Source organism: Bactrocera dorsalis, chromosome 3 (assembly GCF_023373825.1).
Source record: "Bactrocera dorsalis isolate Fly_Bdor chromosome 3, ASM2337382v1, whole genome shotgun sequence".
Classification (NCBI taxonomy): domain Eukaryota; kingdom Metazoa; phylum Arthropoda; class Insecta; order Diptera; family Tephritidae; genus Bactrocera; species Bactrocera dorsalis.
Genome location: NC_064305.1, coordinates 6,092,845 through 6,211,341, shown reverse-complemented (window position 1 = coordinate 6,211,341; position 118,497 = coordinate 6,092,845). Strand labels below are relative to the sequence as shown.

Genomic DNA, 118,497 nt, shown 5'->3' with positions numbered 1-118,497 from the left:
TCGAGCTGAGTCCTATGGGAAAATCGAGGATGAAACTTTGGTGGACAAAAAAATTCTTAATCAGATATAGATCAGTCTTCTAAAACAATAGCTTGAGCCGAAACTTATGGTCAACATAATCGGACTCCTTAGCGCACTCTTCACATTGAGACCCAGCATCCATTATTGGATAATATTCGAACGTATAGACCACGTCCAGCGCGCAGTGAAGAAAATATAATAGCCGCAGCTGAGAGTGAACACGACGACCATGAAGAGCCGATTCAGCGGCGTTCGCAGCAACTCGAACTGACGTATGGAACATCTTGGCGCATTTTACATCGACACCTTAAATTGATAGCGTAGCCATTTCTGGCTCAATGAGTATGTAAACATGCGAAATTGCCACATTTGGGACGAAAAGCAACCTGAAGAGATTCAAGTGCTGCGTATCCCTGAGAAATTCTTACGGTTATGCATAATGACGTTGAGAATAACTATAAGCTCCGTCCGAATTGGCAAAGACCTCTTTGAGCCGTTCCTAACTGGACGAGGTTTTAGCTTTTCGGATTTAGGCAGGATGATTTCGTTTCGTGCGTCTTCTTCAATATAATGCTAGAAAAAGTGTTACATGCCGCAAGTCTGAACCACAGTGGAATTGTATACTCTAAAAGTACATTGCTAAGAGAGTACGCGGATGATATTGATATCGTAAGCTCTAACAACAGACCCGTCAACGCAGCCTTTTCAGCCTGAAAAAGAAGCGAAAGTGGTTGGTCTGAGATCATGGCGACCCTTCAACTTTGCGATATCATTTTTGTTATACGATTTGTGCTTTGCTTCAAAATGGGCCTACGTTTCGGCGATTTATACATACGACGAAAATTTATTTCCAGCGAGCATTCTTTTGAGATCTGCTGCTGAAAAGATCTGGAAAATATGGTGGATGCGGAAACAATTCGGAGCCCGATTTATAGATTTTTGCCATTGTTTTCACTGACTTTTGACAAAAAGCGATATGAGTGTGTGTGTTGTGGTGGAGCAGCACTTTCTTTTTATTTAAATGCCTCCGTTTCTGGGCGATTTCGTCCTTGAAATGGTCCAATAATATGTACTATGTTTTTCAAACTTTTAGTGCCGTAGACACCGCTTAAGCGGTTATAGCCGAGGTCCAAGAACGCTTTGTCACTATTGATGTTTCTTCCTTTTTCAAGTTTTTCAATAAAAATTAGTCCATGCGCATCCGCCATATACTTGCCAGCCGATGATTGCGTTTTTCTACACTTTGGACAGGCTTCTTCGTATACAGTCCACTCGGATGAATGTCGATTGGATTTTGGAGTGAAATTTTAAATTCATGTTTTATCAATAGTCACATACCGACGCAAAAACTCGGGTTTATTATGCTTGAACATCTCTAAACACTGCTTCGAATCAACAACTTATCGCTGTTTTTGGTTAAAAGTGAACTTGCGTTGCATCCACTTTGTACAGAGCTCTCTCATACCCAAATATTCGTTAATGATATGATTTACAGGTTCAGTTTATATCTTTAGAGTCTCTACTTTCTCGGACAACTCTACTTTATGGTTCTCCAAAACTCTTTTGTGGACTTTTTTGGTGTTTCGTAGGATGCAGGACAGGATAGCAGGTCAGAGATGATGAATGACTTGTAGACTTGGTCTTTGTTCTTCTCGAGAGGACTTTACTTCTCAATTGCCTACTCAGTCCGAAGTAGCACCTATTGGCAAGAGTTATGCTGCGTTGGATTTTGAGGCTGACGACGTTGTTGGTGTCAATGCTGATTTCGAGATAGACGAAATAAACTACGACTTCGAAGTTATGACTGTCAACAGTGAGGTTGAAGATTAGGGCTAACTAAAATCATGTGAATTTAATGCTAGTAGTGCCTTCTCTGTGTCTGGCCGGCGACTTTTCAATTTATATTCTTCTTCTTCTTAGTTACGATTGCCACTGACATGTTGAAATTCGCACGAATACTTCAAATGTCAAAAGGAACCTTTGCTGTCAGCAAATTTATTGCGCTTCATTAGCAATTTAAATATGCAAGAAAAAGCGAGCGTCGAGCATGGTCAATTTTAAAGCATACACACACACATGCGTATGCACGTTGGAAGTTCAACAAAGATTAAATGGGGCAAAGCATACATGTTAGTATGCCAAATGAGCTGAAAAGTATGCAATAAAAGCAGGAAGAACTTAATGACAATGAAAACAACAAAGCGTCTGAAGGCCACGACAGCCCTTGCAAGCACAATTACATGCACATAAACATATGGGTAAGTGTGTGATACTGTAAATGCACCTACTGCCAATATTGTTTATTGCTTATGTGTATATGTGTGTGCAAGTGCTCTGGTGTGTATTGCTGCGCTTCAAAATGTTTATTTATTTCGCTACAACTGCAAATAATGACATCATGAAATGTTTTTTGTATTGTTTTTGTTGCACATATTGAAATATTCACGTAGGAATCGAAACAGCCGTCGCCGCTTGGCGCGCTGACACCCCGAAAAAAGGGCGGAATTTGCATTAGCAAACGGCAAGGGGGCGGTGACCGTTGGTGGCACGCCGGGCATGGTGGCTGGCGTGGGCACTGAGTGGCAAGTTGCGTATAATTCATAACTTTTTGCAATTTATTCGCAGTGAAAGTTTAATTTGTTAGCAAGTAAGTAAGTAATAGTGTGTATAATTGCCGCTCATTGTGTGGGTGTAGGCGAAAGTGAGTTGTGTGTGTGCGTGTGTGTGTGTAGTGAAAGTGTGTGAGCGAAAGTATATTGCGTTTGTACAGGGTGTGCGCGGAAGTGCGCGACAGGCAATGGCAAATTGGCGTGAACTGATTGTGAAAATTGCAAGGATTTGTGGCATGAGTAGCAAAGTCGACGAAAAATTGTTTGGGAAAAGTTGCTCAATTTGCCATTTGGCGCTGCGAATACCGTTAGTTGGCAAGTAAGTTTTGCGTTAGGTGTAATTTCGTAGCAAACGCTTTTTATGCTGCACGCAAATGTTAAGAATTTTAATTTTTTGCATTAATGGCAGGCACTTATGTAACAGATTGTATCGACAAATTGTTGCAGTTTTTTAATTTGGAAAAGTTTTTGAAAGTTTTGGCCAATATATGACGCACGCTTTGGCGTATTTAAGGTTATGTGTGTGAAATTAAACATACTAAGTTACGAACATAACCTCACAAATTAAATTATTTTTCGAAAATCAGTACTTATGCAGCCTTTAAATAGTAAAAACAGCGTTAATATTGCGACTGAGCTGGAAATTCGACGTGATGAAACACAATTTTTAAATTATTTTAAAATTTCTGAAATTTTTTTTTAATTTTTATATAATTTTTTTTAATAAAAAATTTCCAAAATTTGCTTTCATACAAATATTTAACGGCTGAATATTTGTATACCTCGCGTATACCTATTATTACTTCAGATTTAGCAACATTAAGTTAAGTATTAATAGTAAACTGGTTGAGAATTGGCTGTAAAATGAATGAAATCGTTTTACATCACTCCCTGGTGGCTATAAAATGAGTCAACTGACTTTCGTTTATTAATAAATATAAAATTATTGATAATGAACTGGTTGAGAATTGGTACCAAAATTAATGAAATCGATGCTGACTGCTTTACAATGTGTTTTCATTTCATAAAAATAAAATATTTTATTGATAATGAATTGGTTGAAGATTAGTTTCAAAATTAATAAAAATAAACCATTTTGTTTCCCGGTGGCTATACAAGTATTAATAAAGCGGTTAAGAACTTGTTCAAAAACTTATGAAATTGATCCATATCGCCCACTGACTCCTATACAAGGAGTTTTCTGATTTTCAATTAATAAAAAAATTATTTTGTTGATAATAAAGTGGTTGAGAGCCTGTCGGTTATACAAGGAATTTAGTGGTTTTTATATGATAATAAATATGGTGCGAATGATAATAAAGTGGTTGAGAATTGGTTTCAAAATGAATGAAATCGATCCACATGATTCCCTAGCGGTTGTATAATGAGTTAACTTGATTCATACCGCTCTCTGACAGTCATCTAATGAGTTTACTCATTTTCAACTTTTCGGTTGTAGAGTCTATTATCACAGAAAAGGGTTTATACGCAAAGAAAGACGGAAATCGAACGTTTATTTTATTATCAAAGAAGCTTTAAACCTTCATAAACTTTGAAAGTTATAAGAGATCGGCTTTCGGATCGTGTTTTCAACTATAAAATCCTACTCTTTTGCTGACTAAGATTTTTTGTTCAGATTTCATGATCTATGAAAAACTCTGAAATTTTCCAATTTTCAGCTTACATTAAAAATTCTGAATATAACCTTAAATACTCTATAGATCTCTATATAAGCTTCGAGTGTTATAAAAGATCGAGAATCGAACGGTTTTCGAATAATATTCCATACAATATAATTCTACACTTTTGTTGGAAAGTTTTTTTATTCAGATTTTATGATCTATGAACTATTTTAACCTCTTTTCCTTTATTCTCGACTATTTATTAACTTTGTAAAATTTTTAGACATCCCTTTATAAGCTTTTTTGGTTTTAAGAGATCTATAATTGCTTGCTTTTTGAATCATTTTTCTATTTCAAAACCCTACTCTTTAATTGAGTAAGATTTTTTTTCATCTTAAAACTAACCTAACTTACCCCTAACCTAAAATATTCCACTCAGCTCACATTAAAAATTCTCGAGAATAATAACCTTTTTAAAATTCCTAGACATCCCTCGAATATTCTTCACTCGAACATACATACATTCTTCAAATATTAATACATTCTTTTCCAATTCTTGCACGCGTCATTCCGATAGCTTCCATCAGCCATTTGTACCTTTCAGTGACAGTTGTCAATCAATGCTTCTAGCATTTTTCGATTTTGTTTCTTGTACTACCTACAAGTGTGCCCCGCAAAAAGCTTTCTTACTATATAATTATATGTCCATACGTATCTACATGCCTTTCTACATACATATGTACTTGTAAGTGCTAACTCCCGTTTTTGCATCTACGAGGGTATACTCATTACCATATATTCAAAATCGTCACCAAAATAGTAAATATAGGCATAAATAATGTAACAATAAATAAAGAGCCGCCCAGAAAAATAGCTCAACGCCACTATTAGACCTGTATGGCAGTATGTCAGTTCTTGGAAACATTGACAGCGCGTCGTGTCGCGTCGCGTCGCGCGCCATTTGGTAACTGTCATTTCAGACATCGTAAATTTACGCGGTCATTACGGCGCGCAGCCACGCAGTCAATATGTTTTCGCTCATCATTGCCACCAAATTGCCCACTTGCATGCCGAAGTATGTGTGTGGGTGTTTTTTTTATATATTTTTTTATTGTTTGTGTATGTGTGTTAAGGTAAATGAAAAAGTATTTTGTTCGGAAGGCTTCTAATGAATGCTCACAGTACTTGCATGATAAAATATTTATGATCCACTAAGCACATGGGGACATGTGACGCACGAAATCATTTAATTTACATACTCATATCTGGAATAACTGTAAATACTTGCATGTTAGTACATAACGAAATCCCAAAGCGAACTCATTGACAAAAAAGGCTTTTAAATTAATTTCATGTTCACTTGTATTTCCGTAAAGGATATATGTATGTATGTATGTAGAGGATATTTATATAGTAACGTCATTTGTCATGGCGTTTCAAGTTCCAAGTAAAAATAAAATAAAAATTACTTTTTTAAGTTTCTAGGCGAATTGGCTATTAATAATAATATTTCGCTTATAAAAACAGTCCCAAAAGAGTAGTAAAAATAACACTTAATTATAGCTACAAAATCCATTACTTTATTCTAAGTTGTATAGAAGTACTCAAGAAAATTAATAATACTAAACATTTCAACTGTTATAAGCTCTCTTCATTATTATGTGTATGTCTCCAGGATCCTAAATATGATACTTACATATACTTGTATATACTCTATATCTCACCAAAGCACTCCAGACTCTGCCACGGAACCACCTGATTAAGTATTACTTCATGAGAGTGATAAGACTTCTAAGTCTCCTCTATGGCACGGACTGACGGACGCCCAGTCTGCTCTATATATCTTAGTTTTGTCATATACGAGGCTGCCGCTTCCACTGTTAAACTGTCACCGAGTGAAGTTTTAAGTTTTCGCTTAAATTTGAAAAGCGAGAGCTATAAAAGAATACATGTTCAAAGTCTTCGAAATACCCTGAACACGTCGAAAAGTTCGTAGTAAAACTTAAAAATTGAGATTTGCAGAAAATGGGTCGAGACGGATAGAACTCTCGCATTTTGGCTGAATTTCTCTAGAAACTATAGTCAATGATCACATCACCCTAGATACTCGACACGTAGGTGACGCTACTAGAATTAAATCCACATGATTTTCAGTTATTTTACAGCTGTCGGATCTTTAGTTTGTGAATTACCAACGTAAACATCAACAAAACAATTTTGGAAGACCGTAAAGTGAAGTTGTTCGAGTAAGAGGTACTCTAAAGATGTCAACCGAGCGTGAAATGCTATCATTTGGATCACGAATATTTGGGTATGAAAAAGCTTTATGCAAAGTGGCTGCCACGCGAGTTAACTTTTGACAAAAGCAACGAAAAGTTGCTGATTCCGAGCAGTGTTTGGAGAAGCGCAATAAGTCCAAGGTTTTGCATCGATATGTGACAATGGATGAAACATAGCGCCATCATTTCACACCGAAACCTAATCAACAATCATTCCTGATTGGACTGCACACAATGAACCCGCTCCAAGGCATGGAAAAACGCAACCTTATCCTGGCATGGTTATGTCGTCTGCATTTTGGGATGCGCAGAGAATAATCTCTATTGACTATCGCCTGAGGGCAATTTTATAGCATGTTTTAGCTATTAAGTATACATATTGTGTCTTCGAGCCTAACTCATTGGCTTTCGAACGTTATTCGTAGCATGCATTCTTCATTAGTATATGAGGACCAGCTATGAATAAAATTCGTTTGAAGTGTTTTTTAAGTCCATGGTCCTTGGCCCTGTTTTCCTTCAAGTTGAGTTTAGTGAATCTCTCGACAAAAGTTTGGAGAACATTGCGATGATTGCTGCGTATATCTTTCTGTGGGATATATGGATAAGAACAGGACAAAGCTCCTTTAATACCATCTGGAAACCCATAAATGGCTGATGGGTAGATGAGTTCCTAAACAGTTAGTTAGTGCATAAATTTGTTGGTTATGCCGTTGTTGTCATATAAAAAAACGATTTGCTAAACAGTTTTGTAGAAATCTACTCTGGTGACACGCCTTAAACGGATATAATCCCATCGTTCCGCTTAGAACGAAATGAGGTTCGAAAAACTATGAGTCATCTGTAGAGATCTTCATAGGTGAAAAAATATGCTATGAATGTGCCAAAGAAAGAATAATGAAGATTTTTACTATAAGTCATTGTGTTAACTGTTTAGCAAATCGTTTTTTATCTCATTTTTTGAAATAATATTCTTTTTCATAAATCCTTTGCTAATAAATCGCTGGCTTGTCACCACAGGAGTGATTCTCATTTAGCGAATGACCCATAATAAACCTCTTTCTTGTCAAAAAAATTCTTTTGTGATATTTATGCCATAATGAATGTTTTTTATATGACAATTATTAGCGCTTCGCCACCCATTAATTAACGGTAATTTATTAAACGTGCAGTACACTTCGTGGCTGACAATAAATTTAAAGACTAACAAGCAATTAATGGTGACAAAAACGCAACTAACGAAGATTAACTAACAAATTATGTATATTTTCAGACACAAATACATGCACATATACAAACACACAGAAACATATATGCAAATACACATACATACACATAGCGAAAAGCGAAGTTGTACGCGCACATATTTTGCATAAGCTTGGAGGGGGTAATGGAGTGATGGCGCCTGTTGTTTGACGACAATTTAGGTGTCATTAAGCCGAAATTATATGTTTGATGGCCAACGCCTTTTACAGCGGTTTCACATGAAATTTATTGTATATGTTTATATTAGGGTGGGTCAAAAGCCTATTTTTTTTTGTTAATTTTGTGAAAATTTGTTTGGTAGACAGCTCAGAAAGATTTACTCAAGCATGAGCTCTTAATATCACAAATTTTGAACGTTAAGGTTTGGAGAAAATCATAAGACACCAATTTTGTCAAACATTTAGTTTGACGAGATATTTTTTTTAAGTGGCGTGGGCTAAGATATCAATTTTACATGCCAATAATAAGGAATATAGAGGAAACTGAAAAAAAGACCTTTCTATTAATATTAAGAGCTCATACTTGGAGAAAATATTCTTGAGATAACTATCAAATAATTTCTTAGCTTATATAGTGAAAAATAAAATTTTTTTGAACTCACCCTAATATATATTTTTGTACATAGTATTTATTTGTATGTAAATATGCAACCACAGAATTTACATAATTTATATTGGGAACTCTGGGAGTCGCAATAAATAGAGCAACGAGCATATGCCGCTGAGGCTAGTAATCTGTTATACGAAGTTGTTTATACTATAAGACCTTACACAATGTAGTTGTAATTAACGACGAAAACACGCAATTTGTCTGTCATTGTTCCAGGCTAGAAGAGAAAAAGAAAATTGACGATATCTTCGAAATAAAGTAATCGTTAGTCTGCTTACGAACTTGTTGAGCGCAGGCGAGTCTTACTCTGAGATAGGAACAGCAATAACTAACAGAAACGAATTACAGAAGAGGAACCTCTGTTCTGAAGAAGAAGAGATAGATCGTGAGTCGACACTTCGAAGTGTGTACGTTGTTACAGCTCCTATTCGTGCTATCGATGGCGGCTTAAAAATCGAGGAGGCGGTGGTGTGTGCCGATCTTCTTTTAATGGATTGTTTCGAAGATTTGGCGAATGCTGGAAACTTTTTCGATACCGGACAGTAATTGGTATTACCATAAAAATCAGATCAGGTCCAAGAATCAAACTTGACGTATAGTCGCTATCTGACTTTCGAGATGTGGAATTCCTTTATATAATTTTTTTCGCATTCCTTTTCATTGCGAAATCGTTTTGTGGCGAAGCCCACTTTTACTTTTTTGTTCTTGCTTCGAATGCGGTATCGCAGTGGCGCCAACAATTTCCACACGTTTTGAATAAATTCCAAAACACAGCGTTTAGTCTAAATACATAACCAGCAAATTGTGAAATACAAAAGCGATTATGAAATTGGCACTTGTGCGCTAAATGACTAATGAGCACACATACACACACACAAACGCATACACGTACATATATTTTAATTCCTTTAATAACATACACTTGGGTTGATGCTGAAATTCGTATAAAAGCCAATAGAACATCGTACTACACATATTTTGGTGTGTGTTAAGTTTAAGTCCGTGCAGGAAAATCGTAAGAGTATTTCAGTGGTAGGAAAGTGGGTATTTTTTGGTAGCCTTATGTTAAAAAAAAATAAAAAAAAAAAAATATTTTTGACACACTTTTTTATTAAAAATAAATTTAATTTGATACTTTTTTAATATTTTTCTGACCTTCTAAAAATTTAATACAATATAAAAAAAAAAATTTTTTCTTTACTTATAAAAATATTTTTGTTTTAATATGTGATTTTTTTTTTATAAAAAAATTCATTTTGTTAATTTTTTTTTTTTAATTTAAAAAATTTTTAAAATATGTCAAAGTTTCAAAATAATTAATAAAAATTAAAAAATATTTTTCCACATTTGTTGGAAATTCTAAAATGGGAATATAATACAGGTAAAATAACTCAAAAAAAAAATATTATTTTTGTTTCAAATCACATACAGTTTTATTTTTTATTAAAAAAAAAAATTTAATTTAATTTTTTTTAATTTAAATTTTTTTTTTAATTTTTTAATTAAATTTTTTTTTTTGATCTTTCGTAATTTTTATAAATAATTTCAAAGTTCTAAGATAATTTAAAAAACATTAAGAAATATTTTTGCTTTAACTCACACATTTTTTTATTTTCCATATTAGAATTTCTACATTTTTTAAACTTTCATCCTTTTTTATTTGTTATGTAAAAAAATTTGATTTTTTAAAATAGTATAAATACTCTAGAATGAAATAAAAGTTCTCATGCAAGTATGATTGTTGAAAAATAATTTATAAAATCAGCAAAAAAATATTTTTTAAAATCCTTTATATTATTTATTATATTTTTTAAAATAATTTTTTTTTTATTTTTTTTTAGTTTTAAAATGTTTTGAATTTTAAAATTTTTTTGATTTTTAATATTTTTTATTTGCTGAATATTTTGTAAAAAAATTGTTCTTAATTTATATATAGTGTATCCATATTTTATTTTAATTTTACTTTTATTAAAAGTCTGAAAAAAAATTAAAAAAAAAAACGCAAAAACTCCCCACGCGCTCAATTCATTCCAGTGGGTATTTGCTTTTTGTACTTGTATATAAGCAAATCCCACTATTATTTATACTTATACACGTCCTTTATATAAACCAACATACAAACACATTCACATATGTAGGTGTATATAAAAGACTAAATAAATGCATATCTTTTGGAATGTTGCCATCGTTTGTGGCTTTGAACATTTATACTTCACTGCAATTCTATCTATAACCATACATTCATAAATATGTATTTGTATTATCCTTTTGTTGTTCAAGGAAGTTAACAATTGCTTGTTGCCAACAAGAGTTAGGCTTTCACAATATTTCTTTGTCACGTGTTGGTATTGTAACGTGTTAAAGTGGTTATTTATCTGCATACAACCTCGATTAGTTTTACACATACAATTATATACTTGTACTTTCCATATATGGAAGTATATATACATACATATATGACATAGTACGTGTATATGTATATCTACAGTAGGAAAAGTTTATAAGTAAAATATAACAATAATTTATCTATTATACTATACTGGTGGAAGCCTAATATCGAAGGTAGGGCAAATAAGGTATAGATTGCCTTGTACTGCTGCAGAATAGCCGTTGGGTAAAGGTAGGGTTTCTCACCAAAAGTAGTTCTCTGGCTGTACGACACCATAGTCAAACCCACTAAGTTCTGGGGAGTCTTTTTGTGGTGAAGGGCCACCGAGAGTTGAACGTTAATCAGCGTGAGCGGAGCGCTAAGGACTATCCAACCAAATCACTTAATGTCATTTTGCATATAGTGCCTGTAGATATTGACGAGAGGTGTATGGTCATGACAGTAGCTGTCAGACTCAGAAAATTTGGGTTTCTAAATGAACACTCTGAACATTCGGAAATTCACACACACTTTGACTTTATACCGGATCTTTTGGATCATGAAGTCGCCAAACAAAACTCTGGCGGCTACTTCTCCAATACATATGCCTCATATCATCATATACCTGCGAGGGAGCTGTGCTTGGGAAGAAGCCATTGAATGAGAGGGGCAATAAGCTTCTTTTGGATGGGTCAAAACTTGGTCTTGGTCTTGGAAGGTCTCTATCAACTTCAGTTTCAGATTTCTCGACTAGCAGTGATTTTCAGGCAGAGGTCGCTGTCATTAAGGTGGCGGTAGATGTACTGCTTCGGTATGTAGTCTCTTTTAGAGTCCTTGAGTTCACCTACCGTGCATTCATGGCTGGTTAAGGAATGCTTAATTTGTGATCTATTACTGTATCACTTTGTGATAAGGCTAGTATGGATGCCAGGCCACAGCGGAATCGCAGGCAACTGTAAAGCTGATGAGCTGGCAAGGTAGGATACCCTAGCCCCACTATCTGTAGGATTAGAACGCGATAGTGTTCCTCTCTCCTCCTGTGATCTATTACTGTATGGCTGGACGTCCCGTGCACCTGTGCTGGGCTACCATCGATTCATGCGCTGTCGAAAAATCCTTTTGGCCCAAGATCGATCGTAAGCGATCTAATGAGTTTTTGATTTCAGTAAGGCTAGCCTCTCCCTGGATGTGGGGGTCTAGCCTATAGGGGTCCAGGGTGTATACTTGAGAATCTTACTCTACGCCAGCGACTGAAACTGTATGGAAGAAGACGAAATGAAATTGTCTCAGCACTTCCTTCTAGGTTGTCCCTTAATTTCGATATCAAGACTTAAATACTTGGGAGCCCACACTTTCAGATATTCCACCGATCTGTTGGGAATAGAAATTAAACGTCTGAGTAGATTTATATTGGTCACAAGCCGCTATGCTATTATATAAGTTCGAATTACAGGAGTCATATTTTTTATAGCATCACAAAGAACTACTTACATTGTGACAAAATAGTAAGAAATCTGTAAATAAAACGCAAAATATTTAATTATTCATCAATATTTTTTTTTGTCGTCTTCAAAGTAATCCCCACAAGATGTAATATACCTATGCGATTTTTCCAGTCCTCGAAGCAATGTTCTTCAGTACTTTTTGGGATAGTCTTCAGCTCCTTTAGCGAATATTTTTTTATTTTTTTGATCGACTGAAAACCGGTTCCATTCCGTTGATTGTTAACTTGTTTGCATGTCAAACTCATAAACCCATGTCTCTTCGGCAGTTATAATGCTCTCCATGAATATGGGATCAGAATTCCCACGATCAAGCATGCTCAAAGAGATCTGTTTACGGTTCTTTTTTTGAAAAAAATTCAGCTTCATCAGCACGAGTCGATCAAGAATGCGTTTCATACGCAAAATATTCACTAAAATCATTCGAACGGCCTCGCGAGAGAAGTCTAGCTCTCTTGCTATTTGTCCAACACTTGCCTGATGATTTACCAGTACCAAAGTACCATATCCTTCACTTTTTTCAAATTTTTATCAGTTGAAGAGGTCGAAGTTCGCTCAGAACGAATGTAACTCAAAAACTTTTGGAGATATGGAAATTTAAAAAAAATTGGCAATCTCTTAAGTTTACAATAGGTGTTGAATATTCAAATTCTGCATTTCCGGTTATAGGCAAAACATGCCTGGCAATATCTTATTATCTTCATTGCTTGTTAAACACAGGTACAGAGTGTATAGAAAGGCATGAATTCAATTTCTGAGCACCGGGTGTTAACAATGAAGTTGTTTTTATGAATGCTGTGGATAGTTTATAAAAATGTATGAAATATTACATAAATTATAGCACAAGAACTATTATATAACGCAATATTAGCTTTTCGCCTACTTATATTAAAATAAAAAGTAACTAGTTTCAGCTCAAACAGGGTGTTCAGAAGTTAAAAAAGTGAATATTAATTTAACGCCACACTATGGCGTTTCACTGCCACTTCATTGCACTGACACAAGTAAGCGCATGCGTTTGTTGTGTAGTTGTTGTTGTTGCTGTACAGTGGTTGATTTTGCCACACACAAGCACACATTGACAAACCACTGTGCAAGCCAGTTAAAAACCCAACCGCCCTCCGTCCCTACTGCCGCCAGAGAGCAAGAGTTCGCCAGTTGGATTTTCGTATGTGACGTCTTCAATGTTTGCTGTGAATTCAATTCAACACCGACTTCGATACGGAACGGACGCGCGCGCGCTCACGCTGAATTAACTGTGAAAACGTAGTGAAAAATCGTACAATACTTGAAGTATAGTAACTACCATAAATTAAGTATATACATGTATGTATGTATGGGTGTGTGTGTGTTAATAGTGAAAAGTTTTGGCTTCATTGAGTACGAAAAAAGTTTGGGAAAAAATGCAAATGCGAAATGTTGAATTAAAAAACGCAAAGTGCGCATTGTAATTTTGAAAATTCGTGAGTTATTCAAGCGGTGCTTCAGATAATTGGCTTTTCAGCGGCAGCGTGTGGCACAAAGTGGCCAAAAAGAAACCGTGAAAGACGTGAAAAAAGTGTATTTTTCGTGTGTGCGTAAATACAAAGCCAAGCAGCGCACTAACAACAACAACAAATGACTGCGAGTGAAGAGAAGACGCCGTCGCTGCCCATACTTCGCGATGAAGGTCACAGCGCCAGGCGCCGCGGAGCTACCAACTGCCGAAAGTCAAGCGGCAGTATGGAGCCCAAAGACTTTTGTTACCTTGTTTCCACACACTTGCTTTGTGCCAGGATTTGCTTACACATTTGTTTACATCCCCGATTTCGAAACTTTTTTTTGACAAATGTGCTGTTGTTGTACTTTTCTACAAACGCGAAAATGCCTGTGAACCACAAACACATACTGACATATGTGCGGCGGAGTTCTTTGTAGGAGTATATGCAGTTTACGCTTATATGCGTTTGTGTGCCTATAGGAAGCGGAAAACGTCAGACGGAAGCGTCGTCAGTCGCTGTATGCGTCACAGGCACTTAAATGCGCATTTTTGTGTGAAATTCTTGCAACAAAATGCTTAAACGAGCGCAAACGATTCACCTTTGTTTTCTTTGCTTTTATTTTTTTTGTTTCGTTATTATTGTTGTTGCTGTGTGCTGACTGTGGTGGTTGCAAAAGGGGGCATATTTCACATTTTCGTTGTTGGGTCAGTAGCATGGCGGCGCGTTTGGCAAATTATTGTATGCGCTGATGTGGAAAACGATTTGCAATCAAAATATGTTTGCCAAATATTTGTGTTGAATTGATTGAAAATAAATAAGTAAAAGCGTAAACACTGCAGCGGCAGCTTGTCAGAAGGCAGAAGTGCAAGATTGAGCCCTAGATTAAGGGCTAAGAGAATAATTTGTTGAAGTTATAGATGATAGTGGAAAAATAAAGATTTTCGATTTTTATTAATTTTTTTTTTATTTTCTTAAAAAATAAAACGAAATAAAATAAAATAAAATAAAATGAAATAAAATAAAATAAAATGAAATAAAATAAAATAAAATAAAATAAAATAAAATAAAATAAAATAAAATATAATGAAATAAAATAAAATAAAATAAAATAAAATAAAATAAAATAAAATAAAATAAAATAAAATAAAATAAAATAAAATAAAATAAAATAAAATAAAATAAAATAAAATAAAATAAAATAAAATAAAATAAAATAAAATAAAATAAAATAAAATAAAATAAAATAAAATAAAATAAAATAAAATAAAATAAAATAAAATAAAATAAAAAAATAAAATAAAATTAAATTAAATCAAAAGTAAATTAAATTCAATTAAGGGAATAGAAAACTTAATTAAAAAAGAAATAATAAATAAATAAAATTAAAAAAATGCAAAAAAATAAAACATTAAGTAAAACAAAAATTTTCTTCATACACACTAAATTTAACTGAATAATAAACTTATTATTTGAGCTAGAGGGATATATTAAATAAAATAATATAAAATAAAATAAAAAATGTAATTAAGTTAAATTAAAAACATTAAATTAAATAAAAACATTAATTTAAATGAACAAAAAATAAATAAAAATAATAAAAATAGAATTAAAAAAATAATAATAAAAAAATAAAATAAAATTATTATAATAATTGTCTTCATACATTATTAATTTTATTATTTAAGCTAGAGGTATAAATTCAAAAAAAAGTATGCAAAATAAAAAATAAAACAAAATTAAAATATATTTAGTAAATTTAAACGAAATAACTAAATGAAATTAAAAAAAAAAAAAACAATTTAAAAAAAAATTAAAAAAAATTCATTAAATTATATAAAATATAACAGAGAATAAAAAACACAAAAAAGAATAAATTTATTGTTTGAACCAGAGACACAAAATTAAATTAAATAAAAATTAAGAAAAATTAAAATTAAAATCAAATATTTTTAAAAAATTTGTTAAATTCTGAAAATCTCTAGCATAAGAACTCCCATACAACAGTTGCACCGAAGCCTTCACAAATACCTTAAAGGATTTGCTTTTGGCTGGTCACTTTGTACGGCAGCTATAAGCTAGAGTAGTCCATTCTAAACTATTTATTCTGAGATTTTAACTCTTTTCCGGATAACATTATGTGCCTAATTTCGGGAAGATATTTCGTCAAATAAAAAAGTTTTCCATACAAGCACTTAGCAATTGATCGGTCAGTTTCTACGACAGCTATAGCCCATAGTTGTCCGATATCACGCATTTGTACGGAAAATGAAACGTTATTGCTGGGCTATAATCATTGCCAAATTTCGTGAAAAAATCTTGTCAAATAAAAAATTTACCGCAGGAGAGCTTTATTTAGACCGGCCAGTTTGTATGGCAGGTATATGCTATAGTGGTCCTTTCAAAACAATTTATTATGATAATATAGCTTTTTCTTGGATAATAATCTTTGATAAATTTCGTGAAGATATCTCGGTAAATAAAAAAGTTTTCTATATAAGGACTTGATTTCTATCGTTTACTTTATATGACAGGTACATGCTATAGTGGACCGATTTGAAAAATTTCTTCATAGCTTAAAGTCCAGTCTTGAAAAATAATTTATGTAAAATTTTGTGAATATATTTTTACAAATAAAAAAGTTTTCCATACAAGGACTTGACTTTGATCGGTCAGTTTATATGGCAGCTATATGCTATAGTGATCCAATATTAACACTGCCGACAAATGAACACCTCCTCTGCAAAAAAAGAACTTGTGTAAAATTTCAGCTCGATAGCTCATAAGCTGAGTGACAAGTTCAAGTATAATCCTTCAAAATTTATAGAAAATATATCCACGCAGTGGCTAAAAGTCCACAAACTATTCAATTGACCATATGACATCACATTATTTTAACTTTATAAGCTCAAACACAAATTTCTGTCAGCACATTCAACTAAATATTGATTTTCCATACATAATTGCCAGCACACTAGTTTACTCTCCGCATGTATGTAATTGCAGGCCGGCACCGAAAAGCGAAAAAAATGTAACAAATTACAGAATGTTCGTTTACTTTGTACTTAGCATAAAATTCGATAATGTAAACAGAGCGCGAGTCCGGCACCGGTCGCACCAACAACACGCATGCGGCTGTGTGCACATATTTGTACAGCGCGCCCTTGCCACCCTGTATAAATGCCGCCCCATTCAATTACTGCTTGCGCGTCGTCCGTCCAGCCTGGTCAGCCCAACAGTTGGCCGCGCTGTCGCGTCCTACTTTATTGTGCGCTTATTGGGCTGCATTCTGTCGCGCGCCTTTGTAGTTGATCCTTTTCGAAAAATTTTCCTAGCAGCGGTTACTTCGGGGCATTGGCCGCACAACGCGTCGCCACTCATTTATTTACTTTATTTGCTTTTCTGGCCCTTTGTTGGTTTTGTTTTTGTTTTTGGCGCTGCTGCAACAAACGCTTTCAGCAAGGTTTTGTTGTTTTTGTGTTTTCCTTTTAATTTCAATTTTGCTTTTACGAACTTTTGGTTTTTCAGCATTTTAAGTGAGCTTTTCATTTTGCTTTGGCTTTGTCGCCGCTTTAAGTGCTCTGAATTATTTATTATTGAGTAACAAAATATGAGGAAAGGAAATGCAACAAAAAGTACATAAAATAAGTTTGTAGGAAATACAACAACAAGTCCATAAAACATTTATGTGAAAAATACAACAACAAGTGCATAAAACATTTATGTAAGATGTCTTCTCTTCAACTCGCTTCGTAAAAGTGTTTGTGCTTAATATTCTTAAAGAGAACCGTCACCGTCCACAGTGCTTTTGTGTTTTTTGTAAAAACCAAAACTTCATACACAATTTTTTGTTTTTGTTATCTTAATATTATCCTTTTTTATGTCTTTGTGCCAGTTGTAACATTCAATTAGTGTAATAAAAGTGCTTTTATTGCGCATTTATAATGAAACTGTCGTAAACTCGAAACTTTTTTTGCAAAGCGAAACCAAACTGAGGAATTTTTCAATAGTTGGACGTGTATTGAAACCCGTATTTTCTAGTTATTAGAGGTAAGTGAATAATATTTGTAATTATTATGTTTATATTTTTATAATTAAAATATAATTATAGTGAACTTATAGTCCTTATTAAATGGGAAAGACAGCGACAGCCAAAGTCCTATAAGACTCATTCTTCTTTTGCTCCTAAAAAGTATTTAAAGAGTGACTTAGATACCCTCTCAATACTATTACTCATTATCATAATTAAACTCTGTATTTTTTGATTTTGATTAAAGTTTAAGACTCCTTCCAAAATATTCGGCACAACTTAAAACACTCAAATATAAAGGGAGATCCATTTCGGGGTTGCTTACTTTTTCAAAGAAAAAACACAGAAACTTCAAATATATTGGGGAATGTTTATTATCATTCGAAAGCACATTCTTTGGCATTTATTTTTTGAAGTTTATCTCTTTCAAATGTTCACCCCGGCTATATCCCCGATGACCCATCCGTTGAGAACAATTTTCGATGAATCGTTTCAGCATTTCATCTGGTCACTGGCGAAGGACACACGCCATGTCTTGCTCCAAGAGCTGAAGCGAAGCGGGATTGTTTGCATAGACTTCAGACTTTACATACCCTTACAAGAAAAAGTCATACGGTGTGATAATACACGATATTGGTGCCCAATTGACCGGCCCGAAACGTGGAACTATCTGCTCACCGAAGTGTTCTCTCAATAAATCCTTTGATTGATGCGATGTGTGGGAAGTGGCGCCGTCTTGTTGAAACCGAGATCACGAGTTTAGATTTCAGACATTAAATAGTCGGTTATCATGGAGCGATAATGGTCGCTATTGTCGGTAGCGTTCTCACCGGCATCATTTTTGAAGAAATATAGACCCATGATTCCACCGACCCACAAACCTCACTAAACTGTTGTTTTTTCTAGATGAAATGACAGCTCTTGATTCACTTCAGGTTGTTATTTGTTCCAAATGCGGCAATTTTATTTGTTTACATCCCCATCCTCATCGTTGGACAAATTTTTGGCTGGAAAACGCCGGATCTTCTTGGAACTTTTCAATAGCCCATAGAGTGAAGCGATATCAATGGAATGGCCAAGCGGCTTCAGTTCTTGCGCGAGCTTATTTTGTACGCTTTCAATTTAAGATCTCGGCGTAAAATGCGCCAAGTCGTTCAATACGTTAGTTCAAGTCGCTGCGAGCGGCGCTGAATCGACTTTCCACTGTCTTCGTGTACATTCTCAGCTACGGCTGCTATATTTTCTTCAATGCGTGCCGAACGTGGTCTATTTGGTCTATTTGGTCTAATATTATACAATAATGAATGCTGGGTCTCAAGATTGGAGAGAGTGTGTCGAACAGTATGCTCGGTTGGCCGATTATGTTGACCATAAGTTGAGTGAAGGGCGCGAAACACATCTTTACAGAACGAGAGTGAGGAGCCTATTTCGCCGATAAGTTTTTGCAGTCTTTCAGCTTGTGCTAGGATTTGTTGCGGATTTGTTAGCGAGACTTTGGTACTCATAGTGATCTCTCATCCGCTCTCTCTATTATAAATCTAACATAGTTCGTGTTTTCTAATTAAGGAGTCGAGCTCTCGGATCTCTATTGTGGCTTCCTGCTTTGGTTGACTGTTTACCTGCTTAAACTACTACAGAGCTCCTATATCCTTCAATCTTTAAACGCTAGAGATACCTAAGTATGTGTTTTTCATTGTTGTCACTAAACACCGGGTCGGCAACTACTATAATTAACTGCTTGCTAGGCTCGTCTTTTATACGATCGAATATTCTAGCTCGGCTTGGCGAACCCGTTGAAAATACTCCCTTTAGGAACTTAAATTACATTGCAAAAAGGATAAGAAAGAACACATAATACCCTTTTACAATTTTATTTAAGCTTACAAAGCCATAACTGTAATGCAAGTGCCTCCCACGAGCCAACGAAGCAACGAAGGTGACAATAATCGATTGAATTAAAGCAACATTGTGCAAGAGTTAACGGAAAAAATAATTGCAAAAGCGGATGTAAAGGCAGAAAACCGTGTAAAGAGACCATATTAGAGCGCTTATGCTGCGCCAAGGGCATACAGGTGTTCGCAGACTCGGTAAATTAACGGTAACAGCATGTAAGTGCAGCAAGTGTTGTTAACCTCGCCAAGTACATACATACATACCTACACACATATGTGGTTATATATATGGTATATGTATATATGATTATGACCATCGACTGTATGTGGTATATACCTATAGATGTATACTCGTAAATATGATGCGCTTGCGGAGGCAAGTAAAGTTCTAAAACCTCGTCTCTCTCTCCTGTTGTATGTAGCGTGTCGTCACACAATTGCGGGGGCGTAAAAACACAGGTATTCCCAAAGGACGTGCGGCAAAATGTCACAGACGCAACCCAGCGCCATAGCAGACACGCTTTTGGGGTGACGGGTTGGAGCGCGGGCCGCGGTTCGGGTGAAACACCGTTTGCCAGACGTGCCGGCAAGTTGACAGCCAGCCGACAGTCGCTCCACCAGTGAGTTGGAGTACATGTAAACAAGACAACATAATCAAAAAGTTCGGCAACCAAAACCAGCGTAAATAAAGCCTCGGCCGCCTGACGAGCAACAAGGACTGCTTTGTAAATAAAATGTAATAAAAGACCTCGGAAAAAAATGAGGGATATAATTTTTACATGCATATATGCGAGTCTATATGTTTGTTCCTACAAATAGCGGACCAGCGGAAAGCCGGAAATATTGCGTAGTTGTTTTTTTCTGTGCGGACTAACGAGGGATATACTCCGTTTTTCGGCAAGTGAGGCAAAACTCGTTACGCAGCGCAATTGTTGAAGGGCGCTGTATGCACGTGACAAGCGCTCTCTCTAATGCCCCCAAGGAAAAGGGCGAAATATATGTACATATGTATGCGAACAAAGCCATAGAAAAGTTTGTGTTTCCTTCGAGTTTCTTAAGAAGTTCCCTCGGCTTTTGTGTAAGACGCAAAGTAAGTAACTCACCCTTTGATGTGCCTCAGACGCAATGAAAATATCGTGGAGATTACATAGCGCGGAAAATTGAAATTATCCTGTAATTACGGTACCATCCGTACTGTGCGAAATTCATATTGGCGGCGTGCTATTGATTTTGTATTTGGGGCGCTTTTGGATTTATGATTCCATGGAATAAATTTAATTCGTTTGAGTTGTCAAATGAGGCTAATAAGGTTGAGGGACTTATATATGTTACATATGTATATATGTAGATGTATTTATAGTGAAATCTCCTTTAAGCGGACAGTGGCGGGACCAAATTTTCTGTTTGATTAATAGAACTGTCCGCTTAATAGATTGTCCTTAATAAATATCAAAAATGTTGGTACCGGGCAATGTGCAAGGTTAATGGTAATGTCCGCTTAAGAGATTTCACTGTATAGTTATACACGTATCTCTGCTTTCTTGGCTACTGGTTGTTTAAGAAGCGAATTTTGTTGCATAATTTTTCCAATATTCTATGTTTCACTAATCTATTAAGTTGATGAACAGCTTTATTTGTTGCACTGTTGTTGTGTTTATTATATATTTTGATGACTTAAGTAAGATACAAGTATATGAAGGGATTTATATTTAAAACCGCATATCGCTGCATTATCATGATTTGTTTGGCTTCTTCAAATCTGATCCATTGTTCCATTGATTGCATAGATCATGTTATGTGAATTTTTCATATTATTTTTGAGGTTATGTGAAAAGTCTATAAACAAAAGTTATAGATATTTTTATTACCTAAAACATTTCCATACAACTTTTTTCCATAGGACTCATAGTTTTGCTGGAAATCGAGACGCACGAATCAACCACGCCCATACCATCCCTTTTCCTGACCTCGTAAATTACTGATTATTTTATCTTTCGTTTCCGATCAATTTCCTATGAATCTCTTCCTTTCTTAAATATTGTCGGAAGCTTCTCCTTGAACTAGTCTAAAGTTTATGGATTCTATATCAGATCGTAATAAGCACTTAATTTCAGCTGGGAAACCCATCAAAGGTTTAACAGGACGTTTTAATTAGTAAACACTTTGATCCGGTAATTCCAGATGGTTTTAGTTTAGAATTTTTAGTAAACAAAACTCATAGCCATGGGCTGAAATCCACTCGCTGCATAAGCCACAAAATACCCAAAAATCACTTTATAAAACCGGAAAATATTCTGGATTTTAGACGTCTACTTGAACATTTAGTAAGTTTAGTTTACGGCCCAATGATGGCCCATAAACCGCATCAAACCGTAATTTTTTCGGCATGCAATGGTGACTCATGGAGTACGTGTGGATTGCTACCAGACCAATAACACATATTTTGTTTATTGACGAAGCCATTCAGCCAGAAATAAGCCTCATCGCTGAAGATGACTTTTCGATGAAAATCCGGATAATTTTCAAGTTGTTGTTCAGCCCAATTCACCAACGTACGATGATTCTGGTGGTTAAGCGGTTTCAGTTCTTGCCAAGATCTTTTCGCAAAACTCGCTACAACGACGTGACAGAGATGCCCAGTGCTTGAGAACGATGTGTAAGAGACTGATTTGGGTTTTTCTCAATTGATGCGCTTACGGCAGCAATATTCTCGACACTATGGGTAGTTTTTTGTAGAACACACTACATGTTTGTCTTCATCTCCATCATTTCGCTTCTATGTTCTGAGACCCGTACCATATATGACTGATATCGTAGGTCTTTGAAATTTCTGAGCATACTCTATTTGTTCCAATACGGTTTTGGAGTTTCTATTGTGGATTGATTATTGATATTTTTAGAGGAATTTTGAGAAAATATGGCCTACTTCGAGGTCTCAGCTCGATAACAACTATTCCCTAAGAAGGTTTTATTGTGTCGAAAACAAGAAATGGTTTTCTTAACAAAATAATTTTTTGAAGATCTTGAACAATTGTCTAAGGTTCCAATAATCTGGCTCTATATTACATTTTTATAACCTGAACAATATATATTAAGTTTGCGCGGAATTTTGTAATATCCTTATAAAGAATATGTGTAACTGTTCAGCTTGACGAGCTGGGTCGACTTGATCACATTCCTCTGTCGGTCCTTCTGTCTGCTTTTAAAGAGGCAAACTAGTTTTGAGATATCGATTAAAAATTTCGCATACGTCCTTTTCGACTCAAGGATCCACTTAAATGTTAGAACTGCAGATATCGGAACACTTCAGAATATAGCCACCATGAAAACTGGCCGCTTAAACTTAGATCCTTGCATCGAATACTTTTTAATTTAACAAGACATTCTCATGAAATTTGACACAGATCATTTCTTTATCCGTTATAATGAATACCGCTATTCACTTTTAGTACAAAACTCTGCTATCAAGTTGCGAATAATCAACAATTCGAACTCGTTTAAATTCAACACTTGCAGAAACCGAATTCGCATGCTAAAATCGTCTGCGATAACAATGTTAAAATAAAAAAGCCTCAAAAAAAACAAAAAAGAACGGCAGTAGCAACTAAAATTTCGCAAAAGTTGTGCGACTTGCCTAAAATAACAACAACGCACACATACATACATGCTGTTTAGTGCCGGCATATTGACATTCAGGCAGGCAGACGTACGAAATTTTGGTAATGAAAACAAGAGCGTAACTGAAGACTTTACACAAACACACAGCTATACAAACTCAAATACGATCACATACACACACACAGGCATAGCGAACATGTGGAATTTTGCACGGTTAACTGAATGAGCTTCAGCGCTGCCAGCACGTTTCTTAACTTTGTGCTTTTCAAAACGCCAGCGCTGTTCCTGTTATTGTTGTTGTTGTTGCCTTTGTAAGCTGTTAAATTTGTTCCACCTCCATTCGGTTGGCTTGGGGTTTCAGCAATTTGCCATTTTTTGTATACTCTTATTTAAGTTTATTTCGTTTTGCCGCTGACTGATCTCTTTAGCGAAATGGGCGCTGCAGCAGTCGCTGCCGCGTCTACCACCGGTTTTTATGTACTCTTCTGAAATTATATACATACATGTGTGTGTTTGCTTTTATGACTGCCTTTTTGTAACATTTGTTCACTATTGTTTTCTTCATATTTGTGAACACTGGCGTCACTCTGCCGCCGCCACCGCCTGCCTTGTGGCATGCATCAGCATTGACTTTGGTGGCGACTTAAGTTCGGTGGCTCACAACAACGTGTGGGTAGAACGAAATGTATGACACAAAAAGCATGCTAAATGGAATTACCAGAAAAGACAACAAAAAAGTAATAACAACATAGGTCTGTGGCCCAAGCTGATGTCACAAATAATAAATAAATAAGTGAAAGGTAGAAATAGAAAAGCAATACTTATGGCCATAAGAAGTCGTCTCAGCACAAGCTTAGACTAATATTTGTACATAAATATTTGATTCATAACAAATGCGACAAATTATGTTTTGGTTGTGTTTACCGAAATTGAGACCAAGCAGGTACGTTAAAATGAAAATGAAAACGCGCTTAGTAGAAATAAGTTTTTTCAAGATGAAATCAAAGAGATGGATATAAATAGGCTAGACGTTAAAAACTTGTTATTATTAAAAGCTTTCTAGAGCTGTGAAAGCTCTGATGAATCATTAATTAATTAAAGAGAACACAAAAGCAATGGACATCATAACAAGTCTTAATTATTAAAAGCTTTTTAAAACTATATGAGCTTTCATCACATTTGAATGAGTTTTGACTGAAAAAAACAGTTCAAATACTTCATAACGAGATTTTTATAGCAAAAGCTTTCCAAAATGTTAGAAATCGTGCTAATGAATGGAAGCTAATAGAAAATCGTTACAGATTATAACAAAACTTTCATTACTAAAAGCTTTTCAAAGTGATAAAAGCTTTGTAGATTTGGTATATAAAGTATATAGATAAATAGTGTGAGTTATACGAGTCATTACTTTTTATACACCACTTTTTTATATCAAAAGCTTTGCAAAACGATGAAAGCTCTGATGAACTTTTAATAAAGTAAAGTAAATTAAAGGCAATGGTTATCATAAAAAGCCTTAATTATGAAAAATTTTTTAAAACTTTGAGCAAATTTTAAAGCATTTCCACTAAACAAACTGTAATTTGTAAACTGTGCAGTAATTTCATGATAACACTTTAGTGTCAAAAGCTTTCAAGAATAATGAAAATTCTCATAAAGTTTTAATGAATATAATATAAAGAAAGAAAGATCATAAAAAGTTTTTGATTACCAAAAGTTTGTCAAAATGATGAAAGCTTTCGAGATTGAGCTTTTACGAGTACTTTTATGTATTAATTTCAGGCACTTTTTCTTTTAACTTTCTTTTATTACTGATTTCTGTTTATTACAACTTAAAAGCTTTTTAAAAATGGAGTAAGCTTTGGTGGTGGAGCTTTTACGAATATAATTACGATTTTTTTGTATTAATTTCAGGGGCTTATTCTATGAATTAATTTTTAATACAAATGATGCTAATAAAAATATCTTACTAATTTCTTTTGATTACAACTTAAAAGTTTACAAAAAGTGTTGTTAGCTTTACGAACCTATTTTATTTTAGGTACTTAGTCTTTTAATTATTATTATTTTTTTTTAAACTGATACAAGTATAACAGATTCTACCGATATTTACTGATTACCCAAAATGATGAAAGCTCTTATGAAAACTTTATATTTTTTACAACTATCTGCTTAAAAGTTTTGAGTCACACTTCTTTAAATTCATTAGATTGTAGGAAAATTTTGTGAAATGAAAGCTTTCTGGATTGTTTTTCTGAAATTGCTTAATTTCCTTAAATGAAAGAATATGCAGTGTGATTAGGAGTTACCACCACTTTTTTCCCAATAAAAAATTCTTCTGATGGTTATGAAAGATATCTTGTTTATACAATCACCGTTCTTTACTACAGTGAGTTCTTACTTCCCATGGTTCTCTCGAAGGTATGTGAGCAGAGAAAAAACAACCAGCGCTAGCTTTCGCAACCTGGTAATCCAAGTTTTTTAGAATGAAATCAAAGTAGGCGAGTGTTCCAGTGTACCCAGCCTTGCAGCTATCTCCATGCCCAGATTTTCTGAGTCTGTTAGAAGGTCGATAAAAGTGAATTTTCAGAGAAAACTTTTAAATTTATTGATCCAAAAATGTATACACATATTATAGTATCTTTTAACTGCATTTTAGGACTTAGTATTGGTAAAATTATTTATATTTAAGAAATTACAGCAAATCTCCGGGAGCTTCTGTCAAAAAAGACGTTTTGCGGTGACCATTATGGACATCTCTGAACTGGATCCTACGTTTGGAATGCACTTCCAAGCACTCTGAAACGCCTTTTCAAATTTTCGTGTAATTTCAAACATATTCACCGGAACGCTATGAAATTTTCTGTGTGTATTCTTAAATATGTATATGTACATTAAGAAAATATAATACAAAATATCGATATTTTGAAAATTCTAACTTACATAAGCTCTTCAGTAAGTCAAGTCGCTGGAAAATTTATGTCTCCTTTATGTAGGTGGCTATATAAGCCTGTTGAGAATTGAATTTACATGCCACTAATGAACGAAATAACTGCGTGACTTTTTTGTGAAGCAGCATGCAATGTTTTTTCGATATTCACATTTTTTACGTCTATGTAGTTTGCAATAGAACCAGCATTCAATCGAAAAATTGACTATTCATTGGTTTCATAAATATTTTAATTATTTTTCCTGCAAATAACTCCGAAAAAGTCCACTCCATAAACGCTTGGTTAACAACCATGCATATTCATGAGCGCAATAATATTTATTTGATTTGAAATTATACTTCCGTGCTGCATTTGCGTCCCTACTCTCCGACGAAATGCCAAGGAATTTCACAAGCCAGCGCATTTGTCCTTGCGCCTCTACGACTGACATACATATAGCTGCCAGTGTATGTGTGTAACTGCCTCGGTATGTGTATGCGTGCCTGTGTCTGTTTATGCGCTTTTATTATCCTTCTCCATTACGCCATTTCACGCGAATATCGGCGCTGCTCATCGTTTTATAACACGCGACATTGAGTGTCATTAAATTGGCGCCAAGTTGCGGAGTTGCTGTCAAGCAGCACGACGACCGCAAGCAAATAACTGTATGTTGGCATGTGTATGTAAGAAAGTGTGGCAGCAAGGACACACTGCGTATATGTATATGTAACAATAGTAAAACGCAACAATAACAACAAAGCAGCAGTAACAACCACGTCAGCAGCTCTGCCCTTCAAAGCTTTATGAATATGCAAAAATGTATGAGTAAGGATATGCGCGGAGAATCCTTATTGAAAATACCTTAACTGACAGCAGCTACTCGTATTTGTGTAGTGCAAGCGTGTCTGGCGTTGCCAACTATGACTCGAATTGGAATCTGGCTAGAGGTTGCTGGTAAAGTGGCTTCGTTAGTTGCTTTATATGAACTACAAGTATTATTGTGATATTTTTACTGCTTGTGATGTTGTTGTGCTCTCTAATGTTGTAACTTTTCTTTAGCGTTGTTGTTTTGTTGTTGCTGTTCTTATATTTGCATATTTTTTACGCAGAGAGGTTGGCGAATATGTCAGGAAATATCATTATGCGCGGAAATCAAATAAAAGCGAAAGAGCGACTGACAAGACCCAGGCTCTAGAAGGCTCAAACGATGTGGAGTGGGCATAGAAAAGCATATTGTAAACCTTATTATTTTTTTTTTTAAATAAAGTTCTTGCAAAAACAAGAAATGTCAAAAGTCTAGTAGAGTACAAAAAAAGAAAACAGCGTAAGGGAAGGAAGGCAAGGCAGCAGCTCTCCCTAACAGCATTAAGGACGCGCATTTTGCTTTGAAATCAGCTAAGCAACGGCGGACTAGCGCCAATAAAGTGCGATAAACACACGCATATTCTTGGCACTTGCCAGCAGCGCGTTTGGTGGTTGTTACTGTTACACTAACGGCGGTGCGTGTAATTTTTTGGCAGCGTCGAGCTACAATGAGTCATCGCCGAGCGAATGGCAGAGAAGCAAACAAAACGAAACAAAATAAGCGCAGACTAGCTTAGAAGTAAGAAGAAATTGAATAATATAAATTTATGGAGAAGAAAGATAGGAAGAGATAAAGAAATGTGGGCGTAGTACACACCCACTGATGAAGCTAAAAATAAATGCGTCATCACACGCATAGGCATACATATGTACTTACATATATGCATACATACTTACATATCTACATAACTATGTATACATATACATATAAAACTACGACTAATAAAATATAACCTTCTAAACACACACACTCTCGCACTAACGCTTTATTTCCCTCAGCGCGTCCTTTGTCTTCACAAAAAGCTTAGCTTTTATCGTTTTTTAATCGCAATTTTATACCCTTAACGGGGTGAATTAAGTTTGCCACAAAGTTCGTAAAGGACAGCAGGAAACATCAGAGCTCCTGTTAAGTAAATAAGTACATATAGCCGATTTAGCCATACCCTTCTCTCCATCTCTCTGGGAGTGTATAAGTGAACTGTTCCCTCAATTTTTGAGATATCGACCGATTTTGTACATTACCTTTGCTCCAAAATAAGTTCATTATATATCAGAATCCTGGAAATCTGACCATTATAGGATATAGCTGCCATACAAATTGATCTATAAAAATCAAATGCTTGTATGGAAAGTTGATTTATTTGACGAGATATCTTCTCGAAATTTAGTGTGAGTGATTATCCAAGTGAAAACCATACTCTCCCAAAAAATTGTTCAGATCGGATCACTATAGCATATAGCTGCCATATAAACTGGTCAATCAAAATCTAGTCCTTGTATGGAAAACTTTTTTATTTGATAAGATTTTTTCACGAAATTTTTCACAAGTAATTTCCGACTTTTATCTTCGAAAGAATTGTTCAAATCGAACCACTATAGCATATAGCTGCCGTACAAACTAATCGATAAAACCCAAGCCCTTGTATGGAAAACTTTTTTATTTGACGAGATATTTTCATGAAATTCCGCATGTGATATTGCTTAAAGCAACGCCACGATCCACGAAAAAATTGCTCCGATCGGACTACTATAGCATGTAGCTGTCATACAAACTGAACGAAGAAAATCAAGTTAAAAGGCTTTTTATACCCTTTTATGCTATAAGAAAAGCCACCGTGTAGGGAGTTATAGCTTCGGTGCAAATGAAGTTAACTTGGTGGTTGTTGTTTTTTTGTTCATAACTCGCGCATTTAACTCTCCATTGTGGAGCCAGAAAAGCAATAAATTTTATTTTCCGCAGCGCCATTGAAATCGCTGAATGCCATCAGGTCAATAAGGAAGTTGAAATAGGAAATGTATGAAAAGTTAGTAACGATAACGGGAACAAAAATAATAATAACAACAACAAAAACAATTCTAGCAATAATAACAGTATGCCAGCGACATTTGTCATTAAGCTACTGTCACGTGGTCGCCTCAACGTTTCGCAGGCAAGACCGCCAGCAATCGGGTGCTGACACATTTACAGGAAAAAAGCATTTATTACAGGACTGCGTGTGTGCGGGTGCGTCATTTAGACGACGCCATAGCATATAGACGACGTCCAGGCTGACCGTCAGCGCCTGCAAGCCTTCATTGTGCCTGTGCAAGCATTGTTTTTTGACAGTTCTGTTAACTGTATGCCATAGATATTTGACTTTATTGTCGTATAGACACACACCTACACATGTTTGCGTGCATCCTTTGTTTATCTTTCGTGTTGTCGTAGGTTTTGCCAAAAATTTTATGTCTCTCTCTGAATAGTTTTGTTACTGCGTAGTTATTTGTTTTCCATTTCTTATGTTTGCGTTGTTGTTCTTAGTTTATTTTTCTGTGCGTGACACATTTTGGCGCCCACCGCCTTACTTCCTTGCTCCCATTTCGTGCCTTAAATAACGCGTTGGCGGCTTAATTATATCGAAATCATAAAAAGTTGAAACACCTAAGTGGCAGGGCATTTATTTCTAGAAGAAGTGTGTTATTGGAGCAATCGATACTCCGTTAGGCAATTAGCGACAAAGTATATAAGGTGCGGGCGCCTAAAAGCAGACTTCGCTTACTCATCTTTAATATTTGCATATTTTATGAGCGTAATAAACGAGCTGGTGATAAAGGTATAAATCGATCGAAGGCATTAAAAAGCAATTAAAATTTGATATGCATAAATGCGGGTGTACTAATAGAACATACATATGTCCATAATATATATAGAAGAAATAGTAGGATATTTACGGTATTTCCCTAATATACCCTACTTTCTTAAGCACGTGTGCAATTTCATAATCGGTTCTGTCTGAGAAGTTTTTTATTAAGAAATTTTTACAGATTCGGATAGATATTTATACAAAGACCAAAGCCACGTCATAGCTGCACTTCTCTAAGCTAGAATAAGCTACATATGTAGTTAGAAGCGTACTTACTTTTGTGGAGGTTCACTATGAGTACCCGCATTTCTTGGTTTTGGCCCGTCGGAATGCTGAGTGTGTTCTTTCTTCACCTTTCTTCAAGAGAACACGCTATTAACGCTCTACGTCCTTTTTTCGACATCGTGTACAGAATATCCTCTGCCGTCTTATTAATCTGAAAGGCGAAGCGTGTACCTTCATCATTGTTCATCGTCATTTACTGATTTCGTCATACTTAACACCTTCCAGTCACTAGTTGGCACGTCCGGATTCTGTCGGTGTAGTAGCCGCAGTGCATCTTCCGGGTCCGGGTCCATTCCGGTTACGTAGACCCGATTGTTGTGGGAACGGCTTCACCTCCACTATTTCCCACTGCTGCTATGACATCTATCTCAGCGAGTTAGAGCAGTTTGTTAGCGCGTCGATCAAATGTCGTCTCACAATCTCATTTCCTGCCGGTGCCGGTTTTCGTCCGCGTACTTGACTTCTAGTTTTTCAGCTACGCCGCTGCCCTTCTTCTTTTTCAAAGACGCCTCCGAGTCGATCTTCTTCGACCGCTGCCTCTTTCCAGCAGTATGTTCTGCAATGCTATTCGCAAACGAAGGATCCAAGGTATTGCACCCGTTACGAATTGTAAAGTGTGAACGACCGTTTTTCACCTCATCTCTGGACCGTTTTATCTTTGCTTCCTTCATATTGAACTTGACTTCGAGTCTGTAACATATCCCAACCGCCGCCTTGTACCGCGTTTTTGCCTTCAATCCTTCCTTACTTCACTTCTTACGTCTTTCTTGCGCCAGAGCTGGAACCTTTGTTCACCTGCTCAGTAGAGCGAAGAAGTTCTGTAGGGCTGGTTTGGCAGTAATAATGCAACCTGTTTCCGTTGCATTGGAGATGTGGTCGCTAGTGACACAAATTGAAGGTTCGCTGTGACTGCTGGTGGTCGCAGCCATAACATAACTTTGTGCCTATTATACTAGAAATCAATCTCAAAACCTTATCAGTTCTAACCTACCGTCTCCTGACACCCTGTAATAAGTTCAATTAAAATAGTTGACAGCTTCAAATGACAGCACAAAAGCGCATATTCTGTCGAGAGGTCACTTCCGACTTGGGGGCATACAAAAATTACACTTCAATTGAATTTGCATGAGTGTGCAAAGGTATGTATGAGTATGAGAAGAGATATTTGCGGATGAAAATTTTCACAAGGCAACTGAGAAGGCATTCGCGCTACGCAAAAATTATGACTCATAATCAATTGGTGAATTGGTGGCACCGGCATGTAGCTGGCCATACTTGCACATGGACAACAGATGACATCATGAATGATACATTTCGTGAGTGTGGCCACAGCAGGAAGGGGCGGTGTAAGCGCAGAATGGAATGTAGGAGAAGCGGAAGGTACACACTTAAGTGGAGCTGTATGGCAACACTATAACACTGGCACGCATTTCGCACACTTTCATACACTTTATTATTTAATCAATAGTAATAAAAAATTGTAGAATTCTATGCTTGTGGCAGCTACAAGCAAACAAGCCATAAAAACGCAAGCGTTCACGGACAATGCGGAGAACTCTTTGCCTCTTTGTAGAGAATAGCAGCGGCATGGTGAAAGGAGAAAAGCGATGAATTGCAGAATTCGATGCCATCCGTTGCGGTTATTGGCTCATGAATGCCACAATCATTTTACGAGCTGGAAATGCTTGAACTATACACTCTGGCAATCGCTCAAGCGCACACACAACAAATAATAGAAGCAAGAAGATGAGGAAGAAGTTGAACAAGGCAACGCTAGTTTGGCTGTGGAGAGACGCTTGCGGCATGGCATGTGTGGTGATAAATAAACAGTTGCAATTTGTGGCTTTGCAACACACTTCAATTGATGACCAGTTTTGTGGTCACGCTTGAATATTGCAAATATTAATCAAAGAGATGGCATAAATGATGCAGCGCGCAGTGACAATAAACTAAGTGGCACAATAAAAGTAGAATACAATGTGGCACAGCAGCGCCTACACACAAGTAGAGGCAAATGCAGATAAATATAAAATACACACACTCATACAAAAACACATACATTGTCATAGAAGAAAACACACTCATAGTAAAACACACACATTCTCATATATCCAAGCCTGCTTTGTCTGCCTTCGCTGATCGGCTTAGTGATTTCATTTGAAAATTAATTTGTTGCTGCACATTGCAATCCGCAACAATTGAAACGCGTTGGCAATGGAACATTGTGAAATGCCTGTACCTGTGGTCCATCATATTTACAATGTCTTCACACGGCACGCAGCCTGATTACTCATAAATGTATACACGTCGTCATCCCCAAAAATCTGCGTTTATCCTTGCGGCAACATAAAAATGCATTGTGGCATTGCACCCTCTGCTCTAACGGGCCGCTTGTAGGTGAATGAAAAAATGCCAAATCCTCGCATTAATTGTATGAATGCGTAGCGGCGAGCAGGAGGCAGCACATATAGGTATATAGAGGAACATTGAAGCGCATATTTTATGCTGCACAGTGGGTCTTGCCCGGTGTTGAAAAAGTTGTTAAAAGTAATTTAAAAGATTTTATACCATACAGACAGATCGAGAATACTGCAGGGAATGCATAGAGTAGGGCATCAAGGAAGCAATGGAGCATCTCTTGTGCCCTTATCTCACATTGGCAAGACTACGCTGTAAGCATCTGCGGTCCCCACGGTATGATACACTGGAGGAGGTACCGATAGTGAGGCCACATTATCTGTTTAAATTCACGTCCAGCGCAAGCTTTCTAAAGGATGGCTACTCCTCATGAGTCTAGTACCTGAACTCCATCTGGTATCGTAAAGGACCAAACTGGTCTATGTGTGGCTTACTGGCCTACCAGGTTAACCTTACCTAACCTATAAAATCCACTAAAAGTACGATAATGTCCAAAAGAAGATGGAAAAAAGTAAAATTTTATGGAAGACTGACCTCTTATCGACTTCACTTTCAGACTGCCTGACTATTGCAGTGTTTTCCAATACGAGGCTATGGTCATTAAGATAGCAGGAGATTTACTGCTCCAGAATGCACCCTCCTTCACAGAAGTGACTATCCACTCTGGTATCAGGGCGGCGATAGTATTTCTAAGCTCAATAATCGCGCTTTTAGGGCTGGTTATCAAATGTTTAACCTTGCTACCGATAGCATCTAGTCATTTTGTGATAAGACTAGTATGACTACCAGGGCACATTGGAATCGCAGGCCACTCTAAAGCTGATGAACTGGCAATAAAGGGTACTCTAGCTCCGCTATTAGTAGAATGGGAACGGGTCGGTTATCCCTTCTACTAGAGTGTTCTACTACTGGATAGCTAGGCTTCGCGGGAACTTGCCCAACCCTGGGCTACAAGCGACTAATCCGCTGCCGTAAGATCTTTTTTTAATACTGATCGAAAGAGATCAAGTGAGCGCTTTGCACTCAATAAGGCTAGCCTTTCCCTAGTTGTGGGGATTCTAACAGGCCATTGCCCAATCGACCTTCATGACGTAAGGTTGAAAATCTTACTGGACGTCATCTGCAGAAGCTGTATGGAACAAGACGAGAAGACTCAGCTTGATCGTGTACCGCTTTGGTGAAATTAAGACCCAAACTTTTAGGAGCTTTCACTTTCTGATATTCCGCCGTACTGACGGGAATAGAAATTAAACTCCTGGGCAGATTTGTATCGATCACAAGGCATTTTGCTAACTTTTAAGTTCGGATTACAGGAGCTCTATTTCTATGGCTTCCCAAGGGTCTGAATTTAGTAGTCTACTTAATGTTGGCCTCCATAAGGGTTGCGAGCTTCCAGGGCTGGTTCTCACGCCAAAGGTTCTGATAGGGCTGTTGTGTGCTTTTCTGACATCAAGAACTCTTAGATCAAATACCGGTATGGATCAATTGCTAAACGAAAAAAATTAAGAGAAATTTCATTCTGATTTCACAAAATTCAATACTTAAGATTCCTGTGATGATTAACCATCAGCTTCTTTGACTTTATAATGGGTGTCTTAAGCCACAAGAAAAGCGAAAATATAATAACCAGATCGGAGGACACACAACGGGTTCATTAATTTACTTAAAAATAAACATTGCCATTTTTATTCTAAAATTCCAGTGTTCGGTTTCGTCCGAAATTATTCTGACCGAACTTAGTCCCTCCCTACTTGTTATATATAATGATGATTCTCTTATTTTGATGCACCCATTTCTAACTGTATTTCATATTTTCTCCACCTTGAGCCCACAGTGCCTCTAATATCCGCATGTCCTTGCTACACGTCACCAGCAGAACTGCTTGGGTGCTCGCTGGCTCTTGACAGCTCGCCTACTTCGCCACGTTTAGCTCTTGTTTTCATATTTATTTTATTTCATTTCATTGCGATCCAATTTTTTTCCTGTTGCCACATTTGCTTTTGTTGTTGTTCTCTCAGTTGCAGTGCCGGAATGAATTTTGCGACGCGTCACGATTTCTGGTTTAGCAGCAGCTGTTGTTTCGACGCCTGTTTCTGCATTGCTCAAGGGTGGCTCGCTGACTGGGGTGCTGCACACATACGAATACAAATACGAGTTCGTAACAGCCAAGAGCTGGGAGCTTCGCCGACTGAATGTCTGACTGCCTCTGGCATTTGACAACTCTTGTAGTCTTGGCTACACTTTGGAAGTGTTTTTGTTGTTTTTGCGATTTCCCTGTTGTCCCTAATGCCGCTGGGCTTACAACATTTGACACATACTCGACTCGTCGTTAACTCCTCGTCGCCTTGTCGCTCACATGCAGTACATCTAGTGCGCTCCTAGACGACACAACTAGGGGTGGCTCAAGCCTCTTTTGTGTGTTTCTCTTTGGCTGCTGTTTTGTGTTGATGTTTTGCTGGCTCTGGCAGGACCATGAAGAGGATTTTGCTTTTTACGCATCTTTTTGTTTTGATTCAATTTCGGTTATATGCACAGTGGTGGCTAAATATGACGGCAAATTAAATATTTTTTAGACTTGACGAAATCAAGAACGGGTGAACAGAATAATTCTTGCAAACAGGTGCTCGCCGTTGCCAATGCGCAAAGTATCATAAATCCTCCGCAGAATCATCTGATGTTGTCTTCGTCCATGCCTTTGGACCATATAGCAGAACACGACTTATAGAGTTCGTTGATGGCGGATTTTACTTCTCAATTGCCCACTCAATCCGAAGTAAAACTTTTGTCAAGACTTATATATATGTATTACATACAGGAGACCAGAGACAATCTACGAAAGATCAGATCTAATGTTCGTAAAGCTCTGGTCAGGTGATTTTAAGGCCATTTTTTGGTAGATTTCACTTGGATATAATATCTTTTTAGAACTCGACATTGTCATCGCTTAATGGCTGGGCCAGCTTCAATCAGCGCGCCGTTCAAACTCAGAGAGAGAGGGAGCTTCGCGCGTGTCGCCTACGAAGTTTGTCAAACATATTGCGTAACTAATTGATAAAGAATGAAAACAATTGAAACGACACGACAAAATGAATGAATAAATTATGACAGCAAAACAATGAATGACCGACGAGAGAACTGAAAGCGAGCAAGCGCCTACTGAATATATAGTACTCGTATATGCATAGCAAGAACGGGTAATTGAGGCAATTCAACGGCCTCCTGGTATACTTTCTAAATACTGAACAGAATTAGCAGCATGCGAAGGGCGGAGTGTGCGAGCGTTGTAAAATAATATGCCGCACATTCATTAAAAACCAAAAACAAGAAGAAGAAGCACAACCGGGCTGAAGAAGACACAGTTCCACGCCGTAAAGCCAATTTCGCCGCTAATAACAATCAATTTTCGAACAATGAAAATATGTTTGAGCGTGTGAATGAATGAAACGCGCCGCTGCCTACAATGCTTGGGATTAAATCGGCCGGAAAATAAAATGAAACGAAGAACAAATGTTTACCGCATTTATTGGAAGAATTTAGTATTCCGGGGTCATGCGTGTGCGTGTGTATATGTTTGAAGGCATTAATTTCACGGGGTTGCAATGCCAAGCTGAGCGCCACATTGACGCGCCCACATTAGTGCATGCAGAAAAGGACACGCAAGGAATTTATTACGTGTGCAGAGGCTGGTCCATATGCCGGTTTCTTCGAAGACTATAAAATTATATTAACATAAATATACATATATTTGTGAACTTGACTTATTGAAGGTTTTACTAAACAGCCGGTTTAAAAACTATTGTTGAAGTAGGCAGCCCTTAAACAGAAAATAATTCGGAATTCTATTTCTATATGGTCAAGTCGGAATCGTTCCGGACATCTAGACGCTATTGACATGAGAGTCTCATTTTCAGTTCAGCTTAGTAAAATTTTCTTGATCTTTTTCCATTCGACCGAGTTCACAGTCTTTGATTGGAACGTAATTCGGGATCTTTCCGGTTATATGGGCGCGACTAACATGGAAGTCTCTTTTTCAGTTCTATTTTGTGATAATTTTTTCCTTAGGTTCAGTTCGATAGAGTTATCAGTCCTTGTTCGAAAAATAGTTCTGAATAGTTCCGATTATATGAACACGGCTGACTCTCTTTTTCAGTGCTGCTTCGTGACAATTCTGTCTCCTTTTCAGTTCCATTCTAAAAACTTCGTGCCATCTGTTGCTATTTCTTCCAGAACAGCTCTCTGGCTGATTCATCCTGACGAAATGTTTGTTCAAAACTCATTTCTTTAAAGAGTTTAACGTCCCCGCATGACTCTCACTCAGAAACGAGTTACTTAATGCTGGACTTTATGGTCTGATTCATTGAGAAGTTGGTTTCAATCACAGCTCTTAGATATTGAGTTGAAACCAGACCATTACGCCGCAATTGAAGTCTGTCAGATTCCATACCTTCGACTTTTGATTATAAAAGAGCAATTGTTGAACCTTGTAATGCTAACGATTGATCTATACGATAGATTTGTTGGCAATTTGTAAGAAAATGAAAGTATGGACTCGGTTAGACTTCAACTTCGGTGCAATGGTCTGTTGTCAACACCAAAATGAGCTTCATTCCAAAAACTATACTAAATTTTCATTATCTGGTCCATCTTTGGTTCACATTATGAAAGGAATGCCTTACAGATATGCAAGATCGCTAAGATCTTATGGAAGGGAACGAAAACGCAAGCTTTCTGCTCACAAGATCTTGAAAAAGCTGAAAGACTGTTGTAGGGCTAGTCATAGGTCGCAATTTACTGGAATCACATGCGAGTCGCATAGATAGTATAGAAAGTGCAGAGAAGTAAGCATGAGAGAGGCATTGAAAGACCTTCTCTGCTTACATCCGGACTTATCTAGATATATGGAAGCTTCGCAGTTTATGTGAGTGGAGCTAGTATCAGATATTAGATACCAAGTCTTTATGAAACTTCGCAAAAAGTCTTGACGTCCTGCACCAATTAAACTTCAGCTCCTCTTAATAATAAATCTTCATCTGCCGTTACAAAGGACCTGCAGGTCTATGTACCACGTGAAAGCCAGGCAGTGAAACCTAAGCTAACCTATTCATTGGTTACTTGAAGATCTCATGTGGGCTCTTGGACTACCTCGGCGGTATAACTTGTCAATAAAGTCACCATGTCTTTCTGTGAAACGTTCTAGCTCTCAAAAGGCATTCGAAACACAAAGAATATAGTTATGCACCACCCTGCATACTACAAAAGTATAAAGTATCACACAATACGACAACAAATATTGGCGCGGTGCTGTCGCATTGTTTTTGTGGTATTGAATTTTAAATTGTTTTCGTTACGCTAGTGCATTGTTGACGCAATTTTCGAAATTAATCTGATGCTTTGTTTACTTGCCAGTTAATAATTGCGGTCGTTTGTGCGGGACTCGGTGGTTGTAGCGCGTGCAAAGTTTGTTTCCACTTGCGCGCATACTTCCAAGGATCTCTAGCAACACACCCACACCATCCTGTCGCGTGATTTCGTGCGCGTTTTCGTCGCCGCATTGCGTGTCGCTTACTTAGCCAATTGCTGGCGGTGTTCTCGTTGCCGCCGCTGTGCCGCACACCATGTGGTTCAAGCAAAGTCAATGAGCGTGCTTGACACGAGACAGCGCCCGCAGGATAAATGCACCGCTGGCGGTATAACTGTTTATTATGCTTCCTCTTCGCTTTTGTTTTCTCCGTTTTTATTTATGTTTCTATACTCTTTTCTCATTCATTTATTATTTTTGTTTATTTTTCCTTGAGTTCTATGCGGAAGTTCAATCGCATAGACGGCAAGCGTTTTGCTGAAGTGAAGGCCTGAAGTGTCAACAGTGTCGCCACGCCAATGGCATCAAGTTGCACTTGCTAGTTGTCCTTTGCATAGTTGAAGTGTGTGTGTGGACGAAGGGGGTGGGTTGAGTGGAGGTTTGCGCGAGAGACAGTCTGTCAACTGCCACTTCAACTTAAAGTTTTTTGCGTTTTTAATGAACTCACTGGTAGCAACTCACAAACATATAAACATACATGTATGCTCACATACACATAAACATATCTACAATTGCAAATGTGGCTTCCATTTGGTTTCTAACTACCCGCAAGCACCTTCACATATGCAGCGCGACCGCCTCCAGCTGTGTGGCGCCGCACTTAACCAAGTCCAAGGATATTAAGCATCAAATATATTCATGATTTTTATGTTTCAGTCGTTTCCCAGCGTCAGTTTTGTCTACTTTTTGTTGTAAATATGCAAACATGTCTATTTAGCAATGCTGATTTGTCTTCGCAAACCGGTAATTCTAGTCGGCAAGGTCAGTGACATTCACTTGACAAGCTTTTGTGGCATCAATCTAACTTTATTATTGCACAGTTTTTATGGTCATGCAAGGGTTAAATGATAATAAATTACATTTTTAAGTGCAAATATGCATGGATTTAAGAAAACTGTGTTCTTGAAGAGGGTTGCGCTGAGAAAACTCTCAGAACTATTTATGCTGTGGGGTTATGGTGATATAATGCTGTCTTGCTTTGAGTTGATCTACACCAGTTAAGAAATTTGTGACTATGATGGATCATAACGACTGTTTTCAAACGAAGGCGCATTGCCATTCGATAGTCGAGCTGATTTCAGATCTCCCGAGCTCGGAATATACCAAAACACGATAGCCGAAGAAGTAGTTTCTGTATGGAAATGAAGTAATCAGTTTGATAAACAGAAAATTGTTCTCACAAATTTCAAGAACTCATTTCAGATCTCTCGAGTTCAGCATATTAAAAAACTCGATAGCCGAAATAATCGTACTCAGACGAAGACCCATTGCCGTCGAGCTGATTTCAGATCTCCCGATCTTGGGATATTCCAAAAATCGATAACCGAAGTAATTTCTGTAAAAAAATCATGTAATCAGTTAGATGAACAGAAATTTGTTCTGACATGAAAGTCCAGGTGCTCATTTCAGATCTCTCGACCTCAGCATACTCCAAAATTCCATAGCCGAAGAAGTAGTTTCTGTATTAAAATGAAGTAATCGTTTTGATGGACAGAAAATTGTTCTCACACGCAGGTCCACGTGTTCATTTCAGATCCGCCGATTATGTTTTGTATCAATCTATAACCGAAGTTCTGATTTCTTGATTGAAAAGAGCTTTTTGTAAGTTCTGTAGATGTAGAATACTTGACTTAATGAGCGACACTAGAAGATCTCTGTTGCATTCGAGCTCTGATCCAACCTCTCCAGTGGAAAAACTGCGGACTCTGCTGATTGTTCCAGCTAAACTAAAAGATCCCCGAGTCCGACTTCCGGAATATTATATTAATTATCATTCTTTCTAGTCTGATCCACTTAGTTTATAACATAATCCCTGGAAAATTTTTAAAAATTCTTCGACAAATAGGTGACTCCTATCAAATCTAAAGACAGCATTCAGTTTCCCGTCTTTGAAGGAAATTAATTTATTTTTTCTACCAAATTTGCAAGCAGCATTCAGTTTTCTATCTTTGGGTGCTTTAAAAGGCTGGTTAATCTTAGCTTTCAAGTTTCTGTTGCATAATAAACTGCATTGACTTGTCCAACTCGGTCAGGAGTCTTCATCTCAGTACAGCAGCCTACATTCTTTGGTTGTTGGCTTTGTTGGGCGAGTAACCCAAATAATTTTTAGTTCCTAGTTGACACTATTTTGCCACATAGAGATCCAGGTTCGTTCCGATTACGTAGATCCGAGTACCATAAAGATCTAAGTTCATTCCGGTTACACAGACCCCATGTACCATAGAGATCTAAGTTCGTTTTGGTTATGTAGATCCGACTACGATGACAGTCGTTGGTTGATAGAGTTCCTAGATCATTGTGGTATGGTTTATTATAACATCATGTCACAGAGCATAAGTTTTGCACCGGTAAAATTGGACTTTCTGATCTTTGGACGATAAGATGTGGAGGAAATAATCTTAGAGAATACAGAATCTTACAGTATCCAGAGTTAATATCTTTCTGGAAGTCAATCATTTAAGAGTTACTGCTCCCGCTCAAAATTCGAAAATACAATCAAAATAACGATACTGCAGGCACTTCGTAAAAAGTAGACGTCCGCTTCTCGGAATCTAAAACTATGATCTCTTTAAAAATCTTTTCTCTTTTTTATTAAACATTGTTATTGTCAACAGCTATGCTGCTAGCCCAAACCACTCCATGACGACTCCCTGAGGCACTATAAAAGCCTCAAAGGTGCCTCCAATTGAGTGACTAACACTTACAATTCGCATTGTGTACACAATAATGACACAAACAGTGGCAACAACACAAATTGAAAATAAAAAAAACGCTGATAAATTCAAATGTCAAGTGCAACAATAATAGCTAGCTACAACAACAAACAAACGCTTTGAACGAGCAGCAGAATAGAGTGGAGTAGCGCACAATGGGCAATAGCTGGCTGTAGGGGCATTCACTACACATAAGTATCCATGTAAATATGTAGGTATGTATGTTTGTGTGTAAAAAATGTCAGCGAATGTCAATAAAAACTATGTAAATACAACTAGTAGCAACAATAGCAACAAAAAATGTGTGCTTTTGTTGTATGAAGTGGGGGCAGCGCAAGTCAACTGCGTTAAACGGCTTTCAACGGAGCGCAACTGAAGTGTACGGACAGTGGATGCGAAAGCGAATGCTGTCGGCAAATGGCTTTATTTGAGTTTTAGAGCTTTTTATACCTTTAACTTAATATACGCTAAGTTTTTAAAGAAGTTTGAGGCACTTAGAGCGAAATAACGAGAGGCTCGAAGGTATATAAAGTAGTCAAGTATACACGACTATTTCCGTCAGTTTCTAAGATATCGGTCTGAAAATTTGTGCACAGTTTTTTCTCTCTAAGCAGGTTTTCATTGCTCAGAATCGCAGTCTTCGGATTACTATAGCATATAGCTGCCATACAAACTAAACGATTGGATTCAAGTGATTATATGGAAAACTTTTTCATTTGACGAGATATCTTCAGGAAATTTGGTCTAAGTTATTGCCTAAAGCAATAAAATAATATCTGCAAAAATGATTAAAATCGGATCACTATAGCATATAGTTGTCATACAAACTGATGATTCTAAACCAAGTCCTTGATAGAAAAACTTTTTTGTTCGAGAAGATATCTCCACGAAATTTGGCCTATATTATCTTCAGAGACCAAGTTAAAATTTTCTCGAATAATTTTCAGATCGAGCAACTATAGCATATAGCTGCCATATAAACTGATCGTTTGAAACCAAGTTCTTGTATGGAAAACTTTTTTGTTCGAGAAGATATCTCCACGAAATTTGGTAAAGATCATTTACCAAAGCCAAGCTATCGTCCTCCCGTATTATGTTCAAATCGGGCCACTATAGCAAGCTGTCATAGAAACTGTCATAGAAACTTTTCAATCAAACCAGAGTTCTTGTATGAAAAACTATTGTAGTTATTTGTCAGGTTATCTAGATAAGAAATGCAACTGTGAACGGTATTAAAGCTTCAGTGCAGCCGAAATCAACGTGCTTTGCTTTTTTCCTTTCTTTCTTTCTTTTCGTCTTTTTTATTCAAAGAACATTTTAGCCATCAAGTACAATCCTCGAAAAAAATCGTAATGTCATTGAAGCAAACTAAAATTGGAATATTGGCAACATTTGTAGCCCGCGCTCTATTCTGCACTCTTCACTTTTCCTGCTCTCTCTTCCTCCTCTCTCTGCCACCACTCTTCTCCCACTCCTTTGTCTTTCATTTTTCGTGTTTGTTCTGCTTTATTGCTGTTATTCGATTTCCCTGGAGTGCATACAGTAGCAATAACGGTATTTTTCACGTTGATTTGTGTTGGCTAAAATGTCAGCAACAGTGAAAATTTCACCGTTTGAGGTTAGAGTGAAGTGGCGTTCAATGAATGGTTGCTCGTGATGCTAAGTGACTTGTTGTGTTATCAAATTTAGGGACGCCTGAACAGGATTTTTATGAAAGAGGGTACGTGTGTGACTCACTGATTGGAATTTGTACATAAATGTGTGTGTGTATGTTTCTGATGTCCTTCCAATGACCCTGCTGTAGGTCCTTGTAGTTTTTGTCGTTAAAAATCTATGTTTTTTATGATTTTTTATGCTTTTTCTGCACTTAATGTCTGTTACTGTTAATAATCGAAAACTGTTTCGACTCTCTCTCCCTCTCTCCCTCTCTTTGCTCGATTTTGACACTTTTGAGAGGCGCTCAGCAATGTTGTTGTTGACAGCGATTCCCCAGCTGTCGATAAAAAGGCAGCGGTGGTAGTATACCTCAGCTTCACTCACCTACCGCTGACTTGATAAGAAATGACTTTGACTCGTTACGATTTTTGGATTTTGTGTTTGTGTTTTTTTTTTTTTTTGAGAAAGTTGTGTACCCCTGTTCTTTATAAGTGCTCCTTCTTACCTTCCTTCACTATCAGCAAAAACCGTAAGCAATTTTTTCGTCGTTATTTGATATGAAAATAAATGTCCGTAGCTTGCGCACTTGACACGACAACAACAGCGGCGGTATTCTGCCTTTGAACCAGGTTAAGTGGCACTTGTGGTAGCTTGTGATTCTAGGTACACCATGCAACACATAACTGCTACACAACACTCCATTTGTTTGGCTTAATTTTTTAACAAAAGAAAACAAAATTGTTTTGAGTGCATTTCGTGTGAAGTTACGACTTGAATTGACGATTAGAAAGTTGCCGCGTTGCCGACAAAAGTCATCAATTTTCGTGCCTCATTACGGCTGTGTCGTAAAGTAAAAGCGCGGTAAGGTGGAGAAGAACTCGTATGTAATGCTGTTGGATATATGAGAAGCTCTGATAAAGACGCATAGTAATGAATATAAATAATCAGACAAGTATATACCGTTGATATGCCTGTCAAATTTTTTCTGCTTCTCATTGCACATTAGGCAGAGTAGGTGATGGAGCTCTCTCTCAGCATTAGTTTCATTCTACCAAACAAGTGTAGCGGCTTTCAAGCGAAGGCCGCAATAGATGCAGTGCTTCGAAGCGTGGCTTCCTTCAAGGAGCCTAACGGTGTATGTGAGCTCAAAAATAGCTTTAAGCTTCTATATTAGACTTGTTTGGATACCCGGTCACAGTGGAATCGACAGAAAAGGCAAAGTGTGGTGGGCACCCTTTTTTCGAATTCATCCGAAAGCTAGTCGATTTTCTGATGTCTTTTTTTTGTTTTGCGTTGAATCTTTGGACCTCCAGCTCCGCAAACGTTGGTCAATTATCAAAATTTGTACAACTGCGACTTCTGACTTCAGAGTGAACCGTTAGTAGTTATTCTACGAACTACTGGTCCTAAGCAAAGTCAATCTCGCCACAGTTATAGGTGTTCTGACTGGACACTGTCCAATAGGTTCAGACGTGGTGCGGCTAAATATTTTGTCGGACGCTCTTTGTCAAAGCTGTATGGAGGAAGGCGAGGTGGAACTTCCTTTGGATATCTGTGCAAGTGAGATTCAGCGGTTTTGGATCAACCGTACGAGGGGATTTTTGGCTCGCTAGTTTCATAATGGGTCTCCAAGAGACCTAGGTGCATTGACAGACATTCACTTTTTTGGAAATTTCGGAGCAGTCTATAACCAGTAGACTCTTTTCGTCAGTCTCTCATCAAAAGTGATTTTGTTGGTCGATATTACTTAATTTTCTTTTGTGTTCTTGCAAAACTATCACATCCTACGCCACATATTCTGCTTCCAAGTCGCTTCTGCTGCTACTTTTCATAATTTCCTTAATTATTTCGACCACTACACGCGCGCACAGCTGCAACACGAATCGTTCGGGTTCCGCCTAATTTAAATTCAGCCATTGTCATGCTCGCTTAATTGGCCAACACCGCATGCCACATTGCAAGTTGCAATCGGGTATGGCATGTGGCATGTAGCAAGCAGCGTTGGCAGAGTGGAACACCCACACAAAGGCATGAATAGTAAAGAGAAATATGAAGTGGACAAATACATATATATATATATAGGTATGTATGTATGTATAGTGTATATGTATGCATATGTATATATGTATGTATGTATATAAATATTTACTAAGCAGTAGCCCACAAGCCACGCAGTGGAGCAGAACACTGACTCGCTTGTCCATAGCTGGCGGCAGCCAAGCAAGCAAGCGGAGCGTTGCCACTTAATGAAAACATTTGCGCTTATAATTTTGCAACACTGGCTGTTTAGTTAACGCTTACGGCTCTACGCTTTCAACTGCTGCTGCTGCTTCTTCCTCTGTGTGCTAAACTAATTTTAGTTACATTCGTTGCAGCTGTTGCCCTTTGAAAACGCTTTAACCTCTCCCTGTTGTTGTTGTTATTTGAAGCGATGAAGTTGCAGATAACACACTCTTTCTCAGCTGCTTTCTATGCAGTTTTCAGTTTTTGTACAATAGCAACAATTGCCTGGCATATCTGTTATAATCTGAAATCTGTTGCCTGCTTTTAGGCGCTTGAGGCCGTATTCGTGCAGTTGCACGCCTTCTATTGCGCTAAAATGCACTCACGCGTGCAGCGCTCGCCCACATGCCACAAATTTTGCGTCCATTCATTGTGTTGACATTGGCCGTTGGCAACAACAAAAGCAACAAATGCTGTGGAAACGCACAGCGCAAAAGGAGAATAGCAGAGAATAGCAGCGATTCTAAAGCTTTTGTAAGCACATTGCGCTTGAACTCAAGTGTAATGAATGTCACGAACGTGTGGGTGTGTATGTATATATATATCTTATGTATGTATATGTATGTATGTATACAATATGTGCTTCGGTGCTTAGTTGCCTCTTCCACAGTCAGCGCTGTGTTTGTTGTTGTTGTTGCATTTATGCGCTCTGCTTAGCTGTATGCTGCAGGCTGTTTGGTGTTATAACAACAACAACAACAGCAATAATAAAGCACCATTGCCGTTGGCGCATCTGCTTAAACGCGTGCGCTTGACTTGATGTTGCAGTTGTGTGGCCGTCCGTCCGTTTGCCAGTCCACTCGTGCTCGTGGTTGGACGGACAGCAGCTTGACAACAGACACCGTGCGCATTTTAAGCACTCTTCATAAGCGTGCGTGTATATGTGTGTGTATGTGTGGTTAAAGCAACTGCTGCAAACTGAATTTAAGTGCTGCTTCTTCTTCTTATTTTTTTTTCTCTCTCCAATGGGTTGGCTGGTGCAATGAGTGTTCTATTTTAGCTATTGCTGTTGCTGTTGTTGTTGTTGGTATTATGTGCTGCGAGTAGACTGTTCTTGACACTTTGGCCACAAAAACGTTTTTGTCTTACGAATACCTCAGGCGAACTTTACCTAATAGAGAAAGAGTGCGCAGAAAGGCTTGTTGAAAAGGTGAAATGCCGTTATGACATTGAACTCTGGCTGCTTAAAGCTTGAAAATATGTTACGAGTGTGGAAATTTCTGTAAATAAAATTAAATTTATGTTAGTTGTCCGATAGCTGGGCCGGCAATCCATCGGCCCTACCCGCTTTGTTGTTCTTCTGACGGGTAATTGCTTTTCGAACTTCTTTATGGTCGGGCAGTGGAACGTCCGTTCTAACGGGAATCGGTTTCGCAATCTCCAGTTATTATGTCGTCACTGTCGGCTAGAGAAGTGTACCCTCCACAATTTTGGAAACCGGTTACTAGATCACCTCCGAGGGTTCTAAAAGAGTAGGCTCCTTGGTGGTCTTGAAACCTTCTGTTAGTCGCCACGCCTTTTCGTAGAATTTTCGAGCAATACCCCTGTCGGGCAGCTTGTCAAGTTATTCGCAGTCACCTCTCCCTTTTTTGTCTGCAAATACGTCTCGATTCCTTCTTCAACTATCGGTATCCATCCCATCCCGTACATGTTGGGGTCAATTGTTACGTTCCGAGGTAGGCAGTTTGTTTTCTCTCTACTACGACACGGCATTCTTCATCGTACCAGCTGCCTTTTCCGAAAAGCAATGGTTTCATTTGCCGCTGTATGTAAAGAGCTTGAAATGCCGTCAAACAGTTCCCTTATACCGAATAGCTGATAAGTGCTCTCAGAGAGCAGAAGCGTGAGTCGAGTAGAAAATCGTTCGACTGACTGTTGTGATCTTTCGAACCTTCCTTATGTTTCTCGACGTGCGTTTTTTGCTGCACAGAGGCGAGTCCGTGTCTTTGCTGTATGAAGATAGTGGTTCGAGTCAATGCTAGGACCTCGGAACGTACGCACGTATAGAAACACTGAAGACGTGTCTTCCATCTAACACAACATGATCGATCGGTTGGTGAATATTTGATCCGGAGACAGTCAGGTAGCTTGATGAATTTTCCTTTGCTGGAATCTAGTAGTACATATAACCATATTTCGGGACTGGCGAAGTCGATCAGCCTTAACTCATTTGCGGATGTCTCCTCATGGAGACTGATTTTCTCGAATTTGTGCCAAAGATACCTTCTCGGCGACGGAATCTCTCACCTGCCATGAGTCCCACACCGATTTTCGCGCCTTTATATGGCCACTGTGGTAAGGACCATTGTCGCGTCCATCGCATTTCTAGGACGGCGGTGATGTCAGCCCTCACTCTAAGAGACCGGACATTCCAGGTGCATTCCCTTAAATCGTAATCCTTAACACTTTTGCGAGATTCGTCATCAAGGCTGTTTTGTTCTTTTCATTGAGGATGTTTTTTTACGTAGGGTTCCAAACCTATCTCATAACCCTGGAGGGGTTCAAAGGGATGTTCTTTGGCTGCCCAGAGGATACTTGGTCTAAGACTAAGTCGCGAGCTGCTTGAGTTTCTTGCTATCAGAGAACTTTCCTTACTTTCGTAAACTTCTACACAAGGCTCCGTCCTCAATTTAATCACTACTTCCCAAAAAATATGGAAAGTTTGTTTTTTTAATTATTTGGCTTGTTTTATATCAATATTATTAAGAATAATTATTTTTAACAATTTTATTGTTTTTTTTCTTCAAAAGACTTCCCATTCCTCATGCAAAGTTCACAAATCAAGTTTCCCGCTAATCCATAACTTCTATAATTGCAACGGTATTGATGTTTTGGTTGCACGCACAGTCAATTTAAGACAAATTATGTGGCGCTGCACAGCCAACGGCGCTGCCAAGCATGCCACCCATGTCAGACCCTTTCTCTTCAACCAATCGCTTACTCTTATACTTACAGACATAAGCACATAGTAAATCCATAAATCGAGTTTTTCCATGAAAGCACTCGCACTTGAGCGCCAGTCACAGTTGCGTGCATTCTGCTGCTGCTGCCGCGGCGGCTGTTGCAAAAGCATCGCTGCGCACCGTTATGGGTTCGTGGCACAGCGTTGCATTGGCGCACGTGGAAAAGGGTGCACGCCTGCAGAAATAGAAATAAAAATTCCGAAAGAAAATAAATAGAGGTTGGCGTAAGGCACGTGAAGCACCGCATGTTGCGGCACCTTAAGTCCAAAAAAGCGTGAATAATGCAACATGAAAAGTGCGCAGCGTTGTTGGCGGTGAGTGTGGCTTAGTCAGTCAGTGCGGCTCAGGTTCAATGAAACGACCCGGCGACCAGGCAGCGCGCTCCAAGCAAAGCTAACGCCAACGAGTGTACCGCAAACGACCGACCATTAGTCAGTCAAGCTGGCGAACAGTAGAAGAACAAAAAAAAAAAAAAAATGTTGCGAGAGGAAAAAAAAACTAACGAACCATTTTTAATGGTCGATGAAATTTCTTGGCTACGATGAAGGCAAAAAAAAATAATACTGTTCAAAATAAAAATGCTTAGCAAATGTTCTTTGTTGTGTGTGTGTGTGTCGATAAGACCCGTAACTCTTCGCGTTGCTGCATAATTCTGCTTACAAATGTTGCCTTTTGTTTTACGATTTTTATTACATTTTCTTTTTTCTTTCCACGCTCAGGCTTTATTCGTGCGATTACAAGCATTTTTCTTTTTTAGTTTTCTTTCTTCTGTTTTTTTTTGGCTCTTCGCTGGCTTTGCTCAGCCGCAGCGAATTCGTTCAGGTATCCACCGCCTTGTAATTTACAGCGAGTAAAATACCGTTGCGCCGATTTGAATGCACTGTAATCAGTGAAGCTTTTAATACATAACGGTATTGAACGCGATAGACTTGAACTTTTGGCTGTGGAACCCATAGCGTAAATGATGTGTCTTTAATCACTCAAGATAGCGTACTGTATTCGAAATAATAACCGTTATTCTTGCGCTTAGCTGTTGGCTGTAGCTTCAACTTACTTCATACTGATAAGTTCGGATACTCCAAATCAGTTTTTGTTTGGAAGTTCCCAAGAAGTAAAATTTTTGAAGTAAATCTCTTGGTAAACCAAGAGGTCAATTGAAAAGTTCCAAATCTGACTCATAGGTGGCGCTACTAGAATTAAGTCCATACAAGTTTTAGCTAGTACTAACCTTCAAAAGCCGCGTGTATAAATTTGACAGCTGTCGAACCGTTAGTTTGTGAATTATGTCATTTTGAGTGAAGCAACTTTCGTTATCGTGAAAAAATGGTTAAGGGAGTTAAAAAAATACATTTGGAGCAAAAATTGGCCCGACAAGGAGTTTCCGACCACTATACCAAGAAAATTCACCATCAAGGATTGGTATGTGAAGTTTAGACGTGGTGAAATGAGCAACGAAGACAGGGACCGCTGTGGACGTTCCCACGGCAGTCGGATCTAAGTAACCGAAATGGACTTGGATTTTTAACTGGTCAAGGACAGTCAACTCGGTATCATTCCTCGAAATTGTTTTAGGAATGTTTTCTGCCAATGCAACAACAACCGCACTGGACGTCCAAAAGAGGTTGTTACCGACGACAACCTCACTAAAGTCCATAAAATTATTTACGAAGATACTCTAAGGATGTCTACAGCATATCATTTCCAAAGATTGGGATATAAGAAAGCTCTGTGCAAAGTGGGTGCCGCGTGAGCTCACTTTTGACATAAAATAACGACGAGTTAATGATTCGAAGGCGTGTTTGGAGATGTTCAAGCATAATAATAACGAGTTTTTGGATCGATGTGTGACAATGGATGAAACATGGCTTCATCATTTCACTCCGAAGGTCATCCGAGTGGACTGAATGCGACAAACCCCCTCTAAACCTTGGAAAATCGCAAAAGATGGCTGGCAAGGTAATGGAATCAGTATTTTGGCATGTTCATGGGATAATTTTTATTGACTAATTAGAAAAAAGAGGGACCATGAATAGTGAAAAAGCGTCCTTGAACCGTTTGAGGGACGAATTCGTGGAAAAAACGGCCGTATTTGAAGAATAAGAAGAAAGGGTTGATTCGCAAGACAATGCAGCGAATCAGAAGCCAGTGAAAACGTTGGCTGTATATCCATGAATTGGACTTCGGATTGCATCCGCATCCACCGTCTTCTTCAGATCTGGCCCCATGCAAACATTTCCTGCTCTCAGATCTCGAAAAAATGCTCACTGATACGAAAATGTTGACTTATGAAGATGTGATTACCGAAATTGAGATCTATTTTGAAGCATAAATCAAATCGTACTACAAAAATGTTATCAAAAAGCTATAGGGTCGCTATAATTATTGTACCACCTTCGAAGGAAACTAGATTGAATAAAAAAATCGAATTTTGCCAAAAAATTTATTTTACTATGGTAAACTGGGTACTTTTGAGATGACCTGTTATCCGCTTGAATTCCACAAAAGAAACTATTTGGATAGCACCACAAAGCTGGTATCCTTTCTCTATTTGCTTAAGCCAGTTGTTTGTTCGATTCGTCACGCTCCAAATTTTGACCAAACGAAGACAGCTGTTAGTTGCAGGCAGAAAACAGCGCTACTAATATCAGTTGCTCTAAGCGCTTATTTTGTACACTCTCTGTGCCATTTAAGCTAAGCTTACAGATTATGCACGCTTCATTTTACGCTTAAAAAGTGAAAGATCATGCCAGACTACCAACTGCGCTGTGATCGCTGTAATGTCTTCGGCCATATTTTTGATTGTTTCAACTTGAAAGCACTATCATTATTGTAACTTTAATTATAACCTCATTTTTTGCCGTTTTCGAGCACAGCTTCAGCATAAAAAGTGCTTACAACAACACACAACTCGCTGATTCAGCACTTCTGGTCGCTTTTCCATGTTCTTATAATTGTTTTTGTTCTTTTTTTTCTTACACTCTTGCAATGAAAACTAGTTTCAGTACGCTAGCAAAGCTTGAAGTCAACTACCGTTTTGCTTTTGCTATGTCCAAAGTCTCCAAACTCTTACAACGGTTGCGCTTTTATTTTGCCAGCTCATTTGCTCCAAGTCTTTGTAGTTGTCTTATTGTAGTTACTGTTGTTGTAGCATAAATACCGCGCTTTGCTTTTTGCCAGCCTCTTAATTTTTATTGCTCTTTTTATGGTTGTTTATTTTTACGCTTTAACGAGTGGCTCACTTTGTCACATCTGCGCCTCGAACGCGGCGGACTCTTCAGTGGTTCCATTATATGCAACGGTTGGCAACTTCAGCTTGTTTGCCTCAAAATATTTTTTTACATTTTTTTCGCCTTAGAAAACTCATTAGCCAACGCGCCTGTGATGAACACCGATTGTGTTACCATGTCATTAACCCGGTGGAAAACTTTCGGTGCTTCGATGAGATTTTTCTAATGCGAGTACTTTATTGTGGATTGTTGGGAGGAGTTTCGGTGGATTATAAAAAACTACAATATATCTTGCGGAACCGGTTCAAAAGTGGTTGAAAATAGTTCTACGTGGAGCAGTTTGGAACCAAGTGTAGCCAGATTCTCCTCCACTTGGTATTTCCTTAGGAGTGAGGGTCTTCCTCTGCTTCTTTCCGCGGGTACTGCGTCGAGTACTCTCAGAGCTGGAGTGTTTCCTATTTCTTTCTCTCTAAAACTCGAAATGTAGACTTATCAGATGTTGTCATCGTTCATGCCTCTGTACCATATAACAGGACGGAAATAAGGAGTGACTTAAAGAGTTTGGTCTTTGTTCGTCGAAACGTTGTCCTAAAGTTCCTTTATACCAAGTTCCAATTTGCAACCAGTCATCATTAATTTGTAGCACTCGTCCGAAACATCTACCATAAGTTATGTGTGCCATAAATCCGGTGGTGTCTCTCCACAGCTCAATATTACTTCAAATCTGATTTCCATAGCTCTAGTAATATCACTTTTGGACCATTCTACGACCCATAGTCACAAAGATACTTCATGCTGGGCTTGTCGTTTCAATCGCTTCATTTATTGACATTTCAATTTTCTGCATTCGACGCTTCATCGATCGTCCATTTGCTTCTTTGCATCTGTGAAAGCCTGGCTTTGTGCTCATATTGATTTGTTTATTTATATCTCGCTGCATTTGCATGCATTTTTGCTGTTGTTGTTGCAAATTAATAACTCTAATAAAATGCTAATAATATTGTGTGCCAGTTTGGTTTAATGATACTCATTAAGATTGGTGTTCTATTCTGGGATTGGAATGTTGAAATGGTCGCGTGAATGAGTTTCGTTTGTTTTGCGCTCGGGATTTTACTCTAAATAATTTAATATTAGCTGGGAATTGTGTTTATATGTAGTATACCATAATATTATGATGAGGTTTGTTTTGTCTGGCGATTGCAATAAATATGGTTTTGGTCCCTTAGGCAGCAGCTTGGATGGTTAAGAGTTTGGTAGCATTTAATTATTTCAGTTTAGGTGACAGAAAAAACGCTCAGAACAACAACAAATCTGGCGTATAAGTTGGTAGCGCATGAGTTTTTGCCAATGCTCAAAGCTACTCAAGGAGTACATGCTTTCCTGGTAGTAGCTTCAAACTGCTTTCATATCCAACTTGTCTGGGTATCTTGCCACAGCGGAAACGTTGTAAATTGCAAACCGATGAGCTTGCAAGAAAAGCCATCCATACACAAATATCACCATTTTGATAAACAGGGGTTTCTATGTCTTCATACACTCGGACGGTGTATCTATAGGCTTCGCACGAGCTCAGGAAGCGTTAGTCCCTAATCGGCACTTGTGGGGTTGTGAAAGCTTTCTGGTCCAGATCTTTTTCCAGGGTTGTATTTTCAAGGTTTCTTAAAATAATTGTTGGTATGTGGTTTTGTGAGACTAACTTTGGTGGGGATATCAGGTGTCAGTAAGATTTACTAGCTTGTTTTATTATTTTCTTCTGGAAATTTTTACTGCCCACAAGGTTTTTCGAAGAAAATGGTTCTTAATATTTTTCAATTTCTCGAAAAATTAGCACAAGCCACAGTGCTGTATAAAATTTGTATCGAAAATAAGCAAAAAAAATATTTCATATATTTTCATATATTTTTTTAGGAAATCAAAATTAAAAAAAAAATTAATAAAATTAAAAAAAAAAATTAATAACATTGAAAAAAAAATTATTAAAATTATAAAAAAAATATTTTTTATTATTTTCAGGAAATCAAAAATCTACTTAGCGGTCTAAATCTAAATTTTTTCGGTAAGTTGAACCTATATATTTATATGATCAAATTTGATCCAGACTGCTAAAAAACTATATTTACATATGCTATTAGAAATAAAAACGTAAGTTTTTAAGATTTACCAATATCCAAAACCTCTGCCTGATCAAATTTGATCCAGACTGCTAAAAAAAATAGCCTAAACCGCTGTCTATCTTTTATACTTTCCTTATGAAATTTATGGGCAAATTGGGTTCAAAGAAAAAACCTTCCAAAGAAAATATCAATGAAATTTCAGTAGTTTCGAGCAAATTATGTCTATAATCCATGTAACTACTTATTTCTGTGTATAAACGTACATATGTATGTATTGTATACTAAAAGGCACTTCTCCTACTTAACCCCCAAAAAGTCATTAGTACTTCCTTTCTCCACAATTGTAAATTAAAATTTCATTGAGTCGAAGACAAGTCCACAAGCTACTTATATGCACACCTACATATGTGTATATCTACACACCCTCTATGAAAACAATAATATTTAAATTGAGCCATGAGCAGACAACTGCCTAAATGACAGCGCTGGAACTTAAGTGTTTGCTGACCAATTGAAAAATGAGCGAAATAAATATACGCAAAAAGGAAAAAGGAAAAATAAAGAAATGAAAAAAATATGTGAGAACAAGCATATCGGTACGAAAATTGCACGAATGTCCAATGCTCAATTGAATGACAGCAAATACACTTGAGCATGCATACACACATGCATTTGTAGTTGGTTAGTGTGTGCGTGTGGGCAGTTGGTGTGAATATCTGTGCAGCAATTGTCGGAGTGACGCGCTGTAAGTCCAATGGGAAGGTGGCACCCCAAAAGCGCAAAAAGTGTCGCAGTCGCTGATACATATGTAAATATATGTATATATATACATATACTCATATATAAATATATATGTATGAGTAGATTGTTTTTATAATGTATGAAAATATGCAAATTTGCAATGAGTAGCCAGCAGAGGAAGCTGCCGTCTGACACTTCACTGCCCTCAAGCCATACCTTATGCCCTGCCAAACATATATATGTATTTCAGCTGCAGCAACGGTAGATATGTCTCTATAGGGGTTACACGGTTTAACCATTCGTTCCAATTGCTTACTTGGTCAGGTTCATCAGCACTCGCACCCACCCGTGTGTCTAGTGGTGCACCGGAGATATTCATATTCATATTCGTTATCACGAGGCTGGTTGTTGTTTGTTGTTGTAGAATGAGTGCACGAATTTGCAGTCTATATATAGTAAATATAACACATATAAATATATATACTTACATCTGTATGTACATAATATATATCAGTATATCTCTGTTGCAGTCGTTGGGTGTTCGGTGCCAATTGTTGTTGCCAATGATTACTGCTGTTGTTGTAATTTGTTGAGGAAACAGTGTGTTGGAAGTGAAAAAAAGTTAAGCAATATTTTCAAGATCACGCAGAACACGACTTACTTATTTATTTTTATTTTCTGTAAAAATTTATTGGCGGTAGGGTTGCCAGCTGTTTTTATTTGAAATTGAAAAAATGTAAAAATATGGCATATATGTACATATGTAGTCAATATATTAAAAATTTAGTTTTTGAAAATTTATATAAAACATTTTAATAAAAAATATACATATATAGAGTTGCCACATTTCTAGAAATTGTAGAAAAAAAAAATAAATTATGAAAGTTTTTAAGAAAGCAAAATATTAGACAATAAAGAGTGATATATAACATTTTAATAAAAATTATAGATATAACAGGGTTGCCACATTACTAGAAATGTTAATATGCAGGTGAAAAATTTAAGAAAAGAAAATATTTGACAGTAATACAATAATATGCCATTTATTACATTCCCCTTTTCTTTCTTAAAAAAATCGACGAAGGAGTTGCCAGCTGTCTCCATTTATGATTTAAAAAATGTTAATTTATGATACGCATGTAGTCAAAATACTAAAGAAAGAACATTTTTAGGAATTGATATAAAATATTTTAACAAAAAATGTATGTATATAGAATAGAGTTGCCACACTTCTAGAAATTATAATGTGCCGGTTTAAATTTTAAGAAAGCTAAATATTTGACAGTAATACAATAATATGCCATTTATTAGGTTGAGTTATTATTTTTTTAAGAAAATGTGGATGAAGGAGTTGCCAGCTGTTTCCATTTACGCTTAAAAAAATTTGAATTTATTGTATGAATGTATGTAGTCAATATATTAAAATGACATTTTAGAAAATTCATATAAAATGTTTTAATAAAAAAGTAAACAGAATAGGGTTGCCACGTTTCTAGAAATTATAATATGCCGTTGAAAATTTGAAAAAAGAAAGCTATTAGAAGTAATGCAATAATACGCTATTTAATACGTTCAGCTTTTATTAAAATAAAATGTGGACGAAGGAGTTGCCAGCTGTTTCTATTTATAATGAAAAAGATTTAACGTTATTTAGTAATCCAAATCTTTTAGGATGTCAAATGGGCCCCTGCTTTAACCAGCAAGTCCATATACCTTCTAGTGGATAGTTAAGTTGCAATTAAATCTCTGTGGATTAGGTTATGTAAGCAGGTAATAACTGCACTCTCAGTAGGTAACTCGCTTAATATCATCTGGGTACCCGATCGTGTAGGAATATACATATGTATGTAAGTAAATGAGAATGCAGTCGATCGAAGGCAGCAGGTGACACAATTGTCGTAAGCTGTCCCGTGCCATTCAGCTCCTTGAAGGGTTGTTTGAAGCCACCATCAGAAAATGGATTCGGCTGAATACGAGCATGCGCGGAGAATGATGAGACGCTGTTGCTGTTGTTATAGCGGCAGAAATCTGTCGAGTTGACAATCCTTGGACGTATAAATATCCGGTTCCGTTCCGCTTACGAAGATCCGACTATCGTATGAAATCTGTAATATTTTACAATAGAACATTGTAGAGAAGCGTATTTTGAGCAAATTTTGAAACCTGATAAGTCCAATAGATTCAAACTGGTAAGCCTAAACGAGTGGGAACACTTTTTCTACCAATATCTCTCAGTTTAGTTCTTTACAGAACAACACTGTGCTTCAAACTGCTTTCGGGTCATATGCACATACATATTTACCTATATTACATATATAAGTATGGCTAGAGCCAGATATTTTGCTGTGCGTTTGGCACACATTTTGAACCTCATACCCAAGCATTGTTCTATAATCTACCCACTGAGTAGCAAGCCTATTCCAGGCATTATGTTCACTTGCTCCGTTGTCGGCCGAAGGTTAAGTGGGTTGCCTGGCAGCTTACACAAGCTAAGCCACATGAGTTGTGGATGCTTGTGGCTATAGAGCACAGCTTGCTTTCTAAGCACACTCTATTTATTTATATAACTATTCATGAAGGCTCGCGCATATGCTCAGGCTCATAAGGCACACCTTGAACCACAAGATAAATCATAGTTTAAGGTCAGTTGTATGGGCGACAACTTTTCGAATTTTCGTGACAGTAAAAATAGTTAACGAATTGAGCACTTATGTGCAATAAATGTGTTTACATAATGGATATGGATATACATATATACATACATATATGGGTATGTCATGTAAGTGAGATTTATTTATTTAAATTGAAATGATTTGTTTTTCGGTTATTTCGTTCATTTATTTGTTTGTTACACGGCTTAATTTATTTATTTATTTTATTTACATTTTTTCGCATAGCAAATGATGTAATGCTCCAACGCCAGTACAATTTGCATGTGAGCACATTAATAGTCAGTGGAAATGGGCAGAAATAAATTGCTTGTCAGTCATTGCTAGTTTTTATTGGGCAATATAAGTTTTTCTACAATACAGAGTGCCTCATAGGCTTTATTTTTATTTTGTGCGTGATTTATTACAAGCATACATGTGTTTGTTTGTTGTTGTTTCCTTTTATTGACATGCAGTTTTTGTTTGGACTCGCTATGTTTTGACAATTTGCATACAATTGAATTGAATTTGTTTACTTCAATTATTTTTTGTTGGTTCGTCAAAGGCCAGCTGTGCGATGAGTTTTCTCTCGGGTCGCAAGCAAGACAGTTTTTATGACAGTACAATTTTTATATCTCTATATGCACACATGTATTTGATATCTGTCTGTTTTGACAGCAACTATTGCAATTTTTTTTTGTTAAAAAATCTTAGAAGAGTTCCTCATTAGAGAGCTTTCCCTCTGCATATAAAACAAAATCTTGAAAATATGCCTTTTGAATCACTGGATCAAAGTTAGCCCCGTAGAAAATGTTTAAAAAAGTCTAAAAAATGTAAATAATCCAATAAGAAATTTATTTAAAAATTATATTCTGGTTATGTCCACATCATGTTGCCATCGACTGCAGTATTCGCCGTTGGCCAATGCGTAAATGACCGTGAATCTTACGCAGAACTTTTCTCTCGAAAACTCGTTAACATGGACTCATCAGATGTTGTCATCGTCCTTTGGTATCGAACGGCTTGAAGAGGTCCTTCTCGATCCTGACGGAGCTTTGGTATTGTTGTTGAGCAAGTTCAGTTTACAGAGCCGTATTAGTTTTACGGGGATATCAAATTCAGACATCGCGGCATAAAAGGAGCTTCCTTTCGTACTGTCAAAAGGAGCTTCAAAATCGATGAAGAGATGGGTCTTTTCTCTTTTCCAAAATTTGCCGCATGGTGAATATCTGGTCAGTTATTGATTTGCAAGGCCTAAGGTCACACTGATAAGGTCCAGTCAGTTTGTTGAAGATGGGCTTTAATCTTTCACACAATAGATAGAAACTTATATGCGATGTTTAGGAGGCTTATCTCTCGTTAGCGTGTGGAGTCTACTTTTTTCGTGAATTGGACAGAGCACACTTGAATTCCAACGGTCGGGCATGCCTTCGTCCGACCATATTTTGCAAAGAAGCTGATAGATGCTCCTTATCAATTATTATGGTTCTTCAGGCGGATAACTGCTATTCGAACTTCTTCATGGTTGGGCAATGGAACATCTGCTCCATCGTCAACGATTGGTGAATCGGCTTCGTCTTCTCCTGGCGTTGTGTTTTCACTGCCAATTAGAAGGCTGAAGAAGTGTTGGCTTCGTGATTTTAGTGTGTTCTGGGTATCCGTCACTACATCATTTCTGGGAGTTCTGCATGAGTATGCTCCGATCTGGAAGCTTTCTGTTAGTTGCCGCATCTTTTCGTAGAATTTTCGAGTATTACCCTTGTCGGCCAGCTAGTCAAGCTATTCGTACTCATACTTCCTTTGATCAGACCCAGGATTATCTATTTATAAAACAATTTTTTTTTGTCCAATTGAATTTAGATGAATCTCCAAGGACTTATGGTTGTCACCGCAGGTACCTTTTTTTGGAACTGAATCAACACAAACAACTATAACTTTGGAAATTAAATTTTTTTTTTGAAATTTTCGTGACTTCAAGTCAACACGTTACTACTTTTGTAAAATAACACGATTTAATAGCAACAAAAAATACTGAAAATTCTCATTTTTTCGCGCCTCTGACTACCCCTAACCCCTTCAGGTTATAAGTTCTACCGTCTTCACTGGTTATTAAAATAATAATAATTTTTTAATTTGAAAACAAGGCATGCACCTTTAGAGCAGAGTTCAGCTCGAGTCAGTTTAGCCACATCTTACTGAGTGAGGCAATTGAGAGTCGTAAATTCCGCTAGCCCGACCTCTGTCAACTGGGTTAGTAATGTCAAGCAAATTAATGAAATGCTCATCTACATACGAGCAAATATATTTTAATTGATTAAATTTGACGGAATATTGCATTTGGACCAGCATGTCAGTGGCTACTTGACTTGCTTTAAATTAAAGCATGAAACCTGTTGAAGTGCTTACACCGCTGAATGCTATTAAGACTGTGAAAAAATTAAGAGCAAGCAAGGACAGAGGAGAAGGAGTGCATGAAAGAGTGCGTGAAAGCGAAAGAAACCATCAGCTTAGGAATGCGCATGCAAATGCCTCTAAATTAGCACGAAATCCCGAGCACGCCAATGTGCAATATGAGATTTCCAGCAGTTGCATGCACCAACGCTGCGCGGACATGACGTAATCCACAACAACGCCCGCTAAGCGAGGAGCAATTAGAAAGCGCACACAAAAGGAGTCAAATGAGAAGGAAGAAGGTACGACAGAGAGCGGCGAGCAGCGCGGGCGGCGGTTGCCGTGATTGAAGTCAAAGTGGAAATCAAAAGCAGCTACTCACGGCCACTTGACTTAACGGAAGTAGTAGCGGAACATAATGCACAGGTGGCTTGTCCGTTACTCAGCGCCACACATAATTGTGGCTTAAGCGAGCGGCTTTGCTCACCTGGGAGGAAGTACTTGTGAGATGCCGCAAGCCTGCCGCAAATATCAAATGAGTTGTGGGCGACAATGGAACCTGGCAGCAGACAGTGCTTGACAGCTTTTGTGTTGGCCGTATACGCTGTTCGCTTGACATTACGGTGCTCGCGCTTTGTTGCATGTCAATTAGACGCTTGACGGTAATTAGAAAATTACGAAATTACCGCACAGAATGCCCGAGCTGTCAACCAACGCACGTTGACAGTTCGCGTTAAGTTTGGCTGACAGCGATTACGACGATTAAGCGCTTAAGTGGTGCAGCGATGAAATTGAAAAATTGAGGTTAACGCATGGCGTAAAAACGTGAGGAATTTAAAAATTATGTGTGCGGAAAGTCTAATTGTTTCGGGTTTTTTTTAATGCATTAGTTTTTGGAGGTTGTCATGTGAAGTTTAAAAATGTTGGAAAAAAAGTTATTGAGATTATATGTGAGTAAACGAGACCTGATGTGGTAACTCTCCATGAAAATGTGAGGGTTCTTATTAATATTCAGCGGTGTAATGATCAAATATGGCTTTAGACTTCTGCCAAGCTTTCGTTGGAGCTCGTTACAATGAGGTTGAAATTTAGGAACACGGTAATTATGTTTTCGGCAATCCGGCGTATGGGCTGGAATCTATCGTATATTATTAGTCGCCTCAACAAATCTGTGATAATTTCAAAGTTTTTTTCCCCACACGCGCTTCTTTTTTTTCATACTATAATCTACTTGATATCATAAAGAAATTTCTCAGCTACCCAAGTGGAATACTTCAATACTTTTTTCGCTAGGATGTACTCCATAACCTAACCTTGTTACTGTAGTAACACCAGAAAATATGTACCAAAAAGTTTTCCTTCTTCAGAAAGGTGTTCACTCCGACAGCCGAGCGATTATACTGGCTTTGAGCTCGCTGACAATGTGCTCAAAAGTAGTAAAGGAGTGCATGACCGCACTAGCAATAGCTTCAAGCTTCTGCCATATTATAATTGCATGGGTGTCCGGTCACAGCGAAATTGCCGGAAACTGCAAGGCGATGAGCTTGCTAATATGGATACTCTTCCTCCAATTTCATTCGATTGTAAGTGAGTCGTTCTTCCGATGTCTTCTTGTGTTCTGGTGTTGGACCTCCAGTGAGCTCAGCAAGCGCTGGTTAACGACCAGAAGTTGATCGACTGTGATATCTTTCTGACGCAGAGTGAACTGTTAGACTGTCCCTAACAAAAGTCGATATCGCCACAATGATCTGATTGGATATTGTCCAATAGGTTCACACGCGATTACCCGAAAATTTTTCTGTCGAACATTCTTAGCCAAAGCTGTTTGGAGGAAGACGAGCTGACGTCATCTTGTCACTTCCTCCTCTATTGACCGGTTTTTGCCAGACTGAAATTGAAATATCTCGGTAGACATACCTTTGTCGAACCTAGCGAAGTGGGATTGATACTAATTGCCTTAATAAGTTTAAAATAAGTTCAAAATCTTCGTCGTTCTGTAGTAAGGGGATCTGTTGAACCACTTTTAGCTCAAAAAGCTTCGTCCATCTAACGTATAAGAATCTGGTGATCCCCTCTTAGAAGATTAAAGTTAACACAAACGATGAATATTCTCTGTCGAAGTGCGAACCATCGATTTTAGATTAACCCTTTGACTTTACCTAACCTGGACGTGGTCCAATCATTAATATAGACTCATTTGCTCGCGGTTCTATTTTCCTTACGAATTTCCTCTTTTATGAACCTCTTCAAGTTACATTCTGACTTGATATTTATTTTTGGAGCATCTTTTACCACGGTTTCGCATAGATTATTTTTTGGATGGGCTTAGTGATAAAGCAGCGAGATATGTAATACTCAAAAACTTTGAAGCCATTGAGCAGTGTGTACAAAAACAATGTAAATAAAAAATTATGCCGTTAAAAGTGTGAAAAGAATCCACTTAGTGTTAAAAACGGAGTTTAATTTAATTAAAAAATGATACTTACAAGTAATGGAGTTGTTGTTGTTGTTGTTGTTGATGGCATCATTTGATAACATTGACATGCTTGCATATGAACGCTGAACCGTCGAGCTCGAGCGTTAAGTTTACTAAACCTTTACTGTTATTTGTGTTGTTGTTGCTGTGCGCTGACTGCATTGTCCGTGTATTGGTATGTTGATGTCGCACACAAGATATAACCATATTACTTGTCAACGCTGCACAACAATAGAATTTATATTATGCACGACTGCATTTTATGGCCACAAACACACGACTTACTAGAATTTTAGGTGCATGTGGGGAAGTATGTAAGTTGTGGCATATCACAGCTTTTGTACATGCTGTCAGCGGCAGTCGGAGGCTATGATTAGTGCTTGGATATATAAGTATGGATGTATATGTATGTGTTCAACGGGTATGTGCATGACAAGAGACTTGTTACTGATTGGCATTGATATTTCAGACTAGTTTCATTGTAACTGGTTTGTAACTAGTTGAGTAGAGACCAGAAAAATATCCATAATTTTGCATGGGAATGAAGCATGATTTTACGAAAATATGCAATGTTTTCTAGAGCTTAAATATCAAAAAATTGTAACTAGTTATTTTTTGAACGAATTGGTTCTATTCTGTCAGTAACTAGTCACGAAACAGTTAGGATATAATGAAAGCTGTAAATATATATTTTCCTTTTAATAGTTAAGAAATTGTATTTTAACTTTTCTATAAATTATAAAACTCAAGAGACTGAACTAGTTTATATTTAGTCACATTCGGACTAGTTTGAATGGAACTATTTATTATTTAACCAATTACATATTATTTAGCCAAATACGTACTAGTTTAAAGGAAACTAGCCGGAAATGATGCAGAGAAACTTATTTCTATAGTGAATTGGTACTAGTTCATTTTGTAACTAGTTTCAAACAACCTGAATAGAGATCAGAAAAAATAAAATACATTTCTGCTTTGCAAAAATAAATGTGTATATTTTTCTAGCAATGAATATCTACTGATTTTTGAAGGATTTTTTTCTTTTTTGCTAGTAACTAAACCTGGACCGGTTGGAAATATTAAAAAAACTGTTAATATATTTCGCTTTTCAATTGTTAAAAAATGTATTTTGTCTTTTGAATAAGTTATTACACACAATAGACTGAACTAGTTACTAATTAACTAAATTTGGACTAGTTTAAAGGAAACTAGTTATAAATGGACCAGTGAATATAAATGTGTTTTCCTTTTAGGAAGCTGAGAAATGCAATTTTAGATATTTTTATTACACTTTTTCGTAAAAACGGCTCCGGGTACTAGTTGGGAACTAGTCCGTTTTATAGCTTATATTGCTGGCAGCGGCTATATCTCTTGAGTCCAACACTTTTGCTTATTGCTATAATTTATTGTAGGTATATATATGTACGTATCAGCATATATGTACATATGTACATACATACGCAAAGTGTATATGTATGTACGCTTATTCATCCACTTGCATGCTAAACCGAATCAGTAGCTTGTGCCTGTCAAAGACATAAATAGAATAGTTTGAGTTCATTATCTAACTGTCATTATTTGAAAAGCTGTTGTTATTGTTTTTTTTTTGTTGTAGTGCACATGCAATGACATTATTAAGAAATATTGTGATTATTTGCACGCAAGCTTTAAATATATACAGTTATATAGTATGTACCAAGTCCATATTGTCACGTGGGTGCTTATTTGATTTGTTAGAGCTATTATTAGTTAAATATTCGATAAATAATTTGAGCTTCCATACATCGTATATACATGAAATGCAAAATAGCATATCATCAAAAAAAAAAAAATCGAAAAATCAATAAAATAACCAATATATAACCAAAAACGTTAGTGTATGATAACCAATATATAACCGTTTTATAACCAAACTATGAGTGTATGATAACCAATATTTAACCGTTTTATAACCAAAATTATATATCGGTTTTTTCTTCGCCTTATACATACTATTGATTTGTGCAAATTTGCTCTCTAATGCCTTCTGTATATCTTTCCATCGGCGGCGCTTAGTATAGTATGATTTGCGTCGTCTAGTGGTTCGTCTCCGCAAATGCATGTATGACTTTCTGCTTTGCCTATGTATGTTGTTCAGACATGATCCTAACCAAGGTTCTTAAATACTGCAAACTCGTTATCTGAATTTTCTAATTCTATTCTACCTTCTCCCTTAAATATAAAAGCATTCCATTCCAGCCAATGAAACAATATTCAGTTGGCACATAATGAATCAGAATACACTCAAAATGGCTGTATAACTTCCAGGAATACTGAACAATAAAGATGATCTGATATCTTGAAATAGCTTATCCCTTCTTGTAACAAACTTTTAGCTCAGCTTCTCTATGAAAGTAAAGGGGATGTGTGGATTCACGATAATCTAATTTTCTACAATTTTTCTAACCACTATTGCGATGAGTAATAATGTCCAGATCATTCTTCTTCGACTCATTGGATATCCATTGTCAAAGAACTATCCAGAAGCTGGCAGGAATAACTGAAAAGATGGCCAGGAAACCCTAAATTAATATTTTCATTACACTTCTAGCTGATACTACGTTCCTCTACACCGAAACTTTAACAACTTTTACAGCATCTAATATAATATATGCCCATACATATGGACACATGCCAGAATAGCCTGCTTTGATGAAGCACTGCACTTAGCAAATCAAATATTTGCTTAGTGGCAACGCCGTGCACTTTGCTCCAAAAGATTTATGTGTTTTATGGTAATTTTTTAGTGTCACTAGAAACTTTAGACGTAACCAAATATGCTTGTGTATCTACATATATACATATGTGTGTGTGTGTTAGACGAAGGATGACATAGTGAGATTGGCATACAACGAACATGCATATATGTATGTATGGATATTATGTACTACATATTGTAATAATGGTTATGCGCTGCTAATACGGACTATGTCATCGGAAAGTTTGTGCCCCGTTGCCGTCCAACTACCGCCGGAGATGCTGCGATGCAGTGACCTGGAAGCTTGAATAGCGCCACAACGCTTGGCGACACTGTGGGCGGCATAGCAACGCCTGTAGAATAGCAAAAGCAATAAAAATAACAACTAAAACTATAATAATAACAATAACAACAATATGTTGGAAGGCGGCTGCCACCAGCAGCGATAAGTGGTTGATGATAGCGTCGCTGGTGAAGGCGATGATGTGGACCATTGTAGACAAGCGGCTGCTCTAGACTGCTGGAGACAGTATATACTATACATATGTATTTATGTGTCCGTGTGTGTGTGTATGTGCGCCAGAAAACACGAGTCGAACTAGAAATAAATGAGATTCCACACGCGATTGCCGTGCCAAGCATAAAACAAGAAATGCCTTGCTTGGCTGAGTTTAGCGGCGAAAGAAGTGCCTGGACTTGGATTGCATAACTAAGCGCCGGTCGAGATGTTAGCTAGCTAAGTAGGGATGTATGTGTGTCTTGCGTTTATTAATAGAGTTGACCTCATTCTGCCTTGACCGGATTCCGAAGAACTGAATTTGCACAACTACACGCACACAGCTACATATTTACCTATGTATGTCAGTATATGAGAATTTATGAGCATTTATGTATGTATTTGTGTCAGTCCAAGGAGCTGCTGGCATATGAAATTAAAATTGCTGCTATTATTTTTATTTGCTCTAAATGGATTAAATTTTTTAAAACACTTATGCAAAAGCGTATTGCAGCAGCACTTACATACACATTTACAAATGTGAGTGGGTGCCAGCCGTAAGTCAGTGCGACGCGCCACACAGTTCATAAAATTATACACACCCACACATATAAACATTTTTCGCAAATATGATTTGCATACTACCGCCTATCTAACTGCCTAGCTTTTTATCAGTCGAGCTGCTATACGGTATACCATATACATACATACGAGTATAATAATGCATATACATACATATGTATATATGTTTGTTTGGCACGGCAATATATGCCAGTGGCACTTATTTGATTGAAACAAATTGTTTTGAACGCAATTTTTAGCGTAATTACAGCAGCTATTATCGTCTGCAGTTCTAATACACATACACACACAACCCCAAATACACAGATTTTTTAGATTTTTCGTGGCATTTGGCATACCTAGAATATCATGCCACATATTTCCTTGTGAATGCTCTTTTATAATTGGTTATGCGCTTTAAACATATACATTTCTCTAAATTGAATTGAATTTATTTATGGTTGCGAGCATAAGCTATTATTATTTTAGGTTGTTAGTGTATGGCAGCTATATGATATAGTTGTGCGATGTGAACAATATTTTTAGAGATCGTTGTAGACAATAATCTGGGCCAAATTTCTTGAAGATATCGTGTAAAATAAAAAAGTTTTCCATACAAGGACTTGTTATTGATCGTTCAGTTTGTATGGCAGCTATATGCTATAGTGATCCGATATTAACAAACTCTTGGAAAATTATAGCCTTACCTTCAGCAATAGTCTGTGCCAAATTTCGTGAAGATATCTCGTCAAATAAAAAAGTTTTCCATACAAGAACATGGTATTGATCGTTCAGTTTGTATGGCAGCTATACGATATAATAACCCGATCTTAACAAAATTTTGAAAAATTATAGCCTAACTTTCAAAAATAGTCTGTGTCAAATTTCGTGGTGGTATCTTCTAAAGTAAAGAAGTTATTCTTACTAGCATATGATTATGATCTTTCAGTTTGTATGGCAGCTATATGCTATAGTGATCCGATATTAACAAACTCTTGGAAAATTATAGCTTTACCTTCAACAATAGTCTGTGCCAAATTTCGTGAAGATATCTTGTAAAATAAAAAACTTTTCCATACAAAAACAAGATGTGGATCCTTCAGTTTGTACGGCAGCTATATGCTATAGTGGACCGATCTCAGTAATTCTAACAACTGAGCAGTTTTTTGGAAAGAAAAAAATGTGTGCAAAATTTCAGACGAATAGCTCCAAAATTGAGGATTGCTGAGCATTTATATAACATATATATTTCATAGGGTCTTCGACGTTGCTTTCTGGATGCCACATACTTTGTGCCCATTTTATTATACCCTGTGCTGGGTTTAAAGAAGTCTCAGATGAGAAATGAAACAGACAGACAAGTTAGCTCAGGTTAATAGCTTGATTGTAACAGAGATCTTATTTGTACAGCTCAGAACGCCGGTCCATTGTGGTATCTAAGACTCCTATATAATAGCAATGAGGCATTCACAAATCACAGTTAAGACGGATAATGTCAGTTTCGGCTATGTGTTGTGATTCGCCGAGACTAAGATCAGCGAGATTTTTCAGCCTTAGTCTCACAAAAGCTGGACTCACACTCCTCCATACAAATTTGACAACTTGGCTACGACCATTCATCCAAACGAGTCCGGCGATGAGATATCAGCGCCGATATCATTTACGAGTTAATGCTAGTTGTACATCCAGGTGCAGAAGGGTCGTTATATACTTGGTCCTTCCATTGGATGTGAATGAAGAACCCTTTTGCTGGAGTATTTTTTTTTTTATGCGAAAGCCATGTCCTAACCAGCGCTATCGTTGCATTTTTATACGGTTAGTGGTTTTTTTTTCGATTTTCATTACTCGCACGGACGGCTTCCAAGATTTTGCGAAGAGCATTTCTCTTGAGTGCTCCAAGTCTTTTTCATCTCCTTTAAAAATTTTCCGGAAAGTTTATTGAAAGGTTTTACGCACATAACCTCTTAAATCAAGCTATTTTCTGTGTTGAGGACAGTTTCGATTTCGAGCCATAATTAAAGATATTCTCTAAATCGGCTCTAGGTTCTTCTCATCATTTGCATATATGTATGTACGTATGTATTTCTTTACGGTAGTGATTGACGTAATTACTGTCGTTTTCTGTGCTAATGAATTATGTCTCGTGTTAACTTTAAGTTGTTGTCATTTTGGCATTTAACACCTCGTTATTTGCTCAACAACAACTTATTAAAGCAGATGTGTCGGCATGTCCGTCTTGTTTGCTTGCTCAAGCACCTGGCCGAAACGCCAAAGCATGCGTGTCGGTTTCCTCTTCATTGCACATGAACACCATTTACAAGCTAATATTATACTTAGGTATGCACATGTGTATATATGTTTGTATGTATATATGTAGGTATTTGTGGGTAAACATCACATTTTGAGGTGCGAAATCTCAACTCTGAGTTGGCTGCACTTGCAGACGTGCGAATGTTGAGTGAATATCCCAGAGTTGGCCAACAAGTGAGGCACTATGATTTTAGTTAAGAAGTTATGTGTTTGTATATATGTAATAATCAGTGTTGTTGTTGCAAATAGTTATGCAAGATAACGCAATTGCTTTGAAGCCTGAAGCAAGTGTGAAAATAATTAGTTTAGACTAATCAAGTGTAAAAGTCATCTTCCTACCAGAAGTACCTGGTATCAGGTGAATAATACTTACAGCGAAGTTGGACTAGCTGAGCGGTTCTTTATGAGGACTTTAAAGAAGATAATCGATACTTTTCATCTTCCGATACCTTAATATAGAGTGCTTCAGATATACCTTTCGACCCATATTTGCTCAAAGTACAATTTTCCTATGGTGAGGCTATGAAAGTACTTTCTAATAAATTTGTCATATATTGGAACTTTGGCTCAATCACTTATAAATTCTTATATAAATTATATATCTTCTTTTATATTCTTGGATGTATGTTATTTTAGTTTTCATGACCTTAAGCTTCTTCGAATTTGTGTTTAAGAACCAAAACCTTAAAAGTAGTAGTTCTCTGACTTTAAGACAAGTTTTGTTTTTTTTTTTTTGGGACAGGTTGTGAAAAATACCTTCCTTCCAACTAGCCTAATTGTTTGAAGGTATTATTTTCTGTTGTTGTTGTAGCAGCAGAAAACATTCCTGAAGTAATTTCGAGATATAATGCCAAGTTGACAGTCCTTGGCCGGATAAAAATACGGTTGCGTTCCGGTTACTTAAAACTGACCGTCGCGGGAATGGTTTATTGCCTATACTTCCCTCAGAGCAGCTGTGCGATACACTTTTTCTAGGGCTTAACGTCGGTTACTTTTTTCCAATGAGTTTGCTCATAGCTCTCCTCCATAGAAGAAGATACATATTCAGTGTTGTGCCCCAAACTGCTAAGTTGAAAAGTTATTTTAGACGCCTTTGCCACAACGTGTTCTTTATTGTGCCCAGAAGGTAAGTCTATAGTTTGATCTTCTGGTAGTTGACTACCTTTTGTGTTCTTAGAGTCAGTGTCAGAGTTAGTCAGTGTTAGAGTGAATCTTAGAGTTAGTGTTCGCAGTGATTATCTCTGTGTGTTCTTCCATATTCCTTATACGACAATATCAATTGCCACAATGTTGATTTCCAAGCCTGAAACCGTATTGTTTGTGCGATAAGCCGCCTGCTCTCGTGATAGTTTATTGTTATGAAGGGTGTTATGAGAACTTTGTTTACCAAGCCTCATGAAAGGCCATATGTTATCTGATATTTCAACTTGAGAACTACGATCGTTTATAGTTGACCAAGAGAGGGAGACCGTCACGGTCATTGAGTTAGTTTCAGCATGTAGTTGAATATTTCTCTGACAGAAAGGTTGGATTGTTCTATGAGCTAATCTCACAGTGTGTTCGAACCAAAAACCTCTTACAGACTAACTTTATCAACATTTGTTGACATCGCAATCATCGAGTATGTTCTTTGTACCGACCAAAGACCTTTCAAAGGTCAATTTCAATTTTGTTTCAAGTCTTAGTAGACTGCAGGAAGTGATATGAGGGGAAATTATCTCAATTCTGGACATAATATATAATAATATACACTGGTCTGTAACGCTGGTAAGAGAACTTATACTGGATTAAAATTCTATTATATTCAAGACAGATCTCAAAATTTTACATTTCCGCATTGGTTCTAATGTGGTCCTTATATTCGTCTACCAAACTCCGTTTACTTTTCATTATTTTACTCTAGAGAGCAAGAGAGAAATATCAGCTGATTTCAGATTTTTACTTATTTTGATATTCGAAAAAGACCTTGAAAATTCTCATATATAACTAAACCTAACCCATTCAAAACCTGTGTCATGTCCCTCTCTTTTACGGCGGCTACAAACGGTCAAAATTGAGTGATTGTAACTGGTAATTGGATATTACACTAAGTATAACTGTAATTTTATATGCAACTGACCCTCAAGTAATTTAATCATACCTTTCTTAAAATCTACCTATCAATTTCGTTAAAACCATACGCAAAGCCAACAACAATAACAAATTGCGTAACTAATTGCCGACAAAACGTATGAAAATTTGACGCCTTCACGCGTTGCACGTTGAACATGTGGCAAGTGCTGGAAATCCACACATTTTCTAACTGCAGAAAAACAAGAAGCACAAAAAAAGAAGTTAAAGAAAAGGAAACGCAGAAAATGCCGAAACATAAAAGGCTAATTAACTAAAGTAAACAGAGCAAAACAAAAGCTAAAAGGTTTATGTAAAATAATACGCGCTGTTAAGGAAAGGAAGGGCTTGGCGAAGTTGCCGTATGGAGGGTCTGAAGTGCGGCTAACAAGACGCTAATTGTGTGTGGTGAGGTAAACAAAAACAGAAAACGAGTATAAATTAAATAACAAAGGGCAAAAATAATAACAAATTACTCAATTATGAGGTAATTGTAAGTAAATAAAGTGGATAGGTCCAACAATGCGCCGGAAAACAAAAATAAAATGAATATTTGAGAGGCCAATGTGTTGGTAGTGAATAGCAGAATAAGAGACGAGTTTACGCTAAATGTTTTAAGTATCGAATTACAGTTGGTGAATGGTGACCACTGGGCAAAATTGTATGTAGATGCATTATAAAGAAGGTTAAAGCTTTTAGTAAACAAAATAATGATAAAAATGTTCATATAATATAATCATAAAATATGAACAAAGTGCTTAGTAGGTCATAAAAATAACAAATAAAAAAGTTGTTCATACAAGAACTTGATTTATATTGGTGGGTTTATATGGCAACCGTATGCTATAGACGTCTGATCTGAACAATTTCTTCGCAGATTAGACCTTCGACTTAGATAGTAACTCATACCAAATTTCATGAAAATATCTTGTCAAATAAAAAAGTTGTTCATAAATACAAGCATTTGGTTTGGAGCGGACAGTTTGTATGGCAGCTATATGCTATAGTGGTCCGATCTGAACAATTTATACGCAGATTATTACATTGGTTTGTAAAATAATTTGTACAAATTTTCAACAAGATATCTTGTCAAATAAAAAAGTTGTTCATACAAGCATTTGGTTTGGAGCGGACAGTTTGTATGGCAGCTATATGCTATAGTGGTCCGATCTGAACAATTTATTCGCAGATTATTACATTAGTTTGTAAAATAATTTGTACAAATTTTCAACAAGATATCTTGTCAAATAAAAAGTTGTTCATACAAGCACTTGGTTTGGAACGCACAGTTTGTATGGCAGCTATATGCTATAGTGGTCCGATTTGAACAATTTCTTTTCAGATTGTAATATTGCTTTAGATTATGCTTTATGTCAAATTTCGTTAATATATCTTGTCAAATAAAAAACTTTGTCATACAAGAACTTGATTTGGAGCGGTCAGTTTGTATGTAGGGCAGCTATTCGTTCAGGTATTATAGAATCAAAGGCCCGAACAAGTCATGTCAAGAATGTCCTACATTCAAATTTCAAGAAAGTTGCCTTAAGACACCAATATCGCATCATAAAAGAACAGAAAAAGGTCACGAGTAAGGCAAGCGAAAAGTTAGTGCTGACAGCGCTTGTGGTTGCTGGCGGGACTTACCTACATAACAAACATTATATGTATGTACATATTTCTGCATACATATGTATGTATATACTATATCTATAAAAATCACCACAAGTCTTCCATAAATCAGGCAAATTGTTTCCTCTTTTGTTGTTGTTCTTCGGCATGCCAAGTTTAAAGTCCAAGTTGCGCATAATTTGCAGATGAAGTGGCAAAACCGCAAATAACTCGGGAAGAACGCAAAAAGTTAGTAAAAAAGTAAACACTTGAAGAAGAAGAAAGATGTAAATAAATAACTGGAAGAAGCATACAAGCGTTATGTACTACTATATATAAACTTCTTTGACTTTCTCTAGCCACCACAAATACTTATTTTCGTTGCAAATAAAGTGGAGTTGCCATGCACATATTGACAATCTAGAAAAAACAACCTTTGAAGTACTTAGCAACATTTTCTTGCAGGGTTGCATTTCCAATTACCGATGCGCTGACTTTGCTGCATATCGATTACAGAAAGTGTGCGCGCTGCTACTTCTGCCAGGCTTTTTCTCTTAAGCGCAGCTTAGTCGTATTGATTACACGGACGGACTGCTTGAAGTCAATAGCTCGGCGCAAAAGTTCAAGATTAAGAAAGCGATGTAATTTGTTTGTATGCAACAACAAATGCTTAGAGTTTATAAGGCATTATTTAAGAAGCTATGCATAAGGCAAGTTATATGAAAAGGTCTAAAATATATGAAGTAAATACCGATTGGAAGCTATAATAAAACTTTCTTATAAAAAAATTATATTAAATCCTTATTTTGCATTAAAACATATTGGAGAAGTATTTATAAATATTTTGATTTCTCTTTGCAGATAATCTACAACAACCACTATTTTTAAAATCGTAAGTAACACTTTTTTTATTTTACTTTATGTCCGAACATTATATGGATTCTAAACTAGACAGCACAATAAAATTTCATTGATTTGCCTTTCGATGAAAATCCTGTTCGAAATTCTCAAAAAAGATTCCTAAAAAGCAATTTTACGTATTAAAAAGCGATTTAATTGCCCTGATCTCAGTTTACGTACCACATGGACCTGCTTAGAACCAATTGTCCAAATGAGTTCCCTGTTAGAAACGACCTCTTAACTTAACCTAACCTAACTTAATAATATGTAATAATCAGCTTCTGGTTTGAGATATCGTTCTGAAAGTTTATCACACATATCTGTCTTATCTGCTCTGACGTACACTCCGGTGTTGGGTTGTAGAGATGTTTATTTTAGGGTTAGGCACTGATTCTTCATCGGCGCTCTCTATCGCTGCCATGACTTCTTCCTTTGTCGTTAGGAACCAATATCTCTGATCTCTCTTGTGGCTTTTGGTTTAAGGTCAGGCTATGGATGCGCTCTCTTTTAAGGTTTCAAAGAAATACGGTTTTGCCGCTTAGGTCTTTTCTAACTCCAGTAAAAGTGCGTTTGGTCTAGCTTTCCGTATTTCCTTTATATTTATATTCTTCTTCGGGTTTTATGTTCTTTTTTGATGTCTCTGATAACACCAGAGTAGTTCTTCCTTTTTGTTGGCTTTATAATGACCGCTTCTGATTGCGTTTTTGACCTGTTTTTGATACTAATCGTTTCTTTTGGCTTTTCTGAGCATCAGTTTCGCACTGTTTTGCTTTTTCATGAGGATCCGAGGACCCGAGGTAGAACATGTTTGCGCAGAACTGTTGGCGCGTCGTATTAATGCGATGGCCTGCTTGCTTATTTTTTTTTGTACGATGGCTCTGAACTTTTTGAGGGACTTTACTTTTACCAATAGCATTTTGTGCACAAGCTTCTGTGTCGGCCACTTCGGTGGAGTGGAGCTGATTTTTGCTGATGTTGGATGTCTTAATCAATATCTTACTGATCGCGATACTGATGAGTGCGAGCCCAGCATTGTTCTTTCCGCGCATTTTCGCCATGGGTGACAATGGGGATATTAGTACTATATTGGTTTCCATTGTAGTGTCGCGCGTCGCTCTGTTGTGGGGATGGAGTTCTCTCGATGCAGCCCCTTAGGAGCTGTGGATGCTTATTCCGAGGCGGCATCTATTCACCTTGTCACCGGAGATTCATTGGCTGTTTCAGGCCTTTTAAGTCGAGCCCTCCTCTCTGTCGCACTTGATCAGCAGCTTCTTATTGGGATTTCACAGCTAACCTTAGAGTTTAGACCGTCTACAGTTCACCAAACTGTAATCTTTGGTGGCCTGAGCTCAGTCACTATGCTATGTGACTGTTATACAAACCCACAGAACAAAATCTATGCCATAAGAAATGCACTTTTGAAGGGTATTATAGCTTCGATGTAGTGGAGGTTGTAATTTTTTCGTTTTTTTTTGTTGGTTTGTCTCCATTATAATTTGATGTACCAAGTGTTTTGACAACACTTAATGTACAAAAAGTTACATTTATTTAGCACTTTTTTTTTTCTTGTATGACTCCAAAAGTGTTTACGCTAATGGAATGTGCCAAAATGTTAATGAAACAACATTAATACTAATTTGTAGAAAAAATTTCCAAAAAAACTGCCTTAAACCAGCAAATTCAATTAGCGACATTTATTCAGCTAAATTGTTATTATTGCTATTATCAAAGGCATTTTTGGACACATGCCGTCGAAAATCATTAATTTCCTTTGCAAAAAGTCAACAAAAGCAAAGGCGTGTAATATTTGAAGAAGGCGGTAGCGGCTTCCGTGCGCAAAGTACTGATGAGGCGACGCAAACTAATGAGAAAACGGCACGAACAACAAAGTAAGCGGGTAAACAAGTGGTTTGATATACATAGATATTTACATACATACATATATATTATTATAGTATAGATCCATGCATATATATACACACATACATTAGAGTGGTTTACATTTTTTTGTTTCGCTTAGTACTCAAAAAATAGGTTCTTAGACACCTCTGAGAAATTCAGTGCTAGTATGAGCTCTTAATTGTAAAGGAAAGCTTCACCGCCTTACAGTTTTCTATTTTTTTTTATTATCTGTTAGAAAAATTCATATCTCGCTTTCACGCGTCAAAGCTTCTGTAGATTTCACTACAAAAAAGGTCTTTTATGACTTTTTCAAAAAAAATCATGATCAAATTTGACTCGGACTGTGAACTGTTAAGAGGAAATGGAATGCCCTACAAAAATTTATTATCTCCTTATAAATAGTCTGTATAAAATTTGATCAGAGGTTATAGTATGTATAAGGGTGCTGGCTGGAGAAATATCATTAATTACAAGTTCATGACACTTCCGAGGCATTTGTTGCGTTGAAACACGACAAATAATGCTGAGCAAAATAAGAAAATAACGAAAAACAACTACAACAACAGCTACTGAATTTTAATTACTCTTGTTATCATTTATTTGTCCAATTTCCGATTAAAGTCTATTGACTGAAACGCTTTCCGGCACTTTACGCTGCCCGTGAGCAAGGTCAATGCTACCGTTCAAGCACTGGAGCGCGCATACACATATGTACATACAACGCTTTTGGACACTGACCACCACGCTAATAAACAGACAGCTGTGGCAACCCAAACTCGCGCCCAAATGAGGCAGAAAACTTTTATTTGGTCCAACTGATTGAGTGCCAGTGCGAAAGGCAGCACACTGAGCGAGCGCCTGTGTGTGACGCGTTTCCAATGATGTCAACGCTTGCAACGCCAGTTGCTTTAAAAGCAGGCAACGCTAGTAAAACCGTAAAACCATTTCAACCACGTGCTTCTTCGTGGAAAAACAGCGCGCTCCGGCTCGAGTTAAGCGTAGATTTGCGCCGCTTGAAACAGCGCGTCACTTTAGAGTGCCCAACCGGTTTATATTTATGCTTTAATGGGCCAGTTAGTTCGTGGCGCTCACAAATGCTGTAAAATGCCGTAAAACGGCGGCGCGCATGCGCAGTGATTTCATGCGCTACAAATAAACTCACGCGTTTATTATTACGTTACATTTATATTTTTATAGCAAATGCGGCATTTCTCATTAATTTTACTTTATTTCGTATTATTTCATTATTAATCGGTGTGTGTGTGGTTGAATCTTATTTATGCTCATATCTATGTATATATGTGACAAATAACTGCTTATGTTTATGTTGATATCATTGATCATGCGCTTAAATAAGTGTGGCTGTTGACTTTCAAGGTGGCTGACGTAATTTTTTATTGCTTCATTTAAATTTTTTTACAAACGCTCGTTTTCGAGTTCATTTGCTTGCACGCCACAATCATTTGTATGGATCCAATGCAAGTGCTAATGAAGTTAATTTATTCAGAGACATGATCCCAAGACATTTATCAATTAAATTTCCCATCGATCTGCGGCAATGCACTCGCCACAGGGTACAGTGGGCCAAAAGCGAGAGTGACAGCTTTGGAAAATAATATTTGATTTGCTAATAAAATTGCTTCGAAAGCGTCGAATCGGCACTGACGCATGTTGAAGAAAACAAATTTTCAGAGTGTGGGTGCTGGATGGGTCTTGGAGACATTTTTTCAGATACCTGATTCGTCACTTCCGATTTTCTTTTGAAAAGTATAAAGTGCTGAAAAGTGTTTATATTAAAAACAGCAAGTCTAAGTGAAAGTCATTGTTAGAGACGAGACTATGCTCTTGGGGTTTTATCTTAACAGAAAATCCAATATCAAGGTTAACTCGACCGGGTGCACTAAAATGTAAGGTTTGTTAGAAAAATTAAAAAAAAATTTATTTTCAACCACTTTTCGACGACTTGCCACTGCTACCTAAATCGTTCAACATGAATTATCTGCATTTAACGACGTTTTCTCACAATTTACCACAATTTATTGATCAACGTCAAACGATTGACAGCTAATATGCATGGCTTGAGTTGCCATTTGATTTTGTATATAAATACTTGTAACTTTTACGCTAATATCGCACACATGCAAACATACTATACACACATATATGTATGTATATAAGATACAAGCATTTATTCGCTTAATTTGTTATTATAATTTATTGTCATTGTCATGGCATACATATCAGTCAATCAGTCCGGGCTTGCCATTGAAGAGCATACCTATAGACCTGCATACAACATAGGCATATGTATATACACTCATTTATGTATACATATGTATGTACTAAACATAGAAAAAAGCGTCTTGATACATATCTCTCTTAATTAGTTTAGATGGATCATCGCTTTAGGGGTCATAATTTAAATAAATTGTTGCGTAATAAAATTTATAAGCTTACGAGCGAGGTAGAGTGATAAAAAACTGAAATATTTGAGAATTTTTTTGACCTTGAGTGTTTTAAAGCGTTTAGCTTAATTAACAGAAAACTAAAATAGGAATATTTAAAAATAGTTGACATTTTTGAATAATAATAATTTAAAATTGTTAAAAAAATGTTGAGGCCAATTTATGACATTCCGAAAAATACATTTATAATGTTAATATTTTTTAACAAAGTTTCTAAACATTTCCGCATAAAAAATTGTTGGTGAAAAATATTTTAAAAGAGTTTTCAATAAGAAGAAAAAATAATATTTTAGTTCCGAAATCAAACGAGATCCCGAAATTTGTGGGTTTAAATTCTGTAGTTTTTTAAATCATATAAAGTTTTTATTATTGTTTTGCAAGTTAATCGGGACCCCGAAATGGATCCCGAAATTCGGTATTTAAATTTTACAGTTTTTTAAATAAAGTAAAATGTTTATATTATCATACCCAAATTAATTTGAATCCCGAAATGGATACCGAAATTTCGGGATTTAAATTTAACGGTTTTTTTCGATAAAATAAAGTTTACATATTACGATTTCCAGGTTAAAAGGAATCCCGAAATGAATCCCGAAATTTCGGGATTTATATTTTACAATTTTGTATTATCGGGATTTAAATTTAACGGTTTTTTCGATAAAATAAAGTTTACATATTACGATTTCCAGGTTTAAAGGAATCCCGAAATTAATCCCGAAATTTCGGGATTTATATTTTACAATTTTGTATTAAAATACAATTTTTATGTAACAATTTCCCACTTTCTTGACACTTACATATATACTCAGCATCAAATTTAAGCTGGACTTGATCTTTATAAGCATAAGGCTCTTTAAATATAATATATTTCAAATAAATGGAAAAAATTAATAATAATCACTTATGTAAAATGCTAACTTTCTAACGCTTGGGTCCATTGCGCACACGCTAAAATATTTTAATTGCTCTTATCAATTAATAACGCACTGACCTAACTCAATTAAAGGAGAAATTGCTTGAGCATTTATTATTTCAAATTTTTATCGCTGAATTTCCTGTAGCAAAGCAACAACACAAACCGATAACGAAGTGAGTTTAGTTCGTGGCGCCACTTTTACTAAAGCGCACATACATATGTATATACATACATACATACATACATATATTGGTATGATAGTGTGTATGTTCGAATTTAAGTGATTATAATTCAGTTTGGCACAACTTGTGTTGCCTTTTGCCACAAATTTATGCTCGACAACGCCCCAGAACCAAGTTTATATGGCTATATAGTATATATATACATATGTACCGTTATGCCTGCAGCGTCGCGTGGCACACTTTTGCAGTCGTGCTAGCTCTTGGGCACCAAGTGGCAACTGCTCACTTGTATCAAAATGTTCGAAAGTGCATACTCATTCCAATAAATGCACACACTCACATACACGACTGCATGTGAATGTGTATGTATGTAGCTGGATATGTAAATAAATTTCCAAATGCCTTCAAAGGCCAATTGGCTGTGTGCTGCAGCAATTAGTCAACGATTAGTCATAGTTAATTAAAGTTGGAGGCAGTCAAAGGCGAAGCTTGGCGGCGAAAGAACGGCTTGAGACGATGCAGGCGACAGCTGATAACAAGTAGTTACATGTATGTAGCTACCTTATATGGATAAATTGTTGTAAAAAATATTTTTTAAATATTTTATAATAGCAAAAAGATTTCATAATGCATGCGTCAGTTTTGTATTTCCATGCCACCAATCACAGCAAGCACATGACCGCTTATGAGTCCGTTATCTATACACGTACATATATTGGCAATTCCTGTATTGATTTATATTTTATAAAACCGCCCAAGGTCATCCGAGAAGGTTATCGTTAGCGAAAGTTCTGTGAGTAACACTCATCTACCGATTTGTTTCGATGGAAGAAAGCTATTAATATACAGTTATTTATTGTTCCGAGGGCCATTTGCAAGCTGCTGTCGAGTAAGTTCGGGGAAAACCGCAAAATTGCACTTCCATAAATATATTAAGTTAGATGAAACCTTTTTTGCATAATACCGCTGCGCTAATTTGAAATTAAATGCAACTTAGTTGACTTTTTGCCACCGACGCGTCGGTGTAGCACGCGAGTGTTTGTTTTATTTCAGCGGTGTTTATCAAAAGTGTTAGCAAGTAAGCAGGCTTTTTAACTGGTTTCTATATTTTTCAAGATGTTAATGTGAGATATAATTTTTATTTGAAAAATCAAATTTTAGTAAGTATAAAAAAATTAATTCTTAAACAAAAAAAAAAATTTTAATATCCCAAAATTCGGGGAAAAATTTGATTATCATTAATTGAATTAATAAATTAAATTAAACAACTTTAAATTTGAATAAAAAAAAAAATTAAATTAAAAGAATTACAAAAACCAAATTTAAACAATGAAATTAAAAAAAATGGAATAATTAATTTTGGAAAATTATGTCAGACAACAATTCGAAAAAAGTTGAATTAAAAAGTTAAAAAAAATTAAATCAAATAAATAAAAATGTTTTTGCAAAAATATCTAAATTTAGAGTACAAAAACAATATGAATGTGATAAATAAATTTGAAAAATGTTTACTAAAAATATTTATATTTAAAAAATTAAAAAAAATATTAAATTTAAAAAATTAAAAAAAAATATTAAATTTAAAGAATTTAATTAAAAAGAATTAAATAAATTAAGTGAGGCGAAAATTCGAAAAAGTGTTGACATAAAATTAAAATTGAAAAAATTAAATGGAAATATTTCAAAATTTAAAAATTGGCATATATTTTTAAATATAAAAAATTGAGAGAGACAGAAATTCTACAAAATTTTGACTCAAATAAAAAAATAATAATTTAATAATTAGGAAAATTTCTTAATTTCAGAAATTTATTTTTATACTAAATTTAGAAAAATAAAAAAAATGAAAGCAAAGGAAAACTCGAAAATGGCTTAAATTTTAAAAATTTCAACAAAGTAAAAATTTATGTTTCGATAATTAAAAAAAAACCAAAATAATTGAATTTAAAAAGAAAAAAATTTACTTAAAAAATTAACACAAAAAAAAATAAAAAAAAAAAAAAAAAATTAAAATAAAAAAATAAGTGATACAAAAAATAGTCAATATAAATAAACAATTTTAATTTTAATTAATTACGAAATTCGAAAAGCTAAAATTTAAAATAATTGAAATTATTCCTAATTTTAGTAAATAAAATAACAAATAACTGAGACAAAAAATTTGAATTAATTAACTTAAAGAAAATAAATTTTAAATAAAAAAACTTGAAATAATCCAAAATTTAAAAAATATAAACATTTAAGATACAAAATTTAAATTTCAAAAATTAAAAAAAATAAATTTAAAAAATCATAATTAAAAACCTTAAAAATAATCTAAAATTAAATAAAATACAAAATCAATTAAATTTAAAAAATTAAGTAAACAAATTTAAAATAATTAAAATTATTTCTAATTTTAGTAAAATAAAAAAATAACTTAGACCAAGAATTAAAATTAAATTAATTAAAAAAATAAAACCTTAAGAATTTAAATTAAATAAATTAAAAAAAAAATTAAATGCGAATTAAATAACTTAAAATAATACAAAAATTGAAAAAATGAGAACATTTAATTTTAAAAAATTCCATGAGTTAAAAAAAATTAATATTCAAATTTAAAAAATTAAAATCAAAGTTTAAAATATTGAAAATTGTTTATTTCAACAAATAAAAACAGAAAAAAAATTGCAAAAAATTTATACAAAAAAATTATTTAAAATATTTTTTTATTATTTTCAAATTAAAAGACAAAATAGTAATTAAAAAAAAGTAAACAAAACATATTTAAAAAATTTTTAAAACAATTTGTTTTATTATATAAAATAATATTGGCGAGTCGAAAAAGTATTTTCGTATTTCTATTTATTTTTTTATATTTATAATAATAAATAAATAAACAAATATGTACCATTTTGGTCGACCACTTTTTGCCATTTTCCGCTAGAGACATTATTCCAACAGTGTAGAACTTTCATCAGTGTAAATCGAATTTTCGAAATTTCCAGAACGGAAGCGAGTGAACCATTGTTGTGCTACACGAACTGATACAGCATCGTTTGTGTAAACTTCAGCAATTTCTTTGGTAACTTGCGTGGCATTCTTCTTTTTTTTATACAAAAATTTCAAAATATGTCGAATTTCTTCATTATTTTCACTAATTTTTGAACAGCTGTAACTTTTCTAGCTTAAAACTTAAAGCTTAAAATCTCACCTTTCCAACGCTATATGATATGACACAAAGAAATTGGTAATACTGGAGATATACGTCTGTAAGGACATCTATTGGCAAAATACGAAAATACTTTTTCGACTACCCAATATGTTGATTTTTTTCGAAAAATTTGCATGTATGTATTAATTTTTACTGAGCCGAAGCGAAGTTTTTACTGTTTGTAATATTTCTATAAAATCTAAAATTATTCAAAGAATTTTTGTTTGATTTTTTCCCACTCTGTTGTTATCTTTTTGGAATGAAAATTATATTTCATGCCAATTATCCCAAGTTTACTGCACTCTCTCGTCAATTTAATTAATTTATAACACATAATCATCAATGTGTTTTATGATTTTAACGATTTTGTAGTTTAACAAACCATGAAATATGAATTTATTACTTCATTTTCATTTACCAGCAAAAAATTTTATTGCAAATGTAATGTGCTTCGAGTGAGACCCGCTCATTTGATTGGTTTTTATAAAAGAAAAAAATTTTAGGATAAATAAGAGTTTTTTGCTTACAATAGCAGTACAATATTTATATCACACTGTAAATGCATATGTGTATGTAGCATTTGGAATAACGAGTATAAATGTAATTTTTTTTGTTATTGTCTGCCATATTGTCCATTATGCCTTTAGTATTCATTAATTTATAATGTGCACTATTTTATGGTTGTTGTTTTTAGTTGTTGTTGTACTCGTAGATATAATTCATTTGCCGCACGGAATTAAAGCTTTGACATGCCTTCCAGTTTTAGCCCTTCTAATAAACAGCAACAACAACAATAACACGCTACTATAAAACATACAACGTTGAACACGCTGGAAATGAAAATAAACCAGTTTTGGAATTTAGAATTTATTTTCGTTACACAATAAAATAAATCCAGTTTCTAATTTCAATGGGAGTATAGGGTAACTCAGTAGAGAAAAATATTTGCTGCGCAAAAACTTTATCTAAATATGCTATATACATGTATGTGTATACTTGAAGCTAGGTGGAGATATAAATATGGGCTTTTGAGCTTACATACACTCACTTATGGATATAAGGAAGCGTGCTAGTGTTCAAAGGTAAAAAAGGAAAATAATTTTTCAAGTTACCTGAATTCGCAGAATTCCAGCGTTTCGACTTTCAAGTGCAGCTTAGCCATTTCTGCGCTTTCGTGAATACCTTTAACACATGAGCTCGGCAAAAATTTTAGTAAAACTCCGCAGCTTAGCTTTTCTAGTTCAAAGGCGCGAAAAAATCTGGTCTCGAAAAGTCATTGGCTTCTGCGCGCTGATTTGAAATTTAGATATTTGCGAAAACAAGCGTTTGCGCGTTGACTCGACAATAACAAGCACTGCTGTTTTGGGTTGTTGTTGGTTGGCTTTGCTGTTTGTTTGACTGCCTGTCAGTAGCCATTGTTCAGTTGCCAACGGCGTGTGACTTGTGCCGCTGTCAATATTTGCCAAACACTTTTGAAGTTTTTCGCATTTTTGCATACAAATACAAAAAAAAAATATATATTGTAGGTACTAGGATGGATCGAAAAATCCAAATTTATTTACTTTGAAAATTTTTTGAGAGATATTTCTATGAAGGTCGCTCCAGTGAGCTCGTCAAGAACCTCTGCCTTCCAGTATTAGGGTGGATAAAAAAAAAACAAATATTTTGTTCGCTTTGCACTTTGAAAAATTGTTTGATAGACATCTCTAAGAAATTATCGCCAAGTAAGAGCTCTTACTTGTCTTCCGCCTTACAGTTTTCTGTTTTTTGTTATTTATAAAAAGCAGAAAAGGGAAAAAATTTAAGCTTCTTGTTTTTACCCACCCTAATATTTGCGAAAATAAAGATTTTTTAGGTTTCGATCTTTGATGCGCCCTAATGTTTACATAAAAAAGATTTTTTCAAGCTTCGATTTTTTTTTACCCACCCCAATATTCACAGCAAACAGGATATTATTTTAAATTCCGATTTTTAATCCGCCCTAATATTTACATAAAGACAATTTTTTTATGTTTAGACCTTTTTTGACCATCCTAATACGCACAAAAGAAGGGATTTTGCAAGTTTGGATTTTTGATCCGCCCTAATATTTACATAAGAAAATATTTTTTAAAGTTACATATAAAATGGTTTTTTCAAGTTTCGTTTTTTGACCCGCCCTAATATTAAATAAAATTTATTTAAAGTTTTTTTTGTACCCACCCTATTGTCTGCATAAAAAGATAGTTTTTCAAATTTCGATTTTTGACCCACCCTAATATTTACATAAAAATAGCTGTTTTCAAGTTTCGGTTTTTTCGACCCGCCCTAGCATGTACATTAATATAAAATAAATGAGTATATAAATCACTCCTTTTATTTAAATTTTTTGTTTTTTCACTTGTGATCTCTTTTCTATTGTTTCCTCTATCACTCTGTCAATTGTGTAGAATTGAAAATGCGTGCTACACGTTCCACTCCATAACCATTAACTATTCGGCCTTATTTATTTACAACTATTTATTAATTTACACAGTTTTTTGTCCAATTTCCGTGTAGACGCCCACACGCCCCCAATAAATCAGTTTGGGTTGTTGTTTTCATGTCGAAATTAATGATCGCCGGATTTTCGAGCTCAATTTCTCTAATGTAGAGTTGACGTGCAGATTTCAATTAGACACAGGTTTTATATATGGATCCATATGTATGTTTATATATACATGTATTTTTAGTTATTTGTTATTTTTCTTTTTTTTGCAAATTGTCGGCGTAGATTTTTTGGCTTGTTTTGGAACTTAGCCGATCTCAGCTAAGGAAATGTCTAAATAAAGTGGCATTGGGCTGATGATTGATTGATTGATGGGCGTATGCTTTGGCATTCGAAATACTCCCTTCGTCGCTAAATACTAATAATAACAGTGTAAACCCAAGATAAAGTTCGAACCGGACTGGTTCTTATAAACGGCGCGCGCAAATCAAAGTGATAATGATTTCTTTCCTAGATACTTCCGATCTTATGACGTGCTTTTAAGCTCTTATTTATGAGAGCTAATTATGCTTATCCAACTTGGAGCTAAACTAAGAGCATTGCTGTTCAAATGCATGTGTGTTCTCAAGATATTAACGATCTTATCTCGAATCCTCAGCGATTTTGTAATAAATGACACATAAAATAAACAAACTTGGTCCTTTTGCGGTAGAATCTTCAACATATCAAGAAGTAAAACACAAGAGAAGAGAGTAATGAGGTCATGCTGAACAAGACGAACTATCGAGTGGAAGGAATTTCGACCATTAAGATTCCGACTATTCAGATCTTGTAGAAAAGTGTGGAAGGTATTCTAACTACTCAAATTTCGACTACTCCGATTTCGGAGAAAACTGTGAAGATATTTCTATTACTCGAAACAGTCTTGCTACAAGAGAAGTGTTGAAGACATTTCGATTATTCCGATCAGTCACACTCGAAGATAAATTTATATACTCCTCTCAAGTAGTTATGCTCTTTCCTCTTCGCCAATATAATCTCAGTTGGCATTTCGTTCGAAGACAGTCGATAATGTTTGGAGTTCTTACTTATATATTTGTGAAGTTGAAGTGGACCCTCTATCGTTAAAACTAGATATTTCCATTTATGCATATATCAACTAATCAACCCCGGACAATTCCATTTTTCTTTATTACACTATTACTCAGTTGCTACTTGTTCAAGATAAGCAACGTCTTGAGCAATTGTTCACATTAAGTCGACAAATTATTATTTCAACGCATAAAAAATAAAAAAAAAAAATAATTTTAATATTTAATTTATACAGCGGCGATTCAATGCGTTTTAAAACATTTTCATGGAAGGTGGTTGCCGTTTTGCCGAATTAACTATTATCATGCATTTTTTGTTGCCACTGATAAATAAAGAAATTTATGATTATATAATTAGACTGATAAACAAGAAAAATTTAAATATTTAATTAAGAGGCATTTAATTTATGATACATAAACATTTACACTTCAAACGAAATACGAGTATGGTTTTCCAAAACATAGAAATAATAATAATGAAAAATAAACAAAAATTTAAAATTAATTACAATAACAAAAAACTGCATAAATTAATAAATAATGGTAACTAAACATCATTTGTATTTGACCACGTGGATACACATACATATATGTACATGTATGTACTATAGTACCTTATACTTAAGTATAGCCCCATTATTTATGCTTTTAAGTGGAAAAATTGTGAAAAGTTGATTCAAAGCCGAGTGATTATCAAACTCCCGCACTTAATTACAGCAAACTGGTTTTTGTTGATTAATACAAAAACAATAACAATAATTTATAATAATTAAAATAATTTACATGTGCATGACTAATTTGTTGAAATTTTAATTTGCTAATTAAGTGACGATATCATAATGAAACACCTTTTACTCATAAATAGAGTTTTATTGGTTGTTTTTCGAATTTTCATAAGCGTTTTAAAGTCGAATAACCAGATTAGGGCAAATTTATTAATTTTGCTAGATACGCTAAAGGTGTATCTACCTCAGTCTGGCAAAAGCAGGGCAGTAGAGCGGGAAGTGAAAAGATCATTCCACATCGCCTTTCCCCATATGGTTTTGGCAAAGAACGTCCTACAGAATATTTAGCCGCAACGCGTGTAAACCAACTGGACAGTGAGCAGTCAGAAGTCAGATGGTCAAATTTTTTAAGGCGGTCAACATCAATCATATTTCGCTAGGTACTTTGACGGTTTGTAGTTCAATCTCACTCTTTTAAAAGTCGTGCAATTCAATAGAAAATGCGAACATGATTTCAGTGTCCGCAAAAATATCTAATTGCACTGCGTGTAACTCTATTGGACAGTGTCCAGTCAAAAGTCCTATAACTAAGCGAGATTGAGTTTACTAAGAGCCAGCAGTTACGGTTTATTCTAGTTCACTACTGACTGAGCTTACTGAGCTTATTGGTGGTCTAAAGGTCCAACATCAGAACGAAAAAAGACATCGGAGAACAAACTAGCTTCTAATCGCATGAAATTGTTAGTTCCTTAGCAAGTTCATCGGCTTTGCGGTTTCCAGCAATTTCGCTTTGAACAGGTACCCATATATGCATAATATGGAAGAAGCTTGAAGCTGTAGCAAGTGGTTATATTCCTGGTAATTGTGAAGGGATATACCAACCAGTGCAGGCACTTCACTTAGAAACTGATAAATATTGAATATACTAGTATATGCCGTATATAATTAACCCACAATTCTGTTATGGAATAGGTGGGTTATATATGTTATAGGTGGGAATTGAAAGAAATGATATAAGAGCTCTATTAGCAGTGCTAACAGTTCACTGTCTACCTGGTAGACATACCAGAAAACTGGGAAAACCTTACAATGATTATTGTAGAAGCTTCTAAGAGGAAGAAGAATAGGCAAGGTATAGGAAAAGAAGTTTCGGTAGGGGATTTCTTGACGACGTTTCGGACTTTTTGATTTGTTGAACTTTAGCAGAAGCACAGGATGGATCAGAACAGACATAATAAAGTAAGGGTTTCACAAGGGCCCTCCTAAAGACCTACATAAATGCGTCGTTAGACTACCTACCTCATCTCTCAAGTTTATTATGGAACGATAAATTTGAAGATAACATTTCGATGAAATTTTCATACTAAAATAAACCCAATGCTTTTTCAATCAAAAAAAAAAAAAATTTGTGAAGTTTAAACTAAAAACTCTTCATAATTTATTGAAATGCACTTGAACTATCAAAGCTGACAACCATTTCATATTAATTTGTAGGATCTTCGATATGCACATAAATATTTACTCAAATAAGCATATTCAAAAAGCTGTTGATACTAAAGTGAAACGCAATGAACCAAAACCAAAATATGATTTAATAAAATAAAAGAAAAAAACAAATTATTAACCGCCAAACGCTCAACACAAATGTAAACAAAGCGCATAATGAACTTGCCACCTTTTTTGTCCTTTTTAAACGCCGCCTTCCAGTTTTGAAACTGTTTATGCGTCTGTCTGTCTGTCGAACACTTTTATTGTAATTATTCATAGCGTTGTTGTTCAGTTTTTGCTTTGCGCATTGCGGCGTTGAAAAGTTTTCGAAGCGTTTATTTCAATTTTTTGTTGCTGTTGTTGTTGTTGCACTTGGCAATGCGCCATAAATGCATAATTTCTGAAATATATTTAATTTAAATGGACATTTGTGTGAAAATTAACTTTTAATTGCCTGACACATGAGCTGCCAGTAGTGAAACTGACACACTCATAAATGGAAAGAATTCGCGGTGTTTGTGTATGTGTGTGTGTGTGCGGAATTGCGAATTAATAAATGCTTAAATATGCGAAAATTATGAGCCGCACAAACGTCGCGACTTATTTGGCAATGTGAGAAAATAAATTAAATAAACGAAAACAAATTTTAGACTCTGGCATTTATGAGTTGTGTGTCACGTGGCTGAATTTTTGCTTAAATGATTTTTGAAAATTGAGAAAAATAAATTTTCGCAGTTAAATTGCATGCTTAATTTTTGCATAGAACTGAGCTATAGTTGCTTACTATGAGATACAAAATCCCTCATGGTACTTCCCCCCTTGCAAAGATCTATACTTCAACCGGAGGACAGCGAGAAGTACTTGGAGCTTATCCTTGATAAGAAGCTCTCTAGGAAGCCAAAAATCGAGAAGAGCGTGAGGTAAGCATCGGTCGCTTTCTATTGTTGCAGAGGACCCAGTGAGGAGCGTGGGGCCCGCACAAAAAGCAGTGTTCTGTCTCTATTTGCTCCGACAGTAGAGCGGTTACACTGGCGCTGAAGTCGCCAACTGTGCGCTCAAAATGAATGAACAGAGCGCTCAGTATGACCTTAGTCTGGATGTTATTGAAAGCCCTTTCTATGTCTAGAAGGCTACGAAGGTGTATTTTTTTACCTCTAAAGTTTTTCAAACTCTCCTCCTACTATTTCTGTGGATTTTCCTTTAGAATACGCATGTTGCGAAACTTCGAGTTCTTATGAGTTGACATTTTGTCAAATTTTTGATAGTTGCTTTCTGGTATGGCTTTTGGGATATATTATAAAAAAATAAAAAAAAAAAAAATATTTCATTTTGTTGTCACCCTAGTTGTTATTTATCTTTTATATCACATATATTTTATTTTTTATTGTTTATGTTTTTTTCCTCTCATGTCACGCCCACCCGTGTGCTGATTTTTATAATAATATTTACACTCCACTTTTGCAGTAATTTTCGGAATTTATTGTTTGGCTTCTCAAATTACCAAAATTTTAAATGACTAATTTTAATAATGCCAATGAAAAGTAAATATTTATTTATTCATTCAAATTCATATGCAAATTTGGCTTAAATTAACAAAATGTGTTAATGGGCAAAGAATTCGCAGAAATAAACAGGTTGTCTTGAAACTTAGTGAGCCGAACAGACGCTGAGTCAACGTTTTGAATTTGTATTAATATTTTGTTTTTTGTTTTGTTTGATAAACATGTTTTTAATTTGGTTTTTTTTGGTAAAAAAAATTTGTAAAATTGATAAAAAAAAAAAAAATTCGAAAAAGAAAAACAAAAATTGAAAAAAGAATTTTTTGATTTTTTTTAATATTTCTTATCAAACATTTTTTTATAAAAAGTTTTTTACCAAAACAAATTGGAAAAAAGGGATTTAATTTGTGTTTATACATATTTCTTGTTTTGTTCCATAGATATGATAAATTTTGTAAGAAAAAAAATGAAAAATTTATTAAATAATTAAAAAAAAAAAACAAGAAATAAAAAATTTTTTTTTTTGATTATTTTTGCCAATACTTTTAATCCCAAATTTTTTTGTAAAAATTCTTTTTTCGAAAAAAATTTTTGAAAATTTTGAAAAAATAAACTTAAAAATTTTTGAAAAAATTTAAAAATAAAAAAATTTAAAATTTTTCGAAAAAAAATTTAAAAAAATTTTTGAAAATTTTATTAAAAAAAATATTTGAAAAAAATGTTGAAACTTATTTTAATGTTGGAACATGATATTTTATTATGAAACATTTTTTTGCTTATACTTTTTTGGTATTTGAAATTACTTCTATACTAAAAATATGGTAAACACCTATGTACATAATACATTAAAGGTGTGATCAGTGTAGTCGTATGCGATTAATAACGCTTGTGTTAAATATGCAGTCAAAATTATATACATATACATATGTTCATATTACGAGTATATTTACAATATACTCCATCAGTAGTGCACAAATTTCGTAAATATTTCGCAAACCATATTTTCATCGCTGAGCCAGCCATTTGCCAACCACTCGCCATTATTAATATTGCCTTTAGCACAGGTGGCAACAATTAATTGAGTGCAACATTGGACGTGATGTAATGCCTTAATGGCTCGCAGACGATGTGATTTAGTGACTGCAAAATTAATAGTCTTCCCAATGTATAGAAGAGCAGGAGTATAGGTAAAATGGGTTAGGCTGTAGTCTATATACTATAAAGCAGATGAATTGATAACATTTTATGACACCAAAAAGGAAAAAAAAATTATATAACATAGTGACTGCCAGAAAAAACTATTTCAAATATTAAATACTTTCGGTTCTGTTTAGGTACACAGTTTAAAGTTAAACAGTCCTAGTCAAATTTGATCAGATGTTATTATGCTTGATATGAGTGGTATTGATTTAGAAAGGTTTTGATTTTATTTTTATACTAATACATACATATGTACTTACATACATTCTATGCCTATAAGAGCAGGTTTAAAATGTTGTGAGTGGTTTAGGATCAGCAACAAGATGCTTTCGGGTTATGAGTTTTTGGATGTACTTACATATATACTCGGCTGGGAACAGATTTTTGAACAACTGAGTACAGGTGAAAGAATTTAGGCAAAGTTTTATTGAGGAAGCAATTTTCAAACCTGGGAACAGTTTTGTCAACTGGATGGGAACAGTTTTTAATGATCACTTGTTTTAGAATTTTTCATGTAAGAAAGAAATAAAATTATATCTTGCTAATTATTATTGTAATTTTCATTTCGAAGCCTTTGCACCTCGCGAAACTCTGTTTTAAAGCAAAATTAAATAAATGTTTAATAAAAAATAGGCTTTTAAAACTTTAAATATAATAACTATCTTTCGTCATATGCACTTTGTAACACAATAAATCAAATTAAAGGTTTGAACGCCCTAAAGTATGCAACCTTTGTTTAAAAAGCAGATATTTGTGACTTAGGCAGACAAATGCCAGTCGAGATATGAAAATTTGATGAAAATATAGCGCTACTAATGTGTATATGACTTCAGTAAACGATTCTGTATATATTTTGCATTCCTCGAAAGCTATTTAAGCTTATTTTAAACAACACCAAACATTCACTTGCCACCAATTACTTTGCATTGCAGCATAAATTAACTCAGTTGTCTCCATGGCTTGACGCATGATGATTAACCGGCGTGAACTCCATTAAATAACAAATCTCAATCGATACACTGTACAACAAAGTGTCAGTTTAAGTAGCGATTAGCACTAATTAAGCATGTGAGTGTGTGTGTGTGTGAAGCAAATGGTATCACATTGATTTGATTGTTGGCAATTTTAGTGCCACATCGATTTAATGCGTAACGAAAGGCAACTGACCAGCGTGATTGCATTGCACTTAAAAGCGATTTGATCGGCGATACATGTGAGTGATCAAACACGCTCGTCGCTGCAAACATCCGCATGTATTTATTAGCGCTTTGTTGCTGACTGGCAGGTTGGTTGGCTGGCTGGCTGTCTTTATGCCTCACTTGGTCACGTTTAGTGGCGTGTAAAAATCAATTGAGTGCTCGTTATCGAGCGGCCGTAATTTGCAAGCTTGTTAATTGCATATAAAACCAACACAATGGCATAAAACACATGCATAGACACTTGCACACATGCAAAATTATATAGCAAGCAATTTAAAAAAATTTTTTTTTTAATTTTTTTCTACATTTTTATTTTTGCTTTCGCTTTTAAAATCTTTCTTCTGTGAGCGTTTTTCATGAATTTTTGTTGCTTTTGTTTGCACATATTTTGCCGTTATTTTTTTATTAATTAAATCACAGCGCGCAATTACTCAACTCTTGCAACATTCAATGTTGTGGAATGCGCGGCGAAAACATGTTGTTGCTGTGCAGCGTTGAGGTGCCGTGAAACAGAAACAGCTTTACTGTGCAACTATTGAGAATTTTAATGAACTGCAATAATTGTGAAAATAAACCAAAAACTGTTTCTTCGCTGAATATTTAAGAGTAGCTTAATGTTAGCTAAGAGCAGCTTAACGTTAGCCATTAACTGTTATGAGCGGTCAGCACTTGGCAACAAAGCGCTTTTAGGGTGTTGGTGGGTTAGTGAAGAAAATTTTAGATACCTAAGTGCGTGTTTGCGCGACTGGGAACAGATATTTTGAAGATACTAAAGTACTTAATCTATTTTAAATACAACTTTGGCGAATGGTAAGATTTCGCAACATGGGAACAGTTTTCAAAACAGGGTGGGAACGGTTTTTGACTATCGTTTGTTTTAGAATTTTGCATATAATAACGCAGAAAAATTGTAGCTAGATGCCAGTGAAGGGTTTTGTAACTTCTAAGGTCTTTTGACATAAACATATCTCTAACTACATAATTATCGGGAATGTCACAATTTTATTGCTTCTATACCACGTTTAAATTAAAATTAATTGTGGATTTTATTTGAAATGTTCAAAAGTGCATCAGAAATCATCATTTCCAATGCCCCACGGTAGTTTCTAGGCTGGGAACGGTTTACAATTTTGTTGGGAATTGTTAAAAAACTAATTAATAACCATTTTAAGTCTTATAAGAATGCATATAATGATTATACGCTGTGCTTTTGTAAAAAATTATAAGTTTTACTAGTGGGAACAGTTTGTGTTTTGGCTGCAATTGATTTATAATGTGCTTCAAATGAATTTTTAAGTAATATGTATATACTTATATGCAAATCCACCGGAAAGACTATTTCTAATGCCGCACGTAATTTTTTTAGACTGGGAGCAGTCGAATTTTGTGTTGTAAAAGGTTAAAAAAAGCTTATTAATAACAATTTAAGGTACTGTAAAAGTTTGTTAAGTACATAAAACGATTACGCGTTGTACTTCTGTAAAAACTATAAGTCTTACTAGTGAGAACAGTTTATGTTTTGTTTGAAATTTGTTTGTAACTTGCTCTAAATGAATTTTTTTGGTTTTTATAATGCACTGAACTTTTGTAAAAAAGTAATATTAGAGGGAACAGTTTGTATGTTGCTTACAATTTGCTTCTAATATACCCAAAGCGAGTTTTTCGGGTTATTTATACATACATACAAATATGTACATATGTCAATTTTCTCTGATATATTGCGTTCAAACTTTTTATTTCATTTTTCTCCTGCCAATTTCAAAGTCAGCCTGACTTGGCCTCGCTTACTTTAATTTTACAAAAAATTTGCATACCTCCAAAAACTGGATTGCACACATGAGCTATACGAAATTTCTTGATTTTATGCAAAAAACTAAACATTTTCGAGCATACGTGATTCGCATTGCCACATGACACGAGTGCAATATCAACAGAATGTCAGCGATGACAGCTACACAAATTTTTAAAACGCTCAATCGTAAACGACGGTGTCACATTGCAACGTGAATTGTGGCATTTGTTTTGGTGCGCAAATTCATTACCGAACAGCCACAGCGCAATGGCCAACAAACCGGCCGGCGGTTTGGCGGCTCGTCTGGTCAGCTGCTCGGCCGGTTCGCTGTCTGATTAATTTATTTGACACACAAAGGTTCGCCGCTCGCAGCTATTGGAAACAGTAGCTAACACAAAGCTTTATATGAACACAACTAAAACAAACAACAAATATTTATTGATTACTTTGGAGGCGGCACGTTGAATGCAAAGCGCCGGCGAAAATCCGCAAGCGCCTCGTTGGCGTCGATCGCGATAAGAATGGAAATGAAATCGCTGCCAATGCAGTTTTGAGTGTGCACATTGTTGTTGGCCTACTGTTACATGCATATAAAAGTATTTAAATGAAAATTGCAGTGCAACACAAAGAGAAACACAAAAAATAGAATTAAGAAATTGAAGGCATTGCAAAAATGGGAAGTGTTGTTAATTTAATTAAAAGGCGCTTGTGCTTTGTTATCTGTCACTGTTTTTCTTATTTTTGTTGTTATTGTGGTTTCTCATGTTGTCCGGCTTTCTTGCGTTTGCCGTTTTGTGCCTTGTAATGCGTTTCCCTATGATTAGGGGTTGTGGAAAAACTGTTATTAATGGGTTTCTCAGATTACTGAACATTGATAAATCACTGTTAGACGAAATATGTACGCGCTTGTGTCGGTGTTGGAAATTAATTACTGGAAAATATGTTTGCAATGTAATTACTACCAGCGTGTACAGGCAATTCGATTACTTGTTTAGAACAAGTGCCAATATTTTGCTATAAAAATACTTTTTTTCAATTTTCATAGCAATTTTAACCAAAGTGACGTTTTGAAAATACCGAATTTTCGGCATCAGATTTCGGGATTTCGGGATCCCGAAGAATTTTTTTTAATTTTACTAATTAGTTTTTGAGTTTTATGGAAGATGGGCAACTCCTTATTAAATCTTTAATTTTCGGGGTTTTCGGGATCCCGAAATTTTTTTATTAACTTTTTTTTAACTAATTTTTGTGTTTTATGGAAAATAGTCAACTGTGTATTTAATATTTAATTTTCAGAATTTCGGGATCCCGTAGAATTTTTATTAAATATATTTTATGCTACAATTTTATTAACATATTTTTGCGCCTTATGCAAAATAGGCAACTCTGTATTAAAATTCAAATTTCGGGATTTGGAAAGTTAGATTTTTTATTTTCGGGATTCGAAAAGTTAGGTACGCCTTTGATATAAAATATTAACTTAAACTGCTTTTAGAATCACGAAATTTCAGGATTTCGGGATCCCGAAAAATTTGTATTCAAAATAATTTAAGCTAAATTTTTTCTAACTTATTTATGTAGAAAATAGGCAACTTTGTAATGAATTTTAGTTTCCGGATTTCGGGATCCCGAAAATTTTTTTTTCAAAATATTTTATGCTATAAGTTTTCTAATATTTTTTTTTGTTTAATAGAAAGCAGGCACGTCGGAATTCAATTTTAAATTTTTGGGATTTGAAAAGTTGGGTACTGACTGCTCTCGTTTTCAGATTCCGTGATTTTATATCTTGAACTTGAAAAAAGAAACTTGTATTAAGCAGTTGCGGAATGTTGACTTCTATGCCTTTAAATATGACTTTGGCCTTTTTTCTATGGCCAGCACTGTATTTTCTGCTCCAAAAAAAAAAAATAAAAATGTGATTTTACAACTTTTAGAAAGCAAAGGTTATAAACTCGTAAACCCCAAATTATAATTTATTTCACTATGCAAGCTTCAATTCACTTCATAGAACTCATTAATTCTGAAAGTAATTATTATGAGGGCATAATAACACGAGCATTCTCGCCATTAAACTCGCTATTGAATATACAATTACGGGTACAGTAGCATTTTCCCTTTTTTTCAAAAGAAAAAATAATTCAAAATCCACCGTGACAAGTCGAACAGTCAACAAGACAGTAGCGCAAGTGAAACGTGAAGAAGTTTCGTGTACGTGCCTAAGGCAACGATTCCAACGCTCGCAGTGCCCACTCATACACGGCGGATATTAGAACTCGATGAATAATCGACATAATTTCCACAAGTGAATGGACAGACAAGCACTTGATTGACTAAAATAGCTTAAGGAGAGAAATGCTTTTCTTTTATAGAAGAATGCTATTGATAAACAAGCATAATTCCAAAGAAAAGTCTAGTCCCAAAAAAACCGGGTTGAGTCAACAGGAAGACGGAAAATTGAAAGTAGAATTGTACGTGACAAATAATGTGGGGAAAATAGTTAAGATTATGGAAACTCAAGCATACGAGTACGGTTAGCACGAATATGGCTCAGCAAAGAAACAGCGCTGTTAAGTAGAAACATAGTTATGTACATACAGTTATAAAAATTCGTAAGTGAACTACAAACGTAGCACTCACTCACTTTGCTTTGCTGCATGTTTTTCTTCTTCCTTCTTTCAGCGTATTCCAAGCATTAACGTTGTTGAATTTGCTTGCATTTCGTAGAAACATAGTTGCTATTGCAGTTATTGCAATCAGTAATCCGAAAATAACAGTAAAGTGCATAAGTAGCAGCAGTCAGGCTGACTGACTGCCAGTCTAGTAAATTTAACTGCTTACCATTTGTCTGTTAAATTGCTGAGAAAGATGTTGCTTGTGAGATATATTTGTGTTATCAAGCTTCTCGTCGGAAAAAAGTACAGTTTTGGGCATAAAATTAGGCAATTGCTGACTTTGCTTAGAAAAACATATTTTTTTTTAAATTTTTCTCGAGTGTTTTATGAAGAAAAATGTTATTTTTGCCAAATATGTGTAAATCGAGGGATAGCGCATAGTATGTTCATCCACTTTGCCTTGTTATTTTATTCATTATCACTAGTATTTTGTAATTCTCATCAGGTTTATGAAATAATTTATTATATTATTGTTTTTATTATTATTTATTATTATTTTTAAAGAGATAAGAACTGACATAATTTATACACAATACCTATGAAATGGAATAAGTAATGCATCAGAAATCAGGAAGAGCATACTGCCGCGAGTGGGAGACATTCGTCTGCAAACAGTGAATACAATGAAATATCTAGGGCTGGAAAAGGAAGCTTTCATGGAAGCCGAGCAAAAATGGCATCGCTTACCTTATACTTCTGTAGAAAAGCCATTGGTAAAAGGTGAGGCTCTCACCCAAAGTCTCTAACGCACTATAGTCAATCCCATTATGTTCTATGGAGTCTTTATATGGCAGAGGGCTCTAGAAAAGACCACACTTAAAAAGTAACTCGAGAGCGTTCAACGGGTGGCGTTCATCAGTATATAAGGTCCATTCCAACCATGGCATTTAACGCCATCTGATCACTTGGATCATGGAGTTACCAAACCGAACTCTGGGGCTCCTTCTCTACCCATTTCTCATATTTTACTTCCAAACCTCCAGGGTTATTCACATATTTACGTCTACGACTGTGTGCTTATTACAAGCATATCTCACTGAATACAATTTCATTGCTTGTGGCAAGAACTTTTGAATATTGCGGCTATTTTTTTAATGTCCTCGCTAGTATTCTTCTGGGAAGTTCACAATAAACATTAAAAAAAAAAACAAAAAAAAAACCAAAATGAAAAAAATTTGTACGGTCTCTTATGCCCACATGTAAAATTTTTTCTACTGCACCCACATGAATTTCTATAAAAATATGAAATGGAAGGCAATGCAGCAATACACAAGAGGACGAACAGACGACTTTTTCGTATAATGATTGTGGCAAGCTTATTAAGTATATAAACACATAATTTACCGAGCAATTTGTGTATGAAAAATAAAAAAAAGAAAGAAACACAGCCATATCTTCATAGAGGCACTCTGGTAAAAATACATACCGACACATGAATAACTAAAAATACAATGGCAGCACTCATGGGAACCGCAAGAAATTCACCAACAAAAATTAAAAAAAAAAAACAAAACAGAATGAATGAAAAATTGCAAAAAGAAAGTTTGTTGCAACTCTGTGTTGAGAACACAAAACCGAAATTCGTGACTTTCTTTTGTGGTTCGCTTGCTTGTTGCTGCTTTCTTTTTTCGGTTAGTCGGTTGGCGCTGATAAACAATGGCTGCGGCAGATAAATCTCTTACAACACTTTGCGTTGCGACTGTCGGGCGGCAAGTTCGCCGTTGCAAGCTCTATGCTGTATGGCAGACAATTGTGTTGCACTTTAAGTCGCCGTTTAGCCGTACATTGTCTGTCTGTGTTGCGGTCGGCCAAGCAATTTGTCTGCGGTCGCTGTAAGAATTCAATTGATTAACTGTAATGATAATTACTCGCGCTCACACAATTCAGAAACCCAAAACTTTTGTATAAAAAAACGGTTGTTTGGCAGTGAAAGAAGCACAAAAGGGAGTTGGCGCGGATTTTTGTTGGGAAAGCATTCTTTGCTTGGTGGACGGGGACTTGGTTGGCGTCTGGTGTGCGCTGGCAGCGCCAAAATTATGTTCAACATTCTTTTAGTATTTGCTTTTTTTGTTGCTGTCGCGCTGACATTTAGTTGGCACTGGAGCTTGGGTCAATAGGACACACTTTCGAAGCATAAATTTTATTATCGCTGATTTGTGTGATTTAATGAAGCTGCTTTGTAAGCGTTTTCTAGAGAGTGCTTAACTGAAGTGAGCCATCTAGTTATAATTTAGGTTAGGTTTGTAAAATCGCGCTTGTTTTTTAGGATTATGTGTTGATAATATGTGATATATAATATATTTTCCAAAATATTATTCAATAAATGATGAATGAATTGAATAAAGCGATTATTTGCTTCAAATCAAAACTATTTTTGAAAATTGTTAAAATACTAACGACTCTTATTTTTATTTTTTTTCTAAATATTTTTTGGATTTTTTTTTATAGAAATTTTTTTCAAAGTTTGGCATACCATTTCCTACATATTCAATTTAAAGTTGTGTAAATTCTGGTTCTCCTTATATATTTTATATATTTTCTTTAAAAGCTCCTTTAGTCAACTGATCTAAAATATATTGAAATTTCTCATACTCATGTTTACTTCGAAATCATATTCTGCCACTTAAAATCTACGACAAACAATTAATTGCCACCTTTTTGGGTATGTGTCTTCGCTGAAATTGATTGAGCACCTAATTGTAGGCAACCTTTTTTATTTCAGGCAACAGTTTAAAAGTTGCCTTGCAAGGCCTTTTCGAATATAGTTATACAAAATCGAATATAGAAAACTATGTTAAGCATAAAATGGAATATCTATCATAATTACTAGGAACCCGTAACTCTGGTTGACCTCTTCCACCGTAACGTGTTTCTCTGGCTTTGATTCGTGCAAGTTAGCTGAACTTAGACCTTCCTTATTTGTTTTATTTAATATATTTTTAACTTGACACGGTTACTTAAATTTTAAAATTACTTATATTTTAGCTATATTTTTAGTAAGCTCTTCTTGATCTAAATTCTCACGTTTTTTAGCGAAAAAAAATGTATCTTCAGTTTAGGTATGTGTCTTCGCTAGAATGATTTACTGAGCACCTAAATGTAGGCAATATGTCTATTATTTTAATGAATTGACATGCTTATATGATTATTTAGGAGTTTTTTTTTGTGAATTTTTGAATATAGTATAAATATATATAAAAGTATAAAATTAAAGATTATTACTTTTTTAATTTTAATTTTTTATAATTAAATTTTTTTTATTAATTTTTAATGATGCTTAAAAATATAATTCATTGAATTATTATACAAAAATTTAAATAAAAAAAAAATTAATTATAACAAAATTTTTTTCCAAAATTATGGAAATTATTTTTATAATTAAATATAATTAATTATAATTTAAGAATTATAATTTCTTTTAAATTCAAAGTTTAAAAATTAATTAATTTTGAATTATTTTATTTTCACTTTATGTGTATATATAGTATACACACTTATATACATATGCCCATCAAACATGCGATTACGCCTCTTTTATTTTTGATGCTTCAGAAACCAGCTCGTCTCGAATTGAAGTTTACACATTTTTTTTAACAAAAAACCTTCTATCCCTATAATGCACGTTTATTAATGATTTTTTATGCCTTCCGGTAACTCTCCCCTGACACCCTGTTGCATGCAAAACTTAAGTGTTGAAGTTCATTGATAATTCACGAGCATTACATTGTTGCATGTATTTATAAATATAATATTCTCAATGCCGCTTTATTGGATCGTTTAAATTTCCTGCCGCTCTCCCCCATACACACATTTTCTCATCACTTATTGAATTTACCTACCATAAGCCGCTCCAAACAAAAATTCGGATGTTGACTTTATGACTTTGACAGCATTTAGGGTCAACAGCGGCAAATTGGTCAAGTGACTGCAATGCATACCCGCATATAAATAACTACAAATGCACATACATGCATACATCCATACATACATACATACACACATGCACATACTTAAATTTGATATTTTGAGTGCATTCAAAGTCCATTAAGAATTATGTGAATATGCGCTCATTAATGTGAGATTATGTGCGGAGTTCTTGTGCTTTGTGTGTGTGAGAGTGGCTTTAATTGTATTAATGTGTGCATGTATATATACTTAAAACATAAGTGACACATTTGTGTAAATGTATAAAAATATATAAAAAGTGTAATTGCCACTGTAATCGCCTGATTGTTCGCTCCTACCAGCATATATCTTTGTGCTTGTGTATAAAAATACTTTTTTTAACTTGCCAAGTTCACTGACCTTAAATACCGTAATTATGTGACAAACTTATGTAATTAACTCCCCGTTTTACGCGCTTAAATGGAGAAATGCTTTTAGTGTTCACCACTGTTAACAGATTTTTAGAAGGCAATATACCTAGGAGTGTAGAGTAAAACGTTTTTTTTTTGAAAAGAGCAAATTTGGAATTTATTTATTATTTATAAAGCGTCAATGTAAAAAATTACGATTTTATTAATTTTGTAGAACATCCGAAAGCCAACAATGCACCTTACGCGAAACAATTTATTTCTTCTCTATTTTGAGTGTTTCCAAGAACTTGATTAAGTTCCACTAATATCTATAATCGAAGTTTGTTTAACTCCAACTAGTTTTGGTTTTCCTTATACGAGTATGGTTCCAAAACATACCAAATATTTCGAAATTCGTACAGAACTCTCTCAATCAAAATCTAAACAATCAACATCTGCTACCACCGAGTTTAGCATCAGTTTTATAGTTGCCTGTGAGATCAACCCTTTAATTGCTAAAACCAATTTGTTGTTTTCTGAGTAAAAAAAAAGAATTAACTGTAAATAATTGATTGTTACCAATTTATATTCATTACATTTAGATTACATTAAAATACTATTACAAATAAAATATAATTGTTTAATTAAGCCAGATTTTAGATGTACGTTAGCAATTAAGAGCTGAGAAAATTTAAAAATGATTTATTGCAACAACTCATATACATACATACATACATATGTATATACTTCTATGAAAGTGCTTTTCCTAGTACATGTGTCTACATTTATAGGTTAGAGCGAGTGTATTCTCATTTCATTGAGTGCAGCCACAATGGTATTAAATCACAAGAAATGCACAAACATACACATATGCATATGTACTCACAGCAACTCTCTTGATATTTACACTGCATTACAAAGTTTAATATCTCAAATGCACTGCAGTATCACTCAAAAGTCTATACATTGGTTATGGACATACATACATACATATAAGTTTATATATTAGAGTGGGTAATTTTTTTCATATTTTTATATTAGGGTGGGGGAAAAATGTTTTTGTTTAAATTTTTTCTTAGATACCCCAAAAATATCGTCCAAAATGACAAAAAAATTAGCTTTATATATTAAGGTGGGTAAATTTTTTTCAAATATTTTAATATTAGGGTGGGTGAATTGTTTTTGTTTAAACGTTTTCTTAGATACCATGAAAATATTGTCCGAAATGACAAAAAAATCTGGTTCATATATTAGGGTGAGCAAACTTTTTTCATATTTTTGAATATGAGGGTGTGAAAATTTTTTTAATTTTTCTTTGCTAACGTGGCAGTATTGTTCGAAATGACGAACAAAAAATCTGTTAAAGCTTAAGCTCTTAATAATAATATTTTAAGTTGACCTATTGTGTTTTTTTGATTTCCCGAAAAATAATTAATTTTTTATAATAAAAGAATTTGATTTATTTTTTTTTGTACTGTATGATATTTCCTATGAATATTTGGAATAAAAACAAAAAAATCACAAAAAGTAAAATATTTATGATTTGGAAGAAAAAAGTTTGTAAAAATATAAAAATTTATTTAGATAATAATTTATGATTTGTCAATAAAATCATTAAGGATTAAACTTAAAATTTTTAAATAAAACAAGAAAATTAAAAGTTTTTTTTTAAATAAAATAAAATTTTGGGCTACCCTAATATTCGTATTCATACCTTAAACTGTTCGATTTTTTCAAATACAAAACAAAATAAAAAACAAGAAAATTAAGAGTTTTCTTCGAAATTAAATTAAACATTTTGCATTTTGGTCCTCCCTAATGTTCATACAAATAGAAAAGTGCACGATATTTTCAAGCAAACAAAAAAATTTAAATAAAACAAGAAAATTAAAAGTATTTTTTGAAAGTAAAATAAAAATTTTGGTCCACCCTAATATTCGTATATATGTACATATACCTCAAAGCGCACAATATTTTCAAGCGAACAAAGCAAATTAAAATAAATCAAAAGAGTTAGAATTTAAATAAAAAATAAATTACAATTTTTTATAGCCCACCCTAATACTCGTATATATGCCTCAAATACTTGTATATTGCATTTGCCATGCAACGGGCAGTCAAGTGATGCCCTGGCACCCTGGAGGAGTGTCACAAGATTTATGAGCATAGTACGGCCGAGTGAAAGGTCTGCGGGCGGAATGCCACATACTATATGCAACATACATACATAGGTACATACATTGGTACATATGTACACATATCCACATATAACAATTTATGTAAATTGTAAAATATATTATAGTGTTAATAACAACAACAATCATGAAAATGAACAGTAATATTAATAACGGCAATAAAACAACAATAACGGTACGCTGCAACTATAACAAAAACAACAAAAATGGCGTTAAATGTGCTGCTACAACAAACACTTTTTGTGCACCACTGCCTGCCACTGCGCCAGCTGCTGCTGCTGCCACTGTTGCACTGTTGCAACGCCCGCTGCAAACTCGCATTTAATTGAGCTCCATTGAACTGTGACCCTCATCGTTGATTCGTGGTTATGACCAAACGCTGCCAGGCAGCAATACTCTACACTTTACTACACACACACATCTATATGTGCATCCGCGCACCGAAATTTATAACGTCCATTTGCTGCACTGCCGTTATCCGCTGTTGAAAATCTCGCGCATTTTGCAATCGCTGTCGCATCTCTCGTGAGGCACATGCAACACATTTGCCGCTTTGTTGTTATTTTCGTTTATTTTGGTAGGTTTGTTGTAATTTTTATTGTGGGTATATCCCCCACAATAGTTTCTCAAGCCATGCGCGCGCACAAGTTTGTGGCAGGCGACATTACTTGCAACTTGCTGTGCATTTGTGAGTGTAAGTATGTGTGTGTGTGTGCGTGGAATTTAACTGCTGCTATAATTTATGTTGATTATTTTTGGTTAATATTTCTGTGCTGCCACTGATATGACTTTTCTACTTGCTTGCTTAAACGTCTTTTGGGGTCCACAAGTACAGCAAGCCAATTTGTTGATTCACTTTAAAAGGTCGGACTGCCTTTTTAGGCAATGTTGTCGGTTTTTAGAGATTTTCAGGTCATTCGAAAAATATTATTTATATATGAGGTCAAGTAGACAGATATTCCAGACAGTGCCTCCAAGAATGGATCCACCAGCGACGAATCAAAGTTGAAGTATACTTTTTTCTCACACTTATGGTGCTTTCCGCTCGACCCTACCGAGCATTATTGCTTCGCTATGTGGGCCCTTGAAAAGCTCCAAGAAGATCTGACGTTTTTGAGCCAAATTTTGTTCAGAAATGAGGCCCATTTCTGGTCCGATGGATATGCAAACAAGCAAAATTGCCGTAGTTGAGACGTAGAGCAACCTGAAGAGATTCTAGAGCTGGTGGGGTTGGTGAAATCAACTGTCTGTATTTCATCAAAAATGTTGGCGGTGAGAACGTAACCAGGACCGCCACATATGCAGCCATGACATCTCTGAGGAAGTTAACATTCATTATCTAACGGTTTTGAAACATTTAAAAAAGGCTGGCTACAAAAAGAAGCTCGATGTTTGGTTACCACGTGAATTGTCTGTGAAAAATTTAACGGACCGAATTAATAGCAGCGATTCTTTGCTGAAATGAAATAAAAGTGGATCAAAGACGGCCATAACGTGCGAAAAATATCATGGTCCAAGCATGGTGAAGCTCAACAAATGGTCGCTAAGACAGGATTGACGCCTGAGTACTTGGTGGGATTTGAAAGGAACCATCCACTATGAGCTGTCTCAGCCTGGTCGAACGTTTGATTTTACATTTTACTGTCAACAACTGATGAGATTGAAGCAAGCAATTGAAAAAAACGGCCAGAACTGATCAATAGAAAGCGCTTCGTCTTTCATCAGGACAACGCTAGACCACACACATCCTTGATGACTCGGCAAAAACTGGCAGAACTTGATTGGGAAGTTATGATGCAGCCATCATATAGCCCTGACCATGCACCATGGGACTACCATTTGTTTCGGTCAATACAGAACTCCTTTAATGGAGTAAATTTGGCTTCAAGAGAAGCCTGTGTTAATTAATTGTCGCAGTTTTTCGCCGAAAACCCAGAACAGTTGTACACTGACGGAAAAATGTCTCTAGCGGAAAAGTGGTCGACCAAAACGGTCATATTTGGTTCTTTAAAGTTCATTATAAATATAAAAATATATAAGTTAAAGTTTGATTAGAATACGAAAATACTTTTTCGACTACCCAATATTTTACTACTTTCTCATTTGTAGATATAAATTTATCGAGATTACTGCTTGCATTAACCCGTAGCTGTGAACAAAGTCGCTCTAATTTTTTCGAGCGCAGTAAAATAATACTTAGACTTATTCACATTTTTTAGGATTCATTACTTCTCACCCCTGAATGCTGAATATTTACCCTTCTTTTCCTGAAAAGAAACAAAAAATCAAAAATATTTTTTTTTGTTGCCATTATAAATTAAGTCAATTATAAATGAGCTCCCAACACCACACAGTGTTGCATTTGGTGCATATTTTCTTTGGAATGCGCCACAGTCAACTAGAATTGTCTTAAGCTAAAGAACATGCTTGAGTACTTATTTACATGCGTATTGTTGCTGTAATTTTTAATTTATGGCGCTGTAACTTTGAAGTTATTTTTAGCAACCAACCCAGAGTTCTGCTGTAAGACTAACTTTTGTGGAGGCGATCACTAGCCAGATATGTAATTTAATAACGAAAAAATACAATATTAATTTTCATTAGCAACATACACTTTGAGAAACTCAATTAACCATTTTGTAATATAAAAATAATTATTTGTGCAACCTTTTCTCGTAAAGGCGAAACTTAAAGCTCGAGTTTTTACTATATAAGATCAATTAGCTCGAAGCCAGACAAGTCGTCTTAACTCTTCAAAGCCTGCACTATATTTTTGTGGAAGCTAACACAGATGTGAACTCGTTTGGCAAGCGAGGGTCTAAGTATTTTGTTGGACAGACAAAATTAGTTAAGTTTAGGAAATCAGGAATTGGCTTACCTAATTAGCCAAGGAAAGATATGTGAAATACTGAATAGATTCTATTCTATTCATGTTTTTAGCGAAGTCCGGCGTTATCGGCATCACATAACTTTACTCGTTGGTAGGATATAAAGAACGAACTCCCATTGAAAAAAGTTAAACTGCACTAAAAACATAATATTTTCCGATCTGAAACTATTTCTTGTTCCTTTCGCGACTTTAAGCTTTACCCTAAACTCGAATAACTAGGTTAGCAGGGATATGAGATTCTATAGAAATTTATGTCGCCGAACTTATAGGAAATTATTAATAGATATCGGCCTTATCACGGTTCTTTAACACACTTTACCACTCGTATTTGATATACTATATATATAGATTAGCCAAGCTAGTTTTCACAGCCTGGGGTCTATGTTTTCACCGGTATCTAGAGTCGAACCTTCGATCCGAGCTTCTTCTTTGGGATCAGCGCATTTGAAGAGAGCTCAGATATTTACTATAATACGAGTACTGATACTTACTACGTATTACATATTTTCTCAGCTGCACCATCTATCATAATATTCAGATGTGAAATAATTGACGACTTATTTCGCTTAATTTTTTTTTTAAGGAAATCTTTATTTGCTTAAAAATATTCGACTCTATTATTATTCTACATAAAAATAATATTTATTCTACTTATAGTATAAAAGTATATCTTACAACTCTAGAATCTGTTTCCAAAAAAAAATTTAATTGTTTTGTGACTCGCTTTAATTTAATGCCATCTTTCTGCCGTTTAAAACTTGGACCAGCCCGTTTTCCAGAAATTTCTTTGGCAAACAAACAAACACATAAGCAATGCAATTTAAAACCATCATAATACTGTCAATACGATTATTGCAGTGTCGCAAATAAGCAAGTAACACGCAAAAGTGCCGCACTCTAACGAATACCAAAATACACTGAAAAAATGTCGCATCGAATATTAAAGTACATTGAAAAAATTGGTTGACTTAACTTCCAAAAAAAAGTCAAATAAGAAAATGTTAACTGCGGTTGAACCGAAGCTACAATAGGCTTCACAGTTGAATTTGTCATAGCTTGAAAGAGTATAAAATGATCTTTATAGAGATTTTAATAGTTGACTTTGTATGGCAGCTATATGAAATAGTGATACAATCTGTACCATAGATTGGGAGATAGCCTTACATTAGACAAATATTTACGCCAAATTTAATGCAAATATTTCGTCAAATGAAAGAGTTTCCCATATAAGGACTTGAGTTTGATCATACAGTTTGTATGATAACCACATCATATAGTGGTCCGATCAGAACAATGTCTTCGGAGATTGTACCTTCTTCCTCTTGTCCATATACGGACTCAGCACAATTTCGTCAGAGATTTTATCGCTGTCTTGGAAAAATAATTCATGTTAAAATTCGTGAAGATATCTTCTCAAATAAAAAGGCAAGCACTTGATTCCGAAAGCTCAGTTTTTATGGCAGCTATATGCTATAATGCTTCGATATCAGCGGTTCCGACCATTACGCAGGCTTATAGCGAGAAAAAGTTGTATGCAAAATTTTAGAACTGAGGGACTAAGTACTAGACGTATGCTTAATCGGTTCAGGTAGACTTACCGATCATTCATATACAAATATATTTTATAGAAGAAACTTCTTGGCAAACTCAGGGTGTTTTTTTTTTCAATAAATAAAATGGCTTTTAACAGAAGCTCTTTACATGAACCTCTAAGATAACAGCAGCTCAGAAACTATAGAAACTGCTAAGTTAGGAGAGTTCTACAAGACTTTCTTAATTTAAAAACAATAATTTTACAATTCTTGGCCTAAATAGATGTTTGTTACATTTTTAAAAAATTTTTTATTAAAGTTTTGTTTTGTAAATTTTAATATATTTAGAATCTATTAAAAAAATAAAAAATAATAAAAATATTTCTCAGTGTATTTTTTACTAGCTCACTGTCTGGCTATCCACTGGCGCCTTAGTCCTTAAACAAACAAATTAATGACGCTCAGTCAGCAATGTTTACTACGAAATTTTACTCCTTTGTTAATACGGACACCCTTTACCCTGCTTAAGCGCTTAACATCCACACACACACACACACACTTATTTCCGCATTAGACATAATTGAATTTGCTCACTCAAACGCACCGAAGTAGACATACTTGTACGAATAGTCGAGTCGTACGAACACTGTAGACCGATATAGTAGTTTTGATTTGTAAAAATATTATTTATGGTATTAGTAACTGGTACATTTCGGTTAGGTTCGTTGAGAAGGAAATTTAGTATAACCAAATAACTTATAGCTTTCAAGTGTAAACTTCTTGTGGTTTATGTAGAATATACAGCCATATGTTATATTTTTACAAATTTATGTCTTATAGCTAAAGTCAGTCGAGATATATGTATGTATATTATTTTTATGGGCCTGATCTTGATCTGATAATTTCTATCGAAGAAAGACTTTAATATGATGGTCGGTAAGAAAAATGCTTGAAAAAGCAATAATTTATTAGAGCAACTTAAAAATGACGGACACAATTCGCAGATCCAACTTATTTATAGGTGAATATGTAAGGTTGAAAATACAGATATTCGCTTCTAGTGGCAGAAAACATTCCTGAAGTAATTTCGAGTCATTGTGCCGGGTTGACAGTCCTTGGTCGGATAGAAATCCGAATCCGTTCCGGTTACTTAGCCCCAACTCTCATGGGAACGGAAGCTTCTCTTCACTATCGTTGCCTTCCAGAAACCATAATAAGCTTGCTTGTCGCAAACCATAAGTGTCTCTTTTTGTACTACTCCAAGTCTAGTCCGTTTTTTTACTAGTGCCAGTCAAAACTCTTTATGCAACTGGGCAAAATTACTCTCGTCAGCTCACTGTCGAACAGGTTTCATCAAAAAATTGCTACGCCAGCACTTCGGTCTGTCATTGTATGAATATTTGACTGACTTGCTCGCCTAACTACACGAACAGGACATTCAATTTGTAGCGTTGGCATGTCCTGTGATGAAGTTTTGTTAGTTGATGTTGGTGTTGTTGTGGTAAGCACGCATGTTGCATGTCGTACAAGCATTTTGTACAATTCAGCACTTATATGTGTGTGTAAGTGTTTGCTGTGGCGCACCGGACATGAAAACCAGCTGATAAACAATGGCGCCGGCGTCTAATGAACACATTAAAACGCCTCAACTATTCGGGAGGTTTGGAGCTGGTGAGGTACATATTTTGAAAATTTTGATTGTTGTTTTTGGTTTGGTTGTTCTATTTACTTCTTTGTTGTTTTTGTTTTTGATTTTTGTTTTTGTTGTTGTTTTTTTTTTTGGTAGGCGCTTTGTTGTATGCGCAACTTCCGGTGTTTATAATCGACTTTTGGGAACAAGTGCTGAAGTTTTGTTGGATGCTTGTATGTATTAACAAGCATATATATGTATGGGTGTCATACAAAGTTACTGCCAATAGTCATTGGCAACTATTTTGCTATCAGCTTTTATATACTTTATATACATATTTGTATATACACATACATATACCTGTATGCAAGTGAGTTACTTTATTAATGAAGTCCATTAAGCGCTTCGTCGCCTTAACAAATGACTGCCTATCGTATGACATATCATACGTACTACACATACATATTTGCATTCATACATTCATACACATATATACATATACATATATACATATGTGTATGTACATAAATATTCGTATAAAAGTGTGCGTGTTTATACTCGTATTACCTATACATAAAAAGAAAAGCTATCATATTGGCTGAACACAGGTGGGCGCCATTGAAATCGTTACTTCATACAATGTATTGTCATATTGTCTCCATATAAGTATGTAGTTGTATTTGTGTGGCTGTATATGTCATAACACCTTCCTGGGGATTTGTCTGACATTGACGCAACTAATGATCAATGGCTATGGCTTGATTGACCAGCGCTCAGACAGGCCAACAATGACAATATACCAAACAATATGACACCTGCGCGACAATATAGCTTAAATACGAATATAGATGCACATATACATACAGATATATGTACATATATATATATTTTCAACTTCGGCTGTAATAAATGGAGACGATACTTGCACTATATGTGGCTATAAAAGTAGCTTTGTAGGCAATTATATAGCTTGTGGCGCCATAAATAGTAGGACGGCCATAAATTTTCCCTCTTTTTTGAACAGCTGTAACTTTTTTCGACTTCCGCGAATTTAATTTTTTTTTGGTTAAATGAAGCTTAAACTCTCACCTTTCCAACACTATATGGTGGTATAATACAATGTGATTGGTAGCACTGGAGTTATACGACTGCAACGACATCTATTAACAAAATATGAAAAGACTTTTTCGACTACGCAATATATACATCTATATACCTACATATTATACCTTTAAATATATTTAATAGTTTTTTATCAAAAAGTAAATAATTTACCAACACTGTCTTCTCATTATATTACTCTTCTCTACCCTGTTTCCTCGTTTGTAGCGGAAATCTCAATACTTTTCGTATACGTATGGTTTCACTATCTTGCTTCCTCTTACGCAGCCACTCTCCAACTCTTCAACTGATCCTTTTGTGCTATTTGCCTATAGTTGGATGTAATTTGTCGCTAGCAACTAGCAAAGGCCTTGTGTATTCCTACAATGCGGCACTCAAAAACTACTTATTCACTTAAGCATTCATAGCTACCATCCAACTGCAAAGCATCGCAGGATGGAGTAGTGGAAGCAGTAGAAGCACTACAATGCAACACTGCACACAATTACAACTTCTGTTGAGTTTTTGTGCCGTAAGTGTGGAGTGAAGTGCTTTTGTGGCATTTGCACAGATAATAATCTCTGAAATTGCACAATGCATCCTTTCAAAGTGAGGCATACCGAAAGTCGGATGTGTCGAAGTTTTAGCAGCTGTTTGATAGAATATACAGATTTAATAGCACTTGCAACATATAATTCTTATGGCTTATGGACCTTGTAAAGGAGAATTCATTGGCTCCTTAACAGTCAAGGTAAGTGTAGGCAGAGATCACGATAGTATGGAGATTAACCGCAACGAAAGGTTCGGGTGCTACCATATTGGTGGTTGCTGCGGAGCGAGCGAACTCATCAGCCAGTTCACTTACGGCTATACCTTTGTGACCGGTCACCCAGATAAGGTCCACTTGATTACGATTTTATAGACTGTTTATCCGTTCTATACACTGCTGCACCAAAAGCGATTTGATCTCGTACGCAGAGATCGCTTTGGGTGCCGCTTGACTGTCGCTGAGGATGACTACTATACATTAATTGCGATAGTTGCGTTGGAGATTTATCCATACACACTGACTTACAGCAGAGACCTTTGTTTGGAATACGCTCAGAAAACTTCTCACAGGTACGAAGAGTTTAGTCCTGCAACTCCTGCCCCAATTCATTTCGAAGTTTTCCAGCCGTCACTGTACCACTTGATTGTACAATCCCTAAGCTAGTACGGTATTTGACCATACATATTAGTCATCAGCCTCTCTTCTCGCAAGGATTAGGATTCTAAGTCCAAGCAGGGAGCGGAGTCTCGTAAACGGGACGATAGTCGTCTTCGAGGGGTTAATGTTCAGTTCAACCCCTAAAGGCTTAATACTTTCTCTATAGAGCGGAGGAAGAAACTCTCAATTAGTTCTTGGTTGAGGTCTTTAAAAGTTTTACGACGTTTTTTGAGCTCTTACTAAATTTGACGAGAATATTTTTCATGTTGGAACTTCGCAATAAAGTTTTCTGTCGATAATTGAGTTTTTTTATGATGAACCGAAGGCAGTTCATATATGTAAATAGCTCCTCTAGAATTTTTAGTATGACCAATTTTGTGTTAAGCTTTGCTTTGGGGTTTCAAAAAGGGTAGGAAACCCAACAAATAACCACGTGATGCTAAAATAAAGTTTCATATCCGTCGCTTGCTTTCAAAGCAACAATTTAAGCATTTTCGGTGAGAAATAAAGCTCGCTCGAAACTGATATGCCATTTATAGATATATGTGTTTATATACATATGTACATATATCCTAATTGCGGTATCGATTACTAACCTAATGGCGTAGAATGAAATCAATTACTGGAATGCGATAAAAAATCGTTTTACATTAGTGTAACGAAAGCATTTCTATGGCTTTATTTAAGTGGGCAATTAAACAGGCATCGAAGAAAGGATAGATAGGAAAATGCGTCAACTTGACTTTTGGTTATGAAATGGGTATGTATTGGTTATCACACACCGAAACATAATTTGAGTTTTAGTTATAAACTGGTTATATATTGATTATTATAGTTGACAGCGATTTTCGATTTTTTTTTTCTGATGTTACACTGTTTTGTATTTTAGGTCACATTATATAGTATCAAGGTATCTTTTTCTTCTACGACACTATTAACCACTTCTCTCCTACTTCTTCCCTTTACAGCTTTCAATAATCAAGCAATCAATCAAAAGCATAGCATACGAGCAAAAACAACAATATAGTGAATTAAATTGAATTTGTCGTATCAACTTCCGCTCAAGCATAATCAGCATTACTTGAGTACCACAAACACAGAAACGCATACACACAGCGAAAGGACAGCGCACGATGTTAAGAAATAGCAGACAAAGCCAACAACTACAACCGAAATACAAAATGCAACACTGCTACACACTACTATTGACAGCCACGATACTGTTGGTGCATTTGATTGCACCCAGCAGTGCCTCGGTACATCCGGTGCTCACCTACACAAACGCTTCCACACAACTCGGCCAGCTGGTCACCTCCAGCACACTGGTCTGGGAGACATACGACCCCAAGGATACGAAACAGTTGCAATATGCGGTCGAGGGTGGCAAATACATAACCGAGGATGAACACTATCCGATCTATGTGTGTCGCGTGACCATCGAGGGTATCACCACCAGCGGCCACACGGAGAAGATACTGCAGTCGCATGTCTGCGTCGCAGCGCATTACAAGCACGGCAAATACGAACAGTTCGATGTGCTGGTGAATAAGGGACATCTCGGCAAGATTATGTGGAAGCATTGGCGTAAATTCAATGCTGGTATACCCATCGGCGCCATACGTATCGGTGAGGATGACTACATTGGGCGGCACAAGGCGCCAGCAAGCGGCGAGAGCGGCACTGAGCATTGGGGTGCGGACTACAACTTGGGCCGTTTGGATCCATTGGGTTTGGGTAAAATCAAGGTGATTGAGAATGGACGTGACAAGGACTATGATGAGGGTGAGGTGTTGGTGGAGACAGAGCCCTTCCGTTATGAGTTGAAAGACATCAAATTGGACAACATACGTTTGGATATGCGCGAGAACATAACCGATTTGGGTAAGTTGTGGGAATGAAGATTGATTGATTGGCATGGAGGTTGGAAGCTCGCTTCGTTTTCTAACCCTACAAGGATTCTAAATCTTTGAAGTTGTTAAAACTAATTATTTCTGTTTTCTAACCATGCCATAACTTCAGCTTCCAGCGTGTTGGCCAATCGTGGTGATATGTACGTACTGGTAGAGTCCGTGATGACTTACGAATTCGACTACATACAATACTGGGGCTCACATGAGGGCGTAGCACGCGGTTTACCCACCAAAGTCTATGAGAAAGATGTCAAAGTGCCCGTAGAAGTCAAGTGGGGCTTGAAGTATGTTGAGAAACGTTCCGAGACCAAATCAGTACATACAAAACTCTGGCCCGGCACCGCATTGAATGTCACGCTCAAGGGTAACTATGTCACGCTGGAAGCGCCCTACTCCGCCAAACTCTACGCCTTTTATTATGGCATTGAGGACAGCGTCTCACGCAAGATCTCAGCGGAGGTGAGTAGTTGAAGCTTGGTTTTAATACTTTTTCACAAAACTTAACATATTTGTAGGTGCGCAAGAGCTACTTGAAGGACGTTAAACTGGAATTCAGTCCTGTCTATTGGATTGAGAACGGCACCTTTGTGCCCACCACAACCACCACTTCAACTACATCCACTTCCACCACCACAAACCCCACAACCACCAGTCACGAGCCGGTGCCTATGCACGAACCGCCCGTAGTGCAAGTGAAAAACATCGGCGAAACGCACTCGGGTCCCGATTCGCTAGAGAAATCGCTGCATGATTCACCCATGAGTAATGAAATACCGAGCGATGTACCCGAGAATTTGGCCGCTGAGCAGCAAAAGCCCACTTTGGCTGGCATAGCGGTAACAGGCGGTGGTCAGCAATTGCAACAACAAATGTGGGCGCAGTTTGTAGCGCTGAGTGCGGTGACGCTGTGGGGTCTGCAGGCGCTGCGCAGCATTTAGAGCGACTGCTGAAGCGCCTGTAGCGGTGGCTGGCGGTGCGTTGGCAGCTGTGTTGATGGTTGGGGTGTGGCGAAGCTTTACAAGCGCGGTGGTGATTTATGGCCGTGGTGAAGCTTTATAGGCGTGGTGGAGCTTTATAGGCATGATAAAGCTTTGTAGACGTGGTGAAGCTTTGTAGGCGTGGTGAAGCTTTAAAGGCGTGGCGTTCTAGGCTTAAGTGATTTAAAATAGCATGTTGTATATGAGTTGCCAGCGTTCGCGCACTTACAGTTAGCGAGCGCGCAACTGTTTAGTTTTCGCTTACTCCTCCTATCTCTCTAACACTCTCTCTCTCACTATAAGTTATAGATTATGCTTCGTAAGCTTGTATTGTAATTTTAATCTCACTTTTTATTGTTTTTCCAAACATGTTTTGTTCGCTTCAGCTTTTTATACGTATTTGGTCAGCAAGGAAATATTTCAAGCATCAAAATCAAAAGCTTTGAGAGTAATGCGAAACAATAAGAATAATGCAAAGCGCAGGAAACACAATAAAATATGAAATTGATAAGAAAAATAATAAAAATATATTATAGCAAGAAAGATAAATAATAAACGATAAGTGAGCGGAAGTAAAAAGCGCGTGTTAAAAGCTCACGAAACAATTGTGAGAGCGAATATTAAAGAGAAATATGAAAATAGCATAGGAAAACACAATGCGTTGGGCATTCAATGAATTAAGTATAGATTTTAGCGTTTAGTGTTTAGTTGTTGTTGTACCTGTTTTAACCGTCTGCAAATTGTGTAGCGCCAGTAAATGTGAGCAAATCAGAGGAAAAGGCAAAAGCAGAAGCGAAAATGAGTTAAATAATTAATTGAAAAGAAAAACTGAAAATAAAAAGAGAAAAGCAGGAAGTAAATGAGAATTACAAAAACAAGCGAGCCAGTATATAATGTAATAAAAATACCAAAAAGCAAAAACAAAAAAGAAAAAAAAAAAAAACAAAAACAATAATTTAAAATAATAAAAAAGCAGCAAGAGCGCAGAAGCTAGTTTCGAAAATTTTCAATTTCGTCGACGGTTTGGATAGGCTAAAAATAAATAAATAACGGTAAAAATACATATAGGGAAATGATGAGCAGCGTCTGCATCAGGAAGCGGATAGTGTATTTGTATTTATTTACGAAATTAGCGCTAAGTTATATTACTGTATTATTACTGTACATTATACACACACTTACATATACATATATACATAGTAGTAATAAAGAAGAAGCAAGAGGAATGATATAAAAATTATTATGATAAATTTAAAAATTAATAATAAAAAATGTTATAATAAATTTTAAAATTATTATAATTAATAAGAAAAAAATTTTATTTAAAAAAATTTAAAAACATTATAACAAATTCAAAAATGTTGTAATAATTTTTAGAAATATTGTAATAAATTTAAAAAAATATTATAATAAATTTTAAAAATTTTATGATCAATTTTAAAATAAAATTTAAAAATATTATAATATATTTAGAAATTATTATAATATAATTCAAAATTATTATATTGGATTTAAAAATTATCTTAATAAATTTAAAACCTGTTATTATCAATTTTAAAAAATTTTAATAAATTTAAATATTTTGATAACAAATTTGGAAAATATTATAATAAATTTAAAAATTATTATAATAAATTTTAAGAATGTTTTAATTAATTTAAAAATAATTATAATAAATTTGGAAAATATTATAATAAATTTAAAAATTATTATAATAAATTTAAAAGTATTATAATAAATTTAAAAATTATTTTAATAACTTAAAAATATATTATATTATTTTTACAATTTTTTAAATTTTTATTATAACAAATTTAAAAAATATTATAATAAATTAAAAAAAAAAAAATTATAACATAAAAAGAAATATTTTCCTTTAAAAAATTTCTTTCCTGCAAAAAATGTATTTCCACAGCGCTATATTTGCTTTATGTGTATGTATATATTTAATTTTCTGCAATAACACAGTTATTTTTTGCGCAAAATTATTTGACAAATTGTATATCTATTATCTATTAGCTGTATCAATTTATAAAAATTTAAATGATAATTGTTTACAACATATTTTAATTAAATGTACTAAGCAACAACATTCCTTGAATTTATGAAATTTATACAAATAAAACGATAATTTTATTCAAAAAAAATAATTGCCACAAATAGTTATTTTAATTAAAAAACATTTAGTTAAAAACAAAAAAAAACAATAAATAATTTTTTGTAGAAAAAACAAAAAAAAAATTTTGAAGAAAACAAAAAAAAAATTTTTTTTTTTGAAAAAAAAAAAATAAATAATAAATAATTTGCAATTATAATTAAAAAAAATGTTACGACACCTGGTCCATAAATAAACTAATTTTTGAAAAGTCGGATGCTGCTACAAATTTATTACACAGGCTCAAAAACACTGAAAGCATTAGAACTTTTATAGAACAGTGCAGAAGCTTCTGGAAATTATAATAAAATTAAGAAATCCATTAAAGTTTGAGGTTATGTGAAAAAAGTCCTTATACAAAAATTACAGATCTTTTCATTAGCTACAATATTGCCATATAACTTTTTTCTATAGGACTCGTAGCATTGCCGGAAAACGTGATAAACCGTCTTTAACACTTAAAATTTCAGCGATACCCCAACACTTCCTTTTCTTAAACTCAAATCGCCCATAAATCATTTTTCATTTATTGTTTGTAATTTTATCTTTCGTTTCCTATAAATTTCAAAATACCATGACTCTTTCTAAAAATATTTACACCTTAATCATACACTCTATGAACGGAGTTTAAGAAAAAATCAAATTACCAATATTTTCAATCAAATATTAAACGCAACTTTTTAATGAAAACATATTTTTAAAACATACAAAAGTTATAAATTTCATAAATTTGGGTTTACTAAATACCTAACCTTAAAAATATATATAGAAACGGCACATTATTACATTTTTTTTTAAAGAAAATGAGTCTGAGAGCTAAAAACAGTTTAAAAATCAAAATTTTCTAAAATCGACTTAACGAGTTTTACATGTAATCTAACCTTACACCTAAAAACAGCATAAACGTAGCTAAAATCTTATAGTAAATAACTCAAAATGCTAACAAATCTGCAACTAAATAAATAAATATTAATAAATCAAGAAATATTTGATATTATCATTTTGAAAATAATTTTTAAAAATTATTTGTAAATTATTTAATTTTAATATGTATTTTAATTTTATGATAATATAAATATGTTAAAAAAATAAAAATAAAAAAATCTTTAAATATTCCATTTAGTGGAGTTTTTTAAGGGATGATTCATTAAGTCATGCATAGACCAGTTTTGGTCCTTTGCATTACCAGCTAGAGTTCAGTTGCAGAGGAGTAGTAATCCTTTAGGATGCCTGCGCTTGACGCAGATTTTAATAGCTTTTTTCGAATGCTTAAAATCATATATTTTTTTCATAAATTTAGTACACTCCTAAACAATTTTTCAATTTTTTTTTACCAAATCACGCTTTAGAAAGTGCACACCACCAAATTGGCGGTCATTAAAAGCAATTACGGGGTCATAAAATTTAATAAAGTCGGCATTACATACAAGAAAGAACAGAAGAATTTATATATATGTATATACTAACTAGAATTCGGTAGTAAGTTTTTATATGTACAATGTTTCGGTTAGTGTAAAAGCTAAGAATTTTTATTGGTTACATTAGACCATACTTGAAAAAACTGAAGACCTTTCAAGGCAACTCGAATGTAGCACCTAATAATTTATATGAAATTTGTGTATATGTATGAGTGCATAACTATTCTAATAGCTAGTAAAAGCGCCAGCGAGACTGTAATTTACTTTCAAATAGACAATTTTATGCTTTTCGTCTAATAACCTTCACCTTCTTTGGCGAGCCATTGAAATATAAAATGGGATTCACAATGTCGGTCAAAATTTAGGCTTACACAGTCGGCAGTATATAACGATTACAAAACAGTACAAACATACATGTATGTATGTATGCACCATGTAACTATATTCACAGTGTCTCCACTACCAGTTTGTCTATAAAGCAGCGAATTCGTATTTGCCACACGTACTTTCTAATGAACCCTTTACAAAACGCTGTGAGTTCTGCACCTGCATGCGTGAGTAAGTCGGTCAATTGTTGAAACCGGCTGCGTTTCTACTGTGACCATAAAAGGCTGGTGCTGCGTCTCGGCAAGCCAATAAATGTATATATAATTTCAATCTTGTTTCATCAAAAATGTCTAATGCGCCGCGGTTTTAGTGCTTGTCCAGTGATAATAAAATCTTGAAAAGCTTTGGCATACAAATTGATAATTGAAGAGATTTGTCTATTTGATTCCACAAAGTGACACCTCAGTGAATTTGAAATGTAACACATTGAGTCTGATGCCTATCTAAATTGGAGTTATAGTGAGCGACACTCCACACTAATTCCATATGTTGACGTTCTGATCGTGTTAAAGTGTTTAAATTCTATGAACATGAGGGGTTGAGTGATCGTAACAATGGAAGAAGTTAGCCTTACTTAAGATCAGATATTCCAGTCCTCGAAACACTTTTCATAAGCACTTTTTGGGATGGCCTTCAGCTCCTTCAGCCAATTTTGTTTTATCTCTTCGATCAACTGTAAGCAGCAATTCTATTCCATTTCGGCAATTTTAGTTGAGTAACAAGAAAAAAATCACACGGACCACAATTTGTTGAATACGGTGGTTGATCGATGGTATTCAGTGAGTTTTGGCTTTAAATTCTGACACAATCGTCGCTCGATGCGATAGTTCATTATTGTCGTGTAAAATCTATGAAATATTCTTCCACAATTCCTATCGTTTTCGACGGATGTTCTCACACAAACGCCTCAATATGGCCAAATAGAACTCTTTATTGACCGTCTGTCCCTCTGGAACAAATTCATGACGCACCAAATCACGAATATCGAAAAAAACATTGATTATCACCTTGATTTTTGGGCGGCTTTGACGTGAGTTTTTGGTTTTGGCTCGTTTGTTTCCATCCATTCCAATGATCGTTGACTTGTTTGCAAAGTCAAACTCATAAACCCTTTCTCATCGGTAGTTATAATGCTCTCTGAAGTTGCCGTTGAGTGAATCATTGTTACCAGATTGCTACACTAGGATGACCAAATCCCGAAATATACATATATGGTATATCGTCACCTATGTAAAATTAAAATTAAAGTAACTTCGTTTAACATTAGTTTACAGTCGAAGGAAAAACGATATAATAGAAATCACACATATTGAAACAAAATTTGAGTTTTGGTTATATATTGGTTATATTTCAGTTATATACTGGTTATAAAATGGTTATATATTGGTTATACCTGACGGTGGGAACTGACAATTTTATGCTACATATAGAAAAAAACTCAATTTCGATTTGTTTGATGATACGATTTCAGTTTTCTAGACTTTCTATATTTTCGGCCAAATGCCTTGGACCTTATGGCTTAAGGATTGAGCAATGCCACTTCCTAGAGATCCACTCCAGTGTTTTTACTTAACTATCAACTACCTCTAATTTTATGTACGAATTTTATATATTTTAGTCACCCATTTCTAAAGCAAAAAAAAATTTTTATTGAACGCTATAAGAACTTGAATCAAACCAGGTAACTTTTAGGCTGACAAATGATTATATCAGATTTTGGGTCTTCGTTCCCTTTCGAACTCTTCCTCTCATTCGGTTAAAGCATCCATCCGCTGAAGCGTGGGTGGCGATTTTGAATACACTCATACATATATTTAGGTCTATGAAAAGTGTAAGTGTGTTGTTGTAATTTATCGCACCTTAGTG

At 35.4% G+C, this 118,497-nt stretch overlaps 1 protein-coding gene across 8 annotated transcripts; it reads left to right on the top strand.

Annotated features, from left to right (window-relative positions):
- The first annotated feature begins 13,427 nt into the window (after positions 1-13,427).
- LOC105228420 (protein unzipped) lies at positions 13,428-113,721 on the top strand. 8 transcript variants are annotated; one of them, XM_049453627.1, is made up of 7 exons: positions 13,428-13,566; positions 17,647-17,801; positions 53,066-53,108; positions 72,105-72,135; positions 110,753-111,665; positions 111,804-112,153; positions 112,210-113,721. In XM_049453627.1, the coding sequence occupies exons 5-7, from the start codon at positions 110,918-110,920 to the stop codon at positions 112,630-112,632; spliced, it is 1,521 nt and encodes a 506-aa protein (XP_049309584.1). In that variant the 5' UTR covers positions 13,428-13,566; positions 17,647-17,801; positions 53,066-53,108; positions 72,105-72,135; positions 110,753-110,917; the 3' UTR covers positions 112,633-113,721. The 8 variants fall into 8 exon arrangements, with proteins under 8 accessions (XP_049309584.1, XP_049309583.1, XP_049309587.1 ...); XM_049453626.1 differs by having other exon boundaries at positions 13,448-13,599; XM_049453629.1 differs by having other exon boundaries at positions 13,472-13,603.
- Positions 113,722-118,497: the final 4,776 nt, after the last annotated feature.

Bases quoted from the DNA above. Each gene is read 5' to 3' on its own strand.
- LOC105228420 (XM_049453627.1), top strand. From the start codon at position 110,918: ATGTTAAGAAATAGCAGACAAAGCCAACAACTACAACCGAAATACAAA. The intron at 111,666-111,803 runs GTAAGTTGTGGG...CCATAACTTCAG, and splicing joins CGAGAACATAACCGATTTGG to CTTCCAGCGTGTTGGCCAAT. The intron at 112,154-112,209 runs GTGAGTAGTTGA...ACATATTTGTAG, and splicing joins CACGCAAGATCTCAGCGGAG to GTGCGCAAGAGCTACTTGAA.